This window comes from Zonotrichia leucophrys, chromosome 4 (genome assembly GCF_028769735.1).
Source record: "Zonotrichia leucophrys gambelii isolate GWCS_2022_RI chromosome 4, RI_Zleu_2.0, whole genome shotgun sequence".
Lineage (NCBI taxonomy): Eukaryota > Metazoa > Chordata > Aves > Passeriformes > Passerellidae > Zonotrichia > Zonotrichia leucophrys.
Genome location: NC_088173.1, coordinates 7,429,726 through 7,535,684, shown reverse-complemented (window position 1 = coordinate 7,535,684; position 105,959 = coordinate 7,429,726). Strand labels below are relative to the sequence as shown.

The window sequence follows — 105,959 nt, the reverse complement described above, 5'->3', positions numbered from 1 at the left end:
TAACAAGAAACACCTATTTTTGTACTTCAGTTCTGCCATTTTGGCACTTGGGCCAGGGAAAGGAGTCTTAAACTGATGTTGTACCTTTGTGAAGGTGGGGAAATAGGGTACAAATCAGTAGAGCCTACTACACTGTAGCAAGTCTTGAGCAGTAAGCCGGGAAGTGGCTTTGTAAATTGTAGGAACAGTTTGTGGTAATTGGGGTGGGGCTGTGGCTGAGCCTCATCCCCAGTGGGTGCAGCTGTGAGCAGCAGGTGAGCAGCACTCAGCAGTGAGCCAGGGAGTGCCCAGGGGCACTGACCCATCACCAAAGGGAACAGAGGGCACACAGTGCAATGTGTGAACATGAGGGGGATAAAAGGCTGGGCTGAAGACTAAGAAGAGCACATGCTTGCAGCCCTGGGAAGTGGGATGATGTTACTCTGTATGGGCAGACACTTGAAGCTGCTGCTGTGGTTTGGTGTTGCTGTGTGTGGGTTAAAGCTTTCTGACATTGTATGATGTGCTCTGCGTATCGTGGCCATCTCAGCTGTGATGTGTGCGGTGGCACATGCTGCGACAGTTAATGGGATTTTCCATTTCTTCCCCTGACAGTGGGCCTCTGGGCAGGAGAGCTGGCACTGGTGGCTGGATCCAGGGACCTGCAGAGAACTGTATTTCAGTCCCCTGGGTAAATTTTCATGTGGGTATAAATTGTAAAGGTGAGAAGTCCACCATATATCAAATCCCTCTGTTCTGCTCTGGTAAAGGTAGCCTGAATTCGCCAGACTTTATCAGGGCCTTGTGTTGCCAAAAGCTGCTTTATTGCTGAGGAAGGCTGAGCTGTGCTTGGGTGCTTTACCAGCTCCATGATTTTAAGCAAGTCCCTTTAATATTTCTCCAGTATGTTTGTGTATGTGGGCCCCACCAGTCATGATGAGCCTGTGTGAATGGCAGCGTCAATAGTCACTAAATCTTTGTTGATGTTCTTTTAAAGGGAAAATAAAATCCCTTGACTCTGACATTTACAATAGGAATTATCTGCTCTCTGACATTTGAGCTCATAAACTGAGGTCAACCAAATTTCTGTTCTTAACTTACCCTGCTGTATCAGACCAGATATGAACTGACTGGCTGTCCCTTCCTCTAAAGAGCAGCCACCTGCCCCTTGCTCCCAGCACGTGAGTCAGGAAGCCTGGGAGTCATTTCAGTGATGATGGACTGGGCCTCAAGGAAAAATAAATGAGCAGAGGGGGAACTGGCTGAGGGTACTCTATAGCCCACTCTTGCACCATAACACATCATTTCCTTGCACCCACAGGCATTCGGGAGGTCTGTGTGCGCTGACTCAGCAGCGCCGGCCGGCAGCAGCCGTGCCGGGTGTTGTCAGAGGCTGCGGTGGCAGCGCAGCCGCTCCCGGGGGGAGTTTCGAGCCGTGCCGTGACCCGGCTGCAGGGGCTGCGTGTGCAGGCAGGGCCGGCCTGCGGCTCGGGAGCTGCCGCTTCTGCCTGCAGGGCTGGCCCCGCCTGCAGGGGGATGCTCCGGGCTCTTTCCTGAGGCTCTGTGATGGTGGTGGCATCACACTGCTGTCTCTGACGTGCAGGCATGGTTTTAAAGGGATGAGAATCAGGACGAGGTTTTCATGGCTCCTTTGAAGGCGGGTCCCTTGAAGCGGCATTAACAGTGGTTTTCTGTGTCTGCATTAGCCTGGTGGAGAACAGATGAACAGAAACAATACAAGACTGCCCTGGGCTCAGTAGTTGGGTGAATAAATGTAGGGGTAAATGGATCACTGTGGAGCTCAGAAATACAAGGCTAAGACAGGAGCTGAGGCAGAGCATGAAAAGGAGAGGGTTTGCCTGATCTCCCTCTTTTCTTTGAGAGTGGACTCAAAATGGTAGCAAGTGCTTCAATGAAGTTTTTATTTTTAAAGAAGGAGAGTAACAAAGATATAATTATGGTGGCACAATACTCTGTCCTGTCCATCATTAAGACAAACAGCTTTGAACAAGAACACTTACTCTGCTTTTAATTTGGCATGTATTGGGTTCGGTAAGCCAGCAGCACATTGGCCTTACCCTCTGCTCTGAACAGGAACCAAACTCGCTGTAACCCAGAGCTGGTCCAGCATGACTTTCTCCTGGCAGCATTCTGGCACTCGTGTGCAGCACAGGGAGCAGCAGCAGCTGTACAATTTGCACAGCAGTGTTAACCCTGCTGAGTGAAAGGCAGGTAAGGATCAGTGGCATAACTAAGCTTTGTAATGGGTTGTGCAGTTTTGTTTGCTGATGATCTCTAAAGGGAAACAGCTTAGGAAGAGTGCTGCAAGAGAAATGGAGGAGACTGCTGGGGGTTACAGTGCAGTGATGCTGGTGTTAGAGCAGGGCCCCCTGTCCAACCCAGCAGCTGATGTGTCAGTGCCCAAGGCAGGAGACTGGGGAAAGCCCAGCATGCTGGCCCCCTACCCTGACCACTCTTCCATCACACCCCAGCTACTTCCTGATCACATTTGTGCCTTTAAGCAGCCAAGGCCACACAGAGTCCCAGGTCAAGTCACTGATGACCTACTCCCACATTTAATAAGCACCTTTTTCTCTTGGGCAGGGCAGAGGTGGGGAACAATGCAGAACAGGAGTGTCTTTATTCACCTTCCTGTTACTATGTAGAGAGTTTCCATGAAAAAAATCTTAGCCTTGCTGCTGGAGGAGAGTGGAGGTAGCTGGTATGAGGCTTCCAGAGATCATGTGCTGGGTGGAGGGCCTGTAGTTTGTCTGACATTAGCCCAAGTTGTTTGCACTAGTGAGGTTTTTAATCAGCCTGTTATAGCAGGGCTGTGAAAGGTTGCAGTTTTCCAAGTCCCAAGAAAATCATGGCAAAGAGAATGGAAAATAATATACAGTCTGTATTCTGTGCATTGTGCATGATAACCAGCAGCTGAGTGGCACTGGTCACCACAAAGTCCCCTTCTCAGTAAGGCACATCCCACTCACCCCAAAAGCTGTATTGGCCTGAGTCTCCAATACTGTGGTGCCAAGGGAAGCAAGCTCTCAGGGGTAGTTTAAAAACAGCAAGGAGGGGAGAACATGCTGGGGGAGAAGGCATCACAGGCCACTGTCTTTTAAACTTTACTGGTTTTAGTTATTAAAACTATTATTTACTGTATTTACTGTTTAATTTATTAAAGCTATTTTCAAAAGAAAATGGATTTACATTACTCTTGTCACTTTCAGGGCAACAAAGGTGGTGAAGAGTCTGGAACACAAGTTCTACTTGTTGTGTTCTAGTTTTAGCACAAGGAGCAGCTGAGGGAGCTGGGGTGTTTAGCCTGGAGAAAAGGAGGCTCAGGAGAGACCTTATCCCTGTCCACAACTGCCTGAGAGGAGGTTGCAGTCCGGTGGGGATCGGCCTCTTCTCTCACTCAGTTAGTGACAACGGGACATGGCCCCAAGCTGCGCCAGGGGAGGTTGCATTTGGACACAGAATTTTGTACACAGAAGGGTGATTAGACATTGGAATGCACTGCCCAGGAGGTGGTGGAGTCACCATCCCTGAAGGTGTTGAAGGAAAGACTGGACATGGCACTTGGTTGGTTGGATTTGATGATTTCAGAGGATTCTCTGAGGATGATTTCATGTGATTCTTTGCTTATGCTGCTGATGACAGAAGCTCAGATTACAATGTATCTTCTTTAGTTTAGTCTGATGTATCTTTATACACTATACTTTTGCCCCCTGAGAGTTCCACATTGCAGAGATCTCAGGCATGCCAGTTTTCAAATCTAGGTTTTTTTTAAATTCAGTTTGTAACAGGTGGATGATGCACCAAGTTAAAAAATTATTTTGCTGGTAAGAAGTAATTTTTGCTACCTCTTCCTTTAAATCCTTTAAATAAATGAAGAGCTGCAAATCAGCTTAATCACTACAGTTGCAGTTTGTGTCCTTCTAAGTGCTTAACGTGGTCCCAGCAGAATTTACCATTTAGTGCAAAGAGGACAATGACACACAGGACAACTCTGTGTGATATCATAGCTGAAAACAGTTGTAAAAAATCTTGTGGAGAGTGAGTTAGGTGGAATTTGCTCCTTTAACTCCTAGAGCCAAAAGCATCCTGTTCACTGGGCAGTTGTGTGTAGAACAGGGGTGCTCCCGAGAGCAGCTGAGTGCCAGCCTCCCCTTCCTGAGGCGTGCAGTGAGTGCAGGCAGGCTGCCTGCAGGGGTCACACTCGGACTGCACATGGCATAAATGCAAGTCAGGAGCAGGTGGGCCTTCTGGTTTGTTTCTTGAATCAAAGCAACCTCACATGTTGCCTGTTTTAGTTAAAAAATAAACCTTAAATCCAAAGTTTGTTCTGTTCCAATCAAAAGAGGGAGAACTGCAGACAATAGTGCTGACATGGTCATGACCCATACCTGTTTTAATGCAAATACTTCTGAGAAATAAAAAAGGTAAGTTTTAAATTATTGAATTGTGCACTCTGCAGCCATCTCAAGACCAGCAGCATATGCCTTTTCAGCCTTCTGCCTCCTTCTACGTTCATAACTTTTTTTCCTTCACCACTGCAATTGGGCTGCCAGAGGGGAACACACATGAAATGTAAGAGGACCCAAAGGAGCTGTCACACCTTCCCTCAGAATGAGAACTGAGAAAAATACTATTTCTAATCCTCAGTCTTGCAATATGGTGATGACACTAATTATAAACAACAGTTTAAAACAGAAGAGTTTGTTACAGAAACCTACTGAAAGAGAAGTGCAAAAGGCTAATAGTTACCAGATTTTGACAGTGCTCTACTTTCCTGAAGGAATGGGGCAAATGGTACTTGACTGCAGACTAAAAAGTGGCAATACCTTTGACAAGCAGCAGGTCTAAAGCCAGTTCTCCATAAATACATAAATACATCAGTTAACTAGCAGGAAACATTTTAACCTACTGGCTTAATTACAAAATAGGGGACTATGCTGGGATAAAGGATTAGTTAGAAGTTTTATAGCTTAAATTCTTTTAAACTTAAGTGGCTACCAAATAGAATTAAACCTGCCCTTATTAATACCAAAACAAAGATGGCATTCACATTACTACTGAATCCATTGCTTTATAACAAAATGCAGATTACAGAAAATTACCAAGTTCAAAACTAACTTCTTGCTTGTATGTGAGCCAAAGATGGAGGCATTCATATAGAAGGTAGATAAAATGTGTACTTATCAGTTCCAAGAGGGCTTAGTAGGTACACTTTTACATGGGTCAATTTTCTGCTAAATGCCAGAATTTTCAAAATAAAGTTTTGTTTCATGTGGTGGTCTGAAGTCCTGGAAAATGGAAAGGAAGGCTTGTATACTTCAAACTGCCCATACAAATTTCTCTGGATGCAAATTTAGAATATAGTTTTTCACGTAAATCTGAACTATGCAGGGTCCTTCTGGAACAGAGGCATGAGTCCACAGATTTTACCCAAATACATTGTTGCACTCAGTTCATGAATTACAGCAGGCAGAAACCAATACTGGTAACCTCTAAAAAAGGAGAATACAGTTCCTGAAAAATAACCCAACCAACCAGACAAAAAAAACTCCATAAAATATCCTCTAAATTTCTAAAAGATTTTAAAAACACTTTGTTGTAGAAATAATGATCCAGGAAGTGTTTTGTGGTAAGAATATTTTATATATTTTTTTACACTTTTAACACTTACAAAAACATTCAAACACAAAAAAAATTAAATAACTTTGGAAGCAGAATAAATCCTTCTGCCTACACACATACATCAATTCCAAGCTGTTGGCACAAAAAGTAATCCACATTCATAAAACCCTTACTACTATATCAAACATAAGTTAAGTAAATCATAGGCACTATTTTATCAAATCCATATTTCCACAATTCTGCAGTAAATCTCTAAACACAGAGCCCCATGATTTCCTGATATCAATGAACTGGTAATGCACAAAGGCTTTCTAGCAAACAGACAGTCTGTCTTCTCAGGAAGTCATTTGCTGTATTTCGGGGAGAATAGCAGAGAAAAAAATCCCTATAAAACTCAAGCTGAATTTACCCAAGCGATGAATTACTTAACTTAAGGAAACGTACACAAGTTTGATGCAGCCATGGCAAAACCCCCAATATTGTCACCTAAACTGACTTTCAAAATTTGTAAGTCAAGTGAAGTTTGATCCAATCCATCAAATTCCCCTTTCTTCAGTGAAGACTGCAGCACTGAGTTGTACAATGCTGAAATATTAAAATTCAGGCTTTACTGAGAATATGCACATTTGATCTAGTCCTGTTTTCTGCTGAACAGTGCTGTGAGATACATCCATTCCCTGTACCTGCAGGTGACTCAAGGCTGCATTAGTGGTATGCACTGCTCTGTGCTGGTGAAAGGTGCTTTCTGCTGCAATCTGACAATTACAGTAAATTTGACACCCCGACTTTGAAGTCTTAGCACAGATCTTGGTCTGGTGTGTGAAATCACCCATCAACCCAGAGCTTGCTTGAGTAGTTTAAGTTGCAAGTTAGTCTCCACTCCTTCCTATTTGGTTTCTTCCAAGTCAAGTAGTATTGAATGGCTTTTCATCCAGGAATATGTTAATGTTGGCCTAAAATTCAAGTGCTAGAATTTCAGGATTAGTTATCCTCTTAGTGGTGAGAGCAAAATACACCAGCAGTCCCAAACTCAGTTACTAATGGGGTTGAAGGCTACCTACCGTCCAAGCTGACTTGTAGTGTTTGTCAATCATTGCACAAAGGATTCACATTCTCTTACTTCATCAACTGTACATCCAAAATATTGAAAAACCTTCAAACAAAATCCCTTCCGCTTAACTAGTCCCACTCAATACAACTTTAGGTACAGATTTTTCTATGATGTCTTCCAAAACAGAAAACAATGGTTCAATGCTAAATATATCAGTTGTTCTGAGCAAAATGTATTAGAGTAAGTCAGAGCCACCAGAGGAGTTTAATAGCTTGTAAACAGACATAGCAGGTTTCATACTCTGTTACCAGTAATGTAAGATACACATATGTAAGGCAAAGTACATATTTAAACACACTTACATGGGCAATATCTTCTGTAAAAATATTTACAATTTAAAATAAACCAATTTAAGAAATGGATGAAAGTAAAAAAATAGGATACAGAAAACTCCCTCATACCATGGAACATCACCTAAATGAATATCATTTGGCATCAAGAGTCAACTCATTTCCTTAAAATTTGTATGTTACAAGTGCATAGTTGTGTTTCCTTCTCCTTAACTATCAGCATTTACAGTTGCTGCAGGCTGCATGTATAGTGGTATGGTATTAGAATAAATCAAAATTATCACTTGCTCTTTCTTTTGCAAGGAAACCTGCTATAAAATTTTTTCCCCAAATAGCAAGCCATGTGTTAAAAATGTGGCTACAATAGTGAAGGCCATCTTTCCTGAGCCAGGAGTTTAAAGTTAGAAAGATTGTACAACTGATACTAAGCCCTTTTGGCAATCGGACACAGGAGTAGGTAAAGCCAATAAATCAACATAGGAAAGATGCAATCTATACTATTGCATTGTGTGTGTCTGCTACATTCAAACCTTTTAATGCAACAGAAGTCATGGCTACAACTGCCTGTCTGCCCAATCCTCCAGAGTAGCTGCTGATTCTTCCTGCAGAACTGAAGGACAGATCCAGCCCCAGTTGGGATCTCATACAATTGATAAAAGCAACATTTCCCTAGCACTGTAGCAGTCTGCAATCAGAACATGAGCTCTGATTTATGTAGCCTTGTTTCAATAGTACATATTCAGCAATCTTTCTGCTGAGTTAAAGCAGGCTGAAAATGAAGTTTTGGATGATGTGTGTTGATAGTTATCCTTGCTGTTTTTCAAGATGGGCATTTCTTTGGCATTCATTCATTTTTGCCCTGACATTGGCCACTCTCATAAATGCTCATATTGATAACATTTTTAGCAAGCAATAAAAAAGCCCCCAGAACTGATAGCAATTTAATGTAGAAGTGATTGTATGACCACCAAACATCTGATGTTAGATGTCATTAAAGTGCTGCTTTACAATAATCTCTGCCAGTTTGTGCTAATTAGAGACAGAGAGGTTTGGAATTTTTACAAATTCCAAGAGTCACATCTGAACAGTTTGTTTAATCAAGCTGTCTTTTCGCCTGGTGAGGAAGTATCCATGAGCACTGGAACTCTGCATTAAGCTGTGCAGATCAGTAGCAGCCATCTTTCCAACTCTCATCTTTCACGTTGCCATATGTCTTGGGAGTGGGTAATGATCTAAAATGAAATGAGATGTTTTTCAGTTTCATATATCTGTTCAAGTCTCTATCTACAATACATAAGAATTTAAACATTTTATAAATAACTGAAATATACACTTCATTCATTTACTTCTCTGCAATACAGTTTACTTAAGATAATCTCTAGAGTATATTCGCTTTTAGGTTTCATGTGTTGTATCTTGGCAACTACCATGCCAGGAAAAAGGCTAAATAAATAAACAGATAGATGTTATTATGCTCTGTGAAAATGCAAACTTAATCTGCTTCCACCTAAAATGGGCCATTTTCTCAGTGATGTATATAAACAGGCAAATCCTTGTTCAGAATATTGCATTTTGCTTACATCAAAATCTGACATTCCTGGAAACTTGATTATTGCACTGTGTATAGAGTCTGCATTACAGAACCATGGAATTGTTTAGGCTGGAAATGACCTGTAAGATCATCAAGTCCTACCATTAACTCAGCACTGCCAAGGCCACCACAAGACCATGTCTCAAAATGCCACATCTACACATCTTTTAGATATCTCCAGGGATGATAACTCCACCACTTCCCTGGCCAGCCTGTTACAATGTTTGAGAACCCTTTCGGTGAAGAGATCTCTGCTGATACCCAATCTAAACCTCCTCTGGTGCAAGCTGGGCCTATTTCCCTTTGCCCTGTGCATGCAAACTTTAAAAAAAATAATTTATAAAGTCAGTTTTAAAAAAGTTTAGTAAGTGAAACACTTTTCTATAAGCTGTGATTTGGACAACCACATTTCATTACTATTAGCAAACTCCAAGCAAAACAATTGCTTTTTATTCCACAGAGTTCTGTACTGCTGATCAGTGCAGGCTTTAACCACAAAAGTCAGTGCTGTGACAGTCACTTGTCATTCCCCTGCCTAGCACTCACTGCAGAGCAGAACTTTTCCACTGTGCTATTTTACCACCATTTTGTCTTTTTTACAGTACTACAGACTAACTGTTTTCCCCTCCTGTTTAAAAAGATTCTTAATATTTCTCATGGATGACCTTCCTTATGTCAGCTTCTACTTAACACCTCCAGTGAAAACCAACATTTACAGTTAATACTCAGTCTCTCCTGCAATAGTTTTCAAAAAGACACATTCTATTCTTGGGTGTTAGCACAGTTATGTTGAAGCTAAAAACGCTGTTTCAGCCTGGGGGTTAACTGCAGTGCTTTTTATGTTAAGTTTAGCAAATGCTATAGATGTCTGTTGCATCTTCCTTCTGGAAGTTTCCAGCTGCCCAAGGAGAGAAACTACTCTCACCATGGTACTGTTGCTTGAGTTATGGAGGCAAGCAGTTCTGACTTCAGAATGTGTCATTCTCTTGTCAGCTGTATTTTGGTAACTTTTTACCACATGCAGACAAATTCTTGCTGCCTTATCAGCCCAGACTAACATTTTATTTACTTAGTTCAGTATCTTCCATTACCGATTTCACTTTCACTCATTTACTTTCACTCTCTCATTAAAGAACCTTTCTCTCTCGGTTTGGATTCAAAACTGTTTTGGAAATACTTCACATGGAGGTCTCCATTTCTGTTCTGAAAACCTTAAGATCAAAATAACAATTGCAAGAAGCAGCAGCACAAATACACAGTGAAGAAAATTAATTTTGAAAACTTCAACCTCAGACTGCCTGTCAGAGACTCACCTGCGAACAGGCTGTGCAAGTTTGCTGCGAGGCACTGGGATGCCCCCTGTGGAAGGGGCACTGGGTCTGGGCAAGCCACTCCTCATCCCTGCTGGTCTGGTGAGAGTCGTGCTGTTAATACTGCTGGCAGGGCTGGGCAAGCCCGAGCTCTGGGCTGCGAGGGGCCCTGGTGAAGAACTGCTGTGCGTCAGCTGAGCGGCTTCTGGAGAGGCAGCCGGGCCCGGCCCGTGGGCGCTGAACGCTTTCACCGGCTGCCGCAGGGCCAAGGGCGACGGCGCCGCGGGCGAGCGGAACTTGCTCGAAGAGGGTACTGCAAAATACAGAAGTCACTTTCAGCTTGTGTTACAGTATCACTGAAATGAACAACTGGAAATTACTTTATGTGATTGTACAAACAATATGGAATGTATAATGGAATACAGCCAATCAAGCAGCAATGAGAAACAGGAATTCAGATGTCCTCTTTGTCATGTGTTTTTGATATCATAACTCTAATGCCCTCTTTGCTGACTACAAATATTTATTTGGATTTCTAAGTGATCCTAATCAGGCTATAACTGTTGTATCAGTTAAGTCAAAAGAAATAGAGAAGAAGGCTTAAGAAGAAATTTAACTACTTCAGAAACATGTGAACATAATTCCCATCTGTGAAAGAACATGTTGAAAAATACAGTATTCTAGTGTGACATGGGCTTTAAACAGATTCAAAGTCTATGTTAGTCTTCAATGTTGAAATTTTGAGCACAAAGCATCTTGGTGTTTCTTTAATGCTGTTCTGTTTAACCACTGAGATAGAATTCATCTAAAGATATAGTTACATCCCACATTTTCTGGCAGGTGGAAAAAAAAAAAAAGATGGGGTTATCTGTCCTGATTTCAGCCAGGATAGAGTTAATTTTTTTCCTAGTAACTGGTATAATGCTGTAGTTTGGATTAAGGATGACATCAGCCAACCCCCAACACCAAAGAGGTTAAGGTGCTGCTTAATGAAACTTAAACCAGACAACTCTTAACAATTTATAGCCTTCCTCTTCTTACAAACATTACCTAAATGATCAGTACAACTAATACCTGTTTTCTAGTACTTTGTACCTGAGGTGGTATGCAAGGTTTTGTTATCAGTCCTTTCTGGGATAGGTTAATAAGACAGAATATTCAACAGTCCTTTGATAATGCCAAACCTTAAGCATAATTCTTCACAAGTATGAGGAATATTTACAAATTACGCATAACTTATCACTGAATAGAATACTTAAATAAACTCATCATCTTAGTAATGGAATGAAATTTCACCAGCTTTTCGAAGTGATTAGGGTGAGTCAGTAAGAGTCAACACAGGATGATCAAATCAATCACGTGACAAAAGCATGTTTACATCTAGTAAATCTCCATTCACTATACTTTCCTCTACTAAATAATTGTTTTATACTGAGACCAAAGTTGCATCGTTTTTGAGAGATGTTGTGCATAAAGAAGCTGGTCCTTAACACAGCTTTTATTATAATTTTCAAGGTAGATCCAGTAAGAGCATGAGGAGTGAGAAAGGAGACAGGTAATGCAAGAATGCAGCATCCCAAATGGGGTACAGAAGAACTGGTAATTTTGAGATTGTATTCTGAAGCTGTTTTTTATAGGGGATGTCTAGGAAGATTAATATGTACCTCATTAGAGATGTGAATTGGATTTGATTCCTTTCTGGATTACCCAAGGGGGCCTTTCCCCTGACAGCAATATCAAACACAGCATGAAGCCGCTCATGGGAAAAGCTGACAAGAAAAGGTGACAGAGAGGTCAAAACCACGTGACAGTTGCTAAGTGGCAGGGAGATTAAGTAAAAAACCTTAAAATAAAAGCTGGCATCAAGCCAGAGTATGGATTAAGGAAAGTATTACCAACGGAATGACTGGACAAGAAGAGCATCCAAGTGCTCCTAGGACTAAGATAGATTACAGGTTGTATGTTTTTAAAACGTGACCTCGCCTGCTAACATAGATGCAATCAAATCTGCAGAATTTCCAAGCGACTCTACAGTGTAAATACTAGGAGCTTTTATCACTGAACTCCTCATTACAATGCTTGGAACACAAACACAGCACCACGTTAGCAACTACCAACAAAGCAACCCAGTGTATAAAAACTGAATACAGCTTCGGGCCTCTTACAGGCACAACAGGGAAAAAGTTTTTAGGTAAAGAATACAAGCAACAAAAAGTTGCAACAGAAGTAAGCTTCCAGCATTCCCAGCAGAAGTAAGGATCCAGTACATTAGTCTTCTCCATCCTCTTTAACCTTCTGCTGGCCATATTTTACCGTGCTGCAAACTTGAGCTGTCAATTCACAAAACATTTCCTGTCAGCACAGCATTGCAGACATTGCTGAGAGCTATATTCATTCTTGTGCATAAAGGAATGAATTGTCTTCCAGAGCAGCCCACATGATGCAGTCTGGCAAACTGCCTAATAGTACTGTTCTACAGATAAAGAATTTGGTCTCAGAGCAGTTTTTGATATTCATTATAGTCAGTTTGGTCTATCTGTAAGACAGGATCACAAAGACTGCCTCACAGACTATCTGGTAACTGTGTAACCATGTAGAGTATTTAGCTGATCCATGTTCAACAAAAACATGTAGACATGTAAGTGTAGTGCTTAATAATTTTACACAACTCAGTCTCCTTATAAAGTAAACTAGAAACAGCTACAATTAAAACATCTGGCAGCCAAAAAAAAAAGAAGAAGAAAAAAAAAAGAAATTAAAAGGCATGGTGCAGTTATGATATTTAGATGTCCTACCCTCTCTGGATTCTGTCCTGGATTGTGGGCAGGGAGCACGAGATCTCCATGTGGCAAAGTAGGGTGCTGTGAAGCTGCAAACTTATTTGGCTTGCACTCCAAGGCCAGCTGCTGCACACCAACTTGAAAACAGATTAAATTCTAATGCAGTTGTTAAACCACAACCATTATGATGAGATGAATCACCCCAATATGAAAGAACAGATGAGGTATAACTATTGGAATCAATAAACTGATCTGTCATCTCAGTACAGGAAAGATGTGGACCTGTTGGAGCAGGTACAGAGCATGGATGAGTATCTCTCCTCTATCTGGAGAGAGGTGGAGGTCTTCAGCCTGGAGAAGAGAAGGTGCTGGGGAGATGTTACCACAAAGTGGTAAAAAAAAGCCAACATGTGTGTGAAAGGTGTCAAGCTATGTAATGAACAGTATTTTAAGAAGGTAAAATAAATTGTCGCTCAGCTGTTCATTTCTCTGCTTCGTTACTATTAAATACTTCTACACTCATGAGGATCTCAGATCAGAAGAAAGAAAACCAACACATTAAGGACTATAAAATAGCAAGTAACTGAAAAAGACAAAGCAAGTAACTGAAAGGGTCCTCATTTGCAGTAAGGAATGACAACAGCCATAAACTGGAATATATAACTGGCAGTGCAATATGCTCTGTTCCTCATTCTCTAAGGTTTAATAATTTTTTACAAACAATATAAACTCAAAGAAATGATTTTCTGTACATTCCTACAGGCTCAGACTAGGCCATTGACCTAATAAGTGTTCCAGACAGCCAGAGGGGGGCATGGCCAACTGGAAAGAAAGCAAAGAAAGCTCTGCAGAGGAATAGCAATGGTGCTCTTATGCAAAGCAGAACATTGGGAGAACTTTATCTGGTACGAAGTATGAAAACTGTTAAAAGACTTCCTCTTAAGACACGTGAATCTGTTCCACAGGCCTCATACTCTGCTAAAACTTTCTGCATGGCATGAAGATGACTCTAAGGAGTTGGCATTGGCCCCAAGAGAAACATGTACATTCTGGCAGTCCCTCATGTCTGCACCAGTGACTCTCACAACACTCAGAGGATTCTAGCATCTACAAGCTTATGAATTAGTCTCAAGTGTAATATGATTTTTAAAATGAGATCTTCTTGATTGTAATAGACAACAGACCAACTATGCTTAAAACCAGAATCATTGTTTACCTTAACTGTGAAACTGAGGCAGTGTCACATACAAGGCTGCCAGAGCTGATTAAAAATCAGATAAAACTAATTGTACTAGAGACTCGATATTTCATTGTATTAAAAAAAAAGTCAAGTTCAACCATTAGCAAACTGGAATATTATATACAAGAGTCTCTAATTCCTTGAATCAACAAACCTTAATTCATCTGTTTCATGTGTTGGGATTAACCTTCTGTTTTTGAGAGGAAAAGAGAAAGCACAAGTACATGCAAAATAAGTTGACAGTCTACACTCATCTTCTCAAAGATAAATTTGTTATCTTTTGTTCCCAGCACAAAGGATTGTATGAGTATTTTTACAACTTCTGTTTTAAAAACTGTATTTTGCCATTTAAAGAATTCCTATACAAATGCAGCCCTAGTGAATATGTATTTAGGAGTCTACTTTTCTAATCCCTATTTCCAGATTAATGTTAAAAAGTCACTGTTCCTTGGATTTTTATCTCAAAATTCAATCTCCTATATAACACAGAGTTTATTTTCAATATTTAGACCAAGAAGTTAACTTTCATACAGCAAGGACCACTTGGTTAATCTCTACAGTAATTGCAAGAGCAAGTTTAATAATCTAGAACACGTGAGATTTAATGCAGGCGAACCATTATCTGAGATTTGCTGGAGCTTGATAAGAGGTTGTAAGTTAATTACCTCCTTTTGTAGATGGAGTTTGAAGAAACTGTTTGGTTTTGAAGGCAGCACGAGGCAAATTTTTCTGCCTTTGCAGAGCTGTTGAAAGACAAGAAGTGTTATATTTGTCTAAGAAGAGAAGAAAACTAAATTTACTGGAAATTTCAGAATTGTATCCACTTGTGAAGCATCAAGAAACTGAGTAAAACACTCTAAAAGCTGTTATGACTCTGGAAGTGATGGCGTTTTGTGAATGGTGCTTGCTCTTAATGGCAAAGAGTTGCAGAGGAGTGTGTCAGAAATTTTGCAGTGCAAAATGCGCAGATTTGGTAAGAGTAAAGCTTCCTGCAGGGCAAAAAGCCCAGAAATGCAAAACAAAAATTAAAACACCAAAGGGAGAACAAGCCACCTAGCAAACATGCTACAGCAATATGAGAGCAAGATTAGATACAGATGAAAATTAAACTGTTGTATTTGACCTAGCAAGACTAAATTTTTAATTTTAGAAGTGTTTTCAAAAAAATATTCTAATACTATAAAAAAGCATAAATCTTTGTCTAATATGATCATCATATAAACAAATTGTATTCTTCAGTTATGGAGACTTAAGCCTTCTTGAAAGATGTCTTTTTTCTTTCCTCTTCAAAAGGTATGCAAGAGGACTTAAGCTTAAAATGAAGACTTAACACTAAGATTTATCAACTGCCAGCATGTACCCGGCATGATGGAAATTGGTTTTTGTTGCTCCTTTTCTCCCTCATCCTGCCTTTTGCCTAGTAACACTCAGGGCTGGTGCTGCCTTGAAATGACCTCACTACCTACCAGTTACCAAGAGAGAAGCCAATGTTCCAAGAGCTGCAGAATCTTGGCATGGAGAGAATTACTTATTGCCAGAAGGAATGCACTGACTCAGCCTATTTCCATCGCAGCACATTTAAGGGGGAGAAGGAGGAAAGTAGTCAATGAAATAAAGCTTTGACTACACAGAGACTTCATAAAATGATAATGTATGAATAAACATCTCTGCTTATCTCAGTGTATGAAGTTTAATAGCAGCATAAAACTGATTGCACTAGCAAGGCTTATTTCCATAGTGAGAAGGAAGAAAGATGGGGGAACATCTGTGCAAAAAGATCCTGACCCTGAGTGAGGAATAATCCCATCACCAATTACTGAATATTGCTATAAAGAAGGTGGGGGGGAATAATCTGAATCCTAATATTAGTTAATCCTTTTGTTTGATAGCACATAATGATTACTATCACCTTTCCTATGCTTCAGTCAGTGCAAAATACACAGTATTTTATGAACTATTAAAAATTCATCATATGTTTTATTAACATCATGCTGAAATTATGACTAGGTGGGCTATTCAATTTAGTCCTAATAACTAACTAAAACTGTCATCTTCAACAAAGAGCAAAAAGGAATTAGACTGTTCATAAACAGTAAAATTCTGCCTGTGCCTACTACTAATAAAAACATTATTCCTTTTACCTACTAGAATCTAAATAGCCTTGGCAATATGTAATTCTTACTCAACTGGCACATGGTCTTCCTAGAAACTTTTTTTAAAGCATACATGTGAATAGCCAATTAAGTACAGTATGGTCTCTAAATATGGGCACAATTCCTAGAAATTTACTGAGGCAGACCACTAGGCAGACTGCTTCAGTCCTCAAGTATTCCACTTTATTATTTTCTACAGAATCACTGTTTTTGTTATACCACACAAAATGAAGAAAAGCTTCTTTCTTCATATTTTGAATTTGTTTTGTCCTAATCCACTCAGATTTCAATATACTACTGCACATGGCACTTTCTTCCCCCATCATTATTCACACTTCTTGCAAGTCAGAGAGATGGGATGATATGGAAAGGATTTTAAATACGCATATATCAAATTCCTTCCTTCTCAATGGAGACTCTAGAAAAATAGACACTCAACAGCAAAACATTTCTGTGCACTGAAACACTGAACAGAGCTTAGGCAGTACAATCTGAGCAATGCTGAGCAAACATGCAGTTTGAGATAAGCGCCCAGTGCGTGTTTATCCACACCACTTGCTGCTCTTGAAGTGCTCTGTGTGCTGTGACATTCCCTGTCACAGCTGCTGCGTGCTGAACTCATGTAGTTACATTTACTTCTGATCAACTAACTGGACAACTTGGTCTCTTCAAAACTTACTCTTCCTCCTTTTACGCTGAACATGCCAAGCAGTTGGATCTTGGCAAGCAGACCAGTCACTTTACTGACAGTTTGAATCTACAGCTCGAGAAAGTTTTGTATTTAGCTCTTCTTAAAAGCATCCATGTGCTCATAGTGCCACTAAGTACAAAAGCATCACACAGAATTCAAAGGCAGGTAGCTCCTACGTGGAAGTCACCCTACCATTTCTAGAGCTTTGTACAATCTATGTGGTATAGGACCCAAACACAGAGATTTCCTATCACTAACACTTTAGACAATACCTATTCCTTGGGGAACACACATATTACCATATCTTCTAGTGTTTTAAGGTGAACTATTTACTAGCTTTCATATTTAAAAAAAAGTACTTTCTGCAGAATGGCACGGAGACTCAGATGTAAATGAAGAATCAAATTGTTAAAATTGCTACTTAATTCAGTCTCTCTTCAAAACCAATTTGGATTGTTCACGACACTGCAGCTAAAAGTCAAAAGGCCTATGTTTTCATGTTTACAGTTGTACTGCTGAACACATCACATGTGTCTTCCCTCTCTTCTGTAAGCAAGCAAATACAATTTGGCTATAAACTGCAAGAGGAATTGTCATTTCAGAAACTTACTGGATTCCTAGCTCATTTTTTGAATGCCAGCAACCATAGCAAGTTCAGTATTGCAGCCACAGCAAATGTGCAAGTAAATTATGAACCGCGAATCTTTGACAAGGAGCAAAGTGGTGACCTCGGGTGGCAAGCCAGCGTCCTTGCAAAGGTAAGCTCATGCAAAACTAGCAGCTGTATGAGGAAGCTTCAAATCCCAAGACCCAGAAATCATTGCCAAGGGAAAACAAAAATTTGCTGCAATTTAACAGTGCTTTGTGCAAAGTGACAAAATATAAAACCAATAAAACAAAAAGTATACAATAAAAAGGACACAATTCTGGAAATCTTGATACAATGTACAGTTTTGCAGAAAATTTTTTAATCCAGACTAAGCAAAGATACTTACTCATCGACTTCACACACAAACCGTTTTACGATTGTCAATAGCAAGACTCTGACAAACATCTGTAAGAGCAGGGAAACTGTAAAAGCTAGAAATCTGGCCTTTATTAATGATATTTAACTTACATTTAAATGTAAGTTGGTCTAGAGTGGTTCACATTTGGGGAAATTGTCTACGAACGAAAAGCAAATTTACCTAGTAATTCTTAATGCATCCACAAGTAGAAAAAAAGAAATATAAACACAATCAGACCACTTTGGTTCCTGCAATTGTAACTGACTAAATATTGAATACTGAGTCTTCTGTTGTCTGGTCTTTCTGGAAAGTTTAGCCATGAATATACTTTTAATTCTGGAAATAGCCTTCTAGCTAAGTTGCTCTCTATGCTCTTCCCTTTCCAGTTCACTCAATTCTAAAGCACCAAATGAAATCTGTAGAGATTTTCACTAAAAATATTTTTTCATTAAATTTATTTCAGCTTATTTTGATAATTCTTCCTACCACTGAAATAGCACAGCTGTACACCAGCTGCCTAACTGCTCTGAGTGCTTTCTACTTTGATAAGGCTACCAAACAGGTAACAGTTGTGCATTTGAACTACACAAATGTCCTTTCAGCTTGAAATCCCACCTTCTGAGTGCCTGCCAAAGGTGGAAGAAGAGGGCCAAGGTGGAAGGATGCTGGAATAACTTATATGAACAATGGTAAAGTCACACTAACTTCTGTCTACTGCAGTATCACACACCTGGGACTGACTGTCCACACAATCCTTACATCTGCTCTGAGGCTGAACAAAGATGGAAACCTTGGAGTCTTTGGCTTGGTCTCTACTCCTTATTCTGTATTTAACTGTACTTGGTAGCTTTAACACATTGTTTTGAAAGTTTTAAGACAAGCAACTAGGTATGCCACTATGGCTTCACTGTTCTATAGGTAAAATACCCCTAGTGAAATTCACAAACATCATTTTTACATTTCCTGCCAAATATTTAGATTACTGATGAACCTTTATCACAGAATTTTACAGTTCAAAGCTCTTCACATAAAATATTCATAATGTGTTCTTTCCTTGAAAATGTCACACAAGGTTATTAAATTCAGAAACTTGTTTTAAAAGAAATGGTCAGGAAACATTTAAACAACAGGAACTGGCAATATTGGCATATAAAGAAACACTGAATATTTAATTTTCATTTGCTTTAGCTTCTTTAAGGTCACCATTTTCAAGAGATTTGTGAGAATAGCAGTACTTTCCCATCAGCAGTTAACTTTTGGAGAAACTAGGAGAGCAATGGGAGTCCAGCAATGGGCTAATATGTTTTATGAGACACAGGTTCACCCAAACCATTTTTAGGAAGTAACTGACACTTTAAGTAAATAAAATTGCCAACTGGATATATAATCCATATGCCCAGAAAAAAAAAAAAAAAAGAAAGAAAGAAACTGCAGACATGGGTTAACTTAAAGGGCTAAACTGAAATTAACACTTTCAGGTCATGTTTCACTAGTTAAAAAAAGCAATAAACATCATCTAGGTGTTTTTTCAGAGCCTAGAAAGAAAAGTTTTGGACATGCTCAAATACTGTATTTATAATTCTTCATATTACTTCTACATATACTTCTGGGAAACTATGAATGACACCTTAATAAGAAACCAGACTTCGACTATATTGCAAACCATAAAAACAGATTCACAAAAGTCTGATTACAAATCAAGATTAGCATCTCCAGTGTGGCATGCAATGTTCTGCTTTGCCCTGAGACTGGGCAAAGACAGCTGAATACCATCACTTAACTCTGAAATTCCCACTGAAGTAGCACTAAAGGTACTTACTGGCTGAGGCTTGAGGTTGAATGCGAGGTATTCCTCCATTTGGCACTTGGAAGTTTGAGTCACTTCTGCTGTTTTTCACAGACTCTGCTTGGATGTTGGATGTCCTGGACAAGTTTGGAAGACTACGCCTTAGCTTTTCTGTATGAAATAATACAAAGGTACAGCGTGTAGTCTGATGCTGGACAAAGGTCAGGTTGTGAACCTGTGGCTGAGCCCCAAATGTAAGTAGCCATATAAAACTACAATTTAAAAGTATATTTTGTTACATTACTTCTTCTATCACATACAAAATATTTATGTATCTAAAGAGTAAGAATGTCTGTTTCTCACCTATGGTGAAAAAAGTCAAGCATATTGCATTTTGAAATTGAAACATATCTGGATTGTGATTCTCTGGGTTTTATGGTAGTATTATCAAAGCTGAACAGACAAACCAAATTTGCAGTTTTGCACAGTTTTCCAATTATTTACCTAGAAGGTTATTTGTAATAAAATGCTTGCCTGAAGAGTAAAAACAACATAGATGTTTGAGTGAATTTTTGAGACTGCCCTGTCCCATATCAGTCCATTACACAACAAATAACAGAGTCCCACTTGGTTAGGACCTCTTCATACACAGCATTATTCAAGTGTCCAGCTATGCTTCATCTTTCACATATGACTTGACTTATCTACTCAGCTAATGCTGATACATCAGGAGCCTTCTAATATTTGTACCACTGTTCACAGAACATGAAAAGATGTCATTAAGTACTTCTCAAGTCTAATGACATTCTGTTTATCTCCAACCCATGCAGAGCTGGGTTGATGACATACTTTGGACAGAGGACTGAAGATGCCTTGACAGGATGAGTGGCCAACCTGATTCTGCAGAGGGATGCAGGGAAGAAGTAGGTTACAATGCACAAGCACTAAAGGTGAAAACAAAACTAAGTCTTCATTGGCTGAATATTCCAGTAAGTGTACTTTCTTCATTTAGCACTTTGCATTTCTTTGTACTGCACTTGGTACACTGTTGAGCCCTGTCAACCAAATTTCCCTCCAATCATTTTAGACAAATAATATTAAAAAAAAAAACAAAGAGCAAACCTGAACAACTTTTTTTGGCTGTTGCTGTATCAACTCTGAATATCCAAGCAACACTCAACTGCACAAAAACCACTGCAAGGTAACTTCTTGGAAGTGTTTCAGAAACACATGATCACATACTCTATTTTGATTCCTCTGGTATGTGGGATACTAGCTTTTGGTACCATTCCTCTCATAGGATATTTTTACTGCAGCTCATCTAACACACATTAAGACGTTCATTTTAAGAAATGAATGGGAAAGGAATTCTTGATTAAGTTACAATATAATTGATTAGCTTGTGTGTTGCACATTTTCCTAGATACCTAAAATTTCCCCAAACCACTATTACTAGTAAGGGGAATTCTTAATATTTAAATGTATATTCTTTCTAAATTTAAAATCTTACTTGCTGGATAAAAAATACATTTGTTGAAAGGGGAACTTGCTTGCAAAATTTCATCCCAGTAAAAGGAGTTTCTGCCAGATGGCTACTAGGAAAAAGTACATTCAAGAAGAAAAGTTGTATCAGGATTATATTATTTTGTTCTATGCCAATATAGTATAACTCTACTGAATTTACTCCAAACTTTATTTATTACATACCAGTTTTCACAGATTTGAGATATCTAAAATATCCAACAAATGCATGAGTTAAGTACTAGTATTTTTAAGACTATGTTCATGATTGAAAAGTTTCAGAGTCCTGTGCAACCAGAAGAAAGCATTCAGCTGCCTCACAGGCTATTGGCATGCACAAATTGCCATGTTACTCTTATCTGACCACAGTTCCTTTCCTCTGCATTTTGTTCTGTCATCTGCAAGGCCTAACTCTACTAGTAAATGAGTTTTCCTGCTTTATTTTAGTGCATTTGCCTGCCAAATATAGACCCTGGTCACTATGAAACTCAATTACACTCATTGACTGGATAACATCTAAAATAAATGTAAGCCTATCAACTCATCTGACTGTAAGGGTGCCCCAGCAGAACTTAAGCTTTGCTTGCTCTGCGTTTTCTTCAGCAATTCAGACATCAAACCACAATGTTACACAGGCACATTATTTTAGGACTGCACACTGACAAAACTCCTTTATACAGAAATTACACAGCTACTCGTGTAATGAACTTCAAACAGTTTTTTACCTTCACTTTTGACATTACTAGTCTGCAAGTCTGTAGGATGGCCCTGAAGGGAAAGACGAGGCTGCTGTAAGCGGCTGATCATGGGCTGCGGTGACACTCTGCTGTACTCTATGCTTCGAGCAGGTGATCGGGAGCGAGGCGAGTTTCTTGGGGATTGTTTTGGTGAAGGCCAGGGAGAGCTGCGAGGTGATGGTGAGAACCTGCTGACAGCAGGGTGCACTGTGTGATGTGTGCCATCCTCCTCATCTTCTAAGCTCTGTGCATCAAGCTCCTGGTCGCTGAACGTGCCTCGCCGCGTGGAATTGCAGGAGGAGCCGGAACTACGCCGAGACGCCGTGGCTGCGTACTCTTGCCGCAGGCCTGGCAACAACAAGAGCGTTGTTTACTTGCTTCCAGCCCACAAATGGTTCCAACTAGAGGCTGTGCACACAGATACCTGCACAGATCTCAAACTCAGATTTGGCTCACCTTAACTCCTTTTATCGGAGCTATTAAATAAATTCCGATCAGTACCAAAAAGTTATCGACCAGCTAATAATGACTTGAATTACGTGAGCTCATTCCTTTTCCTAGTAAAGCAATCACCAGTATAGGTGTAATGTGTGCGTACATGTTCATCTTCTCTCTCAGGCTGCAACTGGCAACACAGGCTACATCATAATTCTGGTATCAAGTAACATCCTGTAACAATTACAGCAGCCACAGTGAAATGTCTCTTGCAATGTGTTAGTGAATCTAACCAAAAAAGCAACACAATAAGCTACTCCTAGAGAAGCTGGAGGTGTTAGATCAGTGGTCTCTGAAGTGTGGTGCCCACACCTTTGGGGATATACAAACCAATCCACTGGCATAAAGCAAAAAAATTCTGAACAACTGATATTCTTAAAACAGCATTTATCTTGTCTTTATCTCATACTTTTAAAAATTATATTTTCGTGTATATGTATGTGTGTTATACATTAGATTAATACACATCTATAGTTTATTAAAAAGTACATATATTAGGCATTTGGTTTTGGTTTTTTTCACTTCAAAGGACACACAATAAAATAATCTGGAGACCACCTAGTTAGACATCTGAAATTATTACCACTGCAAATTCAGAGGGACAAAAACTCTCAACTAAAGCTATAATTAAAGACAGACATCTATATAGGCACTTTTCTAAATAATTCTATGCCATATTGACTTTATAATTCAATGATTTAAATTATGATTTAAGCATTGATGTGAACAAGACTGGATTACATCAGGAAGGCACCAGTCTCCTTAGAAGAATGGTGGCAGACAGTAGTCCATTCAAACAATCATCCTTTTAGCAAATACTGTACCTTACAAAAGTCTTGTCCATTATTCCTAAAGAAAACTTCTGCACAGCAACTTCCTTTGTTTAGCCTGGAGGCTGAAGTCCTTAACCAGCTTTCTTGGGCAAACTACATTTGTACATCCATAGTAGAAGTTATAATGCTTTTCCACGCTTACTAAGCAACTACTACAGCGGTTATTAAAATAAACCAAAACACAACAGCTCTATTTGATTTCAGGAAAAAAACCCCACTTACTTTCTTCCTGCATTCGTGCTAAAATTTGCACATCTGTAACATCATTTAACTTGTAGTTAGACCCAATAGAGTCTTCATCCATCTCCGACGCACTTAATTCACTGTCCAGAGAAGACTGTGGACTTAGTGGAGGATTTCTATCTCCTGAAATTTTAAGATGACCTATAGAAGGAAAATAAAGTAACAGGAATTGTTGTTACTAAAAAAAAATTAAAAAAAGGCAAGGTGCATTTCCTTTCCTAGTAAAAACCATCAGTCTGAAGAAATTGCTACTGAGACATTGATCTGACAAACCATTTGACACATTTGATTATTTTATTGCAAACCTAGGCTGAAAATGTAACTTACAAAAGCAGGTCATAGCCATTACCTTCTAAAAATGGGCAACTTTATAAAATCATTGCAATAGTCTCAAAATAGACTAGTGGCAAATAATTTGGTCTATCATAGCATGTTACAACTGCTGTGAAGTTTGCACAGCTCTACAAAAAAGCAACTGCATACCTGGTTCCATCTCTTGCTTTCATTCTCTCCTCTGTATATACCTTGTAAAATGTAAGTTTGGATCTTTCTTAACAATAACATTTTTGCTGATCCAATGAATATTGATTCAGTTTAGAATGCTTAAAATAGACTTTATGTGAAAATACTACCTGTTCCACAAACACACCTTTGCTAAACCATAACATGGAAACTATAACAAGGAGAAACTCTCCCTGTTCGCTGCCTTCCCACTTCCTGTTACATCTCTGTCCCTCAGGCAGACATGTCATTGTAGCACACAATGCAGAGCAGAGCCACCAAGATAAAAACTGGGTAATGGCTCTCATGCAGTGCACGCTTCTGTAAAAGTCCAGTGAACTAGTGATAGCTGGATTGTCAATGCAACGTTTGTTCATCTTTCCTGTAAGCTAACTTAAATTATATACAATAGTCATGGTTTGACTAGGAAGGAGTGAGAATTCTGAGAAGCTGTGGTTAAATTAATGAAAGTTTTGGGTTTTATACTGACACTTGGTGTAGTTAGTGGAGTTTGGACACACTTTTGAGAATACACAGGGGTTAAAAGCAGGGCACTGCCCTGGCACTTCCTCTTTTGGACATCACGGCGAGGAGTTCAGATCTCTCTCCCGCCCAGCCTGTTGCTGCTGGGCGGGGGAGGGGCTGGCCATGCGGTAGCGGTAGGCTCGGGGCTTGGACAGAGATGGGGTTGAGGGGGCTTCGGGGGGGCTTCGAGGATGGAAGGGTGGAAGATCTCAGAGAGTTAGCTCTCTTTTTCTTTTTCTTTTAGGAGAGCAGCTAGCTGGGAGGAGAAGGAGGGAGACTGCTTGGCCGCAGTGGCAGCAGGTGTGGGAGTATCATCGTTTTAAGATAGATAGAGACTGAAACTTTTAACTTTTTTTTTTTATGATTAGAGCTTTGTAAAAATGTTAATTTTCTTTGAAGCTGAATAAGAAGAGAAATAAGAGATGAGATGTGGAGATGATTAGATGGGGAGAGATGATTTGGAGTGGCCTTTTAGCTGGACTTTTCTCGTAGCTATGGACTCAGTTGTTCCTGTGACACAGACTGCATTTAGGGGGAGGCAGTGCCTCAAAACCAAGAAAGTTCTTCGTGAGGACCCCCCGGCCCCAGGGAGTTAGAAAAATATAGAAGAGACAGAGGTCCCAAAAGCAGAGACTGTGCCTTTTTAGAGTGAGACAAGACATCCTTGAAAGACAACCCTAAAAGCAGCTCTAGTCCATGCCGTCAGTGGTGAAAGCACTGGGCATGGAAAGACGATGTTACAAGCGGCAGAAGGACTTTTTTTCTTCCGGGCGGTGCCGAAGTAACAGAGAAGCACACGAAGTTCTCAGTGTGTTTCCAGAAAAAGCCTATAGAACGAGAAAGACTCCTTTCCTCTTCATGAACTGATGTTTGAGTATACTAAAGTGTCGTGCCGAGCTGAGCAGTTGTTTTGAGAGAATGTATTAGATTGAAAAAGTCAAGTAGTGGGAGAGGAAGAAAATAGTTTTTTTGTAAAGTTTTCAATTCTTTTTCTTCTTTTTCCTTATAGTCTCTCCCTATTTCCCTGTAGTTTAAGTAATAAAGTAGTCTTTATGTTTAAGTTAGAGCCTGTTTTGCTTATTCCTGGTCACATCTCACAGCAGACACCAGGGTGAAGCATTTTCATGGAGAGCACTGGCTCTGTGCCAAGCTCAAACCATGACATTTTTTGGTTCCCTGACCGGGAATCGAATTACAAAAGAATGATGAGATAAGCTGTGAGACGAGACCAAGAAGAATAAGAAAAGCATGTACTAAGTTAAAGTAGATGAATAGTCATAGTGAATCTAAAGTATTGTTGTGTAGAAGTGTTTTGTAATTTTGTTGATAATTTTAGAAAGTGTATTCTCAGAGGTGAAGGGTGGAGTGTCATGGTTTGACCAGGAAGGAGTGGGAATTCTGAGAAGCTGTGGTCAAACCAATGAAAGTTTTGGGTTTCATACTGACACCTGGTGTAGCCAGTGGGGTTTGGACACACCTCCGAGAATACACAGGGGTTAAAAGCAGGGCACTGCCCTGGCACTTCCTCTTTTGGACATCACGGCGAGGAGTTCAGATCTCTCTCCCCCGCCCAGCCTGTTGCTGCTGGGCGGGGGAGGGGCCGGCCATGCGGTAGCGGTAGGCCCGGGGCCTGGACAGAGATGGGGTTGAGGGGGCTTCGGGGGGCTTCGAGGATGGAAGGGTGGAAGATCCCAGAGAGCCAGCCCCCCCTCCCCCCCCCCCAGGAGAGCAGCCAGCCGGGAGGAGAAGGAGGGAGACTGCCCGGCCGAAGCAGCAGCAGGTGTGGGAGTATCATCGTTCTAAGATAGACAGAAACTGAAACTTTTAACCCTTTCTTTTCATGATTAGAGCTTTGCAAAAATGCTAATCCTCTTCGAAGCTGAATAAGAAAGGAGATAAGAGATGAGATGTGGAGATGATTAGATGGGGAGAGATGATTTGGAGTGGCCTTTTGGCTGGACTTTTCTCGTGGCTATGGACTCAGTTGTTCCTGTGACACAGACTGCATTTAGGGGGAGGCAGTGCCTCAAAACCAAGAAAGTTCTTCGTGAAGACCCCCCGGCCCCAGGGAGTTGGAAAAATATAGGGAGGACAGAGGTCCCAAAAGCAGAGACTGTGCCTTTTTAGAGTGAGACAAGGCATCCTTAAAAGACAACCCTAAAAGCAGCTCTAGTCCATGCCGTCAGTAGTGAGAGCACTGAGCATAGAAAGACGATGTTACAAGCGGCAGAAAAACTTTTTTTTCTTCCGGGCGGTGCCGAAGTAACAGAGAAGCACACGAAGTTCTCAGTGTGTTTCCAAGAAAAGCCTATAGAACGAGAAAGACTCCTTTCCTCTTCATGAACTGATGTTTGAGTATACTAAAGTGTCGTGCCGAGCTGAGCAGTTGTTTTGAGAGAATGTATTAGATTGAGAAAGTCAAGTGGTAGAAGAAGAAGAAAATGATTTTTTTTGTAAAGTTTTCAATTCTTTTCTTCTTTTTCCTTATAGTCTCTCCCTATTTTCCTGTAGTTTAAGTAATAAAGTAGTCTTTATGTTTAAGTTAGAGCCTGTTTTGCTTATTCCTAGTCACATCTCACAGCAGACACCAGAGTGAAGCATTTTCATGAGAACACTAGCTCTGTGCCAAGCTCAAACCATGACAACAATAAGCCAACAGTCTGACTTCAGAGTAGAATACGTTCCAGGCACCAAATTTTTTCATGCAAAGAAAGTGTCTACAGAGCAGAATAAAAGTAGAAAACATTGCCAGAAGTTAATGCTTCCACTGATGGCTACAAAGGCTTATGGAATGCTTAACTGGAAAGTATGCTTCTTCCTTATATTATATTCACATCTCAGAGGTATTGCTGGATACACTGCATACCAAATGTTTCAGTTAGTAAACAATAGGATAGTTGAAAAAACTTCACAACTAACCTTTGAACAGCTACCATGGAACTTACACCCCTGTCAATTGACAGGGTCAGTTCCAGAAGCCACCTGGAACTCTACAGAATGATCTCAGGTGTTTTGGTCTAACTGCTAATCACATACATCAGTAATTCTTGGGTGACAGACACCCAAAGAAAACATTTTACATGTTTCTCATGCCAGAGACTACGCAAAAATCCCTTCCTGAAAAGCTTAAAATGTGTGATGCACACATCCTACAAAACACTGGAAAGTTCTGGAGTCTTTCTTACTCTAGTTCGATGCAAATGTTGTCTATCTGAGCATATTTGTGAAGGAAGAGGAGGAAGAAAGGAAAAGACCAGACACACAGTGCCTTACCTGAGGTACCAGGAGGTATGAGCTGTTTCACTAAAGCAGATTTCACTGGTGTTGAGGAGGGAGAGTTGAAGCCACTGCTGTAGGGGCTGCCGGTGTTTGGACTGTAGGAGCTCGCGTAACTGACCGCGCTGAAAGGGCTGCTGTACAAACTCTGTCTCTTGAGAGCTGCAGGAAGAGGGGAAAAGTGATGAATTATACTCAATGAAAAACAAATACAATACTATATTGTGTCTTCAGTGAGATTTAATTACTATGCAATTCAAGTAGAAAACTTCAGTCACCAGAAAGTTTTTCCACTGCTTTCTTCACCCCTAGGTATAACCATGAAGTGAAAGGAGTGGCAGAAGAGGGCAAGACCAGATAGTGACAAGTGTTTTCTTTTCAGAAGTCAGATCTAAGATCACTACAGCTGATGTCTTTGAGATGTCCAGTGTAGATGCTGGGAAGCAGGAAGGCAGTAGTAGCTCAGTTACACTAACACACACCGCACACACAACTACATACAAACCAGAGCACAGCAGGAAGTCATGTTCTCAGAACTCTCAGACCTCTCTGAATCACACAATACTTCAACAGTAACTCCAAGACTGGCACCACACAAGTAAGCAGTATCATCTACAAAATTTCCTTAAGCATATGCTAAAATCAAAAGCCACTAAGTAAGGCAAATGCTTCTGTATAGATTTGTGGGTACCAGAACATACCAGACTAAAGCAAATTGACTATTTCCTACAGTTAACCTTCTGTTCTAATAACTTGGGATTTTTTGACCATAGGCTTCAACCTCATATGCAATATAAGATGTAAATTTGGTACTTTCCTCTGCCATTTGTTCTAAATGAAGAATTTTCAGATTAATTTTAAACACTGGTGAACATTAACAGTGGTGAACAGTGTGATACTGAAATTCCGCTGGCTGTCAGCTATATTATTTGTTTAGTCACTTGACTATTTTGTTCAAAAGTTTACATTTTAAATGTAACAGAAAATGGAGTTTCAGCTACAGAGGTAGTGGGATATTTAAGATATTTAGACACTTTTCCTACAAATCAGTTCCTTCACTGCTGGAAGTATATTAATGCAGAAATGTATGTAAGGACAAATTAAATTGCAAAATGTTAAGAAGAATAAGCTAGAAAAGCCAACTTGATGTTATGTAAATCCAGATTAGATTTAGTTGCAGCTCACCCAGCTGCTGAAAGTAAGCAATTAAAAAATATTGTGTGACATTTCTCTTAGTGAAAAGGAGCTTCAATAAGTAAGAATTAGGCTACTGATAGCAGTGGACAGAAAAAAAAAGGAAAGGAACCCAAATTTCCTCACTAAAAATCATTGTAATTTGACATTAGAAGCCAAAATAGATTACAGCTGCATGACATGCTGCTTTCAGCAGCCAAGCCCAGCAAAGCTTCAGCTTCTCCCCTTTGCTCTTGGTCACTACATCCTCAGTTGTCCAGTGCAAACATTGGTGGGGCTGCACTATTATCTGACCTACTAAAGCAGATTTAAGTTTAAAAATATATTATTTAAACTGATTTTAACTGTATTGCAGCACTTAATCAGTTTTGAAGAGTGCCCCCAAAAAAACATAACATTCAACCTAGCCAATGGCAGAATACAGAGGCAAAAGCAGCAGAAATTAAAGCTGACTTTGCAGCAAATTCCTAAAATCACATCTCGTGCAAAGATCCTTTCTAAACCAATTAGTATTACCAGTGTTTTAGTTAGAATGAAAAGACAGTTATAGATGAAGGATGAAAGGTTTATATTTCAGCTTTCACTGCAAGTCTTAAACAATATGTGTTAATTTCAGCAAGTTGTGACTTCACTAAATTCTAGCAAGTATTCATGAGGTATTTTCAGTTTATTTTGAGTGTCAGAAGGGAAAACCTCCATTTGATTACAAAGCTCAGTAAACAAAGCCAGTAATTACAACTCACTCTGATCTGGATGATTATGATGAGGCCTTTGATATCAACTTCTAGCATTCACAAAGGAACCCCAAAGCATCTATTCCAATTGAATCTTTGTTCTCACACCAAAAAAAAAAAAATCTACTTTTCATCTCCTGCTGAAAAAGTCATTAAAAATCCCTAAGATATAAGTCTGCACAACAGTTCTTTCTTTTGTATTTATTACACAGACAAGTATTTTAAAATATTAACCACACATTAGAAAACAATTCTACTACTGTACAGTCTTCAAAACAGGCTCTTTGTATACATCCATAATGATACAAAGTATTTGATCATACACAGTTGGGTTTTTTTTGGATGAAACTTAGCAGGATTGTGCTACATGTAAAAAGTTTGCTCCTGTATGTGGCGAGACTTGATACACACAGTAGTTTTGATGGTAGCTAATGTGAACCTTCATCAGCACAGTAGATTTTCCAAGAAAAAAAAAATCTGGATTCAAATCCATTTTCTGGACCAGAATTCCTAAACGTTTTCCAACAGGGATTTTTGTGACATTTCTATTTTTACAAATAAAGATATGGTATTTATTAAGAGTGTCAGACAAAACTAGTAAGACAGATAATAATTTTAGAATTAAAATGATCCTAATATTAAACACTAGCTTACAAAAGATTACACTTAAGATTAGCTTTCAAAACATCAGAAGGGAGGGCTGATAATCAGCAAGTTCATTATAACATAAATTTTCTTTTATAAAATACAGAAACAGTATGCGGCATCTAACTCCTTTAGTTATGTTTCTGCTGAAATGGCAATGAATTTCTCTTTTGCTGTAGAAAACAGAAAAATTTGAGTACAGAAGATACCTAAAGTTCCCTCTAGTCTGAACACACTTCCCACACTGAGCATGACTTGCTCTACAAGGTAAACCTGACTGCTGACAAGGCACTGTGCATCAGTAACTGCCAGCAGCAGCATGGAGCTGAGAGCTCCGTGCTATTCTTCCCTCCTTGATTGTCATGCAGTGAAAAATACGATGGAAGAAGAAAATAAGATATACAAGAGAACATTTGAGACTGAAAAAGAGGAAAAAGATATTAAGATTAGAAAGATCTAACAATGTAAAAAGACTAAATGCAAAAGAAGAATCATAGAGTCAATGCAAAAGAAGCATCAGCAAGGATTCAGGGAAGAAAGTTACAGACATTGAACAGCCTTATCCATGGAGACTGGAACCAGAATCTATGAACTGAACCAGTAGCCAGTAACAGGTTAAGTGATGGGTCCATGAGGTACAAGTACTATGCAAAATGCAAGTTACACGATACTCCTGAAGTTTACAATAGGAAATGCACACAAAGTTACAAGAAACACCACTTGTCTTCTCCAGTGGAGCTCCCTGCTACCCTTATTCTTAAAGGAGGCTGGTTGCTCTGAAAGATAATTTTCTGTTTTGTTGAAAATTCCTTTTTACATGCAATCTGCTCCAAGCAGCATGTGCCCCATTTGTATTTCCACCAATTAATACTACAAATTGTGTTATTCTTACAAGTATCACTGCCAGAAGCAGATTCACAGATCTAGGGGAAAACAAAAAAAAAAGAGAAAACACATCATTGGAATGTTAAAACTTTGAAATGTATCCATTTCACAGACAAGTTTCCTGCCATTCTGCTTCAGCTATGAATTTTTAAAGATACCCTGTGGGTAGCAGAATTAGTGGTATTTCTGGAAGACTTCTACTCAATTCTGAAAGAAGTTAAACCACAAACAGAATTATGTCAATCAACAGCTATCCATTCATAAATACTCAGTAGTATTCAGATTCCCAAACCTGTATCATCCTTCATAAATCCCTGTGATGTGAGTGCTTTTTGTTGTTCACAATCTCAGTCTTTGCCTGTATCTAAGTCATGTATCATGTTAACTGCTGAGGTAAATTTTTAATAGACAATTGTCCAGGCAGCATAAAAAGCACAAGAAATAGGGAAATATTTAGGGTGACTCGTACTGAAGGCACTTCCACCACTATGCCCATGATTTTCCTAAGAATAAAGAATGGATTCAAATTTTATTAAGAACAGTTTTAGTACAAACCAGAATAAAGACTGAACTGCTCCAAAAAACAATACAAGGACAGGAAAGAAGTCACAGCCAAATAAAGTCAGCACAAAGTTTACATATAACCATGGAAAGGAGGTGGCTGCTGGAACCACTCCTGGAACTGTGTGTTCATACACTCTTAGCTCAAGTCCAACTATTCTGCTAATTCCTGAAGATAACAGTTTAACATGTAGCAGTAGCAGACTACAAAAAGAGGCAACAGGAGGAGAATAGCTATTAATAACAAGAAAGTAAGTTTTCTCAGCATAATTTAAAAAAAATAGGTTCCAACAAAGAAACAAAACAAAGCAAGAAACAAGATGGACCGAGAATTCAAATCAGACCTTCAGGATTTTGCTGCTGGTTTGACATTAAAAAGTCTGGTAATAGAAGGATGGAGAATGCAGACTTGCATTCTCACAGGGTCAAACACTCTCCAGTTTTGAATATAAGCAACTAATTAGTATTAAGGAAGAATCAAACTCTGGATTTTTTTAAAATCTGTCTGTAACTAGATCTCAGGTTCCTGGGAATGTGAGGAGAAGAAATCATTATCATCTCCCAAAAGTATTCAAAAACATAAGCCTCCATTTCTTTAGATGAAGCAAAATAGATAATCTAGCAGAAAATCAAGTTTCATGCTAACATACTGACAAACACCTAACAATTATGATATCTTAATATAGGCTTCTATTAAAAAAAAAAGAAAAAAAAAAGAAGATGAGAAAACTTTTTGAGTTAAAACCATTGGCTTTTCCTGAAAACATCAGACCAAACTATGCAGGTATTACAAAACTCTGAAATCATGACTCATGATCTAATGCCTTCTTTCATTTCATTCATATGAGTAAAATGAGTAGAATTAATGACTTTATAAACCATAATGAAAGCTTTAGACACAAGTAATTGATAGATGTTTTTTCTCACAACCATTAGCTAATTTTGATGCTGTTTCAGAATAAATACATACAACCCAGGGGTTTCAGTGTGCAGAAACTCACCTGACATTGTTTGTTCCAGCTTGTGGATCAGTGACTTCTTAGCACATTCAACATCAGGACTTGGGTAATCCAATACCTGTCTGCACCAAACTAATGGACTGACACTTTTCTGCAGTGGATTTTTTTTCTTCTTTGGAGATGTATATAACCTGGAAAAGAGAGAAAAAAAATAAATTATAAGAACAGACAGACTGAGCATAAGATCAGACATGCAACAGAATACCACGGAGTATGCTATTTCTGTTTTTATACTCTACCTACACTATAGTACAATCCCAAAAGATAAAGAAAGCACAGCTTTGACCCTACAATTAACTATTTTGGATAGAGTGTAACAGCAATAACATATGGCTACCAAGGACTTCAGACACATCATGGACAATTTCACTGTCCATAATATACATAAACATACAAATGAGGATTAATCTTTTCAGATTCACCTGAAAGAAATTAAACACTATGCAATAGAGAACTCTTGTTTTCCTAAGCAAAGGAAGCAATAAGCATCTTAATAGCCAAGGAGCAGTGCTAAAGTACACAAAACACAACTACTGTTTCAGTAGCTTTAAAATAAACAATTTATTTTTGTTTATTATTTCTATCCTAGCACCTGATCTTTTCACTCTCTTTGAGCACAGAACACAGAAACTACCTCTGTCCTAAGGAGGTACACAGTCAAGCATTAGCAACAAGGAAAAAGAGATAATGCACACAGGAGAGTGGAGAGAAACAACAAGATCATATTGTTTTGCCAGATATACTGAAACCTTTGTCTGTCTGCATCTCCACTCATTTATTTTAACATCAACATTCCATGAAGAAAGCAGTAGTCCAGTTTAAAAACTCTAGAAATTTAGCTGAAAACTTCTCCTCCCTCAACAGACAGATCAAAGGAAAAGTCATAACCAATCACACACTCACAACAGGGAACTTCAAGCTTTACTCTGAATTAGAACCAAACTTGGAAATGTGGTTCAGCAAAAGACAAAAGTGAATTGCAAGACGTAACTCTTAACTAGAGATTATGCATGTGTAGAATCAGCTAAACAAGTGTTTCTTCTAGGGTAATGACAGACTTCATATTCCAAGTGAATATGATTGCATGCCACACAGCGTCACTTAGGAACATCTGACAATCTAATCAGACATGCTTCTGCACAAAACACACAGCAAAAGTTGTTCTCTTTATGCCAATGACATTAGCAACACAGAAGTTATTTCCTACAACTTTCTCTCTACAAGATTATCTCATCTCTCCTCTGTAATTCTAGAACTTGAACTGTTTGTGCTATAATAGCTTTTAGAGATTTTTTGTAATTACTACCATTAAGCTCACTTCTTACAAAAGCTTATGTTCATAAAACCACCTCTCACCCAAAATACTGATCTTTATTAAGAGCGAGCTCCAAAACACTCTTCCCTCTAACTCTGAAATTAGCAAGCTATGCTTGCAGATCCAGGCAAGAAAATATTTCAGCTGCCAGGTTTTAAAATAAAAATGAAGCTGTTTGTAACAATCCAAATAGTCACTGCCACTTACTGTAGTTCAAGGGGTTTATGCTGTGGCCAATATCATGCTGTCTGTCAAAACTGCTTTTGTAGAAACGCCTGCAACTGGGCACTCAGCCCAAAGGAAAAGCTAAAAGCTCTTCATGTATTTATAGCCCTGAAGATCCTTGAAAAGCACAAGAGTCACTCAATTTTCACAGTTGTGTAAACAATTACACCACTTTCTGTAATTTTTAGGACATCTCCATACCATTAAAAGTAATGTTTAACATTTACTATCTCTCCAGCATTTAGAATTTACTGTCTTTTTAGTACTTACCTGTACTCCTTTCTGTCCTAAGGTATGTTTATACAATACAGAGAAGTGTCAAAGGCAACAAGGCCAGCTTTGCCCAGTACAGGCCAGACTCACTGCTGGTGCTCTGGATAGCTGGCATGCCTTGCTGTGTTTGAGAAGTTCCATGCACATTCAGTTTACAGTAGCAGCCAGTAAAAAAGGCAAGAAATTAAAATGTATGTCCTCTTTGAGGACTGGTCTAATCAAAACTCTACCTGATATTTTAAGCTTCAACACATTCTTTTCAGGAATTCCCAATTGTTTCATTTGTTTTACAAGTAGTTTATTTGCTGAAGCAATCCAGGCTCACACAGCTCCCTCCCTCTTTTCCACCTCCCTTTCTAACCAAATATATATTGCATATTCCCCCCAGCTCTTCTGACTCCTTTATCAACCTTTGTTTCATAACTTGGACTTCAAGGAAAGGCAGAACTTGACAACATACATGCAACTCCAACACACACACACACACACATACACTGATGCAGTGCCAAAACATCTCTTTCAGGGCAGTTTCTTGCACATCATGCAATTATCAAGTCTCACTATAAAGGAGTAATCTTAATATTCCACCTGACAAAGAACAGCCAATCTCTAGTCTTGAGACTGACTTAATTCTACTTGCTTTGCCTAACTTGGATTTTACAAAAACAAAAGGACCAAGGGCAAGGCTAAGAATCAGAGTGATGCCTCTATTACTTCTTCCTCTTTGCCCAACATCAGAAAAAGAACAGATACATGAAGCTCAAACAAGTAACTTCACACAGCTAAGTGATCTTCCTGGTCAAACTGTTTGATCCAAATGATCTAGGTCCTCTTTAGCTGAAGAACCTTCCAGAAGAGATCCCATTTGTACCTGTCAATGCATTCTACAGCAACACAACAGCACTGACTGGCAGTACAGCAACTTCAAGACAGAAGATTATCAGAATGACTTCATACATCTTTAACCACTGTAAATCAACTCTCTCAAATCAGGAAGTTAAAAATTATTGAGGAAGCTGACAAATTACAGTTGCCATCCATACTACAAACGTTAACACACCAGAAATATATACTCCAGTCTCTCCTCAACAGAGTAAAGACTCCACAACTCAGTGACATAAGGTAAAGCAAAACAAAATGGTACATTAAGAGGAGCTCAGGAGCTTTGATCTACTTTGGAACAACACTAAGGAGACCAGACACTATGACTCTGCTGCAGCCATTAATATTTCCTTCCTTTGGCTCTTACTAGTCAACCACAGCAGAGCAGCACCAACCTGAGGCTGAAAGCAGCCAGAGGCTCTAGTGATTAGTTCCAGGAAGATGCAGCACAGAAACGGGCAGAGCTTTTGCAGGAAGACTGCCCTGACTACAAGCAAACACGATGTCAGCCAAATGGAGCAAGATGCAGCACGTTGCACTGGGACACAGATGAGTCAGAAAAGGCTTTGAAGAAAGAGGACACACCACTGCAGCAGGAGTGGAATATCTGTGTACAGATTACCTCACCTGAGGAACACCTCCCAGTGCATTAAAATACAAGAGGCTAGTTGCTACAGGCATGAAACAAGAAGCCTGGAAAAAAAAGGAAGTGCCTTTTTGTATCAAATCCTTCCACTGCTCAGTACAAGAGTGAGGGAAAACATGAAGTCACAAATCTGAATTAGAAAGAAGATGGCAAGTGGAAGGAATCTGAAGTTAGAGCTCATTTATTTTAGTTACATTAGGTTTAAGCAAAAACTGGAAGTTACAATAAGGGAAATTAAATGGGAGCACACAAAACATGATGCATGCAAAAGCAAGATTAAAAACCTGAAGACATGATGAGGAGAAAAAACTGAAATCCAAGGATAAATCAATAAGAAATGCCCCTAAAATACAAGAAAGAAACTTCACAGTGAAAAGCTAATGAAAACATATAAATCAGGAGACAATAATACTGGGCAGTCTTGGAAACAGACAGTTTAGAATACAAAAGTGTCAGTCTAAGCTATTTTAAGATAATTAAAAAGATTTAGGAAATCCTATATTTAGTGGCTTAAGCATGTTAAAATTTAAGACAGATTTTGAATGGACAGGTAATGATCTGAAAAGCATCTCTGGCTGAAAGACAAATCAATCAAAAAATTAAGTGACATCCCTGCACTTATGTGGCCCACAGATCTCCTTTCCTTCTCCCTACCCCACAAAATTCCTGGGCCACAGCTGTGGCTGACTAAGATACACATTGTTTAGCTGCAATTATTAGTTTTCAGCTCTACTTCACGGAATACTTCTAGTTCTGAGAGACTGCACAAACTACAGCAAACTCCAGTCTATGAATATAAACTGCAGAGTATGAATACTACAAAAATCCTTTGACAGTCTCATTAAACCTTCATATTACAGTGGTACATCTCAGTTACATAATGAAATTTTAAAGTAGAATCAAGAATATCCAAGAGGTTACAAAGTGCAATTTGGAACACAACTATCTTTCTGTGCCCCACAATTAAAGCTAGTTAGCTGTGCCCTGGCTAGTTGCTGGAAATTACTGCCATTATTCATTTCCTCATCCAGAAGAACGTTTGTGTCGGAAAAGGATCTTGTACAATGGGAAGTGGGCCATCAAAGCCACCATCATGCAACTTCTCCAGAACTATCACACAAATTGTACAACTGTCCACTATCTGAGAAGCTTTTCCTAAGAAATTTGTTAGTGCATATGTACTTGAACATAGCATTGTTCATATTTACATTCAAGAGAGAAAAGTTGAGAAGTTCTCAACTTTGAGAGTCCAAATAAATGTGCTCCAAAATAAAATTCCTTTTAATGACTATGCCTGAGAGCTCTACCAACAATTACAAATTGTAGAAATGTGAATCATGCCTAAACAAGACATGATTATCTAGTAAATTTCAGGAATATCATTAGGACAGTAAAGGAAACCCATATCAAAGATTTCATTATATCTAAATATCAAGCATGTTTAAAAGCTGTAATTATCACAAAAATGGTCAGAAATTGAAATAGTTCTTTCTCGGGATTCTTCCTCCAGTCCTCAAATATCTGTTTCACAACAAATATGGATATCTCAAAGACAATAATCAAACTGAGTATTATTTAATGTTACCAGTTGTTTTTCATTATAACACTGATGACTTCCATAATCCCTGCTTTTCCTACACGCTTCTTTTCATATTATCTTCCTAGTTTGTGAAGATGTTATCTGAATTTGGTTAAACCCCAACAACTTTAAATCAAATTGACTTTTTATGTGCCACAAAATGAAAAGCAGCAATTTGTCTTTTACTTACATCATGGAACAAAAATTGATCACAATCTGTCCGGCTTCTAAGGGGCCTAAACCACATTAATTCAATAAAATTTAACAGTTAAACAGGAAATGCTGCAATGCAATTTCAGCAATGGGGTTTCATTCAGGTGGAGCTCTAGCCTAAAACAGTCACAGTATACTTTACCAGCTCACTATGGCAAACCAGGATTCCAAAACAGTGCTGGTGCTCAAGGGACATCCAGCAATATGAGATGGAAGACAATCACTACAGACGACAATCGTGTATCGCACACCGGCCCTTGGCCAAGTAACGCTAATGGATGGCTGGAACGGAAACTTGCACTGTTACCAACAGGTGCAAATTAGAAATAGCTGCTGAACGAGAGTGAGTGTAACAGCAAATGTATGTGCCTTCCATTTTAACTAGGCAGGATACACAACCAGCCTGAGCTCTTAACAAACACTGAAACTATTACTTTTAGCTATTCAGTTAGTAAAAAACCACCAATAATTTAATTTTAAATTCACAATAACCGCCTTTTGTTAAATGACGTAAATCAACTGTCAGCTATTTTAACCCTACCAAGGAGACTTGATGCTGATATGAATACATGGGTGCTAGCGTTTATAGCACTGTCATTTAAAGAGGAACAACTGTTCTGAAGTTTGCTGAGCAATTACATGTACAAAACAGATACACAGCAAACTCTATACTCTTATGCACATGCTGCAAGTAAATTTTGAAGAAAAGTACGGCATGCTTTGCTTAAATTTAAAACAAAACTTCTCAGAGAGCTTAGTCTGGGAGACCGTGCAACAAGTTACCACAAAGGAAGTTACAGTGGGTTCCCAGCACAGTAACTCATCTAGAGTAATTGCCCACGTGTGCACACTTATCCTGCAATAAACTCAAGACCCAATAAACTCTTTTTAAAAGCAGCATGGCAAGCCACCCTGCACCCTGTTATCCAGATAACACATCCACACCCAACCTTACCCAGCAAGTCAGGCAAGGAGGTGCACACCACTTCTCTGAAGATTTCTCCACTCTGGTCACCTCTCCTGCCCTATTGTCTTTTCAATTAATTAGTAAGAAAAGACCTGTTCAGACTGAACTTGAAAAAAATTAAATTTGATGCAATCTGGTTCAAGAACAGCTAAACAGGAACACCCATAGAGTAGATTATGAAAGTTGCTGATAACTGGAGGAAATAATCAGCAGGCCTAAAGCAAAGTCTCCATGGGTCTGTGCAGAGCTCAGTACAGTGTGCAAGTACAGATGTGCCAATCTGCAACCTTCAGGACCTTATCAGGAAGAAAGTTTCAGCACATTAAACAACTTTCAGAAGCATATAGACAAGAAACTCAATCTAAATTCACTAAAATATTTTTAATAATTTACCACATAATTTGAAGATTGTCTGATGCAAAAATGTTTAAAACGTGAAGTGAATCTGGATTTAAGTAAGCAGAGAGAAGAAAAACAATCAAGCAAAAATATAAACAATCCCAAAATTCACTAATACTGTATGGATGTTTTAATAGCTAATGCTGCTATTAAAACAGCAGTGTCAAAGTTCCTTTGCTTGTTTGACAGTTGCACCTTCTCCTTACTTTTTCACTTGACACTTCTCTTCTGTTCTTACCTAAATGCATTTTAAAAGCTAAAAATAACTGATCAACTCTACAATGTAGATTTAAAGAAACATGTCACATTCTAGTATCAATTTCAATCACAGTATCAAGTGTTCTGTCTTAAACTCACAGCCACTAATCTCATGTAGGCATTAAATGTAAAACAATTTTAACAGTTAAGAAAAGTATTTATTCTGCCATGACAAAACTGCAGACAATTTCATAATGGGGTATGAAAATGTCTGTATTACACAAAACAGAAAAGAACAGTGATAACCAGCACCCTTTAACACCTATTACTGCCCACAGCAAGGTCCTTTTGAAATCAAAAGTAAAGACAAATCTTAACTTCTAACACATACAAGCAAAACATGCAAGATGAATCAATTTTTTATGAACAACCAATGATGTAAATTTAGTTTGTTTCCACAAGAGGTGTCCTCAGCTGCTAAGAGGTATTTGATTTTGACAGTGTATAATCCCATACTTTAAACAAGACTTTGGGTTAAGCATTAGTGATCCAATCCATTTGAACCTCAAAGAGTTTCATATGGGACTTAAATTTCATTGAATAAATTCACCCTTTCAGTTGATTAAATTATTTTATGAATGACCTTGCATAGCCAAGGTCTTAGGAGCAGGATATTTATGAAACACTTTAAAGGAAACCCACTTATTCATACCAACCCCTCCCAAAAGAAACAGGCTTGTTACTTTTAGATTGCTCCATTAGCCCTCTGAAAATTTCAAACTTCACTAAGAGCAAAAACTCCATCAATCAAATGCATAAATACAAAGGCATCTTACCTTCATAGGATAATAAAAGGGGTTGGACTATTTAGTGTTTCAACAGTTGAATTAGAAGGTGTTTAGAAATTCCAAGAGCTTGATTTCCATTTTTATTAAGCAATTTGGAACAAAAAAATCATCATTCTAGCCAAACTATGTTTATCATTAATTGTATATTAAACAACATCAGGAAAACACTTTTTTTAAACAACCACATATCCATATTTTGTGATATGTGTGACAGTTTGCAAATTTTTACAATGACTTCTTTTGTTTCATGCATTTGTGTCTCACTCAGTGTCCCATGCCTGAGAATGAAAATTAGCAGCTAAAACACTTCAGCATTATAGTTGCCAAAATATTAGTAAAGGAATCAAGATGAGCAAAAGACTGCCTATAAGTTTTACTGCCTTTTGAGCACCACAACTTGCACAGCAACATGAGGGTGCCACAATAACCGGCAGCCAAACACCTGACACCAGCAAGGGCAGCGCCCCGTGAGTGCCCAGAACTGCGTCAACAAAAACACAGCACTAATGCCACCACTGCCACCATACACTGCCACCACACGCTCTGTCGGGACATTCACTTTCACTTAAGAGACTCATTATGTTACCCATGATTTAGAATTAATGTATAAAACAGTAAGATCTATTGTCACTAGAATTCATGACATTTACAAATAAATTTGGCCATGCCACTCCAAACCTGCAGTGCAAATTTACCAGATTCTATTTCCATCAAGGGCTGTAGGCCCTTCTAGGTTACCAGGAGAAATAAGTGAGAAATAAGAGTAGCTGCCTTGCACAGACTCATCTTCTGGGAGATGATGCCTTGTGTTAATTTAGTGTTGGATGAGAATAAACTTATGCTCTCATACTTCTCCAGTGGATCGGGCTGAATGTCAGGCAAATGATTTCTCCAAGGAAGCGCACATGCCGTCTCCTCCCTGAGCAACTAAAACATTGCTCATACATGGAGTCATTCCAGAATTTTTAAAGGCGTTCCTAACTCAGCAAGACATTTTTGTTTGTTTTGTACATTTGTCTGCATGTCTGCTTCCAGAGACCTTCGTAGACGGACCTACAATCAGTTCTGTTGCAAGACAGTTTGCATGTCTGTTTAAACAAAAGTTTACACTTTTTGTCCCTGTACATGTCTCCCTTGCATTTCTCTGTGGACATGGCGCTGACACGGTGCTCCTCCCCACTATTTCTCCTGCAGCTCTGAGGCTGCCCCTCAACAACTGCCACAGGAAACTTCAAAACGACAGCTGGAGCCAGTGTGATGTTTGGAGAGAGCCAAGTCTCCTTGATTCTCAGTGGAAGCTCAATCAAGTGTTAATAATGACAAGGCAAACAGCCACCTGCAGCTGTTTCTGCTGGAGCAGCAGGGTAAGCAGTCCATTTATACCGAGGAACCACCTAAGGGAAACCGTGATCCTACATCATTAGCAATAAATTAGAACGCCTAAGGGCAACACGTTTATGAGATGAAAAAGTGCTACATTTGCTGCCTTTACAGCTGAAAGAAATCGAGGCATTAAAGGTGCCCGATGCATGTCTGAAGTCTAACAGTACCTGTGGGCCAATTCTATACCAGAAATTTCCCACAAGTTACTCAATGCCTCTCCACCGCTTGCACTCCCGAAAACACTGCCGGCTCGTTCTGCGGCAGCACCGGAGCCCATTTGGGTCCGAGTGCCCCCAAGTAATGCTCCCCTCGCGGCCGAGCAGCAAGCAGGGCAGAGCCGCGGCCTCCAGGGAGCTTCACCGCCGCTTGCAGAAAGCCAAACACCCTTCCCTGGCAGGCGTCTAGTCCAGCTCATTAAGCCCTTCACCCAGCCCAGAGGGCGAGGCTGCCTCCGCACACAAAGCCCCAAGACCCCCTCCGACATCAGCCACACGCCTGGAAACAGCCCCTTCCCCACCCAGGCACGGCGGAGCCCTGCTCACCAACCCGCCCCCGCCCCATCCCCACCCCGGCCGCCTCCTCACCAGCCGGTCTCGTCCTCATCGCAGCCGGCCAGCCGCTCCAGCTCCTCCGGCCTGAGCACCGCCGCGTCGTCCAGGAGGCCATTGCCGCCGTTATCCCCATCGCCACCGCCGGGCTCCTCGAGGAGCGAGTGCCGGGCGGTGGCCCTGGTGCTGAGACAGCGGCCGTCGGGCGACGCGGAGACGGCGGGGGGCGGCGAGGAGGGCCCGGCGCTTGGCAGGCGCTTGGGGCTGGCGGGGGCGGCGGGCAGGGCGCCGTGGCGGCTGCGAAGCTGTTCATTCTGCTTCTCTAGCTTCTTCACCAGCTCCTGCAGCTTCCGCACCTCCGCGTCCGCGTTCACGCCCGAGCCCACATCCTCCATGGCGGCCGCCGGCAGAGCGGCGGCTGCGCGGGGAGAGGCGGCCGTGCCGCCCCGTCTACGCGGCCCGGCCGCCGGCGGCGGGGCAGGGCTGGGGCGGGGCGCAGGACGCACATCCGCCGCCGCCATGTCACCGCCTCCGCCTCTGCCGCCGGAACCGCCGGCCCTCGCGCCGCCTTCTCTCCGGGCGGCAGGGTACGGAACGGAACGGAACGGCGCGGCACGGCACGGCGTGGCGGCGGCTCGCGGCCCGGCAGCGGGAGGCTGTGACTCAGCCCCGCCTGGGGCCGTGCGAGGGGCTCGTGCCGTGGGCTCGCTCCTGAGGGAGCGGCCTGGCCTGGCCTGGCCTCCCGTGTCTTGGGCACCGCAGGTCCTGGACAGGAGTTGAATGGAAGCCCCGGAATATCGTTCAAAACCTCTGGAGAGTACAAGGCTGCCCATGGTCCAAGGCCTGGGTGAAAGTGTTGGGCCTATTGTGTATGACAGACGTGTGAACTGAACATCCTTCGAGTGTATATTTTGTATAAATAGATGCATATTCTTTTAAAGGTTGTGGTGATTTTGCCCTCCATAGCAAAATTTGCACCTTTAGGTTTAAAGAATTAGTGGGGCTTTGGGATTTGTCACAGAATCACAGAATGGATAATGTGGGAAGGGACCACAGTCGTTGATCTGGTCCAGCCTCCCTGCTCAAGCAGAGTTATCCTAGAGCTCAGGGCACAGGATTGTGTTTACTGGGCAATGTGTTCCAGTAAAGAAGTTTTTAATATTCAGCTAGAACTTTTTGCCCATTGCCTCCTGCCCTATTTCTTGGGATGTTTTGTGTCTTGTGACGAATTGTCTCCAAATTTCATCAGCTGGCATTGTGGGGATTCTCTGTGTCCCCCTTCCCTGAGCCACTGAGTGACACTGTCCTTAGTCCCACCCCTTCACAATTTTTATCTCTTCCCAAGTTCCATCTACTCACCAGCTTCATTTTGGAGCCTGGTTTAGCAGAGGAGAGGAGGAACGCCAGCAAGTGGCCAGAGGATGGCTGGAGCCTGCAGGGGATGGCACTGCTGTGAGCAGTTTTTACCAGGCTCAGGAGGGGAAGAAGGAAAATAAGACGGGTGCTCAGACCTGCGGGATGTGCTGAGAAGTTGCAAAGTTTGGGGGCATTTAATGCCACACAATCTGGTTGTGTTAGGTATAGTGCATGGACTGCTGGTGTGTTGAAACTGCCAGGCATGAGTTTACCACATCCTTACAAGACTGGGTCACTTCCTTGGCTTGCACAACACTCTCCCCTTATACATTCAAAGAATACATTCCATGTATGTACAGCATTATTTGAGGGTTTATTCTGGGGTGGTTTTGCACTGTTAGCTTCTCACCAGAATCCAGGCCTTTGATCCATACATGCAATTTATGTCATTGTTTTCCCAAAACAGTTATCATCTTGAGTGTTTAACTGCATTAAAATACATCAGGGCTGCTATCTTTCAACAAAGCAATTTAATTACTCCTATGGTAATGTCTTCATTATCTGCAAATGAAGCAAACTTCTTATCAACAGCAGATTTTGCCACAGATTTTGTATAATTCTCACAGTTGTAGAACTACTAAACAGTTTTGGCCCATGAGCTGAGACTTTGGCACTCTGCTCACTGGCACCACGTTAATGACTATCATAACTCCTTAGGGACTGGTCTGTAAACCAGTTTGTAAATCCAGCTAGTTCTCTGTGTCTGTATGATATGGTACAAAGTCAAGTGCCTTAAGGGAATCCAGATATATTCTGTGAGAGCAGTTACTTATCAACAGAATTTACAGTCCTACAAAAAGGCCAAGAAAACTATAATATAAAGGTTTTTTACATTAAGGATCTTCCATGACCCCCATACTTACAGTGACACTGCTGATGATTCAGTAGTTGGTGGGTCTTAAACTATGCAGGGAACTTTATTCCAAATTAGAGCATTTATAGCAGGACCACGCAATAATAACTTCTTTCTTCTTCTATGACTATCCTCAGGCCAAACATCAGTGGTGTGAGAAACCCTCAGTCATTTGAATTAATCATGCTTCTATGGTAGCAACAGGAGGAGTTTAATCCTTTCTGTAGTGCAAATACTGGGACCAGGGTGGGACTGGTGGCTGGAACTGGGAGTGTCACAGTGTGAAGTGGGGCTGTGGCAAAGGGCTCTGCCAGGAGATGCAGACAGGCAGTGCAGAGGAGGACCAGGACCTCAGAGACCCGGACTCCTGGGAGCTGCTCCAAAACTGCAGCTGTTCCTGGTGATTCTGTCATGTTTAGGGGCCTGCTCTGATAGCTAATGGGGCACCTCTGAGAGCTCTTTAGTGGTCAGTGCACTGCCTGCATCCTGCCTCTCCTCTGCTTCCTCTTCCCTTCCTCTCCCACCAGGTCATTTTATGGTCTGTCTGTCCCCCAGATTTCCTACTCCTCTGCTGCCACCATTACTTTGCTGCCAGCAGCTGTAGCAATTTTTTTCTCCCCACAAGATACACTCCCTGCAGGTGTGTGTGGACAAAGGGGGAGGAAAGTGAGAAAAAAGTCTCAGAAAAAAGCTTCAGAACTGCTGAATCATCTGCTATTTTTACAAAGAGTAAGGACATAAATGAAATGAACAAGGGGAGTCACTGCTTAATAGTCACCATAGTCTGTGCTTTGAATAGCAAGAGCCATGATTCTGCTTTCTCATTCATTCCTGCGCTGTGAGTGCCCTTCTCATATGCTGGGAACTGAAGAGCAGCAGGGCTTGGTCCATAAGCTTCCCATGAAATATCAGGTCAATAATAGGCTTCCACAACCTTCTTGTTCCTCAGATTCCAAGCTTGCTCTGGCCAGAAGTGAGACCACACCCAAGCAGAGGCCCCTGGGTGAATATATAGAAATAGTATTAATTGATAGTAATGCTACAAAAATGAAACCTTTCCATTGTGTCACAGGAGCAAGAGAAATTCCTCTGTGTGCGAAATTAGATCTGTTGCAGAGTTTTTTGTGAACAGCTGTGGTTGCACCCACGCTGTGTTTTCCCTTTTCACAGAGAGGGAGGAAAAGCAGCCTTTCCACAGCACTATTTCCAGATCTCAGGACATGCATGGGTGCTTCCCTTGTCTGACTTGGGGCAGGTTCTAAACTCACAAGATGAGAGAAAATGAGGAGCAGTCTCTCCAAAGGAAAGGAAGTCTGATCAAGGCTTTCATGTCACTCAAATAGTTCAACACATCTTTCTGACAAGTGGATCCTAGAAAGAGGCCACCAGGAGCCTTGTTTTGCTGACCTTTGAGCTCTCTAGCATGGACAGCCCTATGGTTAGTTTCTCACAGTGGTGATTTGCTGAATCTTTGTCTTTACATCTGTCAAAACCGTTAGAATCTGACTTTGAAACCTTGATTTCACTTGTCACCTGGGATGACAATCCCTCAGGGAGAATAGTACATGAAGATGGGTAGATGTGTGGTGGGAAGTTAACATTTGTTGTAAATATTTAACTTGATGCCTGGAAAAGTGGACTGGTTTTTAAGCAGCTTTGTTTATTCTCCTGCAGAAGGGTTGTTGCCTGCCAGACTTGTCAAAGGAGGTGTTCGGCAGGCCCACACATGTTTGTGTTCAGCAGTGTTCAGCTACACCTTTGACAAAATACAAAGTATTGTTTATCATTACAATATATGGCACATGCAAAAATTGAATACAGAGTGGAAGAAGCATGTTCCTGTCATAACATGTTCCTTTCAGAATTAAATGCAGAACTGTTACTCTGGTTCTACTAAAAGAACCAACATTGTAACTTCAGTTATTTATAAAATACACCTCTGAGTACATCAGGCTCATCAGTGGTGAGACAGCACCAACAACGTTTAGCCCTTTAGATTGGAGTTTGGAAACTTAAAAATGTAGTCACTCTGCACACATCTTCAGTACCCATCCCCTAAAAACTGTAAACAGCAGTGAGCTGTGCATAAATACACTTTAAAAGTCTATATAAATAATTTTTAAAAAGTGTTTTCTGCTGACAGTGTAGTGGATGATAGACTCATGATCAGTACGTTGGTCTCCTTACCAAGTTACAAGGCACTTAAGAAAATTGAGTTGAGCAAGCTTAAACTTTGCCAAATTTAAATTATTCAGACAGAACAAGGTACTTACTAAGGCATTGATGGGAATTTTTTAGTCTGGCTTACAATATATTTTGAGGAAAGGAGGGAGGGAGGAAGGAGCAAATTCAGTTTTGTCATGGCATTAGCTACCCATATTTCATGTTTATCAATCACTTGGGAATAGTTTAGTTGCTCTTTAAAAAACTGCTGAGTTCAACACTCTTAAAATGCTGTGGTGACATGGAAATTGAATTGACATTGTGGTGACTCAGAACATTGGGAAAGGATTTTTTGTTGTCAAGAAGATTCATGATTGATGTTCAGTTGTGAGTGCAGTGATTTTAATCACTTGGGTAACAGTGAGTGAAACCTTACATGTCTCCACCCATATGAAGCAATCTTCTGTTCTATCATTCAAAAAAAAGTTCCTAAATTTGCTCTCCCAACATGGCTTTACTAACGGGCCAAGGCTGGAAGGAAGAAGACTTCATTGCACTCAAGAAGTTTTTAAAACAGTTTTCCTTCTGCACTTTTTTTAGCATGATAAAGCACCAAATCTTCAGAATGCAAAGTAATTGGAAAGTCAGGAACTTTCAAATGTGTTGAAAGTTTGAAATGCTGCATACTGGAAAAGCTAGTATGTTTTAAATGTCTTCTTGCTTAGATTTGCAGAAAAAAATTGTTATTGAATAGGAGAGAGAGGGTATTCACATTGCATAGACAAAATTTTGCAATTAAATTAGGTTTATGCTTGATTTATTAATGGCTAGTATTTAACAAGGCTCTGCCTCTGTCTGAAGACAGTATGCTAATGCTGACAAAAGTAATTGAGATTTGCAATCAGAAAAGGAAAATGTGTGACCGTGAGTAACCAAAATACTGTATGCAAACAAAAGAATTATCAAAGAAGCCTGAGATACTACGTTGGTACTTGAGTCTGGAGAGAAAACGAGAATGTGTTATTTGAGATGTGCCATATCACTGTATAATGCAACTTCTGATCTTTTTTTTTCTCTTCCCTGTTCTCTTTTGAGAAAGCTTTTGGCTATTTTGCACAGTATCGAAGGTATCCATCGCCATCTAGTGACACCACGTTGTGGCTGAGTCTGAGCCTGTTACCGGAGCGTGCCCAGGAGAAGCTGGTGCCCCAGGACTCCTGCCACCCTCGTTCAGAGGTCTGGAGGGCAAGAGACCTCGGTCATGGCTTTGGTGGCCCAGGGCTCACTCCTGAGGAGCTGGCTCAGAGAGGGGACAAATGTGTGTGGAGAGTTTCTCGTGGGACAGCTCTTGCCATGCCTGTGCAGTGAGGAGGTAGCACAGGTTTGTGTGTGCCCTGGCCTCTGCACTGACATTTTCCTGCCCACATTTTGGGGGCACTTGGAGAGGACACCCTGCACATTCCACAGTGAAAGGAGTGCCCTGTATTTGGAGGATGCCATGAAGGAAATCCTACCGTGTAATCAGTCCCAGCACTTACTGATCTTCTTTTCTTCAGGACCGGTATTATTTAATGCACTGTCATGATGTTTTTCATTTGGATTCTTGTAGGGTGATTTTTTAATATATCAAATGAGGGCTGATTTTACCCAGCAGGGGTAAAATAACAAATAATTCATAAGACTGGCTAAAACATTCCCTCTGTGGTCCCTGCTGCTCAAATAAATGAGCTAACCTCAATGAAGAGCTGAATTAGTCACTCTTGCCCTCTATCAGCAAGGACAAGTGAAAGGGAAGGCCCTGCAGGGAAACTAAAAGAAAATTAAAATTCATTTTTTTTCCCAAAGCATGTTTTCCAGGGCCTAATTAAATGCATACCTTTTTGCTGAAGTCCACAAGAAGAACTATCGTTACATTTCCCACTGCAAGAATATTATAGGGTTTGTAAATGAGAAGCAAATTGGGAAAATATTGTTTAGAAATCACACTGGAATATAAGAGCAGGCTGTCCAGGAAGGGGGGCAGGAGACACCTCAGAAGGGCTTGCAGGCAAATGGCCCTCTCATCATGGCTCCCAGCAAAGTCAAAGGAAAATAGTCTGGCCTTGATATTGTTGTTATCATATTTCTAGAGTCCCATACCTTCTGGATGGTTTTCTCACAAGCAGCTCTTCACAGCAATGTTGCTTCTGCCTCTCCACCAAAGCTCTCCCTGAGCAGCCAGCCCACCCTCTTTTATCCCAGTTACCTTCATTAGCCACAGCTGCTGCCCAATTAAGGACATCACAGCTGCAGCCCATTTAGAACAACTAGGATTGGGGCAAGGCCACTTATACAATACATAGATTTTACTAGGACTCCTACTGTATGATATGACAGGTCACTCACCATAAGTCAGTAGGCTTGATACAGAGATTCAGCTGCCCTGCTGCAGGTGGACCTTGATAAACAATTTGATGTAAAAAAATCAGGATAAATGTATTCCATTATTTCTCTACTGAATTATTTGCTTCCCTTCTAATATTATCACAACATTCACCAAGCAGACTGGGATTTTTTTCTTTTTCAGTAATGATTGCAACAGCAATATCATCCTTTAAGGTATACAGTATCACAAATCTTATTTATTTTTCTCTGGTTTTGCTTCATTTTACAGACACTTTAGAGACTACTAAAAATTAGAAAAACCAGGCTGATAAAATGGTCTGTGTTCTTATTCATGCTCCTGCATGTATAATGTATTTGTGTTTCTTCTGTTTCTGTTATTATCTGTCGGGGGATACAGTATGGGTAAATGAAGGTGGTATAGAATGTAATCTTATCCCCTAAAGAGTTGCAGCTGAACCAATTACTAAAGATTAGGAGCAGGTCTGATGTTAACAGGCCACAGCTGTAGCCAATAAGGAGAGTGTTATAAAAGAGTGGATTGGTGGGAACTGGAGCCAGTTGGCTGCTATGAGGACAAGGCAGAGCTGGTGCCTGGAGGAGCTGCCTACAAGAACCGTCAAGGAAGTATGAAACTCTAGCAATATGGAACCCTTGCAATGTAATGGTAATAGAGCTCTTGCACTATGATGACAACAATTATCCCCTTTAGATTATAAGATCTTTGTGTGGAGCAGTTTTGCTCCAACTTCTGTTTTTTAAGTGCTTTGTTTTTCTCTAGTACACCTAGTAGAACTACTCAAGCATAAGTCAAGCTCTGCAGAATATAACTAGCTGAAATATTATTTTAAAAATATTTGTGCTACTCAGCTGATTTGAAGCCAGAATGGCTCAGTCAGATAACTGTGGAAGCTAACTGGAATTCCTTTAAGCCTAAGTGCTCCAGAAATTATCTTTAGCATGTATCCCAAAGGGAAAAAAACTATGGAAATAGCTCCATTCACAATTAGCTGGGAAACCCTGAACTTTATAAAGTAAAGAGTGAGTCTACAAGGAACAGAAAATGAAGAAGTGTCTTGCTAGACAAAAGGCATGTGAAAATGTCAAAAGTCAAACTTAGGAAGAGGCTGCAAAAGAAGCTTAAGCAAATAGTAAAAGGTACCTTGGCCATATAAACAACAAAAAAGGAGTGGATGCCTTATAAATCATGGATGTGGTTGCAATTAAGGATAATTAAGGTCCCACCCCAAACTACCTGATTATTTGGCTCAGCATGAGAAATGAAAACGCTGAAGTACGCAGAGCTAAACCCAAAGATGTTCATGAGAATGGGTGTGGAAAGAAATTGTGTGAGGTGAAAATGAAGGGCAGAGAGCTTGCCTGTCAAGGAGGCCCAGTGGCAGAGATAATAAATCCAGCAGTAAGGTTTTTACTAAAACAGACAACAATACCATGGGATTAAAAGACTAAAAAGTGAAATAGCAGTATTTAAGGAAAAAAGTGATGCACAAAAATGCATTGTGATGATTTCAGTTGTCTGTAAGGACTCAATGTTTTTGTGAAAGAAACAGCTATGAAAGCAGATAAAAATTGGAGACAGTTGCCAAGGATCAACTTGTATTTTTATTTGCTGAAATACACAATGTTTTAGACAATTGCAATAAAGCAAATCCATATAGATTTCAGTAAAGTGACTGACATGGTGTTACATGGAAATCAGTGTGATGATGCAGGAAAATTAGAGGAAAGAAACCAGCCAAAGAGCAACAGCAATTACTGTACTTCAAGGAAACTACCCTGGCTATAGGGGATGGTTTATGTAACTGGATTAGAGACTGGTGCATTTATTATTTCTGTTAATGGTTATGTCCAAAGACAAGAACTAATTAATAAAATACACTTGTGACCAAAATAAAGTATCTGGACTGAACTGCCATAAAACAAAGTCTTAATTAACAGAAGTCTAAGGCAACAAAGGCAAGGTACTTATAAGTGTAGGAGGCATTTCTTCAGTAACTACAGATTTATCAGCTGCTGAATAAAAACAAAGAGAAAAGCCTGGCTTGAAGTATTTTTGAAACTGTTTAAGCTGAGACCTTATGGAGATTACTCAGAACATGTCACAGTTAAGAAACATAAAAATACTCTGAGAAGTTTAGGAGATAGAACCTTAAAATGACTAAGGAAATGGTGATACCTTAAGTATAGGTCAGGAGGTGTCTTGTTGGGCTCAACCAGATGTGGTTTTAGACATCAACAAGGTAAACACTGGGGAGGAAGAACTATGCAAGTCAAAGAACAGTGCCTCATGAGCAGGTTTTCCAGCTTCCTCCACATTCAAGTTGCAGTTCTACACAGTCTGAACATTCCCAGTGCAAACAATACATTAATAAGCCATGCATTGATGGTGTGCTGTAACCAAAACCTGATCTTATACTCCCCATTTATTCCTATTTTCAGTGGGAATTAAAAGCTTGTAGCATCGGGATCCCTCAGGTGCCTTTGTAATTCAGGTAAGTTGCAAAAATGCAATATTTAGTGTTGGGTTTTGATAATGCATGTAATAATTATGAGTGTCAGTACACATACCATGTTGCAAGTGTTCACTGATGTATTTCTCTGTGTATATATATGTATTTGATTTCAATCAAAATGTTAAGCTGAGGTATTAGAATATAAGTAAAATAGCAGTAGAAATATTCTACCTCGCTGCCACTAGAATATAAAATTTTTAATACTTTTAAACAATTATATTTCTCTCTCAAAATTAAAAAGGAGAAATAATATTTGAACATGTAGTTACCATCACAGAAAATCTGTTTATTGAGGGCTTGACAATAATAAGCACAGCAGAACATGTACATTTTATTAGAAGTTACCTACTGTATGTATTCTTTGTAAAAATCCCTGGCTCCTTGCAGTATTGTACTTTGTACACATGCAGTTTAACTTATTTTATCATTTTCATCTTGAAACAGTCTTTGGAATGAGCTGTAACCTTATAAATGCCTTTGTTCCTTGGTGGAAAGGCTGAGTCACTCATCATGAGGGATTGATGGAGGATGCAAAATCAAAAGAATATATGGGACAGATTCAGCCCAAGTGTGGCTGACGTCAGTGGTGCTCTAGGGCTAAATATGAGCCACATTTAGGCTTTCTCCAGGAGAAGGGAACTGTCTTGGGCTAAGACATCTTACCCCCACCACAACCAAACCTGCACATCGGGGCACAGTAGGATGCTGGTGTCTGGTTCAGTAGGACACATTTTGCACTTCCTCTGTTAACAGGTTTGAACCTGTTCCACTGCTGCACAAATCTTTAAGTATAGAAAGCCCTACAAAAAAGGTAGCTATATTCAGACCTCAGATGATGTGCCAAAATGACAAAAGTCAACCCTTAGTGGAAAGTTCAGAGTAGAGGGAAAATTCAAAGGCCTCTTATTTTTAACTGAGAATGTAGCAGTTTGTCTCAATTTCCCAGCTCAAACAATGTGGCAGGCTGGTGAGAGTGAGATATTTTCTATGGGCTCAGTTCCTGGTATTGTTTGCAAGCCAAATGTGAGGGTAGATAGCAATGTGTCAGCCCACTCTCAGTCATGGCACAGGCATCTCCTACTAGTGACAGGCCTGGCTATTAGAACAAAGAAACACATGAGGCAAGAGACTTAAAGACTTCTTCCTTTCTCATAAGCATTTTGGCAAGAAAATTTTGAGAAAAACATTAAGGTTTGTCCAAGGAATATAATTATTATTTAAAAAACCCAAAGCTTTTAATGCTCTTGACGATTAATTTTTTTTTCCAAAGAAATAAGTGACAGCTAAATAGTTCTCTGAAAATACTGGATTTATGACAAAGTCCAATGAAGCAGAGAGGGGTATTGATTTGGGAAGACTCAGGTTATGATCTGTTCACATTGCCATATTTCAAAGTGATGAACCATATTGTGTTGTTTTAACTTGTCTTTCGTTAGATGTACAGCAAATAGTGTGTGAGCAACCACACGTGTGTATGTCTATGCTCATACATGCACACACACACACCTGTTAAACACCATATTTGCAGACCATGTTGGACTTGAAAAATTGCTAGAATGCCGGAGTGCAGCTTCAGGAGGTTGCAAGGAAGCAACAATGAAGTATGAAGTGGAAATTCCCTCTTTATGACACTTGAGGGTCTCTAACTCTTCCTATACTTCAATATTAAGAGCTTTTAGGAACAATGAAGGCAATTTTTTCAGCAAGACCATAGCTTTAGACATGGCATTGCAAAGGATGCAACATTCATCTTCACTCAGCTTTGTTCACAGCAATGCACATTCACAGGGGTTGAATTAGAAAAAAAAATTACATTTTATGTCCCTACTTCATTTAATCAGTAAATATAACTTGAAAAGTGATCATCAGTTAAATAAAACTTTCTAACATGAAGTTGCAAATTCTTTAATAACAAAACAAATGTTACTTGCTGCAGCTGTTTTGAAAGTTTGTAACATTAGTGTCTGTCAATGAAGGCTGGAAAATGGGTTTTAGAGGGAGTGTAGAATGTCAAATTCACTCTAAAATAATAGTAAGGTCATGTATGTGATTATCTACTCTGAATTGTCATCACTGGGATGCCAGCCTGATAAGGGCAGAAATTAGGGTCATGTGGCAAAATGCTTGGACTGAAGGCTGCTGCCATACTACTGATTCCATGTGTTGAAGTGAACTTTTATTGTCAACTGGATGCATGGTTCATTTTATTTTGCAATTGTGTTAGGGAATGCCAAATACACTAAAGCTCCATAATCAAAACCACAGTCTGACCTACGTGTAAATTCAGAATAATTTAACTAGGAACACAGCTATAATAATATCACAATCAGAATCTGACCTTCTCTTGGGGATTTGGCATGATAGGCTTCTAATCAATGTGGTTCAGCTGCTTCTTATAATTAAATCAGTATAGCATGGTTATATATACAGTGATAAAAACCTCTCAGAAATGGAGATAAAATATTCTTTTCTCTTGAGAGAGAAAAATTGTTTGCATTTTTGCTTTGCTTTCTAACCTTACTCAGTCTTACATAATACTTTATATACAAGCCAAAATTATGCATTGACACCTACTTTTCCATAGTATATTCCAGTTCAACAGATCACATCTTGACACAACATTTCCTTTCAGCATTTTCCCTGTAAACTTGGTGTAACTCCCCTAAAGCCAGATGTGAAATCCCAGTTTTGATGAGCTCAGATTCTGTTCACTGAGCACCCATATTAATCGGTTACATTTTGCTTTGCCACCCATATCTAAAGGCTAAACTTGCTTTTGAAATCTAAGAGTTGCCTCTTCAAGCAGACTTAGTGTTTCCTTAGCAGCAGCACGTGCTAAGCCACATATGATGCTATCACAGTGTCTGAGGCTGCCCTGCAGTGTCACCTAGACAGTTTTTGCCCACAGCTCCTGGTAGCTGCGTGCTTCAGACAGTCCACACTGACTACATTATCTGGCAGGGCAGTAGTTTTCAGATCTAAAGATCCTTGGAGAGTGAATCCTACTGTGGTCCTTCTTGGTTACCTCCTAGGGGTCCTCTGACAGGTATCTAGAGACTCAGAGAGCACAAGCTGACAATCACCAGAGCTGAGCAACCCAGCATACTAATCCACATCCTTGTCTTTTTAGACAGTTGTTCTTTGTATCAGGACTGGCAGAGAATTTCAAAGTACTCCTTAGCACTACTGTTCTGACCCTGGATGTCAGGTGAAATGTGCAACTAAATGAAGACTCTACATTCCCTTCCATGTTATATATTCATGTTACTTTCCTGTCATGCTATTACATTAGCACATCAAGCCACCACTCAAATCAGGCTGCACTGTGCTGAAGACAGGGCCCTGTTTTTAATAACTAACTCCTTTGTTTGTGGCAAGTTGCACTGCAGCAGTACACCATAGCACAGAGAAAGAGGAAAGAAGGGGTTGACAAATGTGTGTGGTTGTGTGATTTTACCAAACATTGTGGTCAAGCAGGCCCACCACTTACTAAAGAAATTTCTCAGACTCTGCAAGTTTATGGGTCTGGTAGCTTTAGAGAGGTCTATGGATTTTTGAAGGCTAATTTAGCCTGATACATGCTTCTTTAACCTTTTGTTCATTAAATCAGTAACTATATTAGAGTTCCTTGCAAAGTCTTGTGGGTTTTATCCTGGCATATCAATAACCTCACTGTTTGATAAACTATTTCCCCAGTTTCTTTTTCCTACATGGAGTTAGCATTCATTTATGAGTCCTGCTAGACTGTGGATATGAAAATCGCAAAATGTCAGGTGACACAGCTGCACGCCAAAGGAAAATCTGGCATCAACTGACAACAGTTCACACTGAAAGGATAAAAGGTTACCATGGTGAAAATCACCCTGCATCCCCAAGAAAATTAATCCCAGCTAGACCAGCAAGGTTATCACCACAGTAGGTCAGGGCCTGCCCCTTCCCAGCCATCCAGCAGCAGCAGCTACATCCTCCCACTTGGAAACACTGGCTTCCTAGGCCAGAAAGGGAAGTTCCTAGAGGGGACTTTTCAGAGGAGATGGTGATCAAGGAAAGGACAAGTGATACATATGGGTAATTGCTGTTCCATAAATCTAGATTATAACTACATAACAAAACAAATGTTATGTGGTTGTATGTTTTGTTTGTGCACATTGCCCAGCACAACATGAAAGATCTGTGTACAAGCTATGTTCACAATGAAAAATGCTATAATATTCTAAAGCTGTGGGTAAAACCCCAGATTCCCTGTATTCTAGAGTGCTTTCAAAACTCCTTAGTATTTCAACTGTACCTTCCTGTTGTGACTACGATATCTTGTAAATCAAAGAATCACAGAATCATTTAGGTTGGAAAACACCTCTGAGATCATCAGGTTCAATCTTTGACCAATCATCACCTCATTGATTAGACCATGGCATCAAGTGCCAGAAACAGTCATTTCTTGAGCATCTCCAGGGATGATGACTCCACCTCCTACATGGACAACCCATTCCAATAACCTACACCCTTTCAGTGATAAAATTCCTCCTAATGTCCAGCCTGAACCTCCTCTGGCATAACTTGAGCCTATGTCCTCTCATCCTGCCACTTGTTACATGGGAGAAAAAACTAATCCCTACCCAACTCCAACCTCCTTCCAGGTAGCTGTAGGGGGCAATAAGGTCCACCCTGAGCCTCCTTTTCTCCAGGCTAGGCACCCCCAGCTCCCTCAGCCACTCCTCATAGTGCTTGTGCTCCAGACCCTTCACCAGCCCCATTGCCCTTCTCTGGACTCACTGCAGCACCTTAATGTCCTTCTTGTAGGTAGGGGCTCAGAACTGACACAGGATTTGAGGTGCAGCCTCACCAGTACAGGGGGACAATCCCTGCCCTGCTCCTGCTGGCCACACTGTTGCTGACACAGGCCAGGGTGCCATTGGCCTGCTTGGCCACCTGTGCACAGCTGGCTCATGTTCAGCCCCTGTCACCAGCACCCCCAGGTCCTTTTCTGCTGGGCAGCTTTCCTGACACTCTTCCTCCAGCCTGTAGCACTGCACGGGGTTGTTGTGACCCAGGTGCTGGACCCAGCACTTGCCTTGTTGAACCTCACACTACTGGTCTTAGCCCATGGATCCAGCCTGTCCAGATCCCTCTGCAGAGCCTTCCTGACCTCCAGCAGATCAACTGCCGCCTAGCCTGGTGTCATCCATGAGTGTGCTGAGGATGCACTTGATTCCCTCATCCAGATTACTGACAAAGATATGGAACAGGACTGGGCCCAGTACTGAGCCCTGGCAAACACCACTAAGGACTGCCACCAGCTGGATGTGGCACCATTCACTCTCTGGGTCCAGCTGTCCATACAGTTTTTGACAGAGTGCACCCATCCAAGCCATCAGTTGCCTACTTTTCCTAGAGGATGCTGTGGGAGACAGTATCAAAGGCTTTGCTGAAGTCCAGGCAGACTACATCCGACTGGGCCAAAGCTACGGAGAAAGGAAAACCAGCACATTTGCTGATAGGAAAACCAGATAATGAAGAATGACTGAATTTTTTCTCTCATTCACAGGATTCCCTCTTAAGAATGTTATCTCTGCCCACAGCAAGCGAGGGAAGAGTTATAAACAAAGGAAATGCTCAGTGACTAAATTGACAGAATCCTCTGAGAAATTAAGGGACAAAGAGGATTTCACAGGCATGTAAAGGAAAAAGAAAAAGAGCCTCTCTGTGATCAAGGAACTGACCAGAAATATTAGAGTGGCTTTTTGAACACAAGAGCACACCCAAAAGAGCAACACTGGCTTCAATGAGAAAATAGGCATGAACCATGAGATGCTGAAGCATCAGTAGGTGAAAAACTGCTGGAAAAGGTGGTCTATTAAAGTTGCCATCAAACCTGTGTATTTGCCTTTCTCTCCTTGGTACTTTATGTGAAATTTCATTAGTCTCAGTCTTTCCCAAAGTGGAGACTTTCTCCTTGAGACTTCGCCACAAGGACTCTTCACCATTACTCTTTTGTTAGTAGTAGAGCAAAATCCTGAGAAGCAGTGGCATCCTGTAGTTGCTTTGATTCCACCATCCTGATTATGTCTTTTGTCTCCTATTGTGGTAGAAAAAACACGGAAAGGGAACTGAGAACTGCAAACTCCATAAAGTTTGCAAGCAAGTTTGTGTTCCACAAGTCCACCACAAATGCTCTGTCTCTTGGCTGATCAAGATCAAAGTAGTTAACCCCTGATCAATAGTTGTAAGAACAACTTCAGCATGGAAATAGCCAAATGCTTTGAACCACAGGGATGTGCCCTGCTGTCCCTTTGCTTCTGCTGCAGCTCTGGAGTGAAGCCTCAGTAGTAAGGTAGCTGCTGCTAGTTAAGTCATAGTGTAGCATAACACATAATCAAGTTCTCTGCTAGATGTCACTTCTTTCTAGAGCTCAAAAAGGGCACCATATAGGGCAAAGCTATTTCAAGTTCCTCCTTTAAGCAACTTTTTGGTTTTATTGCCCTTTCCCTGTGCCACAACAGCAGCAGAGGGGGTGAGGAAAGGTATAGCTGCCATTGCTTAAAAAATGAAGCAACAGTTGCCTGTTTGCAAAACTGACCACATCAGTGGCAGTGGGTAAAGGTGTCTGAATGGATGCCTGAGTGTGTGCTACCACAACTGCGTGGATGTGGAGGGAAGTGGGAGTGGTGACATGGGCTGGTGGTACTAGTCATCATAAAGTGGCTGCAAGGAGACTGCCCATTTATTTAAAACAGGCCCCACACACCAGGCATTCAGCCCTGTGACTCCCAGGTCTCAGCAGTAGTGTGACAGGCATGGGCGACATGGACACAGGGCCAAAGTAAGTTGGAGGAAATCCCTCAAGTGAAAACAAAGGCTCGGTAAGTCATTTCCTCTGAGCTGAACAGAAAGACATCTGTGTTGATACAGCTATTACACACTAATCACAACAAAACAATTCTCTTGTAAACGGCATAGACCCTGCTTGCTTTCCTCTAGGCTGACTGAAATGTGAGAGACGTATTTCCATTGAACTTTACAAGATCTTTTTCTTTCAATGTGGTTTTGCAGTGACAGTTTCTGTAGGTCAGACTGGGCTAAGAGGGTAAGGAGGTAAAGAAAAGAGCCTACGTGCCATTTCAGTACACACCCTGAACTCCGAAGTTCAGCAGAGGCACCTGAGGTGCACAAAAGCTGCTTCAGTTATTCTGGCTGTGGGTTTGAGGTGGCTGGATGTGACTGTTGGCATGGTTAATTACGAAGGAAGGCACTGAACCCCGGGGTCACTGGGACACGAGCAGATCTGCGATGGGCATTGAAGAGGAGCAGCCTCGGGTGCACAGCCCATTGGGGATGGGGGAATGCTGTGCCCACCGCCACCGCACGGCCCAGCCCGGAGCCCTGCGAGCACTCCTTCTCCCCGTGGTTTGGTAAGAGAAATGCTGTAGTCAAAGCATAGCTTTCACACAGTTTACAGCCAGCTGGTGCCAAGAACATAGATTTTGAGGGAGCGTTTGCAACTTGCTCCGAATTACGTAATTTGCCTTTTTCTTACACTTCTCGGACGGGATTCGAGGGAGCTCCCAACGAGATTTGGTGGGCGTGGGACACCTCAGTTCAGCCCAGCCTCTCGCAGCGCCGCACCCGCCCCGGGCGCCCAGACAAGCGCGGCCGCCCCGGGTTGCCCCCGCTGCTTCCTCCGCGGGGAGCCGCGCTCGGCGGGAGGAGGAGGAGGTGCCGCCTTCCCGTGCCGGAGCGAGGCAGTGCGGTGCCTCTCTCCCTTCCTCCCTCCCTCCTTCCGCCGCCCTCCACGCCGCCGGCGCCCGGACTCCTTCCGCGACGGCGGCCGGGACACGCAGGTAGGGCAGGTGAGGCGAGGCGGGGGTGCCGGCCCGCTGAGGGAGCGGGGGGGTCCCAGCGCCGACAGCCGCGGAGCCCTGCCGGGTGCCGGCACACGGAGCCCCCCTGCCGCCGCTGCCAGCCCCAGAGCGTGCGGCACTGCCGGGGCCGAGGGGCTGCTGCCTCGGAGCGCAGGTGTCACAGCAGCCCTAATCGGGAGCGGTGACAAAAGCCGGCTTTGAAACCTTTGCTTAAAATTGCTCTAACTGCGTGATATATAAAGGGGCTGTGGTCCAGGCTGCCAAGTACATTTGAAAGGCAACACTGATGAGTATTTCTTTATGTGACTTTCTTCTCTGAGTCTTAGCTCCATGCAACCAGTGTGCTTTGCTGAGACTGTTTTGCCTCGTCTCGTGGGAAGAATTGCCTTCTGTTGAGTTCAGTTATCCTAATAATTCCTCCTGCTTTCTGTCCCACATGGAGTTACCTTTTGTTGGCAGTGCATACTCTTACATAGCCTTGTGCTGGGATACAGCACACCTGCTGCTTGTTCAGTGGGTGACGAGACTCGCGTGGTGCTTTTCCACAGGCTTCCTTTCTGCACCCTTAAAAGTTGGAACGGGCAATTATTTGTGCTGTAAACTGAAGTTTTAGTACCGGAATGGCAGTGAGCTCCTTGCTTGAAATGACAGATGCTGATCTGAAATACTCAGGGTTGTTTTTTGAGTCAAGTACATATTGGTTTTATAGATGGAAAAACTGACTGTAGTAGAAATGCAGGCAAAAAGCTGTCTTGTGAGTACCTGCTACTGGAGCTTTTGTTTTCATTTTAGCGTACATGTTTCTGATATTCTGACTGTCTCACCTTTGATAGAGGATGATGTTTTGTTCAGTTTCTCAGAACTCTTCAGAGACTGGAAGATGGGTTATTACTTATTGCTGTTGCATAAATGTTTAAAGTATTTTGAGCTATCAGAAAGCACGTGCTTTTCTTTCCTTCTGGCACACCAGCTGTGCTGCTCAGATCATTTCAGCTGTGCAGAGGAGGCCCTTCAGGTGTCCTGGTCTTGTTTGCTGGGTACTGCTCTTGTGTGTGGGTAGGTAGCTCCTGGACAGGGAGTTGCTTACAGTCATTTGGTGGTTATGGTTTGTAAGGGGACTGCAGCAGGAAAGGGCCCATTTACTATCAGACTCTCCTCTGGTATTCTTTATGTTTCTCTGAGGTTTATTTATGTTTTATTTGTTGTGAGATACATTTTATCATGAAATGATCACATTTATCTCTGCACTTAGTTCTTATTGAAAGGGTGCCTTATATGTTCCTCTAAATTTCTAAATTAATATTATGATTATTTTGAACCAAATGGTTGATTTCTATGTGAGCTTGCCTGCTGAAACCACTGAAAGCAGAGCAGCATGATTATATTTGGCATGTTTTTTGTTTTGATAAGATAATCTCATAGGTGCGCAAATCAAAACCATACTGGCAGTTACACCTCTGTCTTGAAGGAACTCTGGTTATCAACTGCCAGCCCTGCTTTTATTAACCCTTCTAAATTTGTAGGAATACCACATATTTTTAATGTTAATCTAGGCTTTTTACAGTCTTTGAAATATTTTAAAACCATTTACTATGAGGTGGTTTGAACTATGTCCTAAGTTAAATCACATTTTAATGCTTAGCTGTAGGCATTGTGGATTTGGCATTGTAGTGTTTAGGCTGTTTACAGTAGATAGAAAGAGAGAAAAATAATAGAGCTGATAAAACAATATTAGTTCCGTATTTTTTTATCTTGCCCCGAAACAACATTGTATTCAGAAACACCATATGTGATAACCTGTAATGAAGTTAAAATAATTGAGAACTGGTTAATTTAATAGAATTACTTGGAAGCATCAAGAAAAGTCTTCCCCTCACCAAATATAGGTGCAACTTGTATATTTGATTACCTCTGTGTTGTGTTAGCTTATAAACTGGATGCCCAAGATAAGGTGCAGAATAGTGTAAGTTTCATACAAATATTTATACCTCAAATATGCAAAACATTTTCTGTTTCTTAGACAATAGAAGTCTGTGCTGCCTGCTGTCAATGCAAAGGTCATGGAAAACAGTCTTTAGCCTTTGTTAACCATTGATGTCCAAGATGTTTTTTTACTTTTGATTAGTTTGACTTTTTTTCAGTAACCTATTACCTTCTTGCTGCCGAACCTGGAACTATTCTTTGGAAAAGGAAGATTTGTGCATGGCAAAGGATCGGTTGTAGCAGTCTACAATGACTCTCTTGCAGAAATAATATAAGGAACTATAAAAACTGAAAAATATGGAAAACAGTACTCAAACATAGTGGAGTACAGGTTGGCATAATGAAGAAAGCCTGAGGTGGTGGACCTTTTATATTTCTAATTACATATGTGCTCCTGAAGGACATGTATCATATATTTTTTGTGCTACATATATTTTTATTATTATCTAGATGCATCTATTTGCTCAGAATTACCGGGACCTTGTCTGGAAAGTGTTGGCAATGGTCAGTCAGTTGCTGCACCATGGAAATTAGAGTGATGAAGTTCATTAAATGACCTGCTGATACCCATTATGCAAAGTGCAAGGGAAAGACTCTCGCTACACCGGCTGCTCCTTACTGCAGAGGGATCAGCCCAATTTACTCTAATTCTGGCCAGGACTTCATGGCAGCACTAGGCATTAGAGGTATTACTGATATAGTGGGACACAACTCTCCAGAAACCCATGAAATTGCACCAGTGTTTTAGCAAATGGTCAGCCAGGTCTCAAGAAATGTATTTTTGTTAATAGAGCAGTTTACTTCTAGCAGCAAATCACTGGTTTGCTCTGCCAGCCCTCAGGCAGAGGAGCATTCTGCTCTCCTGCTTCTGGTCTGTTTTTTTAAGTGTATTTTCTAAAGGAAAAAGCATTAGGAAAGAAAACAGTGTGCAAGTGAAGGAAACAAGTGTTTGGGTGGACACGTCTGCTCTTTGTCTGGTGTGGCAGAAGAGGAACTGGGGAACTGAGCACTGCCCTGTGGCCATTACAGCTCTGGCAGTTCTCAGTCATCCCCTGGCCTGGCTCAGCCCCATGGGCTATGATTCAGAGTCAGGGAAAACAACATGTGAGCTAAAACCTTGAAAAATAGACAGGCAGTACATACCAGTGTGACAACAGTCTCATTGCAGAAGGTGCTTTGTGGGGAGGGGAGCATCTTTCTGTATTTCCTGGGCATGGAGGTGGGATGGAGAGAGAGACATTTCTTACAAGTACTGTGAAGTGACCACTGTGTTCAGATGGGGTCGTGAAATCTTGGGAAGAATTACAGAAGTCTCCTGAGAGTAGGTCTGTCCATCATGGGCAGGGTTTACCTTTCTTAGGAAGAACGACATCACCTAGAAGTTGTCTTGGGTTTGGTCAATACCCAAACATTTAGGAGGAAATGATATTGCTGAAAAGACACCTCTTGGTTGCATGGCTGTCCTGTATTCTGGGCAGTTCAGTAAAGCTCATGCTTAGTGTGGTGTGGTCCTGCCTTTGTGTGTGAGCAGGAGACAGGGTTTTCAGGAGCAGAGAGAGGAGTTGCTCCAGGAGAGTCTGAGCCTGGCCAACAGCTGATGTACAAGAGCTGTTTCCCATCAGCTGTGGGACTCAGGTTTTGGTGAGGGGAAGGAGAAGTGTTTGGCCATGCTAGCAGTCACAGCTCCTCTGCTGAAGCAAAGCACCAAGCTGCCAACTGGGTTACTCTCTTTCAGCTCTTAAGGTAAAAATCCTGTGCAACATTAAACAAATGCAGGAAAAAAGGAAAAAAAAAAAAAAGTAGTGTGCTGAGGCATGTGGGACCTGAGCAAAGGCTTTCTTGGCACTCCTGCTTTTTCTCATTTCCATTTCTCTTATCAGCAGATATGTGAATGGGTGCCACTTTGCCACACATAGGGTACAGCTTCATGTAGGCTCAAGTAGGTCACAGCTGAGTTTCCTGTGAGGAGGGGTTTTGTTCAGCCTTGTGCCTATTGCAAGCTGTGATCTGATTAACTTGTAAGATCTAGGCCTTCTTTTCAATTGAATGTAGGGCAGAAAAGCATGGCTTTGGGTAGTAAAGGAAGCAGGATTCTTCCTTCTGAAAGAGGATCTGGCCACAACACTGGGACCCTGCCCTTCTAGGGGCACTTCCAGAGTGTGCACTGTACACTAATCTGGGACAAACTCCTGGCCATTTATGTTTATGAAACAAAAAAAGGTTCTCTTTGTTGTCTTTGTTTTTTTTTTTTCCCTCCACAGGATAGCCACATAACTCACCATCAGACCCAGGTGATATCTGCTCCTTCATTTTAGTTAAACATTGTATATCTGTCCTAGGCAGCCCTGTGAACAAATCTTGTCAGATTCACTGTGCTAGTTTACTGGGTAGGTGAGATAATTATAATTAAGTTGAATCTATCTATCTATCTATCTATCTATCTATCTATCTTTATATATATATATATATATCTCTTCATATATATATATATTCATATATATATCGATCTTCATATATATGTATATATTCATATATATATATATTAATATATTCAAGGTTGCTACTTGTCCTGTGAATTACAGGATGTCTTATATCACAGGGCAAGCTCCATATCCTGGCAGAAAAAATAACTGTGTTTTCCCTGCCTCCCCACTCTTATTCTGAGCATCTCTTCCCAGCTGAAGTGGCAGGCCACATCAGTGGTCTCCAGTGCTATGGCAGGAGGAGAAGAGGGGGGACTCTCCTGCTTTGAATTGTGTGACCCAGTTCAAGGGATGTGCAAAGTAAGTTGAGCTGAATGGGCCCTTTTCTGTCCCAGAAGAGATCTCCTAAACTGATAATTTTACATATACTTTGGGATCTTTTGAAATTAAAATTTCTACCAAAAAATATCCAAAAGATGCTTAAAATAATATTTTTTTTAACATGAAGAGATCTAACACTCCAGTATTAAGAGTGGCTGGTTCAAAACTGCTATTGCAACTTGAATTCTCCTTGCTTACACCTAATCTGTTACGTGTTTAATTCTGTAGCCACATGTGATTTTGCTGTTTCATTCAGCCCATGGCTGGTTGGACTGTTTCAGTTTGCTTTGTTGTGGTCAGCCATGAGGACCATCCTCCTCCTCAGAGCTGCCGGCTGGCAATCAGTCCTCCTCAGTGGTTGAATATAGCAGGTTCGGTTGTTGGAAGCAGACATATTTACAGCTCCAGAGTGTCAGATGAACTGTGAGGGTCTGTTTTATAGCAGGGAGTTTGGGAGAATGGCACGGTGAAAGGCTGTGGAGTGTGAGAGCAGTGGGAGGAGGCCATCGCTCTGTGCAGGCAGCCTCTTTGCCACCACAGCAGCTTTCTCTTCCCACCAAGGCACTCTCTCCAACCATGAACGGGATTGCAACTTTCTGAGGGAAAAGTAAAAGTAAAAGTCATGGGCAAGCAGCAAAATTCCCTCAATTTGGTTTAGTTACTTTTCTGGATCTCTTAACCTGAAGCTAACTCTGAAAGTCAATGTGATGCAGGCACTCCCCATGAAAAGCTGAGACCTAACTATAAATCTTACCTTTGCAGTGCCTTAGCTTTACTTCTTGTAATTTTGGCCTCAATGGGACTGGATTATGGTAGCCCATGTTGTGATGATGTTTGGTTGATTCTCCAATATCCTTGTGTCTCACCATGGATAAGCAGAGTGCAGTAAGGTACTGTGAAGCATTAATGACTGTGTTGCATGATGTCTCAAAGAGTTTGAGCTGAATGCTGTTCCTTAATACCATAAATGTCTTGTGACTCCTCACAAGTGCAAGTCCAATTCCCTGTTTAACTTGCAACAGTTGAAACACCTCAATGCATCTGAGATCTGATATCAAGGAGAGCAGAGATAACAAGCTGCTTTGCTAGAGATGCTCACTACCTTGCATTAACCAGAGGAAAGGGAAAACACACGACCACAGCCGTGTGTCAGTTGTGTTTGTTTTCAGATTCAGTGAGAAACTTTTCCCTTGAATTAATACTTATATATTGACATGAATGAAGCTGAAGTTCTTTGGTATTCCTTGTTGCTTAGGGTGCACTCTATGTGAAGAAGAAATTCTTCAAGGTCACAGCCTGGCTTTTCAGTCCTGTGTAGGGAGACTTTATTAGCAAGTAGCTGAAATGCAAGTAAAAGCAAGGGTTTCTTTCACCACTTCCTGTGGGTAGGCAGGTGTCCAGCCATTCCCAGGAAAGCTGGTCTACATCATGCAAAGCAGTTTCTTGGGAAGACAAATGCCATAGCTCCAAATGTCTTCCCTTCCTCCTTCTTCCCCCCACTTTGTATACAGAGGTGATGTCATTGGTGTGGATAATCCCTTTGGTCATTTGAGTCACCTGTCCCTGCTGTGTCTTCTCCTAATTTCCCTTGCATCCCCAGTCTCCTTGCCAGTGTGGCAGTACAAGAAGCAGAAAAGGTCCTGGCTCTGTGCAAGCACTGCCCAGCAATAACAAAGCCATCTCTATATTATCAGCACTGTGATCAGCACAGTTTCAAAACACAGCTCCATATTAGCCACTGTGAAGAAAGTTAACTCTACCCCAGCCAAAATAAGCACACCTATCCAGCATATCAGGGTAAGAGAGTCTGGAATCACAAGATAAGCAGGCTGACCTTGCCAACACCACTGCTTTGCCACGCAGGGGAAGGGCAGAACACCATCTCAGCTGAAATGTAAATGGTTGTTCATTTTGTGTTCCATCTCCTGCGCTTGTTTTGTAGCAGAGGGGATGTGTCCTAGTGAAAACAACATGGGGAAAAGGTGACACATGGAACTTGGATATTTTCTGTTCCCCACTCACTGCCTTGGTTTTTTCCTGCACAGAAGGCAGTTCTGACCTGTAACTTTAGACATATTATTTAGATATAGATAAATGTTGCTTTTTCACACCTACTGAGCCCTGTCGGGTGGGACTAGTCAGTTGCTCAGTAGGTGTGAAAAGGCAACATTTATCGACTGACCTTATAATACTACCTCAAAATAATTACTTTGAAGGTAAATACATCCATTGGTCGACATGTGGGATGGGCCAGTAGTTCATCATCTGAGTCAGCTTCTCAGCTTTGTCTTCAGCAAAAGTTCTCATGTTTGTTGAAGCATTTCTTACTGTGTAGCTTCCACAGAGTCTAGCATGTGGAGATCAAGCAGTTCTTTAGTAGGTGGACAACAAGCAGTTGTTTAGGGAAAAAAGATCTTGGAATGTTTGGAAAGAGAAATAACTCAGGAAGTATTAGTCATTCCCTGTGCATAAAGACAGTCATAATTTGTATGTATTTCAGTATCTTAGTTAGACCATGTCAAAACAGCTGAAATAAATTGAGCTTGTTTTTGTATAATCTATCACATGCTTATCTGAGATTGTATAACATTTGAGAAGACAAGTTCAAATTGTGAAGAAAGTTAATTAAGCTGACTCCTTTGTGGTAGTTGGAAAGAAGGATACCCTCAGGCACTGTTGACCTATTTTCTTTTTATATTTTTCTTTCCTATAGATTTGATTTGTTTTTCTCATACTTGCAGTTTTGTGTACAAAAGCAATTGTCCTACTTGACAGTGAGCTTTAGGATTCCTTAACAGAGTTAGGTTCAACCTCTGATTTAATAGTGCTTTTATTTTTCCACCCCTCTAAACCTTCAGCTTCCTGGAGAAGTAGGAAAATCTTTTGCACAAGCATCACCCATTTATTTTTCTGTTTCATTGCCAAATCTCATCTTTGCCTGTTTCTTTAGAAAGTGGGTGTTACTGTTTCTCTTCCCTTCTCATCAGTGGGGGATTTTTGGAAAAAGCCGAGGCAGCACTCAGCTTTGCTGAGTGTCCGGCCAGTGGGGTGATGGTGGCGGGGTAGCCTTGGCCTGTGTGGAAGTGAAGCAAATACACTCTGCTCTTGAGGTGCTTCTGCTCCTCCAAACCAATGCCAGGCCAGTTTGGAGTTAGCTCTTCCACATCCCTCTTTAAGCTTATTTTGGAAACACTTGCCAGAATAAAGCAGATTGTTTCCTTTCAAAGGTACACAACCATGTGAAAGGGACCAGTACACCTCATGCCTCTTCCCAGTCCAGAACCTGTCCTTCCCTTCCTGTTCTTACTTTATCTTTTACCTTTTCTCTGCCAGGTGAGGGTCAGTTATATTTGTACAGGTAAACCAAGCCAATATTCTTCACCAGACCTTTATGCTGCACAAGTGAATTAAGCAACTCTCTTTATGCTCTGCCTCATTGTGCCAGCTACAGTCAAACCTTGCAGCATCCTGAAGTCCTGGTGATAGCACCACAGAGGGCAAAACCTGCTGGATGACAGTGGAAAATTGTTTGCTATTTTCACTTTGCTTTATACATGGTATTTAGAATAAAAATAAACCTGAGTTACAAAGTCTGGACCTAGGAAAATCTGCTGTCTCCCTTTTAAGGGTTAATATCAAACACTGAAGTTTCAAAGTCTTTTTTTTTGTGCCTTGCTCTCCCATGTCCCAGACTAATTTTCAGCTTTATTGTCTTGCAGCAGAGAATGTTACAAGTGATAGAGAGTTTTGGTCTGAGTACACTGAAGGCAAAATAGTCAATGCAAATTTGTAAATATTGCAAAGCTTTTTGTGGGAAAAATAAAACAACTAGAAGTACTCAGCTCTAGAGGAATGAATAAAAATATAAGAAGTTGATGAGGATAGTGAAAAATGATCAGTCCATCTTTTGTATGGCATCTCATAGTGCTGCTAAATCTAACTTAATACTAAATAATTTCAAGTAAAAAATGCCCATGTCAACATATTTCCTTCATCACGGATGGTAATAATGTAATTCTTGTTTCATAAATTTCCTGAATAATTTAGTTGCGAAGAAGGTGCCCTCTAAAGCTGTGAAAGGATAACTTAGTAACTGGAGTGTGTGGCTTGCAGGCAATCCCAGTAAGGAGCAGCAGCTGAGTTTATAAATGACTTGGAGACCTGGACATGCCTGTTCTACTAAATCATCGTTGTAAGGGGAAAAGAAACCCTTTTGGTGCTCCCTGAGCTGTTCTGTGTACTCTCTGGGGTGCATTTCCCTTTTGCAGTGGTTGATGCTCCAGTTTGGTGTGATAAACACCTCAATGCCAGCTGACTCTAAGAGGGACCATGACTTGTCATCGTTTTCTTTACTTGCCCCAACTACCTAAGCTAGAATGCCAAAAGGAAACAAACGATGTGTTTTGTAAAATGCAGTGAGCCTGTTTCCAAGAAATTTTGGGAAACTGGTTCTGATTGTGATAAAATGCTCCTTCTGTGTGTGTACATGAGTACCTTCCAGCTGAATAAAGGATATTTTGCAGTATCACATGGTCTCAGAATCTCCAGTCAGAGTTGTCACAGAGTTGCCCCTTAGCCTGTTTACTTTTAAACATAAATTTCATACAGGCAAATATAAATTTTATTTTTGCAGGGTTTGATTGTGTATATAAAATTAGCCATTTGTTGTTTGGCTGATTTTCAAAGAGAAACGAAGCTTTTGCAAACCTTTGGCTATAATTTTGAAATCTCTTAGAAATTAGTGCCCCCAAATTACATTTTTCACAGTTAAAAAAACCCCCAAACTTGCATGAGATGGAAGTGGTGGAAGTGGTTTCTGAGAGTCTGCTGTTAAAAAAAAAAAAAAAAAAGGAGGGACAAAAGTAAATCAAGTAAATCTAAATATTTCCTAATGTTTTTACTTCTCCTTTTTCTGGATATGATACATTTTGTATATTATTACAGTATTTCCCCCGAATTTGATTTTTAAAATTATGACAGATTTTTGCTAAAGTATATTTCTTTTGTATTTGCATTTCTGTGAAATTTACAGAAATGTATTTCTGTGAAATTTTGAACAGGGATTAGTAACAGTTGTATTTTATTTTTTTGAGTTTGAATTTGCAACCTTAGATGTGGGACAAAAAGGCAATACAAGAGTGTATTTTGCAACCCTTGCTGACACTGAGTTGTAATTATTCAAATAAGCCTGTGCTGGATACTTATGTAAATGTTCACATGTAACTCAGTTCATGGTAAAGCAACAGAAGCTCCAGCAGAAAAAAAAAGGGTACGGAGTTCTCCTTTCCTTGTTCCTTCTGCACTGTTTCTGCTCTCTACCCAGAGGAGCTCTGGGCTGCATTTTCACTTGCCCCACTGCAGACATTTGCACAATCTGAGCTTGGTCAGTAAACTGATCTGAACTGATTAAAATGGAGGAAAAATATTCTGAAATGTACAGATTTGAGGAGGGATTACAAGGTACCAATTGGCTTTTTAAAACTGACATTTTGATTGGTACTTTCAAAAATGGAAGTAGTGAATATTCTATAATTTTTTTTTCAGTCTCCTGCCCTAGGAGGTACGTTTTCAATGTTAAGTATCCAGATCTGGAGTTGACATGGGTTTGGATTGATATGTCCCAAATCTGAAAAAGAGCAGTTGTGCATGATGTATGAACTCCGAGTCAGAAAGCTGAGGATGTTTATTCCTTAGAGGGATTGTCTGCCTTGATCGCCATCAGCTTAACATTAAGACTTTGCTCTGAAGGACACAAATTCCTAGGGTCATTTTACCATCAGGAGGTGTTGAAACTCAGAAAACTGTTCCATCTTGCTTTCATTTTTCTTTTCAGCTACCAATATTTCCTCCTATGTTCCTTTTGTATCATTGTGATAAGTAGGTTTTTCAGAATGTGTTTTTGTCTTGTGAGCCCCTCCATGACTATGTGTGGTGCAAAGATTTGTGCCTTAAAAAGTGACAATTACTTGTTGCATTTGGCTGAGAGGAACTCTGGTCAGACTGGATGCACTTTCTCTTTTCTGCTCGCTAGAATTTGTGCTGGGATTTTCATACCTTTTTTTCAACTTTTTGAATGTTGAAGGTGTTACAGTCCAGCTGGCTTACAGTGACTAATTGTTTCAATAAACAGACACAATCTGGGAGCTGGGAGTGGGAACCAGAAGATGTGTGGGGTGGGTAGTGTTGCAACACCTGAGCTTACCACATCACTTGGTGGCTCAGTTTTCCCCAGTGAAAACTGGCAGAGGTGGCATGCATAAGAAGCTCTGTGTACAAGTGAAGATGTACCTTGTGCATTTGGACCAATATTGACTTAGAAGGCTCATCTGAACAGCGGTTTTCATTTGTTTTGAGGAGGTGTATGGTGACTTCATGGCTGTACAGATTGATAATTGTACAATGGGAAGATGGGAAACCTGAGCTGATGCAGATATTTTGAAACTTAAAGTCGAGGATGTTTTTCTGACCTCAGAAAAGCTGAGAATCTGTAACTCTTTCTGATTTCTGCCGTAATTCTGAGTCTTCAGCATCTCTGCAAATTAGATTGTCTTTGTTATTGTGTAACTATGGTTGGCAGGGAACAGGGCAATTCCTTGGCACCAGTCACATCGTGAAAAGTTTACATTGGGTGTCAGCCTGAAACTCCCACAGGTGTTTATAACAAGATAACAATGTGTCATGCAAACAGCTTCGTGTTCTGAGGGTTGGTCTGGGAACAAAGGAGTGGCTGGGGGGAAGTGGGGCAGGGAAAATGTGCAGGAAGTGTCTAAAACTCTAATGAAGAAAAGTAGTGATATATGGGTTTGTTAAGGGTAGATGTGGCTGTTACTCGGGCTTCTTAATGAAGTATTGCTATTCTGAAAAAGAACTTTCAGAATAATAGGTGAGGGTTCACTTATCCTGAGCCAAACAGAAATGTTTCTAGAGCCATTGACTTGGAAATAACCCCAAATAAGGCAGGTTTCTGTGAGCAAATGCAGATTCAAAGGCTGATCTAGTGACCTGGGAAACTGGTTCTAATCTGCTGAAATCTTCATAGCAGAGATAATTCAGTGTAGCAACCAAGAGCAGACATTTACTGATGTTTTTATTTTTTACCCCCAATTTTGTCAAAAGGATTTTTTTGATTCTTATGTCATGTTAATGTAACTTAGAGAGAAATTAAATATATTAGCATTATCAGTATTGAGATTTGAAATCATAGTTAACTTTGAATCCTTCTTGTGCTCTGTAATGCAGCACTCTAGGGATCTAGAGATATGATGGATAATAATTATGTTTTTCTTAAGTACAAAAAGAGAATTTTTACTATTGAGAACAGTAGAATTGTTTTGAGTGGGAGATTGTGTGATGGGAACTCTTAAAGTTTTGTATGCATTAAGCTGGTCTGAAAGTTAATACTGAATTTTAATTTTTTTGGACAATGTTTATATGTTCAGTTTATGGTAGTATTCTTCCTTCTGCAATTACCTTTAAGATTGCGAATTTATTTTTAGAAGGGCAATAAAACAGAATTGGTCAGCTTTAGTAGTTAAATAACATATCCAAGTCAATTACTTATTAAAGTTCTGCCTTTTTCCCAGAATGCAATATGACAGATTACCAACAAAATATATCTGTATGTATTTCAGAAGAAGAGAGATAACAAAATGTAGATTATTCATAATAATCACCATTTGCAGTCCAATCATCATCTTTTACTTATGCATCCTAGCCTTGTCTTATTTTGTAGTTCCATTTAAACCTGTTGCAGAATGATCCGTTTGTCGGGGATGAGCCATTTGTCGGGTGCAGGGAAAACTCAGACACTCAATATGAGTGTTCAGCAAGCTCCGTTTATTGAAGAGAGCATCAGACACTTATACAGCAAGTAATAAGCTCATGAATATTCTTTAATTTACACCGTCTATTGGCTGCACTACAACATCAGCTCTTCCCTATTCCTTAGGAGTTACATCCTTCTTTTCTCATGTCTCTTTCACTATTTGTTATCATACTACAACTAAGCCTAAAGACACACTATCTTACAAGTGCAAGACTTAGAATTAACCACAGCCTTGTACTTTTCCAATCTCTAATCAACTAAAATCCTAACATAAACCACTGATTTTTTTTTTTGACATATGAAGAGGTATTCCTAGGAAAGAAAAGGATATTTTAAAGCTGTTAACAGTTAACAACTACTTCCAGCTGTTAAGATAGCAGCAGTATGGGCTATGAGAGCTCAGCTGATCAAACCAGGGAGTGAAAAGTAGTATTGACGCTGGACTGGAATGCAAAGAGTGTCACTTCATGTATTGTGACAGCCATCAATTGCTCACAAAGTGAGACACACTACAGTGAGTTTGTTTACATTTGTTTTTATTAAAAATTATATAGTGTAAGGCAGTGTTGTGAAGAGGTTTGTGGTTTTTCAGGATTCTCTGCCACAATTCTGTGAAACGTACTGTTTTGTCCATGCTGAAGTTATGTTGCCTGTAGAGACAAACGTGCATGCCATTTCCCCAGTGAATTCTGAAATACTCTAAGTAGCAAATAGGTGCATAAAGCAAGCCCTGTAAAGAATGAATTATTTTTTTGTTTCACTCTAGGGCTTTAGTTTGGGTTATCCCCCTACCCCCTCCAAACAGCTGAGAGATTGTTCAGTCACTGGTGCTTCAGCAGATGCTGCTGTTCCTTCTTCAAGCCATGGCTTCAGCTCCAGCCGTGCTGCTCTAGCCTGAATTGCTCTCCAGGTCTGTGCCTGCAGCTTCTCCTGGCTTTGGAGCACAGCTTCAGGCAGGGAGGGCAAGTGGTGCCATGGGCAGGGCTGGCAGAAAGGGAGCAAAGCAAAAGGGAGTGGGGAGGTAGATTTCTGGGACAGCTTCTGCACAGCCTCTCCCACAGGTTTCATTCCTGCCTCCTTGCACTCCATTTAATGTGTCTGTGCAGGCAGATGAAATGTGTCATATGCTGCATGATGAAATCCTCCTTGGATCCCTTCCCTAACCTGCTTCCCAGCCTGGCAGGAGGAACACCTGCACAAGGCAGGGTGGCATGGCAGGACAGTGGTGGGTTGATGAGGGAGGAGATCAGCTGTGTTTAAGCTGGCATCATTGTGAAGAACAGAGAAATTGCCTACGGCGGAACCCAGGAGCCGGATTGGCAAACAAGCAGCTGTGGGTGCATTGGTTTTCATGGACTGCTAAGTTTGTCCTACAGGTATCAGTCATGGTGTAGAGCTTAAAGCAGCTGTACTGAGTGACCACACATTACTGAGTGACCAAAACTGTGAATCCAATTGCTTGATTTTGATAGTCAGCATGAAGTCTTTCTCAACAGAAGCTGGAAGGCATATGCTTAGCAGTTTCTGAAAAACAAGCTTAAGTTCTTTTTTCTCAAGCTGATTTCTTCTAAACAACCATTAGTGTCTAAAAATTTTCATTAATAAAATTGGGGTAAATTTTCAAAATTACTTCTACTGATCCATCTTAAGTAGAAAGGGTTGTAGTAAATGGGATTAATCAGGCTGATGACTGGTCATTAGTGGAATTCTCCAGGGCTTCATTTTAGGCCCAGCATTCTTCAACATGCTCATAAAACACTTGGATGCAGGATTGAAAGAATACTAAATGAGCTTTCCCAAAATACTAAATTGGGAGTAGCTGTTGACTGCCTCAAGGGCAGAAAGAGGCCCTGCAGATTACAGAGATGGGCAATCACCAACCATTTGAAGTTTGACAAGGGCACATCGGGGATTCTGCACTTGGCATGGGACAGCCCTGGTTGTCTGTATAGACTGGGGAATGAGAGGCTGGAAAGCAGCACTGTGGAAAGAGGCCTTGGAGCTGTGGTTGATGGCAAGGTGAACATGAGCCAGCAGTGCCCTGGCAGCCAGGAGGGCCATGGGTGTGTCCTGGGTGTGTCAGGCACAGCACGGCCAGCCAGGCAAGGGAGGGGATTGTCCTGCTGTGCTCTGCTCTGGAGCGGCCTCACCTTGAATATTGTGGGCAGTTTTGGGTACCACAATGTGAGAAAGACATTAAGCTATTCAGGAGCATCCAAAGGAGGGCAGCAAGGATGGTGAAGGGGGAGGGGAATCCATATGAAGAATGTCTGAGGGCACTTGGTCTGTACAGTCTGGAGGAGGCTGAGGAGAGACTTCACTGCAGTTGTAACTTTTTTGGGAGGGGAGGAGAAGGGGCAGACACTGATCTCTTCTCCCTTGTGACCAGTGACAGGACCCAAGAGAATGGCCACAAGTTGTGTCAGGAGAGGTTTAGGCTGGATATCAGAAAAATATTCTTCACTTAGAAGATGGTTTGGCACTGGGACAGGCTCCCTAGAGAAATGATCACAGCACCAAGCCTGACAGTTGAAGGAGCATTTGGACCATGCTCTCAGATAAATGGTGGGATGCTTGGGGCTGTCCTGTTCTGGGCCAGGAGTTTGACTTCCATGATCCTTGTAGGTCTCTTCCATGCAGGATAATCTATGATTCTATGATCTTCAATTTTGTGTATAGAACTCTTTTGCAAATGACATTTATACATGCACAATTATCATTTGAAATTAAATTAGCAATTACAACTTCTATACAGGTTAGAAACTTCTGTACAGGTTGGAGGTGAAGAGCAGTTGTGCACTGCTGCTTGCCTGGAGCACATTTCAGACTTCTCACACATATTCTCTGTGACACAGGCTGCAATGTACCTGATTTCATCCCAGTCACGTACAGCTTTGGGCTTCCTGGGAATGTGCCAGTGCAGCCCTCAGCTGAGCAAAGCCTGAACTTTTTAGTCTAATAATTAACTTTTGTAAACTTCCATGTGAGCTCCAGCTTTCTGTATATTCAGGCAGTTTCGTTTATAAGTAGAAGCTCTTTGTTACAGAAGTCTCCAATTCTGTGATCCTCCTAAGATCTGGTAATGTTTTATTCCTCATCTTCACAGGAACTGATGTTCAATGGCTAGAAGAGAGCTGACAAGTGGCTGAAATGAATACGACTACTATCCTACAAGAGATTTTGATTAAAAGATCGCAGCAGAAGAAGAGGACTTCTCCCTTGAACTACAAAGAGAGGCTTTTTGTGCTTACAAAGTCTATGCTAACATACTATGAAGGTCGAGCGGAGGTAGGAGACACAGATTGCCTTTGTTCCTTTTTGCTTTTGTACCACACTGGCTTTTTTTCCTACTGTATGTCATACTATCAAGAGCTGATCAGGGAAATGGTCTTTAGTGGCTGTGAACGTGAGCTGGCACTTCTCTTATTTATAATGCAAGGTGGCAGAGGTGTAGGTAACTTACCTGGCAGCCAGTGTGAATTGGTTCTCAATAGGAGAAGTAGTGTATAGCCAGCATTTAGAGGTGGTCATAAATGACATAAAACAGCATTTAGAGGTGGTCATCAAAGCTGATTTCTTTCTCTCTCCAGAGAGATGAAAGATCACTGCTAGGATGAATTGGGAGAAAGGTAGAAAAAGTTGCAATTGCAGTTTCTTGTAGCCATGGGTACTGTGAAGGTCATTACATTAACATCTGGCAATTAACTGCATTTGAACAGGAGAAAGATCATTTGATAGGAGCAGTGCATTGCAGACCAAGTTCAGCAGAGACAAGATCCATTAGAGTGGATCATGCAACCTGGTGATTGAAATGAAGCTGGAAGCAGTTTATCTTTGACCATACAAGCAACTCATCCAGATTACCACTTTCTGTGTAAATTCAGTTACTCAGAAAGTCATTAGTGTAAACCATGCAAATCCTCAGATCAGCATTTTTCCAAATAATCTTCAGACTCAGTTTCTTCAAGGTCACCTGCCCCCAGAGTATAGGTCACCTGCCCTGTCATATCCTCAGTGCTCAGGGTGAGATTTTTTCCCCAGGTCATCTGCCCTGTCATATCCTCAGTGCTCGGGGTGAGATTTTCCACTTAAGTGAGGCTACTTTCCATGTTTGTCACAATGCTGAAGAGGATTAAAATGACTGCAGTAGCTTGTGAAACATGTATACCTTGGGAAGCCATTTAACACATAAAGCTTAATGGAGGGAACCCTGCAACCTCTTGTCTTGGCTGTCTTACCTGTACTAAAAGAAGAGGGTAGAGGAGAGCTAAGGCTTGCTAAGCATGTTTCTCTGCCAGATGTTATGGTTGCACCAGAACTGAGCTCACTTACCATGCTGCAAGATGCTCACAGCACTTTGTTCTCTGGAAGTAGCTTGGACACAGTCAGGGATTAAGAGCAAGACCACAGACTGAGGCTGGAGGGGGCCTCTGGAGGCTGTCTGATCCAAGCCCCCTATTCAAGTAGGGCCACACAGAGCTGGTTGCCAAGAGCCAGCTGGCTGTCAAACATCTCTGTCCAGCTGGCTGTTGAGCATCTCCACTGATGGAGTCCTCACAGCCTTGCTTGGCAACCTGTGCTAGGGCACGGTCACCCTCACAGTAAAAAAAGACCAACGTTGTTTCCTGGTGTTCAGATGGAGCCTCTTGTCTTTCAGTTTGTGCCCACTGCCTCTGGCCCTGTCACTGGACACTGCTGGCAGTAGCCCAGCTCTGTCCTCTTTGCACACTCCTAGAGAATAAAGAGGTGGGGGCTAGGAAGTCCTCTGAAATATGTCTTGCCTGCTTATCCCATGCCTTACATTCAGATCAAATAGAAATGTGACAAACAGGTTTTGCAGGTCTAGTTGTCACCCTTTAAGAAGTTACCATTTCCAGCTTCCCCTCTTCCAGTCTTCCCCTTCCAGTTTTCCCTTTGCCTTGCAGGTTAATGTCCTCTGGCTAAAATGCTTTTCCAGGAGACTGACTTGTAGATCTCTCTGAGAGGGGGTTTAAACTATCAGTTTCATTTGCAGTGAGATTGAACAGGGCAGCCCATAGTGCCATCAGCTGAGGATGCAGTAACTTCTTAAAAAATTTCTGCCTCAGATACAGCCAGTTGGGCTGAAAAGATGCGTTATGCCTATGCTATGCCATCAGTTTGCTGCTGAAAAAGGCCATTTTATCCCTGTCCTAGACCTCCTAGACTCCCCTACTCGCTTGAATTCATACTGGTCCTTCTTGGAATCCATATTACTCTGAAAAAATTTGCTAACCATGGAATCAGAGAATGTCCTGGGTCAGGAGGGACCTTGAAGTTCATCCAGTTCAAGCCCCTCTGACCCTGGGCAGAGATACTTTCCACTAGCCCAGATTTCTCAGAGCTCCATCCAACCTGGCCTAGAGCATTTCTAGGGATGGGGCACCCACCACCTCTGTGGGCAGCCTGTTCCAGTGCCTCACCACCCTTACAGTAAAGAATGGTTTCCAGAAATCTGATCTCAGCCTACTCTCAGTTGGAAGCCGTTCCCCGCTGTCCTGTCACTGCCTGCCCTTGGAAACAGTTTCTGTCTTAGTTGCCATCTCCTTTCGGGTGCTGGAAGGCTGCAATTAGGTCAGCAGGGAGACATTGGATCTGGTTTTATTTTTGCTGGATTAGTGTTCTGCTGGGTTAGCACGCTGCATGACTGGGTGCAGGACCTAACAAGTGCCAGAGGCTGTGCCAGGTGGTGGAGGAGAACAGGATGCTCCAACTGTTGACATCAGCAGGTTGTTAGACTGGCTCAGCCATGATGCATTACTTTCCAACCTCAAACCATTTTCATTTTCACTGTTCCTCTCATTTTACATTCTTTTAAACATTAATCAGCGTTTTATTTTATTAACAATGTTGTCTGAAAATAGTGAGCTCTGATCTTAAAGGGGTGTACTGAATACTTTTATCTCTTTAAAAAACCACAACTGTAAGACTAAGATTTCTGTGGCACAGTTATTCCTTAATGTCTCTGGAGAACTTTAATGGCAAAGATGTTTGTGGGTTTAATTATTTGTTTGATTATCGTTTGGGTTTTTTTAAAGCCAATTGTGGTGGCTATAAATATGTAAACTGCATATTCTGGCTAATTTATATGAAGAGAAAAATGTTATTAGCCATCAAGATAATTCTGCCCCCTCTGAATAACTGGGGTTTGTTGCTGAAATAAATGTGACTCCTGTGTATGCTGGTTGAATTTAAAGACTTGACAGATGAAAGGATAGGTACAGACTGATTTAATTTTGGGCTTGGCAGTATTCAAAGTCCAGATTGGTAAAACAAGCATGGAAATCCCAAGCCAAGAGGATCTCACACCCTCATTTTAATCCCACTACTGCAGTGGTAGCAGTCTGCCAAGGGTGGTTGAGTTCTGCTCCTCTAGGCAAGTGTGCAATTCCCAGTTTGATTGTTGGCCAATCTGAAATATTTTCTTGTTTTCTTCCATTTTAACTTAATGGAAGCTCAATAGAGAGAGTTCAAGAAAAACCCAGGGTTTGTGGGCACGTGAATAATCATACCACTTCTTTTTTAAAACAAGACTGAAGTAAATCTTGTTAACCAGATTAGTCAATACTCAGAGTGTGGGCAGGTTGGGATTATTAATAAAGTGACAGAATTAGACATTTTGTATGTCTGGTGACAGAAGTGGAACATTTATGACAACAAAAAGCAGTCAACCACAGCAAATAGTATTCATGTAAATGCTGCTGAGAGATTTAATTGTTCTGTGCAGCCAGAAGTGGAGCATCTCTGGCTCTTTGAACAGAAACTGCACGTTATAGACATCACACTTCTCTGTTTTTTCCTGTCCTGTGTACTGAAAAAGTCCCATTTACCTTACTTGGAGCAATAAATGATTATCTCCTAAACATAACTACTAACAACAGGCTAAAATCTTGTTTTAGCTTGCTCAGTACTGGTTTAAATCTTTCTATACATGCTTTCAAGCAGATCAGGCCACCTGCCATGGCACAATGGCTGTGCATGCCTGCAGTGAAGCTGGAACTGCACTGCTGCCATGAGAAGGAGAAATACAGTTTATTTTTATAAAGTGATATATCACTTAAAGATACCGCTCTGCTGTAAGTCATGGAGCAGGTGCATCAACTATTGATGGAGCACAGCTACAGAATCAGTGAAGAGGCTGCATTTCAAGACTGGTTTCAAAACACAGAAGCCTGAGGAAGGAGAATCCTGGTTTGGGTCACCTGTGCAAAGCTCTACAATTATGATTAATACCATGGGAAACTTATTTTGCATAGAAAGCCAATAGGACCTTGGCTTTTACTGATTACCTTCTGGGCATGATGCTATTGGATAAAAAATGTAGAAGAAGTATCACCTTTAGGTTTTTTAAAAAGATGGACATTAAGAAGCTTGAAAATAAAAATACATCAGGAACCAATGTGCCTTAAGTGTCATGGAGATAGCTTTTTAATGTCAGAAAAGAGAAATATTCTGTTTAAGCTGGGATGTGTTCTGGTTTTGTCTTTTTTTCTTGGTCATAAATTCTGAGAATTAGTAAGTGAAGCTGTTGGGGAAATGGCATCATTGCACTATTGTGCAATATTGGACCAACAATGATAATAAGCAAATGAAAAGGCTGAGCTGATGTTGTTTCTTGAAGCTCCTAATGGCTTATCAGCTGTCATTGTTGGAAAGAGTATTTTCTGTATTTTTTCCTAATGTTGCAAAAGTGGCTATTGAAATCTGAATGTGATGTGGTCCATTTACAATGAAGACAAAAACTCACTGTAGTAAAATATAACTGCATAGGTCTCCAAGGACAGAGTACTGGTCATGAATGTATAAAAATATGGAAGAAGTAAAATATCTTCCTATTCTGAGCATGGAGATGTACTATAAAGTACATCTTGCTGGTTATGCTGCAGTCAGAAAGACTTAAGATATCTACAGTATTCTCAAACATGTATGGTAGACTTAACCAAGCCAGCTTTAAACTCATTTATGTAGACAGTAGTAACTAGTTTGAAGTGGGAGGTGGTATGCATTTTTTCACAAACTGGCCCTTGTTCTTGAGGGCTGCTGCACTATTCTTGCTGGTGTCAGCTGTAGTAAAGGATTGTAGTACAGCTTTGCTGGATAATCTGGTTGTATAGCAAAGGCAGTGTTTGTTTGTTTCAAATGAGAAAACACAAGCATGAAATATTTTATTAGAAAATCTCTTTTCAATTTTGTGTGGTTTGAAAACTGAGGATAATATTTCAGGTGTGCTTCTGGTAATTTTCCTGAACTATTTTCTTTCAAGAAATCAAAACATACTAGTCAATTTTAAATTTATAAGCAAATTCAAGCAATTTTGAAATTATTTGACTTGCTTGAAGATCAAATATTTCATGCAGCGATTAAAAAAAATCTCATTCAGAATGGCTTTCTTTATTTTTGACCAGCAAAAATTTAGCTGAAGTTTTAGTATGACTTTTTCCAAATTGCTAATTTCATCTTGAATGTAGGAGGGTAGATTTGAATTCCAAGGAGGCATTTGTGGAAATAATACAACATATGCATGGCCCTAGGCAAGTTTAGCCATTTTCTGTCAAAAGTGAGCTCATATGTTGAATATTCAACTTAAAATTCCCTGGAGTTTATTTTCAAAGGATCGGTGCATTCTCACTTTCATCGGTGTCTGTTTGGAAAATCAAACCTTAAGTGTTTATCTAGGAGCCCACTGAAATTGTAAACACTTCAGTAAATATCAGAAAGGAGGACTCATTTTACCAGCATGCCTGGTGTCACACAGTTCATGTGTCCCCCACACTCCTTTGCAGGCTGGCTGCAAAGAACAGCATCCTTTATTCCTCTTGAGTTTGCCAAGACCACACAAAAATTGCATCCAAGCTAGTGCATCCATCAGGCTTGGCCACCAGCTACTTGTGGTTTATTGGCTTTCTCCTTGTGTGCCAGTGAGTCTGGCTGCTGTGAATCCTTTCTCAGCACACAGTGAGAAGGTTTCTCTCCCTGGGCAGCTGGATGGCCTCAGCTGGGGCAGGCTTGCTGCTGCATTGCAGAACAGCCATGATAGCAAGTAACACCTACTGCACACAAGTTTTAGTTAGCTAGTACTGGCAAGGCATCTTGCTTGAACTTAAAAGTGCCAGCAGACTAGAGGTTTTTGCTCTAGATGGCATTTTAGGCAAGGGAAATTCGTCACGATGAAGGAAAGAGAGTAAGTGTAGGTGTTAAAGTACTTCTTGCAGTGAAATAGTTGAAAAGAGCTGGTCTGTGCAAGTGAGATGTCCTACCAGTTTGTTGGTTTGAAAACTTTCACATTGATGTTTCTCATGAGTGTGGTGCTTCCAAAAGGCGACACAGATCTGGTCATAATTTTATCAATCCTTGTCAATGTGTAAACTGTTAGTATCCTCATATATATTGAGCCTGTGCAATGTTCCCTTTCACCATGATATTTCTCTGTCACTCAGCTTGTTTATCAGTGATACTCTCTAGTTTGAAAGTGTGCTGGTGTGTGTGGTTTGGTGACTGTCCTCCCACACAGGGCACAGCATGCTTGAATTAACCTTTCCATCCAGTGCAGCTTGCACTGACCATGAATGTGAAGCTGACTGTGAGCTTATGAGCGTTAAATTTCTTTATGCTTTGGCATCTTTATTTTTTGCTCACGTTTGCTGTATGGATGACAGTTCACAGCAATAAATAGTGTACATTGGGTTTTGCATCTTCTAAAGGCATAGGCTAAATCCTGGTTCCTGTGGTTACCCTGCATGTGTTTGGGTGGCCAGGAGTCTGCAGTGCTGGAAGGGAGGAAGAGAATGGGGCAGAGTTTGGGCTGCAGTGCCCACTGGCTCTGGAACTGCTGCACAGAAGATGTTGGAGTAGGCACATCACTTACCTGTTTATTAGTGTGCAGAAACCATTTGCTTCTACAGAGAAGGCAAATGATAGTTCCCTGAGGGAAAACGTTTAAGAGTCTGAACTTGAGAGGTGCAGAACACTCCTGTCTTCAGTGGCAGTAGTGGTATTTGCCATTGGGATCAGACTCGTATGAAAAGTTTATTGTGTAAACAGGACTGTTACAAATGATAAAAACCAACCAGAATATAAACAAAAAAAGCAGAATACAAACCTGAACGTTTTGGGGAGTTGCTCATTTTGAAAGTCTCTTCCTAAGGAAAAAAGGTCCTTCTGTGAGGGTTATGTTTGGTTCTTGTAATTTGAATACAGAGGAGACAGAAGCTACTGAAATTACAGTGGTGATATTTTAAGGAAGGAAAAATGAAGCTCTGGGGCCCACCCCGAAGCTGTAGGTTTCAGGGTAAACTTGTGTAGCTTCATTGCAACACTAATATTGTGCAAATACTTCATTTGGAGCACAGCAACATTATAGAGTTCCAAAAAGCTGTGCTTCTTTCTGTCCTTTTTTAATAGAAGATTAATTCATTCTACTGTTGTTTATTCCCATAGTACTTATCCTTTATAATTTTTTAAATAATTACCCTGATTTATGGGATTTCCTTAGTCATTGCATAGGTGATTTAATTATTTTATATAAATGAAAGCACAATTCAGTATTACAATGCTTCTGAAATCAGTAGGTTTACAGAGAATTTTTTAGTTCCAAGTCACAGGTCATAATGATAGAGCTTTCTTCAAACTTTCTTCACTTGTGAGTGAAAAGTATTCAAGTTGGAGACATGATGTAAAGCTATTCACGTGAATGGGAGCAGCTTAACAGATGCATGGGAATGCTCACTTCTAAGGGGCAATTCATAAAGAAACCTAAGTTGTAAAAAAAAAATTGTTATGTTGTAGTCATGATTCCCTGTTTTCTATAACAGCTACTGAAAGAAAAGTCAGCTATAAAATGAGGATCTGCAGTAACTATCCTTCTACAAGAATTTTGATTTTTATGAGATGGAACAAATGAAACGTAGATGAAGTTGAGGAGCAGAGGTTGTTGAGATATAGAAAAGGCAGGAATGAGAACATTTACCTTATGACTGGACAGGAATGGATGAGTCTTAAAGGTCTTAAGAAGGAAGAACTGGAAAATAGATAGAGAAGGCTAGAGAAGTCCTAGTTTTTTAAAAAGCGTGCAGAAGAGAAGCTGAGAAACTTTAATCTGTGAAGATAATTTAGAGAAAAATGCAAGAAAAACCAGGCTTGTTGAAGGTACCTAGAAGATGCAGAAATTGCACATCAGCTAACGAAGAAACACAACAAAATAAATAAACAAAACAAAATAATCTCAGATTTATCTATGTCCTGTCTGCTATGAGGTGACAAGTCTTGTGGATAGTAGAGAGCAGCAGAAATCCTGTGTTTTCATCCCAGTAAGGGTTTTTTGACACTGCTGAATGAGGCATTTTCATATGTCAGCATTAAAAATTACCTATATAAACTTGTGTAAATCTGATTGCAGATCACATGGGAAGCTGCTACTGTGTTGAACAGGCATTGGTGGCTTGTTTCCAGATTAAGAGCCTGTCTTGAATGGGATGTCCTATTCTGCATTTTAGTATTTTCACTGCTGATACTGTTGTTGGAATAGAAGCTTGTGGAGTTGTCAGGTGAAATAAAACTTGGAGCTGCAAATATTTTGACAAATAAGTCTAGAAATCCATGTGGTATATTTCGATTAGGTATTAGGTGGGTTTGATTGTTGCTCTTTTAAAAAATTTATTTTGTATTTTGTTAATTTTATTTTATTTTAATTTATTTTGCAATACAGTGTGGACAAGTAAAAAGGCAGGAATGCTGAAATGTTCAGATACAGCACAGCAATAAGTAGCCAGAGAATTTATTTTTGTGCTTTTCAGTCTCTCCAGTGCTGGTCATTGACATCTGCTGAGCAGCCAGGCCTTGGTAATGGATTCTCAGTTTCTTAATCTATGAGACAGGGTTTGAAACTTTCTTCTTCTTAATTATGTCTGTATTTTTTCCCCTTTAAATTCCTTCTTGCAGACAGATATTGGATCAGGTCAGACTAGATCAGAATAGTAATCACCTTTCACTTTTGCTATCAATTCTAGCCACTTTCAAAAGGTAAATGAAAATACTTGATACTTGCTTTTCCTAATAATTTAAAAATATAATTGAAAGGAGAAGAGCATTCTTCAATGTATTTAACACACTGGAAAATATAGGAATAGAAAATGTGGCCACCTAGCACCTAGCTACAGGAATTATATTCACATAATCCGTAATTGCTTGCCTCAAGAGGGAACTGCAGAAGTATCCAGTCAGTGCTTCTTATTAATAAATGGCAATATTATGAAAAGGAAAAAAACCCAAAAACCTGAAAGCCCAGCCTCCCTCCCTGCAAAGAACCCAAAAATGAAAATACCCATACATTTGGCTCTGGAGCATATTCTATCAGAGCAGCTGTCTGTAGGCAGTGTTGGCTTAGCCAGGCTTTTTGTGGTTTTGCAAAGTTGAAGAGACACTCCATAAAAGGAGATAAAAGTGGTGCTGTGATGTGTTGCACTTGTGAGAACCCAAGCTCCATGGTCACATGCTGATGACCTCAGGATTTCCTATTTGGGGGTAGGCATGGAAGAAAGAAATAGTAAGTACATCAAGGAAAGAGAGAGCATGGGGGAGACAAAAATCTAGATATTTCTTGCAAGCTGGGCTGACTTATGCATGTTTTCATTGAGGCTTTTTTTTCCAAATTAACATCCTTTGTATTGTTTAACAAACACCCCCACATACACACACACTTCTGCAGGGGTAAACAGTGCAATATGTTCATCAGCAAAGAGGAAATGCGCTGAAGAAACATTTTCATCTGATAGTGAGAATATGGGCTTCTGTAGCTGTAAAGCATCTGTATTTAGCAGAGGAGGAATTCCAGATGTACAGAGGATCAGCTGTTTGTACACTTATCTAACACTTGGGTATTTCTTGTGTTACTGTACTCTAAGATTATTTTTTAAAGAATTGTGTAATCCTGTATTTGTTCCGTATCTGACAACATAGGTCTAGTGTTATCACTTCTTCATATTACTGTTTAATATGCTAAAATAAAGAGGAATAGCTTATTCTTTTGAGATTGTATGGAAACAAGACTTGGTCATACCCATTGTGAGCAAGGAGCAGGACTTCTAAAACTATAAATCAATATTTTGAAACATAGGTAAATACGAAATGTGTACAGCATTTTGAAAAGCTTTGTATAATAGTTTCTGTATAGTCACTTCCCTTTTGTTATTTTCAGAAAGAAGATACATTAAAAAAGAAAACCCACACCAAAACTCCGACCTTTAGTGTCACTTTGAAGCACATATTTTAGGTTTTCCTTATTGGGATTTAGTATTTTTATTCCTTTATTACTGTTCTAACCATATTTGCTTCTATAGGCCTCCCTCTAGAGGCATACATTTATCTTTAGTAAAGGAGCAGACCAGGTTTGATAGATCCCTGTGTTTCACTGACCTGTGATTCTTCCAAATCCTCTCTGAATACTTGTATCCCATTCAGAGAGCATGCATGAATGTTCTGGTAAAATACTGCTACTTCTACAATAAATCTATCTTTTTTCTACTCTATTAGCCATCTTCCACCTAAAAAAAAAGAATCTCTCAAAATGTCCCTCTGCTTCCTACTCTTCAACATTGCATGATTAGCCATTGCACTAATTTTGTCTCTTTGTAGCTTTTCTTGTTGGAAAGAGTGGTTATGGTTGGATTTCTCAGGGCTGGCTCATTCCCACATCTCTACTTCCCAACTGCTTCAGGGCTTGAACTCTGCTTTGATTCTGCATTTCTGCATTTCATGTTTGCTGTACAGCTGGGTGTAGAGCCCATAGAACCCATTTGCCTGGAGAATAAATGCAACACAGTTATGGTATGCAAGATGTCCTATTATTATAAAAGGAAATCATTTAGGTAGGGAGGAGAGAGAATTGCAGTGGTCTTTTTAGCATTTTTCTTGAGTCATTCTTTCCTGCTTCTGTGCACCATAGTTTATATAATGAGTAATGGTCAGCTAAAACAGAGCTGCACACTTGGCATTAATAACTGTTGCTTCTGATGTGATCTGGAAACGTCTTGAGCAGTAGGTTTGTTTTTAATTTCACATATGCAAGGGGGGTTTTAAATCTATAAAATATAAATATTTTCTAAATATAAATGCAAGAACAGAAGAATCTTTCCTGACATTAGGTTTAATAAGGTGGATTGCCTTGTAAGGTGGGTCAGCTTTGTGTTAGCTTAATTCAGCATCTTGTGATGAAGCAAACTGAGCCACTCTTAATCAAGAAAGCATACAAAGGTAGGAATTAGGAAATACAATTACTAGAACGATGTGCTGTACACTAGGGGATTTCCTTTATGTTTTTCCCCCAAATGTTAGATGGTTATCTAGTTGGGTTCCAGTCCTTTGTCCTCCTGTCAGTGTCCTCTGAGTGAGCTCCCTGAATGCAAGAATTGACATGAAAATCTCTGAGCCCAGAAGGAGGGTGATTCAAGATAAAATAATAGTGTGTTCCTCTAAGGGATTTCTGTGATTCTGGACAAAAACCCCCTCCAATGTGTATTGCCTGTCTGTCCTGCACCCTCAGTTAACCAGTGGGTGGGATCCAAGCAGTATGGGCACCCCTCTGGACACAGAAAGCAGGGTAGATAACTTACAGGAGTGGTGTTTCTTCTTTGCCTGTTGTTGTGCAAGAAGGAATCTGGAGAGGCGTCTTCAGCACAGTTATGTGGGTGTTGAGTTCTGAGGTTCATGAAAAAGCTGATCTTGTTTGGACCCTCCTGTTCTGCCCGGGCTAACCTGGCATCCCTGAAACTGCCAGGCAGCCACACAGTGACAAGGAGAGGGAGAGCCAGTACTGCCGCTCTGCCAAGTGGTGTGGATTTCAGTAACAACTTTTGGCTTTTGCATAACTTTAGGGAGTCAATGTTCAGGTAAGGGGATACCATAGAATATACTGAGTTTGGAGGTGACCAACATAAACAAAAAAGTTAAAATGATTTTTTGGTAAAAAATCCAAGGTTGCATACTTAGGACAAAATTATTTTTCAGTGTTACTTGATAAATCTTTGTAGTGCAACTCACAGTAATGTTTATGTTTTACTTTTTTCTTTATGCTTGGTTTAAGTGCCTAATTCCCCCATACATTCCCCTTACAAAACCTACCTTTCTTGTGTGCGTTGGTTTTTCTGGTAACAAATAGCAGTTGCAGCTTTATCTGAATTTATCCCTTGTCATTCTTCCTGATGCTGACTATGATGTACATGAATTTTTTATTCATGTTTTCTCTGCACTAATCTATGTAAGACTCAGAGTGCTAAATGCATTTTAAGTGCTGATGAAGCTTCATGGGTAATTAACTGTAGTGTTTCTAGGGTGATGGAATCATAACTGCTGTGTTTGAAGTTGTTCTTTGCTTCTGTCGGCAAGGCTGTGTTTTCCATTGCTTGTGATTGTACCAGACTTCTGCTATTTGGGCTAAAATTTCCATCCCCAAGAGAGGAGCTGAGTAAGGATTAGCATATCTCAAAGAATTCAGTAATTGCTAATTATTTCCACATTGTGTGAACAGTGTCAGTCTTTCATAAGATGTACTCTGGACTGGATGTTCTGGATGTGCTCGGCAAATCAATTTTTTTGATGTGTATTAATTCAGTACCAGCCATGAGCTGCTACTGCTATTTTTTTGTTCTGGATTCCAGTAGAAACTTCCTCTCCTATTAGAGATTTGGTTGTCCCAAAAGTGAGAGGTGGCACTGTACAGTCTTTCTGTGGATTTCAGTGTGGACTAAAGCCCAGTACACCTTCCTCTCATTATCAGCTCTTCTTCCAAGGGCTGCCTCTCCAGAGTGTTGAGCTACAGTGTCATTACATGCACTGTGTAGCACCTGCTGAGCACCTTTGCCTTTTTTAAAATGCTCATAATTATCAGTGAAGGTGACTAAATCTCAGATTTAGTCTGTGCTTTTGACTTTGCTTCTCTGGGCTTCTGCTAGCCTTGTTCAAAGAAGTTCCTTCAACACAGACCCCACTTTGGTCCAGGGTTACGCCTGCATCTTCTGCCTTCTGTCTCATCAGGGACTTGTGTTGCCAGTGTAGCATCCAAATTTCTCTGGAACCTTAGTGGAACACAGCAGAAGCCTCCAAATGGGGGAAGCACTTCAGCAACAGAGCAAGGAAGCAGATGAGATTATACCAGTTTTATTCATAAACTCACCAAGGGGGAAGCACTTATTTTTTCTCAAGTTATTTTTTGTAGAGAAGATTATATTAAGCTTGCAATCACATCTGATTGGAAACTTTCTATATAAAGAATTGGTACTTTTCACTAAGCAAATTTACTGTACTCAGTGCATTTTCACAAGTGCAGATCTTTATGCTTTCAGTTTTCAGACAACTTCTCCAGTTAAAGTCACATAAAGTGAAATCACTATTATAAGTGGGAAAGAAATCAAGGTGTCTCTGCTGAAAAAAAAGATAATTAGATAAATTGGTTATCTTTTAACAAATGTTTTCTTTCTTTCTTTTCTCTTATAGAAAAAGTACAGAAAAGGTTCTGTGGATGTTTCAAGGATTAAATGTGTAGAAGTTGTAAAAAATGATGGTATTATTCCATGTCAAAATAAATATCCTTTTCAGGTATGTTTTTAAAATATAAATTAAAGTGCTCTTTTCAACAGCACCAAGTCATTTGGACATAACCAATTTAATCTAAAGTTACTGTCAATTCCAAATAATGAGCCCATTCTCTGTCTCTTTTGGGCTGGTAGGAGATAATTCAGGATCAGTGGTTAAAACACATCCCCTGCAAGGGGGATCTGCTGCCCTTGCAGTCCCTTGCCTTGGGAGGTGGGCCACAGACACTTGGTTGTTTTCTTTTTCTCACCCTCTCAGCTTGAATTTTGACTGGAAACTGCCTTGCCCTGATCTTCTGCTGGAACAGGAGAGCTGACAGCCCAATTTACCAGTCTTCATTCCTTCACATTAAATTAAATCTAATTGCCATGAAATTATATAGGAATAAGAAAATCAAAATAAAACTTGTTGGGGTTTTTTTTTTTCCTGTTTCACTGTGAATTGAATGGAAGTGAAAACAGAAAACAAAGTGCTTAGAGGGGAAAAAGAAAAATGTGGGGGTTGGATGCTTACTATTCCCTCCTTACTATAGAGGGAATGGTTGGAGTGAGGAGGAATTCCACTGCTGGAGAGGGGCAGCAGTGACTCTGTTCCATTTTTGCCACAGCAATACTCTTTTTTCTGCCAATACAAGCAGTGGAAATATGCAAAAGAGTCACTCCAGGGCAATACTGAATCAGATGGGAGAATGTCTGATTGCAAAGTAGCTTTCATTCATTAAACAGAAGGGTTTTTAGAAAAAGCACAGTGAAGAATGAACAAAGCAAAGCGTGAAGCAAGCATTTTAAGGAATACTGACAAGATAAAATACCATTACAAAATTCTTCCTAATTCTCCTGAAAACATCGTATCAGAATAATTGCACCTTAATAACCTTTCCCAGTTTCTGTATTTCTTGCCTGAATACACTAATTTTGCCAAATGCAACAGTTATTTGTCTTACTCTGTTTCTTTAGAAAGAAATGAATGTATTTTGATTATTTCTTTTCTCCCCTCCAGGTTGTATATGATGCTAATACACTTTATATTTTTGCACCAAGTGCACAAAGCCGGGATCAGTGGGTGAGGAACCTGAAAGAAGGTAATGGGAACTGCTTGTACTTAAACCCTAACATAGGCAGATAGCTTTGCCTGAGCTGTCTGCATGGGTTGGACTTAACTTGGTGCTGTGTTTTGGATTTGTGGCCAAAACACAACACTACCAGTGTTGTGGTTGCTGTTGAGCAGTGCTTGCACAGCATGGAGAATTTGCCTTTTTCTTCCTCATTTGCCCACACACACTGGGGGTGGACAAGAGGCTGGGAGGTGACACAGCCAGGACAGCAGGCTTGGTCTGACCAAAGGGATATTCCAAATAAAGTTGAGCTCAGCAATAAAAGCTGGAGTAGAGGAAGTCAGGGATAAGGGTTTTTCCTTCCCTATTGGCGGCTGCACAGGGGCTGGCTGGGCACTGGTCTGCTTGTGGGAGATGGTGAGGGATTTACTTTACATTACTTCTTTTTTTCTCTCTTTTGGTTATTAAACAGTTTTTATCTCAAGCCAAAAGTTTTTATCTCTTGTTCTTTCTATTCCTTCCTGCATCCCATTGGGTTGTGAGAGTGGGTGAGTGCATGCATGGGTGCTGAGCTGCTGGCTACATCAGCCCACAACAAATTGCAAAAATGAAATGGTAGAGTTTTTGCTGCTCATATCTACCAATTTTAATTTTTATTGGACCAGCTCATTGCTTGCATACGCAGGGTGTGGTAACAGGTACTGAGAGCCTCAAATGCTCAGACTGATCTAGTTTGATTTTGTGAAGTGCAGCTGCAATCAGAATTTGACTCTGCTTTTGCACAATGAGTTAAAAAGTTTATCCAAGCTAGCTGATGGCATCACTGGAAAGTTTTATTTGAATGTAGCTAGACAACACTGTGGGCCTTAAGCTGATGTAAAATGATAGGAGATATCTCTGCTGAGATGTGATTAGATAGTTGCTTTCACAGTAAGTAAAGGTGTTTTTTTTAATTTGCCTCTTAATGCCCTCTCTCACCATCAGGTGTTCACATTAATTACAGGTGGTCTGTAAAGTAATAAGAAATTATTTCTGGGCTGGGGTCAGGGGGCAAGGAGCAACCTCTGAAACTCAGCAAGCCCATAGCATGGGGTAAGGAGCCTTCCAGGCCAAAATGATGAATTGTGCCACGGAACAGAGATAAATATCAGCTCCCTTTTCCTCCAGAACACTGTTTGTAGATGAATTTGAGTCCCTTGCAACAGCAACAAAGCCTACACAGCTACCTGACTGATCCCAGTGGTGCAGGGTCTCCTTTCACTGATGCACCAAACCCCTGCTAGGATGGTTGGGGACGGGGGGGGGAGTATGGCATACCCTTCTGGAATTAAGTTACTACCTTAAACATATCCTCTGTGATTGTTTTATCACCTCCATGTAAACTTGCAAGAAGAGATGCCATGCTAAAGTAAGGGCAAGCAAAGATTATGCCTCATGTTAAAGATATTGTAATATGTATTAAAAACTACCCTCTTGCAGACTTCTTTTATTGTATCTTTCAATGTATGCTCTTCTTCTTCTTGTAGAAATAAAGAACAACAGCAATATAATGGTAAAATATCATCCTAAATTCTGGACAGAGGGAATTTATCAGTGCTGTAGGCAGACAGAAAAATTAGCACCTGGCTGTGAAAAATATAGTCTTTTTGAAAACAGTAAGTACATACGTTTTCTTATGAAGTTCTTCTGGTTCATTTTTCTGTATTTTTATATGATCCTATTGTCACACCTGAATGCCCTGGCTATTAGGCAAATTTGTAGAGCAGAGTCAATCATTGGTACTATGCCTAAAGTAAGACAAAAATAATTACCAAGCATTCTGTAAGAAATAGAAAAGCCAGCAAAATATCCTTGCAAAAAAGAAAAAAAGCTTAGCTAGATTTGAAATAAATTATTGAAGTTGCTGAATTTCATCTGGTTTTTTTCTCCCATTTGAAACTTATTTGACCTAGGGTTTACCTTAGACTGAGGATAAAACCTTATGGTAAAAAGATTCAGCTGCAAATCTTGCCAGCTCTTCAGTTATTTATTGAAACCTCTGCATAGCCATATGAAAGAATTATAACTGCATTGCATTCAGTATTCCTACATCAAGCTAAAAATTATACAACAAGATTTAATATATTTACAGACACTGGATATCCTCAGATGTTTGTAAATGCCCCTGTGCTGAGCCTGGATGAGCTGTGACTTTTTCCAGGCTCCAGACTGCAGGTTCTGCTGATTCAGCAGTGGATGCTGCACTGTGCACTGCTGTGGCACTGCAATATTGTCCAACAAAGGAGCTAGTAATTATTCAGTGCTTGATTTAAGGAAAATTCTCTTGTAGGGAAAGAAATTGAGCCATTGTCCCAGTTAAATCTGTGGCACCCAATGATTTCTTATGTTTGCACAGGCAGTCAGGGGGACCTGGGCATTTAGTAGCATTAGAAGACTTGCAGTACAAACAGGGGCTCATGGCTGATTTGATTCAGCAAAGTGAAAAGCATGACTATAGCTCAACATTTTAAATGCATGAAAAAAGCATTGCAGGGGGGAAAAAAAATTGGATCTGAGACATGTAATAAGAAAATACCTGCAACTGTTATGCATTATTTAGCAAGGCAGGGGTCAAGGGCTTATGTATTTTAAAAGGGCAGATGTTAATACTAACAGACCTTTAGATCATCATGCTGACAAGAACACAGCTTCATTTTCTTATGCCTTTTACATCTCTATCCCTTTTTTATTTCTCACAAATTTTTGCATCTGAGGACCGGTTCCGAGCTCTCTGTGGCATGCTCTGGTGTGCCATAGATGTTGCCAAATCTGTGGTCAATGTAACCTGCTGGCTGATTTGGGATGTTTTTGCAAGAATATTGAATCACTTTTCCTATAGCTTAATTGGAGTTGTCTTTGCTTTCTGAATTTCTAAGCCATACTGAAGGCTTGTTCAAGCCTAATCTGAAATTTAAACCTTTTATTTAATTTTGAGATTTTTAGCTAAATGAATAGGCATAAATCCTCTCCTGTGCTTTGTTTCTAGATGTAATGAGATTGTCCTCTTCAATGCCAGAAAAAAGTGCGGTAGGTAGAATCTTTAAAATACTGAACAGATAATTACTGCTTTTTGAAACAGCGCTTACATTTCTCAAAATACTTGCTGTATCCTGGAGCAGAGGTCTATTTCTGAATGCATCAATTGGCAACATGCTCTATCTCAGGGTGAAAAAAATCCCACTGAAATTTGGCTGCATCTGTTAGCTGTGTCTGTACTGCTGGTGGAAGATGCGGGCAAAAAGCAAACGCCAGCCAGCTTTGCTCTGTACTGGCAGCTGCAGGGCTGCAGCACAAACCAGCCCCGTGGATGGCACCTGCATGGTTTGCCTCCCCAGCCCCAGCTGCCCCCCAGGCCTAGCCCAGCTTTTGCCTCCAGGATGCACAGGTGGGATGGTAAGGGTGAATGGGGCGGGAAGGTGGAGCAGCGTGGGACGATAATGATAATTTATAATGGTAATGATAATTTAACAATGTTGTGCTGTTTTCAGAGAAGGCCTCCCCCACCTGTTCCTCCAGTTGAAGAAAATGGGAATGAAGAGGAGGAGATAGTGGTAGCAATGTATGACTTTGAACCTACAGAACACCATGATTTAAGATTAGAGAAAGGTGAAGAATACACAGTGATTGAGAAGAATGACATTCATTGGTGGAAGGCGAGAGACAAATATGGGTAAAAATGAGTTCCTTATTTTTTGTTATAAAGTTTAAAAGTCTGTTTTCATATTGTAGAAGTTCATATTGACTATGTATCAAGAAATAACTGTGTTAGACTCTACATTATGCCCAGGCTCTGAAATCTCATCCATGCATTCTCATGCAGAAACCAATTTTTAAAAGGGCAGTACTCGACAGATAGATTGTGGGACCCAAGTGCAAAGACGGTTCCAGAACTGGAAGCCTTTCCAATTATGTTTACTTTCCAACTTTATAGTTCCACAATTAAAGCAGTTCCACAATTAAAGCACCAGCCATCCTTTAAAACCTCACTAGACTGGTAAAGTATTCCCTCTTCCCTGGGGAACATCTCATTAGGGAGCAATATAGTTAACATTTAGCTCAGCAGGCTCTAACTTCCAGACTTGAATAATCATCATTTTACTTAATAGCTGGATCATTAGGGACAATCTTTGAATAAGTTGAGAGAGAATTGCAGTGAGATGCTGTAATGGCTACAACTTCGCATTCCCTGTATTAGAATTTTCCCTGCGGTTTCAAAGATGAAAGTTTTCATATTTCAATATTTATCAGGTTCCTGTTGCCATATGTTATGGGTAATTGTGAGTTATCAGGCTGTCCCAGGTTCCACACATATTTCCCCTGACTGACAGGGCTTCTGAGTGCAGAAGAGTGACAGAGCAGCAGAGAGTTTCTCACTTTCCTTCATCCCTTCTGCTGTTTTCTTGGACACTTTTGCTGCCCATGACACTTTTCTAGGGGTGCTGAAAGTTAATGTGGGAATGCCGATGCAGAAAATTAGTTTTTGAATAATCAGTAGTAGGGTGGGTGGGTCATGAATTAATAAGTTACATTGAGAGACCTCTGATAATTAGCAGAATGAAACAACTGTCTTCTAGGCATGCAATTTCACATGCTTTCACTCAGATGATATATTCTACATTTTTTTAGAAAACAAGGATATATTCCAAGCAACTATGTAACAGGAAAGAAGTCCAACAACCTTGATCAATATGAGTAAGTTGGAATACCATAAAATGAAACCTATGCTTCAAGAATGACAATGTATTTTTAACATTTTGAAAGCAACTGTTCAGCTAGAGGTTAAACTTAAGCAACTGAAATAGGCATATATTTTTTCACATTCTCCTCATTGGTTTTGTTGGTATTTATAATGTAAAATCAAGTCAGCAAGACAGCCATCAGCCTGTGGTATTTAGGCTATCATGGTTAAAGCAAAATTCCCCTCTTAATTTTCTGGTAGACAAAGGGAAACTTTGAAGGAAATTTACCCATTTTAAGTGTGCTAAATGTTGTTTTAATAGTAAAGTGACATGTCTGTCCAAAGTTTGTAGCAGTAAACACTAGAGGAGAAAACAGTGAAAGTCACTCCAAATAAACATAAAAGTTTGGATATTTTGGAAGCTCTAGTTTTCAAGAAAATATGTAGTTCAATGCATTTCAGTGTAACTTAACAGCTATAAATGTCTAGCTTTTTTTTTTTTAAATACTTTTTCCAGTTGATGTTTAATTAGGGAGTACTTATTTAAGAACATCAGGGTAAAATTTAAGATTATAGTCTCCAAACCTGTTCTTGATGCTCAAACATCATTGTAGGATAAACTGTTATGTCTGAGAATTTAGGACATACTTCATGACTTTTAGATAAAATGGAGCTGTCAGAAAATAATAAATAAAGCCAATGCTCAAAGCTATGTTAGTAGCTCCAAATCTTTACTCTTGGCTATATATGGCTCCTACTTGCCATGTTTTGACAGAATACAGAATTTCATCTGGGATTTTGCCCTTAGCTTGACTAGAGGGAATTCTTTGTTGCTTTCTCATCTTAAAAGCTCTTGCTAAGAGCTCTGCTCAGCTGTGGTCTGGCCTGCAGGGCTTGCAGAAAGGGAAGGAAGGAACTGCCTTATCTGGTCCAGAGACTTTGTGCTTTTACCACCTTGGGGCCAAAATTCTGAGTCTCTGTGCAGTCCAGGGAGCATTGCTCCAGGTCATGTACCAACTGCAAGAAACCACTGTCTCTTGAGCAGGCACAATCTGATTAAAGGCTGCTGTGCCACTTCCCTGCTTGGTTACTGAAATAACAGCGCAGCTCAAAACAACTGCACCCCTCCATTTGCAAACTGCCTGGTTTTCCTTTTTTTGTTGTTCTCTGTGGCTGGCTGACATGCTGGTGCTGCTGTAGGTGCTTTAAGCTGCCCATGCAGCACAGAGCTCAGAGATATGCAGCCGTGGCACTTAATTCAGAGTTTCTGTCTCAAGTTTCCGCCTCCCCTGTGCTAGGTGGGTCCTGCCTGGGAGCCCAGAGGTGTGGGGTACTGAATGGCAGAGCTGTGTGGCAGCAGCTCCACGGGTGGTTCGACCGGTGTGCGGGCAGCTGCTTCCCAGGGCTGCCAGCCTTCCCCTTGGGCTGCTCTTCACAGCAGCTGCTGCCATCAGCCTGGGTGTGTTGGACAAGTGTTTTTTCCAAAACGTCACTTCCCTGAGTTTTATGGGCTTTTGTGGGATGGATTTGTTTCAGGGCTTTTTTTATGGGACAACTGCACAGTGTGGTAGAGACTTATTTTTGCATGTTATCAAAGGTTCAATTCTTGATCTTCATTTATCATGAAATTATTTAATCTCCAGCTTCATAACACTTTGCTTACAGCACTTTAGGCAAATCATGCACCTTGAGGAAGTTTTATTTACTGATGTTGTGTTGCAGGTGGTACAGCCGAAACCTGAACAGAAGCAAGGCAGAGCAGCTCCTCAGAAATGAGGTGAGCACATCAGCCTGGTGGTATCAACTGTAAAATTCACTTTAAATAGCTTCTTTAGTTAAAACAGAAGCTTATTTTGGCAAGTGCATATCCTGGAACCAAGAGAAAGAATCATGTTGCTTAAAACCAGTTGCTCAGAACTGTCAATGCGCTTGTGTTTTAGGATAAAGAAGGTGGTTTTGTGGTGAGAGACTCCAGTCAGCCTGGCCTGTATACTGTTTCCCTTTACACAAAATTTGGAGGGTGAGTTTCTGTGTTTTCTCTGCACACCTTGTCTCATCTGAATCTGTTTGTATCTGTATCCAAATTCATTGACTGGGGGAAAGCCAGGACAAGGCTCAATAAAGAAATGGGCTGCTGATGAAAAAGAGGGGTGACTAAAATGAACTTCTCAACTCCATGGTTAGCTCCCATTTGGTTTAATCCAGCATACACCTTAACCCCAACCCACAGCAGGAGGATTTGCTCTCCCACCCCATTTGGTCTCTTCTCTCCTGCCAGCCTGCATTTGTGTCTGCATGTGTGAACTGGACTGGGGAGCTCACTGGGCTGAAAATTAACCTTTTCTGGGTTAATCTTCAACTTGGTTTGAGCACTGAGATGAAGGCGAGTCGCCAGTTCTTTGGATATTTGATATTCAAGCCATTCCCAGAGCATGAGGTGCTCTGCAGCTGTGCTGGCCCTTTCAGTTTACTTTTCCTTGTCAATGTGCTCCTCTTAAAAAAATTCACCACAAATTGCATATTATTACTAATTGCTATTGTTGGTTTTTTTTTTTCAGGGAAGGTTCATCAGGAATAAGACACTACCATATAAAAGAAACCATGACATCACCAAAACAGTACTACCTCGCAGAAAAACATCTCTTTAACTCCATTCCAGAAATAATTGAATATCACAGCCATAATGCAGCAGGTAGATGGATTGGATTCTTGCTATCACTTAAGGTTGATTTTAAAAGGAGCTTGAGACATTTTATTGTTTGAATGAAATTTTGGGGGGATTTGTGGATCCTTCCTTTTCAGGGAAGCCATGAAACACTGCAGTTTCACATTATTTCAATAATGACAGTAATTTGAAAGGTTTTGTGCATGTGTGTATGCATACATATATGTGTACATATGATGTATAAAACGTTCCTTCCCCAGAGTAAAAGAAGAATAGTTGTATCAAGTCAGGAAAAATTTTCCCCTTAGCTCCACATAGTGTTTCTATCAGCTGCCTGTAACCCACAGTAGATGGATAGGGAAAGTACTTCCCCAGAACACTCTCCAGGCCCTACCTTTTTACCTGCTGCTCACTGCCACTTGAAATAATCTAACCTTCCCATACAGCAAACAGTTGAGGGGAGCAGTAATGTGTTGTTCAGAAAATCCCTACTCCAGATCCATAGCTGATGGCTGATGCTGATCTCTGCCCTCTGTATGATGGAATGGGGAGAGGATAGGAATTGAGTTCAAGGCACAGATACTAATACTTCTTTTTTCCAGGTCTTGTCTGTGCATAAATCTCACTCAAGAGCTATAATTTCCAGATCTTTGCATCAAACTCAGACAGCTCAGCATTTCCTGATGCCCACTTGTCATTTATTATAACTGATTTTTCTACATATTCTTAATTGTAGTCTGCAGTGGACAAGAGGCTGAGTTGCTGCCTGGTGCTGTTTCAGAAGTAAACTGTGTCTCTTGAATTGTCATTGAACCTCAGGTCTCGTTACCAGGCTGCGCTACCCAGTGACCCCAAAGAGGACGACAGCACCCACAACGGCAGGATTCAGCTATGGTGATTGCCTGTTATCTTCATCTACACTTATTCTAATCATTTCATCTATGCTGAGATGCTACAGTACTTTCTAAAAGTTTTTAAAAGATCTCATTCTGTGCTTTGATTGGCTATATGAACTTACACTGGTCCAAGCTGTACTTTCAAGACCCTTGTACAGAGTATCAGCATGCAGAGGCACCACGTGCCACTGGTGCTCCCGGGGAATTTGGTCTTTTCCTCCATATTTTCTGCCATGGATATCTTGAGCTTTGCCTTATTAGAGAGCTGTGCCTTTGGTTCCTTCGTTAGTCTCCAGACTTCTGACTCAAACTTGACCCTTTGATCCTTGTCGAGGGGTTACTGTTTTAAAATAGAAATTTAGAATAGCCATTTTTAAAGTGTGGTGATGTGAGCAACTTCTTTACGTTGGCACAACTTTGTGGTGGCATTTTGTTGAAATCAAATCTGATCGTATCAGTATGTAATTACTGGCCTCAGGAAAGTTTGAATTTTGACTTCTTTATTAGTCAAAAACTGCTTAAAGGTCACATCCACCTAAAAGTTTGTTTTGTGAAGTACAGAAGTGTTGAGTTTTCAAGTTAATTCTCAGACATTTTCTACCTAAATTACTTAATTTGCTACTAGTCCACTTTCTCTTTCCTCTTCCTTATCCTCTACCAGCTCAGTAGGTTCCTTAGCTGTTTGTTAACTTTTTTTACAGAGAAGTGGGAGATCAACCCCTCAGAGCTGACCTTCATGAGGGAGCTGGGGAGCGGCCTGTTCGGCGTGGTGCGCCTCGGGAAGTGGAGGGCCCAGTACAAGGTGGCCATCAAGGCGATTCGGGAAGGTGCCATGTATGAGGAGGACTTCATTGAAGAAGCTAAAGTAATGATGTGAGTTGTGTGCTTGGCACTTTGATTTCCAGTCCTAGGCCTCTGATGCTGTATACTGATTATAAATAAACTCTGGGGGAGGTGGTATTTCTGCAGGTTTGTGTGCTGGAGGACTAGCGCTGCGTGGAGGAAGTAATAACGACATGATCTCAATCTTTTCAGGAAGCTAACTCATCCTAAACTAGTTCAGCTGTACGGTGTGTGCACACAGCAGAGGCCCATCTACATTGTGACAGAGTTCATGGAGCATGGCTGCCTTCTCAATTACCTGAGACAAAAACGGGGAGTTTTGAGTAAAGACACTCTGCTTACGATGTGCCAGGATGTATGTGAGGGAATGGAGTACCTGGAGAGGAACAGCTTTATCCACAGAGACCTGGTAACATCCCATTAGACAATACAGTCCTCTTTGAAATTTTTATTTTTGAATGTACCTATTCCTTTTTGACGTGGTCCGGTTTGTTTGCAACTGCTTCTGTTCTTGCAGAAAATTGAGTGGATGAAGTTGGCTCTTTATGGTCTAGTCAAGTCTCTAAAACTGCTCTGTACAAAAAATCATGAGAGATTTTTCTCTCCTAAGAAAATGGAATAAAATCTCTCTGAAATATTTATAAATAGTAGCAATTTGCACTGATATAACAGCCTATCTCCTTTCTATATTGGTGCCATTTTCACCACACATTAATCCCTTGAGATGATATTTTTTTCCTGGTTATCTTTTACACAATAGTGTAGTTGTGAAAATGGTACTATCAAGAGGAGATGCACATGTACTTTTTATAATGAGAATACACCACTGAATGTGGTAAATGGCTTAACTTGCTAAGCAATGAATACAAAGACATGATTAGATTGCTGTAATTTGTCTGCAAGAGACTCCAAGTTTTCATCCAGCTCTAACCATTCCCATTGCAGGCTGCCAGGAACTGCTTGGTGAGTGACTCAGGAGTGGTCAAAGTCTCGGATTTTGGAATGACAAGGTATGTGTGAGTGTGCAAATGCAGTTATGGAGATTTGGGAAAATTCACCTAAGCCTGGTACTTGGGCCAAAGGCAACACAGACCAAGCAAAATTGCATACAAAAATGATCTTTTTTGACCTCTTCTTTTTGGTTTTTTGGGGTTTGTTTTGCCTTTTTCTTTTCTAGTGTCTTTAATGCTTGCTGGTTCTGTGTTGATTTCCTTACTCATTTTAAAAAAGACAGAGTTTGTGTTTCAGAGAGCAGAGCTGCTGCAGAGATAATAGTTAAACTGTATTTTGTTAAATAAATGTTAGAAAGAGGCTGTTCAGTGAGTTTGGGATTCTCTTGGGATCGATGTTTCAGAGTTGTGCTGGCTGAAGGGCTGGGAGATACTGAGATCTGGAGGGGGGTTAATTTCCTGCCCTTGTTAGCACCTGCGTGGGTGATGTGTTGGTGAGGCAGTGGTGGGAACAGCTCTTCCAAGAGAGGTGTTAAAGCACTGTGGTTTGAATTTTGCCACATCTCTGTGCTGCTGAGTTTCTATGTCCCCTGACAACTGAACTCTGGCTGGTGAAAAACAGAACATGAAATTTCTGCTTTTCCTTCATTTTCTCTCATAATAGAGACATTTAACTAGCAGGTGGCCTAGACCTGTGTTGTATAGCTAATAAATCACAAGAGAGGACTCTGGGGTAATATGAAAAATGAACAGTTGTGGCTGAAGCAGTAGTACTGCCCCAGGGAAGCTATTTTTATCTTGTGGTACTAACGCCCATGGCCATTAGGTGGCAATATGAGCTTCTAGTACTCCAATCCAAAGCTAAATTAAAATTTGCACATTTGGAGACTGACAGAAGGATATCAGAAGGATATCATGTCTCTCTTTTCTTTTTTTTCTTTTTTTCTTTTTTTCTTTTTTTCTTTTTTTCTTTTTTTCTTTTTTTCTTTTTTTCTTTTTTTCTTTTTTTCTTTTTTTCTTTTTTTCTTTTTTTCTTTTTTTCTTTTTTTCTTTTTTTCTTTTTTTCTTTTTTTCTTTTTTTCTTTTTTTCTTTTTTTCTTTTTTTCTTTTTTTTTTCTTGTTTTGTGTGTGTGTGTGTGTTTTAGGTATGTCCTTGATGACCAATACACAAGTTCTTCAGGGGCTAAATTTCCTGTGAAATGGTGTCCCCCAGAAGTCTTTAATTACAGCCGATTCAGCAGCAAGTCAGATGTCTGGTCATTTGGTAAGATATTCATCATGGAAAGAAAGTGTATTTTTTTGTATTTTATCAGCAGCAGTTAAGCTCTGGTTATTGGGAAGGATTCAGACATCTGAGAAGAAGCTCAGAGAAATCATTTGCCATGGTTTTATTTGTGATAAAGTTCCAGAGACACATTTAGTTCTGTTATTCATTAAAACCCATGCTACTAGAATAACAGATTTTCAGTGATGACATATGTGAAAAGTGTCTAGAATATGGATCTCAAACTATTTATCTATCAGAAAGCCTGAGTCCAGGGCTCAAAATAAACACACATGTTTAATGAACACATATGTTTAAGAAGTTATTTATTTTCTTTTTTTTTTTTTCCCTGCAGGTGTTTTAATGTGGGAAGTATATACAGAAGGAAAAATGCCTTTTGAAAAAAGCTCCAACTATGAAGTGGTAACAATGGTTAGCCAAGGACATCGCTTGTATCGGCCCAAGCTGGCCTGTAAGCAGATGTATGAAATGATGATGATGTGCTGGCAGGAGGTATATATTCATATACATCTATTTAAATTTTGTTTGGTCTTTGAATTGAAATAAAGGTAGATCTAGAAACGGCAGTTATGTTCTCTAGAGCAGCGTTCTGAGTGCATCCAGGTCTCTCAGCTATTCATGTGCAACTGAACTAGAGCTCTGACAAGATAAAACATTGAAGAAATTTCTATTAAATAAATGAACTGTCAGATTAAGTATGTGAAGGCATTTAGTAACAAAATTAAATAATTTCTTATTTCAGAGGTCAGAAAATACAGCTGATATAAAAGAGGCATTAGAGAATGACACCCAAAATTCTTAGGAGCATGAACAACTTGCAGAAAGAAAGACTGGAGAAGTTCATTGGGGAGGGTGGGAATGGGGAAGAAAAATAAAAAGGTGAAACTATGCAAAATATTTTATTATATAAAGAGTGTAGTCCAGCTACACCTATTTATGCCTTTTCAAAACATAAAGAAAAGTGTGGCTTACTGAGATTAAGTGATACATCCCAAAATCCAGACAAGGAAATATTTTTACATTTAATACTTAATGAAATGCTAAATTCCTCACCAAAGAATGATGATATGTGTAGTAATTTATCAAAATCAACACAACTTTATTGATTTCTGATCACAGCTGTGCATGCTTTTTATTTTTAGAAACCAGAGGAACGCCCAACTTTTGAAGAGTTGCTTCATGCAATCATTGACATTGCAGAGGGTGAAGATGCTTTTTGAAAAATGGCAACAGCAGCACGAGCAGAGAAAATCAGGCACTTTGCAGAGATTTGTGCCTTCGTAGTTTCTTTTTAAGAACTTGATCCTGTAAGCTGTTGGGTGCTGCTAAATAAACAATGTGAAGAACCTGTAATATCTGATGCACTCCAGAACAAGGAGAATTTTCCATGATGTCGGGAAATGAGCACAGTATCTTCAGCAATATTATCAATCTCTGTATTTTCTCTGAAAAGTCAGCATAGCTGTAAAGTTTAGCTCTTTATGGAGGTAGAAAATGTGGCCAAAGGCCAGGAACCTCATTTGTATTTAGTAGGTTGGGTTCATGTACATACAGTCCACATTTCTGGGTTTCTCTTTACATGGGCAGTAGCATTAGTAGGGATTTGCATGCTTAAAAATGGAAGGTATCTATAAATGGCTTTTTACTGACACTGAAATGTTTCCAGAGATTCTCCAGAAACATTCTTTTTCTTGGTTGATGGGTGTTTATCGAGAAGATGAAATGCACCTCTTGCATTTGCACATAGTAAGTTGTTGCCAGCTCAGTTTAGCATAACACTCTAAAAACTGTGCTTCATGAGCCATGGTATGCCTGGAGTCATTGTAAAGTTGGTTTACCAGAGATCTCCCATGCTTAGTCTTCATGTTGCTAATGAAAAATAAGTCCAAGATTCACCACAACTGGCTGTGAGTGAACCATAGTACCATGTTTTGGATTTATTATAAAATTATTTATATGCTGTATGTACTGTAAATATATAAATTGAATGCATTTATTTATATAAAGTGGGGGGGTTTTGTTTTGAAATATTCAAGCAAAAATTTGTCCTTCCTTCACTTAAACACACAATTCTATACAGGGAGCTGTAAATGAAAGAAATTCTCGAATGTGTTTAAGGAGGGCTCGTGTTTCTGTCTGTTGTCTGTACATACAGCGATCAAACTTTTGTTCATAACAGGAGATATCATACTGCATGTGTGTGTAAATAAACTGAATGTTAACTATTGTTTGGAACCAACTAATTTGTAGCCTATAATTTACTGTCAATGCATCATAAGTCAAACTAATTGTTCACATGAATATGGCATTATGGTAGGGCATGTATATATATAGATATGTACATATATAGATATATACACTTTGGTGTATACATACACTCTCTGTCTCTTTATATATATATATATATATAGTGGAATGAATACATGTTTAAATGAATTTGGCCATGATGAAATGTTCAGCATTACCTGAACTTTCCTTGGAAGTTACATGCCCTGTCCCCTCTGCTGGAGGCTAACATCTCCACAGTCTTACTGAAGCCTACCTCAGTTAACCTCACTTTGTAACAGTGCATATGAGGACTATTTGTACTCTTGTTTCACTGTAGTCACCTTCTAAGGAGCTCAATTGTTTTCATTTTCTGTTGCTACTTGTGCTGTTGTGCCATGTGTAATAGCAAATAGATAGCACCAAAAGTTTTTTTTTTGCAAGTAGTCAGAGAGAAGTATCATGAATTTAATTTCCAATGAAGTTATTAAGAGTAACCATAGTTAGCTTAATACATTCCATCATTCTGCATTGGAGTATTCCAGTAATCAATTTTAGAGATGTCCAGATTTCCACACTGCTTTGCCTAATGTTTGCCTTTATGTTCAAAAGGAGGAAGCCTCCTCTTTTTTGGAAGAAGTGCTTTCCTTTTCTCATGCTATTCTGTTGAAAAGCTGCAGGCTGCCAGAAAGGTTCAAATGCCTATTTCCATCATGACAAAGTCTCAAAAGATTATTGCAACCATGCAAACTAACTTGTTAAATTGCTGAGTCCAAAACCATTCTCCAATCGATACCAACAGCAAGCATTGTTGAAAGGGAAAATCTAGTAGAAAAAGTAGTGGAAAAAGAAATGTGGAACATTTAAGGTAAGCTTTCCTTCCCTGACTCCTTCTTTGAACCCCACTTTTTCTTAAGATCCTCCAAAGTATGGTGCTGCTAGCTCTTTCAACAACACATCATGTCATAAGTAATGTTTCCCTTAAAATCCAAATGAAGCTTAGGAAAATCAGATTAATTGTTTGCAATGAACCTTAAGCCCATTTCTTTGCAATAATTAAATATTTATCAATAATTTATATTACAAACCACAACCTAATTGTGTGAAGATTTGGCAGCAGTTTTCTCAGTGGGATGGGTGCTTTGAATCTGAACCTTTCACTTGCCTCTTCCCATTACCGGAAGATAATCTCTGCCTGCTTGGTAATGGGGTTGATACTGAGGATGTCAGGAACTCTGAGGCACCCAGTTTCTGGATGAATTCTTTTTTTTTTAGTTGAATGTAGCCTTAGGTGGCTAATTTTAGAAGGGATCAGAACTCCTCTGGAGGCAGCTGTGTTGCTGACTCTCTTAAAGGTATGCTGAATCTTTAAAGGCAGGCTGAAATGCTGTAGCATCCTTTCTTCTGGATGAGCTCACTCACCCTTAAGCAACTTCAGCCCTTCCTCCCATTTTTATTATAACTGAATTCTGTCAAATGTTGGGGTCAAAAATCCATTTGAACAAAACCATTCTGTGATTTATATCTGCTGTTGGTTTTTTACTTTAAAAAAAAATTAGTTAGACCTAGTGGTAACAGTTTAATAACTTTTTTTTTCTATAAAATGTTTGATACTAGACCATTTTTTCTCCTTCTACTCTGTTTTTTTTTTTTTTTTTTAAATAAAAGGTAGGTAGGCGTGGTCAAGCAATATTTGTGGTTTACCCTGCTTCATATCAGAGCAAAGAGCTCAGTTTGGGCTGTTTTACTGGCACAGCTGATGAAGGGAGGTTTGCATTTTCATTTTGATATAAACGGATAACCAGACATGATTCTTTCTACCTGTAAGTAAACTTGGGTGCATATTTTGATCTTGTAGTTTTGTTTTGTGCAACAGCAGTGTACTTAGCAAAGGAAGTATTTAAATATTGCTATAAAAATATCAATCTACTTTATCTTGTACTGCTAAGGGGATCTCTGTTAAGACTGCTTGTCTTGACTTTCAAAATTAACACACAAATATTAATCCATTGTACCACAGATTTAGCAAAGCAACTGTTTTTACATATAGATGGGGAGATGTTTCCAAATACTGTTCTTAAACTTGTGAACTGCATAGACATGGACATGGACAGAGAGTTTGGTAGAACTATCTTTCCTCGGAGTAGAGTTAATTCACAGGAAAGACAGGAAGCCTCAGCTTGCACACATCTAAAACTGAAAGCTTGTATTTTAAAATTATTTTAGAAGCAAACTATACTGTGGCTTTCTACCAGGTTATTGATTTTTGTAGTAATGTTGAAAACTGACAGATCAGACCAGGAGGCACACTGTGTTACAGCAAAGGTTTGGTGAGTGAAGCTGAGTTTGTAGTGTTGAACACAGTTAACCTTCTGCTCCATTGCAAGAGCTTCTAGCAAAACATGGTGGAAGAGTGCAAACCTTAGATGTGGACTGGAGTGTCTTCAGTGTTAGTAGTGCTTTGGGAAACTGATTCAGAAAAAGGGATTTTCTTCTCAAATGAAGAAAATGGTGAAATAGCAAAGTTATAAAATGCAAATGATAAAAATTAATTTCTAACTTGTTGCTTTTGTCTTTGATGTTACCTTCCTAAAGCTGCCATTTACAGTGAGTAACAACTGAAGAGGAAGATGGCAC

The 105,959-nt window shown here is 40.4% G+C and overlaps 2 protein-coding genes and 1 long non-coding RNA gene across 12 annotated transcripts; 1 reads left to right on the top strand and 2 right to left on the bottom strand.

Annotated features, from left to right (window-relative positions):
- Nucleotides 1–5,645: 5,645 nt before the first annotated feature.
- On the bottom strand, nt 5,646–42,681 carry SLAIN2 (SLAIN motif family member 2). Of its 4 annotated transcripts, none has more exons than XM_064710361.1 (9): nt 42,263–42,681; nt 32,733–32,881; nt 27,710–27,874; nt 23,390–23,551; nt 21,828–22,187; nt 19,615–19,752; nt 14,610–14,687; nt 9,928–10,237; nt 5,646–8,255 (listed from the first exon to the last, which is right to left on the bottom strand). In XM_064710361.1, the coding sequence occupies exons 1-9, from the start codon at nt 42,619–42,621 to the stop codon at nt 8,189–8,191; spliced, it is 1,788 nt and encodes a 595-aa protein (XP_064566431.1). In that variant the 5' UTR covers nt 42,622–42,681; the 3' UTR covers nt 5,646–8,188. The 4 variants fall into 4 exon arrangements, with proteins under 4 accessions (XP_064566431.1, XP_064566433.1, XP_064566434.1 ...); XM_064710364.1 differs by lacking the exon at nt 5,646–8,255 and adding an exon at nt 12,720–12,841 and having other exon boundaries at nt 10,034–10,237; XM_064710363.1 differs by lacking the exon at nt 14,610–14,687.
- A 2,514-nt stretch (nt 42,682–45,195) lies between these two features.
- LOC135447269 (uncharacterized) lies at nt 45,196–48,870 on the bottom strand. Its single transcript, XR_010440045.1, has 2 exons — nt 48,798–48,870; nt 45,196–45,494 (listed from the first exon to the last, which is right to left on the bottom strand). It is a non-coding gene; the product is annotated as an uncharacterized LOC135447269 (long non-coding RNA).
- A 2,630-nt stretch (nt 48,871–51,500) lies between these two features.
- Nucleotides 51,501–103,274, top strand: TEC (tec protein tyrosine kinase). 7 transcript variants are annotated; one of them, XM_064712192.1, is made up of 18 exons: nt 51,501–51,553; nt 75,152–75,333; nt 88,549–88,650; nt 89,647–89,728; nt 91,228–91,356; nt 92,727–92,767; nt 93,229–93,410; nt 94,367–94,432; nt 96,141–96,195; nt 96,359–96,438; nt 96,977–97,110; nt 97,903–97,977; nt 98,681–98,852; nt 99,015–99,231; nt 99,768–99,832; nt 100,918–101,036; nt 101,392–101,549; nt 102,200–103,274. In XM_064712192.1, exons 2-18 carry the CDS (start codon nt 75,196–75,198, stop codon nt 102,275–102,277), a joined length of 1,893 nt encoding a protein of 630 aa, XP_064568262.1. In that variant the 5' UTR covers nt 51,501–51,553; nt 75,152–75,195; the 3' UTR covers nt 102,278–103,274. The 7 variants fall into 7 exon arrangements, with proteins under 7 accessions (XP_064568262.1, XP_064568259.1, XP_064568261.1 ...); XM_064712189.1 differs by lacking the exon at nt 51,501–51,553 and adding an exon at nt 59,147–59,412; XM_064712191.1 differs by lacking the exon at nt 51,501–51,553 and adding an exon at nt 59,147–59,421.
- Nucleotides 103,275–105,959: the final 2,685 nt, after the last annotated feature.

Bases quoted from the DNA above. Each gene is read 5' to 3' on its own strand.
- SLAIN2 (XM_064710361.1), bottom strand. From the start codon at position 42,621: ATGGAGGATGTGGGCTCGGGCGTGAACGCGGACGCGGAGGTGCGGAAG. The intron at 27,875-32,732 runs GTGAGTTTCTGC...CTCTTCCTGCAG, and splicing joins GCTGGAACAAACAATGTCAG to CTCTCAAGAGACAGAGTTTG. The intron at 14,688-19,614 runs GTAAGTACCTTT...GTCTTTCAACAG, and splicing joins TCAACCTCAAGCCTCAGCCA to CTCTGCAAAGGCAGAAAAAT.
- TEC (XM_064712192.1), top strand. From the start codon at position 75,196: ATGAATACGACTACTATCCTACAAGAGATTTTGATTAAAAGATCGCAG. The intron at 75,334-88,548 runs GTAGGAGACACA...TTTCTCTTATAG, and splicing joins ACTATGAAGGTCGAGCGGAG to AAAAAGTACAGAAAAGGTTC. The intron at 97,978-98,680 runs GTGATTGCCTGT...CTTTTTTTACAG, and splicing joins AACGGCAGGATTCAGCTATG to AGAAGTGGGAGATCAACCCC.